The 144,179-nt window shown below is 41.5% G+C and overlaps 2 protein-coding genes across 2 annotated transcripts in view; both read left to right on the top strand.

The window, feature by feature from the left end:
* ZNF367 (zinc finger protein 367) overlaps nt 1–12,022 on the top strand; it is a 20,674-nt gene extending 8,652 nt beyond the window's left edge. Inside the window, exons 2-5 of the mRNA XM_089662142.1 lie at nt 3,861–4,011; nt 4,987–5,106; nt 6,259–6,397; nt 9,389–12,022. Of these exons, the coding sequence (XP_089518268.1) occupies nt 3,861–4,011; nt 4,987–5,106; nt 6,259–6,397; nt 9,389–9,626 (648 nt within the window). The 3' untranslated portion in view covers nt 9,627–12,022. The remainder of the gene's footprint in view (nt 1–3,860; nt 4,012–4,986; nt 5,107–6,258; nt 6,398–9,388) is intronic.
* A 17,733-nt stretch (nt 12,023–29,755) lies between these two features.
* On the top strand, nt 29,756–132,902 carry SLC35D2 (solute carrier family 35 member D2). Its single transcript, XM_089662140.1, has 12 exons — nt 29,756–29,902; nt 33,595–33,628; nt 49,279–49,365; nt 71,427–71,494; nt 76,427–76,498; nt 85,544–85,612; nt 87,290–87,392; nt 95,900–95,992; nt 98,756–98,823; nt 114,827–114,905; nt 116,360–116,442; nt 131,380–132,902. The coding sequence occupies exons 1-12, from the start codon at nt 29,784–29,786 to the stop codon at nt 131,525–131,527; spliced, it is 1,023 nt and encodes a 340-aa protein (XP_089518266.1). The 5' UTR covers nt 29,756–29,783; the 3' UTR covers nt 131,528–132,902.
* The last annotated feature ends 11,277 nt before the right edge of the window (nt 132,903–144,179 follow it).

Raw genomic sequence — 144,179 nt, 5'->3', positions numbered from 1 at the left:
CTCTCCAGCTTTAGTAAATAAACCCCTATATGTCAGTACCGGTTTTTACATTTAATTACTGGCTTTTTTTTTTTTCTTCACTATAGCTGGCAGAATTAGCTGTCACTTTCCCCCCAGCTAAAAGAAACAAAGTTTCCTTTAGCTCCCAGGAAAGTGATGGCTAATTCTGTGAGCTATAGTGAAGAAAAAAAGCTGGCAATTGCATTTAAAAACCGGCACTGACATATAGTGACAGCCAGTGAGGGAGCCTCTCTGTATACACTGCTCCTCTCCCCCCTACAAAGAGGACCTGTCACTCATACGCTATCACATAGGGGACTATTGGTCCCCTATGTGATAGCAATAAAATCATAAGTTAAAAAATAAAAATATACATGAAAATAGGGAAAAATAAATTGGAGCCCCCCCCCCCCCCCCACATACAGCTGAATTTTTTTGGTTTTTGGCCACATGCGTTCTGAATTATTGGTTTCGGTACCAGAATTTTTAATTTTGGTGCACCACTAATAGTGTATATTTATTGATCCATATTACATGCAAAACACCAGGACATGAATACAGGACCTGTTAACGTGTTTCACATGATCTCGTGCTTAACAGGTTATAGCCAGATGGCGGCCTGCAAAACCCCTCGTCCCTCCGGGTGGAAGCCATATGGATGACCAAACAGATTACATGCCCGCAGAGCCGCGCAGCGGCGTGATCTGTCACCGGCCGTGTACTTCGGACACGGCCGATGACAGATCTGAGTACCGGCCCCGTTGCCATTACCATGTGACTTGCTGTGACCAAACACAGCAGGTCACATGACAGTTGTATACAATGGATGGCTTCCTTTCATGCCATCCATTGTATACAAGTGTGTCTAGCTGTGAATGGTCACAGCAATCACATGCACAAGCTGGGCCAATCACAGCCCAGCTGTGTCATGTGGTTAGCTGTGGCCAAATCACAGCTAAGCACAAAAAAAACCCTGAATGAATCGATGTCATACAGGTAAATGCTTGCTTATAGCAAAGTAATTCTTTGCTATAAGCAAATTGTATGTAAAAAAAAAAATTACTGATCACTTCCCCAATGTAGTACAGTGTTACTATGGTAACATTGTACTATCTTGGTCATAGTAAAATATGAAAAAAAAAATCTTAAAAAAAACCCCCAAAAATGTAATTAAAACGAATAAAAAAAATTTTTTTTTTTCATACTGTCACCAGTCGGTGTCCCTGATCACCGCCATGCTAGTTATATGATGAAGCTGTACTGCACTGGTGACAGTATGTTAAAAAAAAATTTTGTGAAAATAATTTTTTTAATTTTCCGAAAAATTATGACAAAAAAATTACAACTTCAAAAAACTCGCCATGCCTCTTATGAAGTACGTCGGACTGTCTACTTTGTAAAAAGTGGTCATTTGGGGATATCTGTACTGTTCTGACATTCTTGGACCTCAAGAAATTAGGTTGGCCGTCAGTACTTCAGGATTGATCAATATTCAGATATATCCCATAGTTTGTGAACTCTATAACTTTCCTACAAACTAAATAATACATCCTAATTTGGGTTATTTTCACCAAAGACATGTAGCAGAATACATCTCGGCCTAAATTTATGAAGAACAATTATTTATTTGCAAACTTTTATAACAGAAACAAAGAAAAACATGTGGGTTTTTTTTTTTTTTTTTCAACATTTTCAGTCTTTTTTTTATTAATTTAGCAAAAAATAAAAACCCCAGTGTTGATTAAATACCACCAAAAGAAAGCTCTAGTTGTGTGACGAAAATGATAAATTTTAGTTTGGGTACAGTGTTGTATGACCGCGCAATTGTCATTCAAAGTGTGAGCGCTGATACCTGAAAAATGGCCTTGCAGGAAGGGGGTAAAAGTGCCTGGTATGGAAGCTGTTAACCACAAGATCGTGTGAAACGCGTTAACAGGTCCTGTATTCATGTCCTGGTGTTTTGCATGTCCTATGGATCAATAAATATACACTATATTCATCAATTCTCCTGTGTGCAGTTGACCCTTCTTCATGTTGCAGGTTGGTGACTTAGAATGTACTGAAGGGCATCAGCAGTTAACCAGGCAGCCAGTTTTCTCCAAAAAAGCAATGACCGCATACACCAATAAACTGTTTTTAAAAAAAATTCTATTCAAGTATGTATTCTTAACTCAGAAAACTGCTGTAAATTTGCTCTCTGCCTCCTCCAAATCTCAAAAAACATTTTTTTTTTGAGTGCGCCTGTGATATTGCAATGAACTACGGTACCCATAAATCTCCATGTGTCACGCTTTAAAAGCCTTTACAGCTCACCAGTTTGGAGTTAGCTGTGCGCTCGTGTGCAAGAGTTCTTGCTCTCAATCAGATGCTTGAAGTGATGTCATATGTGTAGTGCGACTGCAGCTTACATACGCAAGCAAATGTATGTGGGGCAGCGTGGATTACAGTAATTTTTAATATTTTTTATTAGAATTTTGTAATTTGTTTTGTTTTTTTTTTTATCGCTATCACAAGGGGGATTGGATTGTGTGCTGTTAGAAAACCGTTGCCTGAAGGTTCAGTTTAAATTCTATTCTGAGAAGGTGTTTAGTGCTCTATTTTACATAGAGGCACTACTGTTTCCTGTAGTTTCACTTAAAGGATAACTCTACCTCTCATAATGGTATGCTACACCAGTATATAGGGTGTTGTTGCTGAGCCCCCCTTTGTGACATCATGCAGGGGTTATTCCCATGCAGCTACTGAGCTGGGTCATTGAATCTGAGAGCTCTGTGAATGAAGCAACTACAAATCCGATCTGCCACCACCGCAGGCCTGACTTGGTGTTGGCAATGGCAAAACAAGTGCAGTAATGAGCATACTTGTCCATTGACCATACTTGCTGCTCTCCAGCTGAAAGCCCGTACAGAGTTACAGCTGATAGCTGGAGGAAGAGTTTGCAGGAGCCTGACATTGCACCTTGATCCTTTGATTGTGGATGCAATGCTTTGCAGACTCCTGTGGAGAAAATAATAAATGCACATTTTGTTTCCTGAAAAAATATATATTTTTTTTATGTAAGGTGAACTTGGCCCTTAATTTAGCTAAAACATGCATGTACTGTATTACATGTACTAAAAATGTAAAGTATTGCAAATGGCAGCTAAAAATGTGCATGCAAGTTGCTCATTAAAGGCGAACATCTGGGGGTCCTTGTAGAACAGATTCTGCAATAACAATACCAAGCTGCAGAGTGGAAAGTATTCAAGTGCACCCAGACCCACCCTGCTGCTTTACTTTTCCAGTTCAGTGACTCAGCTATTTAGTCAAGGCACCTAGTGTTTTCAGGTCAGAAATGGCAGCCTTCACTTTTCCCACAGAACACATTTCCTTAAGCATCTCTGTACCTGTAACAACCACTCAGACAGGAGCCTACTGTACTGTGTAGGCATATCCCTTCTCAATGCATAGAAACATCAGGCTCTGACACAGCAAGTTCTAACTTTCTGAATTTGAAAACCTACTCAAGGCTAATTGGGCTCCCATGGCCTCTTGTAACAGTGCTTGGATGTGGCAACTGGCCGCTCTAGTGCTAAATCATGAAACAGTAGATTTTAATGTCCCTATGCCCGGTGGTAGAATATTTCCTAGGGCTCTAGCAGAGTTATGGATGAAAATAGGTAGGTATGATCTGGTACATTTTGTGTATTAGCTTTTCCCTGCTTCAAAAAACAAGTTATTTACAATAATATTTAAAATCTAGCTCGCTCCACTATTAGAAGCTGCAAAAATGCTAGAAGTGGCATGCTTTAATATGATAGGCTGTTACTAGCATTAATGGCGTTATGAGATCTTTAAACTCATTTGGTTCCCTTTCACAGGATGGAATCCGACGTGGCCGTCCAAGAGCAGAAACGGTTCGAGACTTGATAAGTGAGGGCGAACACTCTTCAAGCAGGATTCGGTGCAATATATGCAAAAGAGTGTTTCCTCGAGAGAAGTCTTTACAAGCCCATAAAAGAACACATACAGGTTAGCCTAGAACGTAATTCCAGTTTGGTAGTTGGCTAATTTTACCTAGATAATGAATAAACCTGATTGGCTTCTTGGGTTAGGAGGCTTAATTTGCTCTAAATGTAATAAACCGGATCCCTGCTTTTGCAAAATGGAGAGAAGATTATACATACAGCATCGGTTTTCCTGACTGTAGTCTCAGTTCAATAAGCAATAGAAATCGGAGTTCTCAGAAATGAGCCATAGCTGAAACTAACAATCCAGTAAGTGAAAAGTTCTTACAAATGGCAAATGTTAGTGAATTGAGCACTTATTGATCTTTCTTTACATAATGCATACAGCAGAGCAGCCAACAGTGGTGGACAGTTATGTGAACCACTGTTGCATCATGAATTGAAGTTGATGTGGGCATTAAAGTGGAGTAGTAAGAGTTGGTAACTGTCAGGCTTTTATTGCTGTTTGTCTTAAGTTTTATATTCACCTTCTCTCCTGGTGATTACTGTCATCTGAAAAAACAGTAAATCTAACATTTTAGCTTGTGTGTGTATATAACAAAAGGGAAATATTCCAATGAAAACACTTGTTATGATGACAACTGTCTAACACTGGAATTCAACTCACTTTGAGATTTACACTGATTCTGGAACAGGGGCAGACTGACCATTTGGAAACTCGGGCACTGCCCTAGGGCCTAAGGTCGGTAGGGGGCCCCATGAGATGCCCCTGGTACCTTTTTCATAGGCTTTATTGAGTTTGGGCAAGGACCCGGGGGCCTCATGAGTTGTCAGTCCACCCCTGGTCTGGAACTGTGGCAAGAAAGAGCACTCTATTGAAAACTAGACACTTTTTTGGTTGATGGTTCCACTTTAAAGTTTGCCAATACTTTTGTATTCTGAAACAGGAATCTGTTCCATTTTGATTGCATCAGTTGACTATTGTACATGTTTGGTATGTTAAGTTTTTTTGTTTTGTTTTTTTTTTTTCTGCTTAAAGGAGAGAGGCCTTACCTTTGTGACTATCCTGAATGTGGGAAAGCCTTTGTACAGAGTGGACAACTAAAAACACACCAGCGCCTGCACACCGGAGAGAAACCTTTTGTTTGCTCAGAAAATGGTACGTTGCCCCTTGTTATAGTGTACAGACTTTGGAGGAGATGTACTAAAACTGGTGCATTCAGAATCTGGTGCAGCTGTGCATGGTAGCCAGTCAGCTCATTCAGTTAAGCTTTGGCAATAAAACCAGCAAGTTGATTTATATGCGGAGCTGCACCAGATTTTGCACCCTCCTGTTTTAGTAAATCATCTGAAAAGGTACAAAAATGTACACAGTGGGTCTGAGTATAAAATTAGCCCCTGCCTCCCCTTTTTTTTTTTTTTCTTTTTTTTTTTCTCCCTATTTTTGATGGTTATTGTGTTGCTTCAAAATGTTAGAATTTTTTTCCCCCGCTATATAGCCCTCTGACAAAAACTGCCACTTTTTGACTTGTAAGCTATATGCTAATTTCTAAATGGTGAAGTACCTGTAGAGTGTTGTTGAGAAGGAACTTTTGGAACTACTATGCATCTGGCAAGTCAGCCAATATTGTCTTTCAGCCATAAGCTCTTTAGGTTAATTCCAGATCCCATTTTTAAATGGAAGTGAAATAAAGATGAGATCGGATATAATTTGTGTACTTCTGAAGGTAATCGCTGCTGAATTAGGCTTGTGATAGCTTTACTGTAATTGATTACTGGCTGATTGGTTAAAATCACATAAGCACAAGGCGCGTGGGCTGAATCCTTGCTGCCAGGCCTTGTCATCTGGCTCTCACACCCAGTTTTGCAGCCAAAACATGGTGGAACTCCATTGCACCACCTCCGGCTTTCCCCCTCCACTCCCCGCTGTCTTTTGTAACCACAGAAAACTTCTGTGTCTACAAGGAGAAGCTGCTCGTGGATGTAACATACCTGCATGCACTTGCGGCAGGGACAGATCTCCACAATCAGAGAGGAGGCAGAGCCACCTACATAGGTACTAGAGCCAGTCTATGTAGGAGAGAGTAGAGATTCAAGGAAACTTGTGAGCGAAGGGTATTTCCCCCTGTGCATAGCGCACCCTTGAGTCCGCACTCTGTACACAGCATACCCCTGAACTTTGCACTCTGTTTGTAATGCACTTCTGAGCTCTGTACATAGTGCACTTGTAAACCCTGCATTCTGTACATATCGCAGCCTTGAACTTTTTTTTCCCCCAGTTTTCTAATCTGATGTTTGTGTATATCTGTAGGTTGTTTGAGCCGTTTTACACATGCAAACCGACATTGCGCCAAGCATCCATATGCAAGATTGAGAAGAGAAGAACCGAACAGTAAAACCGGCAAAATGCAAGTTGCTGATAACAAAGATACAGCAGAATGGTTGGCAAAGTACGTTTGTAAGATGTTTTATGGCAGTTTATATTCCAGCTTGATATTTACATGCCTGTTTAAACTGTTGCAAATTGTATTAGTTATGCGTCATTAAGGATTTGTTTCTTGGCACTGCCAATCATGCCCGTCAGCCACTAGATCTCACTGTGTACTCCAATGAAACATGAATTTTCTTATGCTTTGTTGCTTTCCAGCAGCTAGAATGTGCTGCTACATAGATTTCGCATTGCCCAACAATCCGATTTTGTCATTTTTAAATCTGCCGCCTGCTATGTATTGTAAGGGCCTGTACATTGGATAGAACCTGAATAGAATGTTCTTGTTAGTCCGCCTATTATGTAGATTTGGTAAACTACTTCTTCCTCTTCCTCCTCTTCTTCCTCTTCCTCCTCTTCCTCCTCTTCTTCCTCTTCTTCCTCTTCCTCCTCTTCCTCCTCTTCCTCCTCTTCTTCCTCTTCTTCCTCTTCCTCCTTCTTCCTCTTCCTCCTTCTTCCTCCTCCTCCTTCTTCCTCTTCCTCCTTCTTCCTCCTCTTCTTCCTCTTCTTCCTCTTCTTCCTCCTCCTCCTCTTCCTCCTCCTCTTCCTCCTCCTCTTCCTCCTCCTCTTCCTCCTCCTCTTCCTCCTCCTCTTCCTCCTCCTCTTCCTCTTCTTCCTCCTATTCTGTAGACCTGCCGGCTCGGCTTTTGACACACACAGCATGGCTTGGTCCCGCTCCCTCATCACAGGGTTTAATTTACAGCAGTAGGAACCAAAGGTGCTCTCTGCCTGTTGAAAGAGGAGGAGAGAGCAACGCTGCCTGTAGAGGGGCACAGCACTGGATTGAAATAGGTAAATGTAGAGCAGAGTGAGGGAGAGATACTGAATGCATTCCCTGCATTAAGGTAAAAAAATGTCTTGCCTTAGACTGCTTTAACCGCTTCCCATCCGCCTTATAGCTGAAATACTGCTACAGGGCAGCCGTGGCTGTCAATCACTGGGTCCCGGACGGTAATTACTTGCTGGCACCTGGTGATTTCCGAAGATCTCCGACAGGGAGGAGGACTGTTTTTTGTTTACTAACAGTCCTCCTCCCTGTCAGCTTGGGCACACTGCTCTGGATGGCTGTGCACATCCTGAGCAGTGTGATTACAGTGAAGCACACTGACACAGCCCCCTAGTAAAACAGTTAACCCCTTCCTGCCCAGTGCCATTAGTACAATGATCAGTGTTTTTTTTTTTTTTTTTTCTTTTCCCAGCACTGATCACTGTATTGGTGTCACTGGGGGGATGTTGGTGACACCAAGTCAGTTCTCCCCAGTGTCAGAATGTCTGCTGCAGTTCCACTTTAAGTCGCTAATCGCTGCCATTACTAGTAAACAAAAAAAAAATTCCAGTGTATATATACCGCCATTTGTTAACTTTATAACTTTCATGTAAACCAATTAATTTACACGTATTGGGAATTTTTTTTAGCAAAGGCATGTAGCAGAATGCATTTTGGTGTAAATTAAATTTTTTTTTTTTTTTTTTTTAATTTTTACTGGACATGTTTAATAGCAAAAAGTCAAAAATATAATTTTTTTTTCTCAATTGTCGGTCTTTTTTTTTTTTTCTTTAATAGTGCAAAAAATTAAAAATGCACAGGCGATCAAATACCACCGAAAGAAAACTCAATTCGTTGGAAAAAAAAAGGATGTAAATTTCATTTGGGTGCAGCGATGCACGACCGCGCAATTGTCAGTTAAAGTAGCGCAGCGCCGTAACGTGAAAAATGGCCTGGTCAGGAAGGGGGGTAAAGCCTCTGGAGGGCAAGTGGTTAAAGTGTATATGATCAGATTGTAACTTGTATGGTCATGCTAAGACTTGTCTCCTTATGGTAAACCTAAAGTTCACATTTTTTTGTAACATTTGTCATGTGTTATGGAATGATAGCACTATAGCATTTTTGCTAGATGAATTGTTTTCAGATGCTGAATAATACAACATTCCTGCCTTAACCGCTATATATATATATATATATATATATATATAATTTTGCATTCCCGGGTAGGGGGTGCACGCGTGCTCTCTACCCGCCCCTGCTATTGTCTCCTCCAGGAGAGGTCTGTATGTAAACACAGATCTCTCCCCTGTCAGCACGAACAGACTGCTTTGTCTACATAGTAAAACACAACACAGCACACTGTCAATCATTTTTATCCCCCCAGATGTTAACCTCCTTCTTGCCTACTGTCATTAGTACAGTGTCAGTGCTTTTTATTAGTGTATTGGTGTCACTGGGGATTTCAGTGGCAGTTCCCCCCCCCCCGTCAGAATGCCTGCTGCAGTCCCACGATAGGTCACTGATCACTGCCATTACTAGTAAATAAAAAATAAAAATTCCAGTGTGTGTGGATAGATAGATAGATAGAGGTGTATAGAGAGAGAGAGGGGTGTATAGCGAGAGATGTATAGAGAGAGAGGGGTGTATAGCGAGAGATGTATAGAGAGAGAGAGAGGTGTATAGAGATATATAGAGAGAGAGAGAGAGAGAGGTGTATAGAGAGAGAGAGGTGTGTGTATATATATATATATATATATATATATATATCACCATTTGTAGACCATTTATATATATATATATATTATAACTACTTTTTTTTTTTTTTTTTTTTTTTTTATAGCGCAGAAAAATTAAAAACTGCACAGGTGATCAAATACCACTGAAAGAAAGCTATATTTGTATGGGGGGAAAAGGACATAAGTTGCATTTATGTACAACGTTGCATGACTGTGCAATTGTCAGTTAAAGTAACGCAGCACCGTATTGCAAGAAAAAGGCATGCTCCGTAAGGGGCGGGTAAATCCTCTGGAGGACAAGTGGTTAATACCAGTCTTTTTAGTGCTCTAACAATGTTTGCTGTGTAGCATCCTAAAATGCCTTACAAATCCTAAGATGGTTTATCATGCTTAGTAGTCTTTTGCTGAAATTCCTAGCCACCTTTTTTAAAATGCTGATCTTTATTTTCAGACACTGGGAAGGACAAGAACAGTTGCCGCCAACATTAAAGATGAAGCCCCTTCAGAAGGCAGACCAAGAGCAGCAAGATCCACTAGAATATCTTCAGTCTGATGAAGATGAGGAAGATGAAAAAAATGGGCCTCATTCTGCTGCTCGACGCCGTCTCCAGGAGCAGCGAGAGCGTATGCATGGCGCTCTGGCCCTGATTGAGCTAGCCAACATAGCTAGTTCACAGTTGCGCCAGTAACATTATTGACACGTACGAAAAGTCTTTTTCCCTTGCAGTATATTGGGCCTTATTTCTTTATTTCAGTGGCATAATCCTCTGTTATTAGAAAAAGGTTGCAAAATATGCTGTGGGTTATAAGCTAAGCACCTTATTTGCTTGATATAGGCTGCTATCCTGTAGAATTTCTATGAAGAATGTTGCTTCCTAATCTAGGAAGTGTGAGAGTATTGCACTTTTTATGGTAAAGATAGTTGTAAAGTGTTTTATATAAAATATTTTGTAAATATGGATTTGGAAAAGGTATAGTTCTTACATCTGTTTGAAATATTGGGTTTTACAAGCTTAACGTTTCTTTTCAGGAAGACAGTCGATTTTTCCAGAGGTAAAGTTGTATCGTGCTAGTACCATGAAATTTGTAATCACAATTATTCTTGTAATTTATTTCTGTAGGCAAAAATATATTAGGTCTGTAAACACATGTTACACTTGTATCAGAATAGGAGGATTGTTCAAGTGGAATGAAAAGTTAAGCTTGTAAAATAAAGGCTTCCAATGAAATGGATGCTATGATGCAAGATAGCACTTGTTTAAAAGGGGAGGATGTTTTATTGGTGGTATTGTGTTTTTCTTTTTTTATAGTAAACTATTTTTAGAATATCTGCAAACACTAATTTTAATATTCAGCTTTTAGGATTTTTAAATATTTTTTGCGAACTGCCAGGCTGTGTTAACTACCGTTTGCAAACTGCCTAAAAGCCACTTTATTGCTTTAACATGCCAATCTGTGTTCTATAAAATGACTCAACTCTATTGGCTAGTGATCCCAGAAGAAAGTACTTCTGTTATCTAAAGGGCTCGCTTAACCCCTTCCTGCCACCACCTCCCAGCCCTTTAACAGATTATAAATGCTGGTGCAGTTGGCCATTCTGATCATGTGACCGCTGTGATGGCAGTCAGTAGAAAACTCCCGCAAGTATGCATCAGGAACTTTCAGGTACCTACCGGTTTCTGTGCTGGTAGCATGCTCTCAGCACAGTAAAGCGTTTACTTTAGGGATGCATATTTGTGGCCGCTTGGCTTTAAGGTCCACTCGCTCAGAGGCCGCATATATGCTTATGGCTGGCAGGAAGCGGTTAAAAATTGGTGTATGTAGCCACTGGATGATCGTTTCATATATACATTGAAAGCTGGCAATGCTCTTAAATTCCTGTGTTTTTTGTTTTGTGTGTTTGTTGTTGTGTTTTTTTTTCAATCTTCCTTGGAGGCATTGTCCTTTTTTAGACTTGATGAGAATTCTTCACAATTGCTCTCGGAACTCAGTGTTGGAGAAACATTTTATAGTCTGAACAATTGTTAGGAAGCCAGTGCTCCCCTTCCCCCCCATCAAAAACTTGATCACATTTAAGCAATTAAAGTGGTCTCGTATCTTCTGTTAAAATTGATCTGAAATGTAAAAATTGTCCTATTTATCACTGAAAACACATAGCTGGCACTTTGGGGTGCCCACCTGTAATGCCTGTAAGTTTAATATCTTGGATATCAGCAGTGCAAATGCTACTTGGGGGCAGGGGCAGAGGCAGACTGACCATTTGGAAACTCGGGGACTGCCCGAGGGCCCGGGGTCAGTAGGGGACCCCATGAGATGCCCCTGGTACCTTTTTCATAGGCTTTTTTGAGTTTGGGCAAGGACACAGGGGCCCCATGATCCCCTATTGCCCGGGGACCCCATGAGTTGTCAGTCCGCCCCTGCTTGGGGTTCCCCCATCCAACCAGATAGAGACTTGCTGGTAGATGGATGTAAACAGATGCATGTCCATTTATTTCATGCCCAAAGACTTAAATGAAGTTTGAAAATCTAAAACAGGTGGACCTGATTGGGAAGCTTGTGTAAAAGGGGCCTTCGGTAGAGGGCCAGGCTCTGCCTTCTGAGCCTCACAGCTCCTTACCAAGATAACCATGTTCCCTGACCAATAGTTCTGTATTATGCAAGTATTTTAAACTTAAGATTTGCTTTAAGTAAGCAGTTTCAAATTTGGGTTGATGCAGTTGACACATTTTTACATTTAATACAGTTAAATGTATCTGTGTGTTGAAATAACAGCTAAAGTGTTGAGGTGTGTTTTGTGTGTGTGGTGTCTTTTGGATTGTTTTTGTTTTTTTGTTTTTTTTCTCTTTTAGTCCTGTTTTTATAATATAAATTTTTATCTCGTCAAGTTAAGGAAGACTATGAGAAACCTTTTATATATGCACTTATTTCCAAAAAGGGAGTCATTATGAATTTGATACGTTGAAACTGCTTTTTGTTCTAAAAATGTGGTTTAAGTGTCATCCTGCTTATAGCTAAGTTAGTAGTTTGGCATGAATTTTTAGCAAAAAAGTGTACTCCGCTTTTGAATAAATCATTTATAATTTAACCTGTCTTTGTGTGGTTTCCACTGTTAAACCCAGTATGCAGCACTTTTGTTCAGACCTGTGCTAGATCATAAAAGTTAAAAACACTTCCAAAATGTACCAAATACATAGTATAGAACCAGCAATATTGTCCCCCACACAGCTGTCGGCGTACCAGTGAGCCACGTCTGTCACAGCGTACCAGTGCTCATATACTTCTGTACCAGTGATCAACATCTGTTATGACCTACCAGTGTCAAATCCACATCTGTCAGTTTACCAGTGCTCAATATCTGTCACACAGTACTAGTGTAAAATCCACATCAGTACCAGAATAACATCTGTCACAGTGTACCAGAGTAAAATCCACACCTGTACCATTGATAAATATCTGTCACAGATTATTAGTGTGAAATCCACACCTGTACCAGTGATCAATAGCTGTCAGCGTATCGGTGTGAAATCCACATCTGTACCAGTGAACATCACAATCAATATCAGCAGTAAAGCATAACCATGTCTAAAAAAATTTATACACCAGCGAGGAAGCTTTCCAGATACTGAGTATGACGGACAGGAGTAGCAGGGAACTCTTTGTCAGACTCAGATTTTGAGTATGAGCCAGTTGAAAGCAATGGGTCAGCAACAGATTCTGAGGAGGAAAGCGTTCAAACAAAGAGGTTCAGGAGATCTGAGGAGGAGCCGGCATCCACCAGTAGCGCAGTGGCGAGTATAAGCAGCATAGCACTCCCAGAAGATAGCAGCAGAATGTATTTTGGGGTGTAATTTTGGGTGTGTAATGTATCGCTTTTGAACGCCTGTAGCTGCTACTTGGATGTTGGGCCTCTGTGGCCATGCTGTGGAAAAGTCTTACGCATGTGGTATCCCCATACTCAGGAGGAGCAGCAGAATGTGTTTTGGGGTGAAGCTGTGAGTATGCATATGCTGTGTGAGAGGAATAACCTGTTAATATAACAATTGTGTGGAAAAAGAAAAATGAATTTACTTCATTTTCCAAAGCATTGCGGGGAAAAAAATTACAGGTTGAAAAAAACTTACAATGCATCTTACTAAATACCTTGGAATGTCTACTTTCTAAAAAGGGGTCATTTGGGGGGTATTTGTACTGTCCTGGCTTGTTAGTGTCCCAAGAAATAAGAGGCCATCAGTACATCATTTGATCAGGTGTGTTCAATTTTCACTGATTGGTACCATAGCTTGTAGACTCTATAACGTTCACACAGACCAAATAATACACATCATTTAGGATTATTTTTACCAAAGCAATGTAGCAGTGTACATTTTGGCCAAAATTTTATGAAGGAAAAATGTACTTATTTGCCAAATTTTCTAACAGAAATGAAGAAAAGTGCATATTTTGTTTTTTGTTTTTTCAAACTTCGGTCTTTTTTAATTTATAGCGCAAAAAAAAAAAAAAACAGTGCTAATTAAATACCACCAAAATAAAGCTCTATTTTTGTGAAAAAAAAGCACAAAAAAGTAATTTGGGTACAGTGTTGCATGACTGAGTATCATACAAATTGTGAGAGAGCTGAAAATTGGTCTGGGCAGGATTGGGGTGAAAGTGCCTCGTATGGAGGTGGTTAAACCTGCGATTCTCAACCCACCCCAGAGGAGCCATATATACAGCAATAGTGATATCGCTGCACCCCACCACTCACAACAAAAGCCACATGCATGCCGTACAATAGGCCTGCCAATATGTTAATATAGCATGTAGTAGGCCAGCATACTGTATGTAGGAGTGTATGGACTGTGTTTTAATACTTAATTGCATAAGCCCGAAAAACAAGCACTTCAATGAAAAAAAAAAAAACTGCCCTCTACTGAGTCCAAAATAGTTTCTATACATAAAAGCAGGTTGCATTATCTTGGTCATGTGTCCTTCCCTAGTGTATCTACATCCATAAATACCCTACTCGCAAACGCACCTAATTTAACACCTTATTAAGAAACATTACTAATCATAATGGCATATCTGTAAATTAACTGAAAAATAAACTAAAAACTACTATACATCACTAAGCAAACCAACTCAAATAATCTGTTAAACGAATGACCCACTTAGTGATTGTAAAGGGTCTTTTGTGATTTAAAAAAAAAAAGAAAAAAATGAATAGACTTGCACAAAACAGCCCTGGTCCTCCTGTATTCTGCTACCTTGCCGGTGCTCCTGGCTTTCAAATTACCCCACCGCCAGTGTCATTGATGTCAGTGTGCCTCTCACCCAGCGTCAGCTAGCACCAGATTGCACACCACACTATCAGTCCCATTTTATGTTGCTGATCACTGCCATTACCAGTATAGTGTCATGACTGTAAATTCCAGTGTATACGTACCATGGTTAGTAGAAGCTATAACATTTTGGCCTAAATTCATGGTTTTTTTTGTGTGTATTGGTATGTTGTATAACAAAGTACAAAATATTGTTTCCAAAATTTTCAGTCTTTTCATTTAGATAAGAAAAACCCTGTGGTGATCAAATACCACCAAAAGAAAGCTCTGTTTATGTGAAAGAAAGATAGAAATTTCATTTGTGTACAGTGTTGCATGACCCCGCAATTGCCAGTTAAAGTAGCTCAATGCTGAATCGCAAAAATGCTCTGGTCATGTAAGGGGTAAAACCTTCCAGGGGTCAAGTGTTTAAATCGGAGCTATACTCCTCTAGAAGGACATGACTGAGCACTTGCTGGTTTTGAAATCCCACTGGGTTTTGGACCTTTGGCTATTTTAATTGAGCTGGGCAGGATGACGTCTCTTGTGCATGCATACAATAGTTCCTTCATTCAAGTACCCAGCAAATGCCAGGATTGTGCACTGAGCTGTACATGTACAGCCTTGTACAGTTTTAGTTTGCAAGTAGGAAAGAGACATGGTATGTCTCCAATTAAAAAAAAAAAAAAAAATAGTGTTTTACAAATTTTATACGTTCTCTGCTTCAAAACCTACTGGCTGTCTTGTTGCTGACTTATTGTTAAATATGTTAGATAATGATCACCTGCGCTTAGGACACACCAATAGTGCACACTGAATATTGAACAAAAAAGGTTGCTGCTCCTATAAAGGTACAACCTTATCAACATACACAAAGTGACAGGAGTGCTGCCTCAATATATGTGTTATAACAAAAAACACATTTACATAATATTTGATTGTGAAATAAAGTCCTCAATGTGAAATCAGCAAGTGTAAAAAAAATTCCTTTCACATTCAGAAGGTGATGTGTTCTATGCTCCCCCTAACTCACCAACATCAATGGACTTCTATGGTGAAGTAAGAGTCATTCACGCTTTTGTTAGGGCATAGGAAGTCATGCTGCAGCTTGTAGTCCTCCTGATTAAGGAATGCTAGTCATCCCCAATGATTCAGATATGGAGCCATGTAAGGAATGGAGAGAGGCATCCAAAATAGTGTAGTTCCGTTTATTAATAAATAAAAGCAGACACATGTTTCTAGATACAATAGGCATGAGTCTGCTTTTATTTACCAATAAAGAGAAGTACAGTGGTGAGAGCCTCCTCCTATAAAGTGCTACTACATAATAAATGCAGGATTAATATTCTCCCTGTATATCAGAGTAGATGCTGCTAGCCATGACTGTTAATGAAGCTAGATAGTGGTAAACGTAAGGACGAGTTACCTATACAAGTTCAGGAGAATAATATCCCAATTAAGAATTCGACCTCCAAATCGATAGCCAGTTCACATAGTTCTTTAAGTTCAGGGATCAAGTTGGTAAACTCAAGTTCGCTGTCTTCATATGTTGGAATGTGTGGAATAACCTACTAGGTACGTGGTTAGGGCGGTAAAAATAAAGTCAGTTTAGACACAGTGCTTGAGGGTATTATTGCTCTGCCGTTATATCAATCCAGAAAGGGACAGTCAAGCCTGCAAGTGATGTTTAAAGACTCAATGACTTGTTTCAGTTCATTAGGGGAGCCTGACTCAAGGTGTCAACAAGACATACTAGATCCACTCAATAGCACTGTATCCCAAAGATGTTACTTCAGTTTAAAGAAGCCTACACTGTAATGTTGAGGTACAGTCTTACCGCCCTGCAGACCTTCCCCATGTGATACTGCTGATAGACTTTCGCATCTCGTGATACACGAGGCTATGGCTGTCTAACACTATTATTCCACATGATCCATTGCCATGGTGTCCGGGAATGGTATGGTGATGTCACGGGACACTCTGTGACGTCAACGCATTTCGCTTACATTCAAGCATAGCTTTGCCAGGATAATGTGCGTTCCACATTTTTCTTTATGTATGGTAGTCCATCAAGGCCAGGTCTGCATGGTAAACATTTTCTTCTAGATACAATCATGTATCTATATGGGTGAATAAGAATATCATATGTCACACTATTTTATTCCTCCAGGAAGACCTGGAGGTTCAACTTCGTGTTGAGGCCCAGCAGAACCAACGATCTCAGTTTGTATATGCACCAGTTTTTCTTTTGGAGCAATATCATATTAAAGTCCCCCCTTCTTTGGGACGAATTAAGGGCATATATACCTTTTATACGATTACCACTATCTAGCTTCATTAATTATCATGGCTAGCAGCATCTACCCCGATATACAGGGATAATATTAATCCTGCATTTATTATGTGGTACCACTTTATATGAGGAGGCTCTCACCACTGATTTTACTCCAACGGAAGAGAGGAACTGTATCTTGGGCCCTGGGGCATATATATTTTGCAGTATTTGCTTCATTGATACCAGAGGCGGTATTTTCACCTGCGCCTGTGGTTGTGCAAAAAATATATAATTCTGACGTCCGGATGTTTATTATGTGAAATGGTTTTTAAATTGTTGTGTCTTGAATCTTGTGGGCATTTAGCACTATGTTTAGTGATTTGCACTTTACCTTTGATAACCATTAAATACAATTTGGAACATAGACGAAGTTTTAATTTAAGCCTTATTTGCTTATTGTCAGAGTAACCGCTCGTCTCATATGGGGGGAATTACCCCCTGATTGAGACTTTGTTTTTGTTTCACTAATGAGTTGGCTATAACAGCTTCAACTCTTCTGGGAAGACTGTCCACAAGGTTTGGGAGTGTGTCTATGGGAATGTTTGACCATTCTTCCAGGAGCATATTTGTGAGGTCAGGCACTGCTGTTGGATGAGAAGGCCTGGCTCAGAGTCTCCACTGTAATTCATCCCAAAGGTGTTCTATCGGGTTGAGGTCAGGACTCTATGCAGGCCAGTCACGTTCCTCCATCCCAAACTCGCTCATCCATATCTTTATGGACTTTGCTTTGTGAACTGTTCCCACAAAGTTGGGAGCATGAAATTGTCCAAAATGTATTGGTATGCTGACACCTTAAGAGTTTCCTTCACTGGAACTAAGGGGCCAAGCCCCGCCCCGGAAAAACAACCTCACACCATAATCCTCCCTCCACCAAACTTTACACTTGGCACAATGCAGTCAGGCAAGTACCATACTCCTGGCAACCACCAAACCCAGACACAAACATCAGATTGCCAGACAGAGAAGTGTGATTGGTCACTCTGGAAAACACGTCTCCACCACTCTAGAGTCCAGTAGCTGTGTATTTTACACTTTTATCCGACGCTTTTCATTGCACTTGGTGATGTAAGGCTTGGATGCAGCTGCTCGGATATGGAAACCCACACAAAGTTTGGAGGTCTTAAGCTATTGACTCTGCAGGCAGTTGGCAACTTCTGCGTACTGTGCACTTCAATATGCACTGACCCCAATTTGTCATTTTACGTGGCCTACCACTTCATGGTTGAGTTGCTGTTGTTCCCAGTTGCTTCCACTTAGTTATATTATAACAAACAGCTGACCGTGGAATATTTAGTAGCAAGGAAATTTCATGGATGAACTTATTACACAGGTGGCAACCTATCACGGTACCACGCTTGAATTCACTGAGCTCCTGAGAGCGACCCATTCTTTCACAAATGTTTGTAGAAGCAGTCTGCATGCCTAAGTGCTTGATTTTATACACCTGTGGCCATCGAGGTGATTGGAACACCTGAACCCAATGATTTGGAGGGGTTTCCCAATACTTTTGGCAATATAGTGTAGATATTGCTTGCTATGTTGATTTTTTTATTTTTTTAGTCGAGTTTGACACATTAGAATAATTTCTGACAAGTATCATTCTAATAGGGTGATTCTTCTGACAAATCATCCCTAGAACATCCATATCACATGACCTGTCCCCTAAAGGGTTTGCTATCTGAAGGTGCCGGGTTCCTCCCACCAGCCCATAAACCGGTTGGACAGGGAGAACATGGTACCAATATAAGATGTTTGACTCTGGACACAGCAAACCCAAAGAAACAATGAAAAACAATATAGGTAAGTAATATGTTAAAGAAACGTAAAACTATTTGGTCTATTCAGTATATGTGGCATATTTTTGCACATTAAGCTTCAAAGGTCAGATTGTTAGGACTAATGAGTACAAGGCATAATTTGAACTTAAACTACATTCTGTCCACATACCTAAAATACTCTGTTGGGTGTCTCCCCAATATACCCAGGCACCTGATACAAATATACAACTATCTCATTAAAGGTGATCTTCACCCTAAGGCTTGCCATAGATTGATTAAAGAAAAAAAAAAGATTTCCTCATTTACACATTTAAAGTGGAACTAAAAAGTGAAGAACAGGCAGCAATTTTAATACTTTTAAAATTGGATATTTATTTTAAACTAATGTAATTTTGTGCTGCTTTGCACTTCTGCGTTTCTCAACTAGGCAAAAACTACCTGCGAACACTCTGGTTTCCCCAACCATCTATGCACTGCATGGTTTACTGCGTATGTGCAAAGACGGCTGTCGGGGAAGTCCCACACCTTTCCAACTGCAGAGAAAAAGATTTTGGTACTGCAAAGTCTACTGAGCGACATAGGTCCCACTCCTAATCTTGGAGGTTTTTTTTTTTGCTTTGACCATTGGTACTGCTTTCTCACAAAATGAAGAGCGGTAGAGCAGAGGCTGGCTTACAATTTTTCTTTTTGCCAGTGTCCAAACCTCTCGTAAACTGCAGTATAACCTGGCTGTATTGGAATTCCTGTGTCCTCCAATTGACTTCATCACTTGGTGACTGAAAAAATGCTAGAACCTCTGGCAGGAAAAGCAGCATAAAAATGCTCATAGTGGCTTGTATGGCACAAGAGTTTATTTACATTTGCTTTTATAAGCATTGTTTTTCCCAAAACATTCCCCTCTTCTCATTTTTCACTACAATACATGTACACTTGAAAATGCAGTACGTTCTGAAATGCCAAAATGTATGTGTTTTTTCTGCCTGAAAGCTCTTCTCAAAAACATTATTCTAACGGGGGGGGGGTTTTCTACCTGTAAACTTCCTAAGGCCCCTTTCACACGGGCGTTTTGTTTTTTTCATCAGTTCAGTCACGGTTTTTCCAACGAAAAATGGATCGGTTCACATCAGTTTTTCTTCTTTTCACATCGGTTTTTCACCAGTTTTACGTCAGTTTTTCATTAGTTCACATCTGTTTTTCATCAGTTATTCACCCTTTTTTCATCAGTTTACATCCATTTTTCATCTGTTTACATTCATTTTTGTCAGTTTACATTTGTTTTTTATCCGTTTTGTCCTTTTTTCATCTGTTCCTATTTTTCTTCCGTTGAAGAAAAAAAAATGGGTTTTCTTCCGTTCAAAAAAACGGATGCAGACATTAACGGATGTAAACAGATGAACATCCGTTTATATCTGCTAGTCCATAGAAATACATGGGTGTCTGTTTTTCATCCATAAATGGACAGATGAAAAATGGACATATGGAATGCCCATGTGAAAGGGACCTTATGTGCATGGACAAATAGACTAACATAGAGCTGCTTACGCAGGCTGAAAAAAAAAAAAAAAAAAAGCCTGAAGAAGCATTTTTTATGCCCAGCACGCGCGGACCCTTATTGTCCTAACAAGTTTCTTCAGTTCCTTCAAAGAGCTTAGGGCTTTTTTCACAGTTTTCCAGATTTGCTGATCCTCAGCCTTAGAGGCTTTAACCTGACGTGGGAAGAAGACTAGATGGTCTGTGACATGCCTTTGTATGCTACACTGCATTAGGTGACCATGCCTCAGTACCAAAGATGCTTTGCGAGTGGAAGCCGCAAACTGCTTTACAGGTAGAAGTCTGTGGTTCACACTTCGGAGGTCCCCCTGTTCCTGAAGACTCCTATGGGAATGCACTTTCTGCATGGATGAGCCTATGTGTGGGAGGACTACACCAGTTGCAGTAAGTCACAACTTTATGCCCTTTAATGGGGGAGTGTCACTTCTGACAGGATTATTGTGACAGTGTCCAACTGTGACACATTTAGTTACAAGTTCTGGTAGCAATACTTTTAGTCGCAAACCTGGTGGCAAGTCTGCACCATTTTTAAACACTTGTATACTGCACTATAGCCAAAAGACTGCTACAGCACGGTTCTCTTGTTCTGGGAGCATGTCCTTCCAGAACGCACCTCACGTGTGCCCCCTGGGGCGCGCTCTGTGACCGTTGTGTGCTTTGGACATAGCTGATCACAGATTGCGGTAAAGGGCCAATCACAGCTGCCTTTTACCATGTGATCAGCTGTGTTCAATCACAGCTGATCACTTGTAAACAGACTTGCCGATTATCGGCAGTCTCTTCCTCACACATTTTTTGTTTTTTTTTTAAATTTAGGTTTTTTTTTTTGTTTGTTTAGCAAAAGATAAACCCAGTGGTTATTAAATACCACCAAACGAATGTCTCATATGTCTTAAAAAAAAAAAAAGAAGAATTTCATATGGGTACAGTGTTGCTTGACCCCGCAATTGTCAAAGTGCGATAGCGCTGAAAGCTGAAAACTGGCCTGGGCAGAAAGGGGATGAAAGTGCCCAGTATTGAAGTGGTTATATTTGGTACCCCTTATTCTTTTCTGACTCGGGCTGGATGCTTTACAGAGTCTGTGAAGCTCTGCCATTTTGGGTCGTACTGTACATGCACGCCAACAGACTGCCCATTTATAGCCATGTCTGTGACCACACTCACACTACTATGATTCTACTGGACATTGTTGAACTCCCTGCTGCCTCCATGACAGGCTCACATCGGCAAAATCCTTCCCAGCATCCACAGCTATCATAAGTATTCCTTGAGGGATTCTTCTTGATGTGGGCCTTGCCAGCTTACGGTTTCACCCTCTAAGGAACCTGACACTGGTGCTTGAATGACTTTCCCTTTGTAGTAGCAACTTTGGAAATACCAGGAAAACTCTGGACACGAATTTGAGGAAAACAAACTTTTTATTAATCAGTGCTGAGTGACCTAGCAAGCAGCTCAAGCTAGCAAGCCAAGTGCCTTGAGAAAACATCTCACAGAGTATACATATAAGCAATTATGTAACAATACATATATTTCCTCTTTCACTTTCTGTAAATTCAAAAAACTTTCTATGCAATTCAGAACATGGCCTTGCTAGATTATCTTCAGCTACAGATAAGAGTACCAGCTACAAGCTGGAACACATTATTTCACAGGAAATAAGGGAGGGGGGAAGTGAGCTAAAGACCTTGTTTTTTGCAAGCAGAGGCTGTTAGAATTGTTATAGTTTAAAGGGGAACTCTGCAATACTTGGGTGCTGCCACACCTTACTGGAATATCGGCTCTCCTCTGAGATATACTAACCCCTTTTTGGAGAAGACTCTTCATCTGTTTTATCCAGGGAGAAATTTAAAAGATACGTTCACTTAGTAAAAAGAATAAATGCACATTTTTTTCAGGTAAAAAATAAAATGTGCGTTTATTTTTTCCTAACGAGCCTGCAGAGCATTGCACCCACGATCAGGAGATCTTGCATGCAAACTTAGGGTCCTGCAGATTCTTAGCATAGCAGGCAATTAAGCGACGGAAAGTCAATGAACTACGAGAACACCCACCCCAGCACCCTCACAGTTCATTGTGAACTACAAGCCTCCAGCCTTAATGGCTGATGATGCTTTCAGGCATTCATCCACAGGAAACTGTAAATGAATGATTCAGCCGTATGAGCGGAGTCCTGCACGGCCACATTTTCTTCTAATTGTGACAGTGGTTGCAGGGAGAAAGGCTGTAGATGCTGGAACATGTTCCAAAGGTGAACTTTTCCTTTAAAGCTACCACGTTTGACTTTATGGGGACTGTTTCAGCCATGGTTACAGCCAGGGGTGGACTGACAACTCATGGGGCCCCTGTGTCCTTGCCCAAACTCAAAAAAGCCTATGAAAAAGGTACCAGGGGCATCTCATGGGGCCCCCTACTGACCCCGGGCCTTCGGTCAGTGCCTGAGTTTCCAAATGGTCAGTCTGCCCCTGGTTACAGCACAGATGTCACAAGTGTTTCACCTCTTCTCCCCTCTCCTTCAGAGCCTTTCTCTTGATTTTCCTACAGATGCTGCTAACCCTACTCTGAGGACAGTACTATATCCATTGTTGATGTCCTTGTACGTAAGGAATTTCATCCCTGGAGAGAAATACAGAACTTAAAGACAAAATTGTGATGCTCACTGATGCAGGCTGAATGTGTTTAGACCTAGAAACACCTGACATGATCACACATGTATGTCAAGAGCTTTGGCTGCTCAGCCCATACAAAGAAATGACAGGCTGAAAAGCGCTGTCACTATTCGCATGTATCCACACAACCTGCATAAACAAAAACACCTGCACTAAAATCCCCCCTTTTTCTAAATAGCTGCTGTACTACACACAATTATGTATTAAACCAAATATCACTCACGTTATAGAGCACTTACATAGATATATAAAGGGCACTGTCTAGTATATAAACACACAACTCCTTAAATGTGCTTCATATATGTCCTTCAACTCAATATATCTGTCCATAAAGTGCAACCGTTCCTTTTCCTTAGTTTAAATAAAGTGCTTCATGCAAATCCACCACTTCTGATCACAGTTCTTTGTGCTCCACTTCACCACCGTGTACCACCACCACTGCTGAGAACTCACCAGACTGCCATGACCTTCTCATTTAAATGTTGTTCTATATGTACTTGTTGGGCTGGCCATATACTATACAATTTTCTGTCCAATTTTTGGCCAATTTCCTTTAGATTTACCTTCAACTATGTAGTGCAAGGGCCTGCCTAACTGTATTCAATTGAAAGTGTTGTTTAGGTATGACCTCATATTATATGATTTTTGGTAAATCTAAAGCAAAATTCTCAAGAAAATTGTATATGGCCAGCCTTAGTATATGTAAGGTTACCACTCCGGAATATTACTCCAGCACACTCCTCAGTAATGACCTTGCAAAGGGTAGCATGTACTTTATATATCTATGTAAGCACTGTATATTGTGAGTGATATCCACACAACCTGCAATTAACACTGTTTAAGGGCCAGTGTTGAACCCTTGATGCATCTGTATGGCACACTTCATGTGAATAAAAAATGTTTAAGGAAAGAAAAAAAAAAGGAGCAAGTATGCTTTTAAAATATTTGTTATTTCTGTGCTTTTGTGCTTTTTTTTTTTTCATTTGGTGGGCAGGTTCTTTTTAATTAATTTGTGTAAGGCACATGAAGTGCAGAATGACCACTAGGTGGCAGAGTATTGATAGTAAAAGTTTTACAGTGTAGCGAAGGAAAGAACACAGTACAGTCATTTCAGATTGAAAAAAAAAACAATACTCTGCACTTATTTATTTATTCATTTCAGGTACTTATATAGCGCCGTCAATTTACGCAGCGCTTTACATATATATTGTACATTCACATCAGTCCATAACCCTCCAGGGGCGTACAATCTAAGGTACTTATGATATTGTTTATTTTTGTGAAAAAGCTGCTATGCAACTCCTATGCTCCCCAGGGGAAAGAGTGCTCATAATGCAAATACACTGGACACTAAACATGGAAACACATAAAGCAGATTAAACAGATGCAATTTAAAGTGTTACTAAACCCATAACAGTAAATTCAGTCTGTATATGCAGTAAAGCATGCTTGTTATACTCACTGTGGAACCTAAGGGGTTAACCCTCTGCATTGTGTAAAAACACTGTTTGATCCTGTCTTCTCTAATCTTTCCCTTCTTCCAGTGCCCCCATCTTATCTCCTGATAAGACATATCCTGTGGAGTCACTTTACACATGCTCAGTTTGGTGTGTATAGCTAGAGAGTTTTTGTTTTTCTTGGGAGAGTGCATGTAATCAGCACAGGGCCAATCAGCACTGTCCAGACAGAGATCTGGGGTTCTGCATCCTCCTAGAGCAAAATTAAAATTCCTCCTACAAGCTTTAACCAGTGCTCAACTGGATTGAAGTCACAAGATTGTTCTAAATGCTGATGAGAAAAGGCATTTACCAATTTATATTTACTTAAATAATTGCATTTCCATGTTGTGTGTACTGTGGGAGACCAGATATAGTGAATGCAGGGTCCTGGGTTTAGTAACACTTTAAATTAACAAAGTGCTCAACATGAACCTAGTGTCCCTTTAAGTCCAAAATATATAAAGTGCTAGTGCTTTAAACAAAGTGACATAACAGCAACATAAGTGTCATAACATAAAAAAACTAGAAAAAGAACCCCCTGGAAAAACATGGGGCTGCCATAGCAAAGCACACTACCAATACCCCTTGGGACTTTAAGGCAGCAACCAAACAGTAAACATTTTTAATTTTATTTATACACGGTTAAATGCAATTAGCATGGGATACCCTAAAATATGTGGTTCCAGTATGACATATTCACCATACAGTACATCGGTCCTTATAAAATATCCAGGTGGAAGCCCCAACACGTTTCAATCAAGAGTCTAGATCTTCTTCAGGGGGCATGGCCTGCTATCATAATCCACATAAATAATGAATGAACATGAATTAAAAGAACAGACACTTCCTACAGACCACCAAGTGCCAAAGCGGACCAGAATACCCAACAAGGATCCCTTGAGTCATGTGGACCCAAGATGCTAATGAGGGGAAGAACAAAACGGGCCACCATCCCCACGCAAAAAATACAGAAGACAAGCACAGTAAAGGCATCAGATAGTTAAACCTCCAGGTTGAAAGGATTTCATCATCTTGGAAATCCCCAGTACACTTGTCCAAAAGTGTCTGTATGTACCAAGGCAGTGTAGACCTCCATGGGATCCACACTACTTGACACATATAGATCTGAAAAGCAAGGCACCAAGAAAAAAGATTTTTTTTGTTGTGTTGTGCAAGAACAGTAATAGTCTTCCCTCCCTGTCTCACAAAACCCCTAACTTTCCCAAAACTTTAGGGGCTGATGCACATGGGCATTAAAAAATCTGCATTTAGATCTGTGAAGCTTTATTTATAGTTCTGAATGTAGCAGTATTGTATATTATGAGCCCATGCACACAACTGCATTGTGCTGAGTAATCTTGGCTGCACTCAAAGAAGAAAATGCTGTGAGTTTTTCTGTGCAATGGAAAAAGAGATGTGCTTGATAACTTCCAATCATAAGGTACAATCATATCTTAACCACTTAGCAGCCCACCACATTTACTGCGGTAGGGAAGCAAGCAGCGTGCTGCTCCTGTGACCGCTGTGTCCGATAACCGAGTATCATGTGATTGCTATGCAGGGGCAGACTGACCATTCGAGCACTCGGGCACTGCCCGGGGTCAGTAGGGGGCCCCATGAAATGCCCCTGGTACCTATTATTGGCTTTTGTGGGTGTGCTTTGCGTGTGGGCAAGGACACAGGGGCCCCATGATCCCCTATTGCCCGGGGGCCCCATGAGTTGTCAGTCTGCCCCTGTTGCTTTGATTAGTCAAAGTAATCACATGATAACAATTTAAACAATCTGTCATGAATGGCTTTCCATTCATGAACAGGTTGCTTACTGTGATCTGTGATTGGCCCACAGCAATCACATGGTAGCCGGCCAGTTGTACCATGTGATTAGCTGTAGCCGATCACAACCATAAGCAAGCTGTTAATGAATGGGAAACTCATTCATGACAGCTAAAACTTTTGCTTATATTGGGGGTCAACAACCAGTAAATAGAGGCCAGGTTATTAGTAGATCGCAATCTGAGCTTGCTTACCCACCATCCCAGAGCATCAAACAGACTGCAATGCAGAGGGACTACTTGTAAAGTTGGACCTGTAGCAGGGAGCAATAGCCGCATAAGCCAATGCCTCCACAACTGCACTCACCTCTTATCCCGACTAGCGGTCTCCAGAGTGGTGCCAGCAGCAGGAAAGAAGAAATCTTCAGGTAAGCAAGAAGCAATACACTGGGCATAATAGTATGGGGCTGCTTTCACACCGATGTGCTGCGGTTTGCCCACACCACATGTCAGTGCAGTGTGCTTGCAGCTTTCCTGTGGGTTTGATACTCTTATTCTCAAACTTCTATTATATCCTGCGGGTTAAGCGAACTTTCTGAAAGTGCAGCACACTTGCAGGATATAATAGAAGTCTATGGCAAAGCACAGCTAACCCAGGAAAGTCACAGATGCACTGCACCCGCGATGTAGTACCGCAGCACATCAGTGTGAAAGCAGCCTTATAGGCTCCGAACAGTAAGGGTTCATTTACATTTGCAGTTTGGGTGGTAGTCAAACCCCATAGTTAAGACCTGTTTTTACCACCCCTGCCCCAACCACACCCCCTTTAGATGCAGTAGCCAGGGGTGTACACATGTCGCAGCAGGAGTTATACACCCCGTCATGGTTGGTGGGTGTAGCACCTGCCAAGTATGACCCATTCAAGTGAATGAGGTCACTCTGCAAGTGCCCTGACACCTTGTGCAGTAACCCCTTCGATCCTGCAGAAGCATACAGTTGTGGGCATTTGCAGAGTGGGTTGTGATTGGCAAGCAGTAGCACCCACCAAAAGCAACAGGGGGTTTAATTCCTGTTGTGGCATGTATACACCTTTGGCTGCTGCTTTAGCAGTGAAAGGGGGTAAGGATGGGGGCAGTAAAACTGCGACTCAACAATAGAGTTTTACCACCCCCCAACTTTACGTGTGAGCAAGCCCAAAGGGTGCGGCTTCTGAATGCAACTAAGGGCTCATTCATAAGTGCCACAGGCACTGCTGCTCCTCTGAAAAGCGGTCCAAGTGTGTTTGAGATATGCAACCTCCTCACCACCTGATTTAAACCCATGATTATTGTGCAATGCAACACAGTAGTACAGCAATTAGGGGTTTAAATCAGGTGTGAGGAGGCGACACTTTGCCTTGTGATCTTTGATTTCTCCCATGTTGTTGATGTAGATCTCCACCTCTTTAAGTTTCTTTCCCTTTTTTTTTTTTTTTAACTGAGAAATACGCGGCGCTTGTTTACACACCTTTGTGCAAAGGCACGTTGAACATAATGGGCTACATTTTACCTTAGTAAAAAAAATTGCTGTACTCAGTTTTTTTCAAGCTGCAGTGTGCAAGAGGCCTATTAGTAGGATATACCTAAACAATCCACTGTATTTGTGTCACATCCATCAGACTCTTGGTCAGTGCTATCACACTTTGAATGACAATTGCGCGGTCATACAACACTGTACCCATATGAATTTTTTAGCATGGTGGTATTTATTCACCACTGCAATTTTTAATTTTTTTTTTGCTATATAAATGAAAAAGTCCAAATAGTTTGAAAAAAAGTGTTTTTCTTATACAATTTTGCAAATAAATAATCTTTCTTCATAAATCTTGGCCAAAATGTATTCAGTTATATTTTTAGTAAAAAAAAAAAATAACCCACATTTTACATTTTTATTGTATTTTTTTATATTATTTTTTTTTTTTAGCATACAGTCACCCTAGCAGTACAGTTGGGGGGTGATGAAGATTTTTTTTTTATACACTGATTGCTTTTACACCCATAAAGGCTGTAAAAGCAATAATTTCTCCTTCTCTCTGACTGCATTCTTGCAGCCATTGAGAAATACTGTGATTGGTCACAACTTGTCACATGGTATAAGGCTGTTGTGAATAGCCTTGTACCATGTGACCTGTGTGATCATTCACAGATTTCACAAGTAGTAAGCAATGATGTCAGAAGTGACATATTGCTTACTACTATTCATGTGATCACTGATTGGCCAAACAGTGAATACATGAATCGGGACCTCACACAGAGGTCCCATACGGTGATCGGTGTCGCGGTGCCACACGTTCACAGGGAGCGCGCACAGGCTGTGAATGCGGGGGCCATTTATAAATGGCCACCTGCTCCTGCACTGCTCCCATCTGGCTGTTTATGTACATGTGGTTAAAGTGCACTTTATAAAGAGTTTTGAACAGATAAGACTTGTTTTTTACTTTTTTCTGATCTCCGGAACTGATTAATTGGTTTTCAATGCATTTTTCGCAATATGAAGCAAGTTTCCCCAGGATGCATTGCGCCTTGGAGGTTTATAGCGCTACCCCCGTGCATGCTAAAGGCTGTGGGTAGCATGTGGCATCGAGTGTGGAGGTGTTGGAGCGGTTTTTGCATCGAGTTTTGGAGCCATTCTGGACATTTTTAATCATGTCCCTGTATAGTATTTATGCCTTTAAAGTGCACTTTATAAAGAGTTTTGAACAGATAAGACTTTTTTTTTTTTACTTTTTTCTGACCTCCGGAGTGGATTAATTGGTTTTCAATGCATTCCTATGGGAAACTGCGTTTCGGTTTACGAATTTTTCGCAATACGAAACATCTCGGAGAACGCAATAAATTTGTAAACCAAAATACGCCTGTATTTGATTGTTTGCTGATTTGATTAAGATCGGTTCATACAATTTTGCATAATAAAATCATAGCGTGTGTAGCACCATTAGGGAGATTGTTTAATCAGATTGTATAGTGTATGTTCCACGTAATGCATATGGCCAGCTTTAATCATCCACTGGTGTTGAGGTGGATAAAAAGTATTATTATTATTATTATACAGAAGTTCAGTAGAGAAAATTAGGGTTGCACGTTATATTATACAGTATTTATTATTATACAGGGTTTATATAGCGCCAACAGTTTGCGCAGCACTTTACAATATAAGGGAGACAGTACTATTACAATACATTTCAGTACAGAAGGCATAGGAGGGTCCTGCTCATGGACCTTACAATCTAAATTATATTATACTGGGCAGCACAGTGGCTAAATGGTTAGCACTTCCGCCTGGCAGTACTAGGGTCGTTGGTTCAAATCCCAACCACGGCACCACCTGCCTGGAGTTTGCATGTTCTCCCTGTGCCTGCATGGGTTTCCTCTGGGAACTCCGGTTTCGTCCCACACTCCAAAGACATTCTGGTAGGTTAATTGGATCCTGTCTAAATTGGCCCTAATATATGAATGTGAGTTAGGGACCTTAGATTGTGTGCCCCTTGAGGGTTAGGGACTGATGTGAATGTACAATATATATTTAAAGCGCTGCATAAATTGACGGCGCTATATAAGTACCTGATATAAATAAATACATAGCGCCAACAGTTTGTGCAGCATTTTACAATATAAGGGAGACAATACAATTACAATACATTTCAGTACAGAAGGAATATGAGGGTCCTGCTCGTGGAGCTTACAATCTAAATGATATTTATCTACCTAGCGATATATTTTAGGTCTTTGTTGCAGGGACCTATTTTTCTAGTATGATATGAGATATCTAGCTCTACTAGTTGTTCTGCCCTGTAAATAAATATGTCATTTCTCTTCCTCATGTCAGTCACTCCCTCTATGGAGACACCTGGCCTGTAGGGAGGAGCCAGGTGTCAGTATGAGTATAGCCGAGATCCCAGCACACAGCACAATGGCAGACAGCACTGAGGTTCCAGCATCCCGCTCAGCCAGGCTTCTCTCAGCACTCTTCTATGGAGTCACTTCCTTCCTCATTGTCCTGGTTAATAAATCTGTGCTCACCACTTACAGGTAAGAAGGAGGGGGAGCATGTCTGCCAACATGATACTATGAGTGTGTGTGCTGCTAGTTCTTAGGCTCTGGATTAATAAGTAAAAAGATCTTGTGAAACACGCTGACATAGCCGCAGTGCTAAAGAGTTTGTTTTAACTGGCTTGATTAACAAAAAAAACCTAATCACTCTGGTATGACTGTTGTTACAATGTTGACATTACTGTTTTTGTAAGACGACAAAAATATAAAATACTTCTTCAATAAAAATTTTTGAAATATAAAAAAAAAAAATAATTCAGGGACCCAGGAAAAATCTTATAACCTCCAGTAATAAAAATGGTTAAACTTGTCGGCATAATTCAGAGGACGATATGATCTATAATCATCTATATGATCATGTGACACTAATCGTATCCTTGGAGCACATAGCCTCAATGGCTCAGTGTTCTTTAAGACTACATTCACACTAGCCTCCTGTGTTTTGTTTATTTAATATGGACTTTCACCCCTTTTAATGACTGGTCATCATTTCTTCCCTGTATTAAAGTATAACTAAATGCAAAACGTTTTGTTAGTGTTGGATAGAATGGAAAGGGATTAGAACACCTGTCAATTTTGTATTGCTAACGCAATGACACCGCAAGTGCATTTTCCTGCACTGAATCGCATGGTACAGAAGTATCATGCGATCTGGTTGCTGTGTGTTTTATAAAGTAGTGCATGCACTACTCTTTGTTTGTGTGGTCTGGTGCAATTTCAGCCTATTCAAATGAATGGGCTGAAAGCGCACTGCACCCGGATCACATGTGAATCACACAGGAATGCACAGTTTTTTCCTGTGCAATTCATGGTGTGAACCGGGCCTTGGATTTGACTCAACAAGATGAGTCAAATTTAGAAAGAGATCTCTAAGGGCTCATCCACGCCATGTCTGTGTGCTATATTGATTTGTATAGATTGACCCAGACTCAACTCAAGGGTACATAGAAAACCAATCAGGGCAAAACGAAAACATCTCTAACGTCTCTAAGCTGTTTGACTATATATATATATAAAATTATTATTATTATTTTTTTTTTATACACGTCTTAACCGCTTCAAGTCCAGACCCTTTCACCCCCATCCAGGCCAATTTTCAGCTTTCAGTGCTATCACACTTTGAATGACAATTGCTCGGTCATGCAACACTGTACCCATGTGAATTTGTTAGCATTTTTTGAGACATAAAACTTTATTTTGGTGGTATTTATTCACCACTGGGATTTTTATTTCTTTTGCTATATAAATTAAAAAGTCCAAAAATTTTGAAAAAATCTTATAAAATTTTGCAAATAAATAATCTTTCTCCATAAATCTTGGCCAAAATGTATTCAGCTATCTTTTTAGTAAAAAACAAATTGGTTTATAACCAAAAATTATAATTTTTTCAAAATTTTTTTTTTTATTATTATTATTTATGTTTTGTGTGTGGTTTTTTTTTTTTTTTTTTTTTTTTTACATACTGTCACCCTCGCAGTACAGTGGCACCATAGTGACACTTACTGCTTGTGGGGGGTGATTAAGATTTTTTTCTTTTTTTTTTTTTAACACTGCTTTTACACCCATAAAGGCTGTAAAGGCAATCACTTCTCCTTCTCTCTAGCTGCATTCTTGCAGCCATTGAGAAATACTGTGTGAGCTGTGATTGGTCACAACTTGTCACATGGTACAAGGCTGTTGTGAATAGCCTTGTACCATGTGATCTCTGTGATCATTCACAGATTTCACAAGTAGTAAGCAATGATGTCAGGAAGTGACATCTTGCTTACTATTATTCATGTGATCACTGACTGGCCAATCAGTGATCACATGTCGGGACTTCACACAGAGGTCCCGCACAGTGATTGGTGTTCCGCTGTGTCCACCGGGCACAGCAGGCACCGAATCGTGGTGCCGCACACTCCCAGGGAGCGCGCACAGGCTGAAAATGTGGGTGCCGTTTATGAACAGCAACCCGCTCCTGCACGGCTCTCGTCTGGCCCATGTACATAAACTGCCCTCCCTGGGAGTGCTCACTCCCTGGGAGCGTGCAGCACTGTGACCTGGTGCCCGCTATGTCCTCCGCTGTGCTGCACGCTTCCAGGGAGCACGTACAGGCTGAAAATGCGGGCACCGTTTATGAACGGCAACCTGCTCCTGCACTGCTCTCGGCCGTCCGTTTATGTACATGGCCAGGACGGGAAGTGGTTAATGTGCATTTATTGCCCAAAGATTACTTTTAACCCCTTCTAATCCCCAAAGCTTTATATATTTTCTAAAAGCAGAAAACCTGTAAAATAGTAATGTTTTTTTTTTGGTTGCATATTTGCACAACTGTTCGTCAAACCTGTAACTTCTGTAAAAAAAAAAAAAAAAATACATAAATCCTATATTATATAATATTATATAATGCCAATTTTTGTAAAATATAAAGTATGAGACTATGTTGAGTAAATAGAGCCGAAAAATGTCAAGCCTCTTTATTGCATGGGCTTTGAAAACACTGATGACAGCAGGTGCCAGCTGTCGCAATGTAATAGCCAGCAGAGATTTGTCCATCTACGTGGATGGAGTAATCTGTTAGATTTCTTTCCTTCAGGCTTAATGAAAGATATATTCCTTCTGTATACACATCTGCAGCTGCTAATGTCGAATATATCCCGTCATCGTTCTAAAAGACCTTTTTATATAGTATATACATTTTTTATAACTACTGTACATCAGTACAATAATGTAAGTAAGGTATTGGTGTTTATAGGAAGAACATGTATAAAAATGTAACATAGAATTCCAAGCTATAACTATCTAATCTTAAATCTGCTCCCACCCCTATTCTAACTACCCTGTAGAAGGAAGGTTCTTATACTTGCCTATTCCAGTTTGTGCTCCAGTGTGGATATGCATAGAATGCTTAAAGGCTAAAAACTTCAGGCTTTACAACCACTTCAATGGCAAAAAAAAAAAAAGATTGACACTTCGGAACTTAAAGTGATAGTAAAGGTTCATGTTTTTTCTTTTAAAATAACAAACATGTCATACTTACCGTACCTGCTCTGTGTAGTGGTTTTGCACAGAGCAACCCCGATCCTCCTCTTTTCGGGTCCCCCATCAGCGCTCCTCCTCCTCAGCCAGTGCCCACACAGCAAGCCGCTTTCTATAGGGGCACTGGTGCTTGCTTGCTCCTGAGCCACTGCTCTGTGCATCCATAAGACACAGAGCTGGGCTCACTGGTGTGATTGACAGCGGCAGGAGCCAATGCCTCCTAATGCTGTCTTTGCTAATGAGAGAACTGGGAGGAGGTCTTCTCTTGTGCACATCGCTGGACCAAGGGGGGGCGGGGGGTGGGTGTGCTGCACACAGAAGGTGTTTTACCTTCATGCATACAATGCATGAAGGTAAAAAACCTTGAGTGACAACTACAAGTTGACTATATATTTCCCAGAGAAAGGGGCCAGAAAACATTTCCTAGAGCATTTAGCTCTAAAATTATGCAGTTTAACAACCAGAAACCAAATGGGATTGAAATAGTTTTTTACTGATGTCCACAAAGAAGAAGCGAGAGGTCCGCATGTGACCCATAAAACAACAGTTTGACGTGTGCTGTAGGGTAATTTCTAAGCTTGCAGAATCAGCTTTGTAGTTTATCGCTAATTGGTGGCATGTACTTATTGTCTATTTTCTTCTTTATGAAGGTTTCCATCAACAACTTTTCTTGGAGTTGGGCAGGTATGTCATGACAGCCTCAACTATGTTTTTCTCAGTAATATTTAGGTTTTAAAAAAGCTTACCAGTGTTTGTACAACATGTAATAATGAATATACAAATCATGATTAATAAAATTGTGGCACTGAACAATGTTTTTAGTGCCAGCACCTACTTAATAGGGGAGCTTGCCTACATCTGTACTCCACCATGACTGAAGTACCAACAAATTTATAAACCTTGCCCTATCAGCTCATGCCAAATGAATTATAAAAGTCTCCTACCACTGACACCTTTTGACACCATGGCTGCTCTCCTGTTGTCATTTTGGCCTCTAGTATGCTCTTGTCCAATATTTTTCAACCTCTTTTTAGCCAAGGCACCTTTTGAATTTATGCATACTCTCAAGGCATCCCATTCTAAAATGCAAAAAACTAAGCTAATAGTTTTACATAACACAGCAACATCCACACATGTAGGACACCCAGCATTAGAGGTGATTTAGTCTTCCAAAGCAAATACACCTTTGTACACTGGTACATGACGTCATTGGTTGTTAGTACACTGGCGGCTGGAAGGTTGTAATGGTACACAATGAAAACCTTTTAATTAAAAGGAAGGCTTCATCCATCTACTGGCTTGTATACAATTTTTGGGCAATTTTTAGACATTTTGCCAAGGCACCCCTGAAGAAACCTGAAGGCACCCTACTGGGTGCCTGGGCTCGCTGGTTGAAAAAAGGCTGCTCTAGTGTGTAGGAGATTAAAAAAATAAATAAATAAATAATTGTTTTGTTGTTTTTTTTTGGAAAGCTATTCATAAAAGATGTAGTGTACACTTTTGTTTTAGAAGTACAACAAATTTATAAAGACCTATTTTAAATAATCTCGGATTAAAACATGAGAACAAATGCAACGTTGATGCCCCTATTGACCAACTGGGTTTTAGTGTTTTTTTGTTTTTTTTTCCAATAGGAAAAATTAAATAATTTTATAGGTCTCTATGAGCACCAACTCAACCTTTTTCCTGTTTTAATTATATATATAGCATAAAGATAAGAGTAACAAAGGTCAAATACAGAATTCAATGCTAGCCACTTAGTGATTATACAAAAAAAAGTACCCGACAATATTGCATTCAGAATGTTTTGCCAAATTGTGTCACCAAACAAACCAACATAGTGTGCCATGGTAAATACCATAACCATACAGAGAGCAGCAGGATAAACAACTCGCATAAAAAGTGAAAATCGTAAAGAGGAAGGAAGTGAAGTGGGGGAAAAAAAGTAGGACAAGGAATGAGGGTAAGAGAAGCAGAGTATCAGGTGTTAAATAATGCAAGTAAAGGATGACGTTGTGGTGTATAAAGTATTTTAATGCGAACCATCATTCACAGTGGGAAATATAATTATATTCTACAATGAGGATGAGTGAGTTAAAGCAGAGCTCCACCCAAAAGGGGAAGTCCCTCTGTCAGGGCTCCCGGGTATGACCAGAGGTGTGTGACTGACGCAGGGAAACGCAGACTTCAGATATGTTATAAACAATGTAATTTATTAACACTAACAATACAAACATAAACGCAGTGCAATACTAAAACATAACACAGTGCAAACAAACCAAACCAACCACCCACAGATAACAGTACATACAATGCAAGCGTCGTCAGGCAGGCCGGGTCAATATCAATCGGGCAGGTAGGTACAGGGGGAGCAAGCGGAGAATGGTCGGGGTCACAAGCCAGGTTCAGCAGGTAGCGGGCAGAGTGGTACAGAGGGTCAGGCAGAGGGATGGTCAGGAACGAGCCGGGGTCAGAGCAGGAGAAGTCAGCAGAGGTCAGATCAGGCAGGGTCAGCGACAGGACAGGATGCAGGAACAGGATACAGGGCCCAGGAAAAACACACACCAAGGCCGAGTCTGCAGGTCTGGCCATCCCTTAAATACACCAGTATAATCAGTTCCAGGTGTTTGACTGGCTGCAAGGTTGAGTCTCTGATTGCTGGGAGCACCCGCTGGCCAGCCCTGGTACTGCAGCTCATAAGGCAGGTGAGTCCCACCATTGCTGGCCAGTCCATTCCTGACAGTACCCCTCCCCTCAAGGAGCGGCCTCAGGACGCTCCAAACAGTCCTAGCTGGGCAAAATGTTCCACCGCCCGGGTCTGGTAACTGGCGGGATATCAAAGACTGGCACACCGGGCAGGACTCCGGGCAGCGGCACACCGGGCAGGACTCCGGGCAGCGGCACACCGGGCAGGGGCACACCGGGCAGAGGCACATCGGGCTGGACTACACCGGGCAGAGGCACATCGGGCTGGACTCCGGGCAGAGGCACATCGGGCTGGACTCCGGGCAGAGGCACATCGGGCTGGACTCCGGGCAGAGGCACATCGGGCTGGACTCCGGGCAGAGGCACATCGGGCTGGACTCCGGGCAGAGGCACATCGGGCTGGACTCCGGGCAGAGGCACATCGGGCTGGACTCCGGGCAGAGGCACATCGGATTACCAGGCGGAGCAGCAGGCACCGGGCCACCGGGCGGAGCAGCAGGCACCGGGCCACCGGGCGGAGCAGCAGGCACCGGGCCCCCGGGCGGGGCGACAGGCACCGGGCCCCCGGGCGGGGCAGCGGGCGCCGGGCCCCCGGGCGGGGCGACAGGCATCGGGCCCCCGGGCGGGGCGACAGGCATCGGGCCCCCAGGCGGGGCGACAGGCATCAGGCTGAAGAGAGGCATCAGGCTGAAGAGAGGCATCAGGCTGGGTACAGGCATCAGGCTGAAGAGAGGCATCAGGCTGGGTACAGGCATCAGGCTGGGTACAGGCCTCAGGCTGAAGTGCGGGTGCCGAGGCACCAGGCTGAACCACGGAAGGCAGGTTCTCAGACGGCAGGCTCACCGGTTTGGATACTGGCAGGATGGTACTGGTTGGAAAGAATTTTCGCTTTTTTCTGGTTTTAACTACTGGAGCACTGCAAGTAAACGCAGGTCTGCAAACGAATGGAGCAGCTGGAGACAGAGAAGAGCTGGAGGATGGGACAGAGGAGGGAGCAGTTGCTACAGAGGGCTTTTTTACAGGGTTAAAGGCAGGATAGGTGCAGCGAGTGGGAACAGGGGACTAACATGCGGTAGATAGCAGGGCAGGAGGAGCTGTTGGGAATGCAGGAATAGAGCTTTGAGGAGATAGATTAGAAGCAGGACTGGGTTTTTGTAAGCTGACTGAGGCTGGGTGCAACAAATCTGTCCATGTCTGCAGTATGGGTTGAACAAAGCTGAGCTTACACAAAGCCTGTCTGACCAAAGACTGCACTGCGTTTATACAATCTCTTAGTATCTGTGGTGAACATGCAGCATAACGCTCCAGAAAGTAATCCACATCATCCTCTAATAACCATACCAGGGACTCTACCTGGTCGGCACTAAATGGCGGCAAAAATTCATCCCTGCATTCGGGGGTACCAGATGAAACCAACTCCGCACAAATTTGAATCAATGGCTGCACCTCAGAGAATTCTGTGCCCTGATCTACTAGAACATGAGCGAGCCGTATACATTCTAGCAGTTCATCCCGGGGATACGCCTTCAGAGTTTGATAAGCATACTCTCTGTCATCAAACACTAGCAGATATAAATACACAACCTCATCAAGATCCATCCTTCCCATCAACAAACCAAGATGGCTTCCCTGTGCAGCCACTTCTGGTCAGGATTGGCCTTGGTGTAATGTCAGGGCTCCCGGGTATGACCAGAGGTGTGTGACTGACGCAGGGAAACGCAGACTTCAGATATGTTATAAACAATATAATTTATTAACACTAACAATACAAACATAAACGCAGTGCAATACTAAAACATAACACAGTGCAAACAAACCAAACCAACCACCCACAGATAACAGTACATACAATGCAAGCGTCGTCAGGCAGGCCGGGTCAATATCAATCGGGCAGGTAGGTACAGGGGGAGCAAGCGGAGAATGGTCGGGGTCACAAGCCAGGTTCAGCAGGTAGCGGGCAGAGTGGTACAGAGGGTCAGGCAGAGGGATGGTCAGGAACGAGCCGGGGTCAGAGCAGGAGAAGTCAGCAGAGGTCAGATCAGGCAGGGTCAGTGACAAGACAGGAACAGGATGCAGGAACAGGATACAGGGCCCAGGAAAAACACACACCAAGGCCGAGTCTGCAGGTCTGGCCATCCCTTAAATACACCAGTATAATCAGTTCCAGGTGTTTGACTGGCTGCAAGGTTGAGTCTCTGATTGCTGGGAGCACCCGCTGGCCAGCCCTGGTACTTCAGCTCATAAGGCAGGTGAGTCCCACCATTGCTGGCCAGTCCATTCCTGACACCCTCTTTAAGGACTACTCCCCCGCTCCCCATTAAGGATTGGCACCTTTGGGAGGTGGGGGGGAGCGGGTACCCAACTTTGACAGGTCCCCGCTCCCACTTCCGGTCCAATCGCCTAAGCGGTCTGAAGCGGAAGGTGTCCTCCCTCCCTGTAGTCTTTTAGGACACGTGACAGGTCCCAGAAGCCGCAAGCTATCACAGCCGGGTGCCCACACTGAAAATGCGTGCCTCCTGGAATACAGGATGGCCGGTGAAATGGGCTGCAGGGGACACACCGCGGGACTGAGGGACAGGTAAGTGGCTGTTTTTTAAAAGTCAGCAGCTACAGTTTTTGTAGCTGCTGAATTTTATTTTTTGACAGCGTGAGTGGAATTCCGCTTTATGGATTTCATAATTTGTGGAAGTTATGTAAAGAATGAAATTTTCATTGCAAAAATGTGTTCATGTGCACATTGTAGACTTAAATCGTTATTGTAAGCAGTGGAGAAAGGTCAGAATTCCACTTTTGTACAATAACGTTTTTAGCAGAAAGTAAAATACAGTATGTATGGTAATTGCTCTGGAGGGTGTGAAGACTTTGTCAATGTTAAGATGTAACAAGGCCCTTTCTACTGTAGGAAGAATCGGGGAAGGGGTGAATTCAGATATCAATTTGAATACTGGCCAGTGGAATGAATTGATACCTGTAAACACGCCTAAACGCTCTGCAAAAGCGCTGCTGCCAGGAGGGCTGCTAGGAGAGTTTTCAAAACATCTGTGAGCATGAGACCTTAATAGGGATGCAGAGGGACTGGCAAGAACACCAGGGATTTCAAACAAAGGAAGCAATACAAAGAGAACAGGATTCCTTTTCATACAAGTACATGGTACAGCAGGCACATATCAAGAATACACAGTGGCTAAGTGGTTAGCACTTCCGCCTGGCAGCACTAAGGTCATCAGTTTGCATCCCAACCTCGGCACTACCTGCCTGGAGTTTTCATTTTCTCCTTGTGCCTGTGTGAGTTTCCTTTCAGTACTCTGGTTTCCTCCCATGCTCCAAAGACATGCTGGTAGGTTAATTGGCTCCTGTCTAAATTGGTCCCAGTATGTGTACGTATGAATGTGATTTAGGAACCTTAGATTATAAGCTCCTTGAGGGTTAGGGACTGATGTGAATGTACAATATACACATATTGCCAAAATAATTGAGACACCCCTTTAAATGATTGGATTCAGGTGTTCCAATCACCTCCATGGCCACAGGTGTATAAAATCAAGCACCTAGGCATGCAGACTGCTTCTACAAAAAATTTGTGAAAGAATGGGTCGCTCTCAGGAGCTCAGTGATTTCAAGCCTGGTCCCGTGATAGGTTACCACCAGTGCAATAATTTCCTTGTTACTAAATATTCCACAGTCAACTGTTAGTGGTATTATAGCAAAGTGGAAGCAACTGGGAACAACAGCAACTCAGCCACGAAGTGGTAGTCCACGTAAAATGACAGAGCGGGGTCAGCGCATGCTGAAGCGTACAGTGCGCAGAAGTCGGCAACTGTCTACAGAGTCCATAGCTAAAGACCTCCAAACTTTGTGTGTCCTTCAGATTAGCACAACAACAGTGTGTAGAGAGCTTCATGGAATGGGTTTCCATGGCCGAGCAGCTGCATCCAAGCCGTACATCACCAAGTGCAATGCAAAGCGTCAGATGCAGTGGTGTAAAGCACGCCACCACTGGACTCTAGAGCAGTGGAGATGTGTTCTCTGGAATAACCAATCACGCCTCTCTGTCTGGCAATCCGATGAATGTGTCTGGGTTTGGCGGTTGCTTGAGAGTACGGGACTTGCCTGACTGCATTGTGCCAAGTGTAAAGTTTAATGGGGGGGGGGGATTATTTATTTATTTTAAAATCTGAAATATTTATTAATGATTAAGGCATACAAAGCACAGAATGTAGTACCATATATAAAACAGTATGAAAGAATCATCCATTAACAAAAAGAACTAACGTACTAAAAGAGAAAAACATTTCCAGTGTTACCAATTGTCCAATGAACAAGTAAGTACAACAAGATTGTGGTATTATTATGCAGTAAAGGCATATGCGGAACCCCACACACACAGAGCAGCAGATGTTCCCCTCCAACAGTGGACCAGTGGTAAATAAAGCAAATAGATCTCTCTACATGATAATCGAAGCAAACAACACAGCAGGCAGAGCTAATCATGAAAGGATAATTACAATAGACTATGCATTATTAAATCAAATGGCGCTAGACCCGGAGTGGCCAACCATGTTTCCTAAATTTACCTGGGCACCCACGATGTTGGTAAATTAAACGATCTTATGGTAAGATGGTTCCTAAATTCTGCCTCCAATCCTCCATCATAGGGGGAGTTTCTGATTTCCAACGCACAAGAAAAGCATTACATGCCTGGAACAAGGCCTTGGAGAAGGCTTCTAGTATAAATGTATCTTGGGTAACATTATCTAAAAGGCATTGTTTAAAGTCTAGAATTAGGTTAGTTTGAAACACTAAATTAAGAGTGCTAACCAATTCCTCCCAGTATTGATGAAGTTTCAGGCACCGCCATAGCATGTGAATAAGATCCCCGCTTACATGTGCCACAAAGAGGCTCCTGGCCTAGCCCTATCATACACATTTTAGCTGGTGTATAATGAGCCCTAAGTACAATATACAGCTGTGATATACGGTGAGAAACCGTCAGCGAGCTAAGATGGATAGATTGCAGAGCAGCTTCCCACTGGTCTTCCTCAAAAGCCTCCACATCCAGCTCCCACTGCCCACTAGCCCTATTTGGGTATTTTTCTAAGTAGTCTGACAGAAGAATGGTATAGCAATGAGAAATAAGCCCTTTAGTAGCTGTAGCTGAGTGCAAATAATTGAAAATGGGGGTGGGGGAGGAGTGCCATAAGGCTGACGGGCCTTGAGCGGCAACTATTTAGACAGAAGGTGAATAAAGCACCTGGACCGGATGGCATACACCCATGGGTCCTTAAAGACTTGAGCTTTGTCATTTCAAAGCCATTGTTTAATTTTTAGGGACTCTTTAATGACTGGCATAGTACCACTGGATTGGCGTAAGGCCAATGTAGTGCCTATATTTAAAAGGGGGTCAAAATTTTTACCAAGTAATAATAGACCTGTTAGTTTAACTTCTATAGTTGGGAAGATACTAGAGAGTTTAATAAAAGATGACATAGATGAGTTCTTGCTGGAAAAAAATATTTTAAGCAACAGACAGCATGGTTTCATGAAAGACAGAAGTTGTCAAACAAATCTTTCTTTTTTTTGAGGCGGTGAGCAAAACCTTAGACAAAGGGGTGGTGGTGGACGTGGTATACTTGGATTTTGCAAAAGCATTTGACACAGTTCCCCACACACGGCTAATGTGTAAGGTAAAGTCTACAGGCTTGGAAAAATCTGTATGTAAATGGATAGAAAACTGGCTAAAAGATCGTATTCAGAGAGTAGTGGTTAATGATTCATACTCTGAATGGTCTAGGGTTGTCAGTGGTGTACCCCAAGGTTCAGTGTTGGGACCCTTACTTTTTAATATATTTATAAACGATCTAGGGTCTGGGATTAAAAATCCCATTTCAGTCTTTGCAGATGACACCAAGCTGTGCAGTGGAATAACGTCCTTACAGGATGTCTCCAATTTACAAGCTGACCTCAATGCACTGTTTAATTGGGCAACTATGTAGCAAATGAGGTTTAATGTTTATAAATGTAAGGTTATGCACTTGGACTAAGAATATGCATGCATCATACATACTAGGGGGGGTACAACTGGGGGAATCAATGGTGGAGAAGGATCTGGGAGTTCTGGTAGATCACAAGCTTAATAATGTCATGCAATGCCAAGCTGCGGTTTCTAAAGTGAGCAAAATCCTCTCTTGTATTAAAAGAGATGTAGACTCAAGAGAGATTTGTATTACCCCGGTACAAATCATTAGTAAGACCTCATCTGGAATATGCAGTTCAGTTTTGGGCACCAATTCACAAAAAGAACATTGGGGAACTGGAGAAAGTACAAAGAAGGGCAACCAAACTGATACGAGGCATGGAGGAGCTCAGCTATGAGGAAAAATTAGAGGAACTGAATTTATTCTCTCTTGAGAAGAGGAGATTAAGGGGGGATATGATCAACATGTATAAATACATCAGTGGCTCATATAGTGAACTTGGTGTAAAGTTATTCACCCTGAGGTCATCGCAGAGGGCAAGGGGGCACTCTGTCTAGAGAAAAAGAAATTTAATCTCCAAACACGGAAAGGTTTCTTCACAGTAAGAGCTGTGAAAATTGTGGAATATACTCATCAAGAGTTAGTTCTGGCCAGCTCAGTGGATTGCTTTAAAAATGCCTGGATTCTTTCTTGGATACACAGAATATAACAGGATACTAACATTTATAGGTAAAGTTGATCCAGGGAATATCCGATTGTCTCTCGGGGGATCAGAAAGGAATTTTTTCCCCTGCAGGAGCAAATTGGATCATGCTTTGCTGGGGTTTTTTTTGCCTTCCACTGGATCAACTGTAGGTGTAGCATTATAATTTTTTTTTTTTTTTTTTGGTGGTTGAACTGGATGGACTTTTTTGTCTTTTTCCAGCCAGACTATGTAACTGCATGTTTTAATTGTATGTATGTAAAAAAAAATAACATTGTGGCCAGTAAATTATACCTGACTTCTATGTATTAAATGACATGAGTTGACCATTGTCGAATATATGTTTCAAATGAGTTATACCATAGGATTTTCACTTAGAGGCATATTGTAGCTTGGCCAGTTCTGGTAATGCCGCATTCCATATGGGACTATATGTGGTGTGACCTGTAATCTGCTGCAGCTGCTTGACCTTGACCCAAATGTTATGTATTAGTCGATAGGTAGGGAAGGACTTATTTGGTTTACAAAAAGATTGAGCCTCAAGACCTTCCGGTAATGAGCCAGAAGCTGTACAATGTAACATCACTTGTAGTGTAGAATTATTAGCTGTGGTACTAGTGGTGTCTCCTCACACCATACCTTTTTATACAGATATTTCACCTGGCTAGCCAGATAATACAACCAGGGATTGCGCAAAGCTATCCCCCATCTATCCTCAGGATGCTGTAACTGTTCTCTCCATATCTGTGGTGGGCGGTTTCCCGAAAGTAAGGAGCAAAAAAATTGTATTTATAATTGAGAAAGTTTTCAGCTGAATCATTACTAGCAAGTTGTGAAGAAAATACAGTAATTGGGGCATAAATAAAATTTTTATAAGGTTTGCTCTACCTGCCAAAGACAGCCAGAATTTAGACCATATCTTCACCTTGTCTTTAAATCGAGTCAGCAACGGGGCATCCCAGATAAGTTATGGTGGCAAAAGTTAATCATCTGGATTGCGTTGACGACGTCGCAGCTGAGCTTCACGCATGTCCACCCAATCTGAGGATGCAGCAGCAGAATCAAAAAAGCGCAACTGACTATTGCCAATGATTTTCAGGCAAGCAGGGTACAGCATCGCATATGTCAGTCACAGGGTTCGGAGGCAACCTTTAACCTTAGGAAATGTAGCTCTCTTACGCTGCACCTCCATTAAGAAGTCACGGTAAAGGGAAACTTTAGCCCCATTGAATTGAATGTTGGAGCACTCCCTAGCCAGTCGTCGTATGATCTCTCTATCTTTGTAATTGAGAAGACTCGCCAAAACAGGTCTGGTGCGATTGCCCAGCAGTCAAGTGGCAAGTAGGAGTACGATGTGCCTGTTCTACTGCAAACAGAGGAGTAAATGCTTCTTTGCCAAAAATCTCAATTAGCCAGGTTTCGATGAATTGTGTGGGGTTACTTCCCTCAGTACATTCTGGAAGGCCTACAATACGTACGTTATTTCGTCGCATACGGTTTTCAAAATCATCCATTCTGACATTGTTAGTCTTAGCTAATTGTGCCATTGAGCGGGTATCCGGGAGCAATGGGGGAAGTTTATCTTCCAGGTCACTTATGTGGCTCTCCACAGCTGTGGTCCTTCTCTCTTATTTTTTGGATGTCATGTCTGAGAAAGCTCACTTCTTCTCTTAAGCCCCCCACTTGCTCTTTCAGAGTGTACCGATGCAGTACAGTGCCGCACAGCCTTAAGGATATCCACTAAAGTTGGCTGCTTTTGCTCAGTGTGATCAGGGTCCCTTTCTGTACACTGCTCAGCCTGCATGTCCTCCTCCTCTCCCAACCCATATGGAAGAAAAATATATTTTAAATATACTCTTCCCAAATATATTGACATATATTTGAAATGCTACCATTTTGGCCATATTCAATATATTTCTCATATGTATATATATATTGCATGTTGAAATGCATTTTTATTACAGTATATTTGAAAATTATTTTTAAAAATATTTTGTATGTCTTTAAAAATACAAATCTACATTATCGGAATGCATTTTACAAATATATGTAAAAATATATGTTAACATGACTTTTTTATGTTAAAAAAATCTGAAGAATATATATTTAAATATATTTTTCATATACTTTGTAATATATAAAAAACACATTTCAACATGTAATATGTATGTATGTACATATATATACAGTGAGAAACATGACAATGACCCGAAGCACACAGGCAGGATAACCAAGGAGTGGCTCCGTAAGAAGCATATCAAGGTTCTGGAGTGGCCTAGCCAGTCTCCAGACCTAAATCCAATAGAATATCTTTGGAGGGAGCTGAAACTCCGTGTTGCTCAGCAACAACCCCGAATCCTGACAGATCTAGAGGAGATCTGTGTGGAGGAGTGGGCCAAAATCCCTGTTGCAGTGTGCAAACCTGGTCAAGAACTACAGGAAACGTTTGACCTCTGTAATTGCAAACAAAGGCTTCTGTACCAAATGTTAACACTGATTTTCTCAGGTGTTCAAATACTTCTGTTCAGCAGTGCAAGACAAATAAATTCTTTAAAAATCATACAATGTGATTTCCTGAAATTTTTTTTTTTTTTTTAATTCTGTCTCTCCGAGTGGGAATGCACCTACAATGTGAATTTCAGACCCCTCCATGATTTCTAAGTGGGAGAACTTGCAAAATCGCAGGGTGTTCAAATACTTTTTGTTTCTCAGTGTGTGTGTGTGTGTGTGTGTGTGTGTGTGTGTGTGTGTGTGTGTGTGTGTGTGTGTATACATAATGTGTGTGTATGTATATGTGTGTGTGTGTGTGTGTATATATATATATATATATATATATATATATGTACAGTGGGGATCAAAAGTTTGGGCACCCCAGCTAAAAATTTGTATTAATGTGCATAAAGAAGCCAAGGAAAGATGGAAAAATCTCCAAAAGGCATCAAATTACAGATTAGACATTCTTATAATATATGTCAACAAAAGTTAGATTTTATTTCTATCATTTACACTTTCAAAATAACAGAAAACAAAAAAATGGTGTCTGCAAAAGTTTGGGTACCCTGCAGAGTTAATATCTTGTACTGCCCCCTTTGGCAAGTATCACAGCTTGTAGCCAGCCAAGAGTCTTTCAATTCTTGTTTGAGGTATCTTTGCCCATTCTTCCTTACAAAAGTCTTCCAGTTCTTTGAGATTTCTGGGCTGTCTGTCACGCACTGCTCTTTTAAGGTCTATCCATAGATTTTCAATTATGTTGAGGTCAGGTGATTGTGAAGGCCATGGCGAAACCTTCAGTTTACGCCTCTTGATGTAATCCCCCGTGGATTTCGAGGTGTGTTTAGGATCATTATCCATTTGTAGAAGCCATCCTCTCTTTAACTTCAGCCTTTTCACAGATGGCATCAAGTTACCATCCAAAATTTGCTGAAATTTTATTGAATCCATTTTTCCTTCTACTTGTGAGATGTTCCCTGTGCCACTGGCTGCAACACAACCCCAAAGCATGATTGATCCAACCCCATGCTTAACAGTTGGACAGAGGTTCTTTTCATTAAATTCTGTGCCCCTTCTTCTCCAAACGTACCTTTGCTCATTCCGGCCAAAAAGTTCAATTTTAACCTCATCGGTCCACAGAACTTGTTTCCAAACTGTATCAGGCTTGTCTATATGTTCATTTGCAATGTTCAAACGATGATTTTTGTGGTGAGGATGTAGAAGAGGTTTTCTTCTGATGACTCTTCCATGGAGACCATATTTGTACAAGTATCTCTTTATAGTGGAATAGTGTACCACAACTCCAGTGTCTGCCAGATCTTTCTGGAGGGATCGTGCAGTCAAACGTGGGTTTTGAATTGTTTTTCTCACAATCCTGCGAGCTGTTCTGTCTGATATTTTTCTTGGTCTTCCAGATGTTGCTTTAACTTCCACTGTTCCTGATGACTGCCATTTCTTAATTACATTCCGAACAGAGGATATTGACATCTGAAAACGCTTTGCTATCTTCTTATAGCCTTCTCCAGCTTTGTGAGCGTCAACTATTTTCAGTTTCAGTTTTCTAGACAACTGCTTAGAAGAACCCATGGTGCTGATTGTTGGGGCAAGGTCAGATGAGTCTGGGCATTTAAAACCTTTGAGATTGACATCACCTGGTCTTCCCAGAGGATGATTGAGAACAATCCATGACACTGGCATGTCTCAGCTTTGCAAAGGGGGCAGTGCATGCTATAAATTCTGCAGGGTGCCCAAACTTTTGCAGACGCCATTTTTTTGTTTTCTGTTATTTTGAAAGTGTAAATGATGGAAATAAAATCTAACTTTTGTTGACATATTATAAGAATGTCTAATCTGTAATTTGATGACTTTTGGAGATTTTTCCATCTTTCCTTGGCTTCTTTATGCACATTAATACAAATTTTTAGCTGGGGTGCCCAAACTTTCGATCCCACTGTGTGTATATATATATATATATATATATATATATATATATATATCTCTTTTGGGATGAATTAGAGCGGAGACTCTGAGCCAGGCCTTCTCATCCAACATCAGTGTCTGACCTCACAAATGCACTTCTGGAAGAATGGTCAAACATTCCCATAGACCAGCAATGGGCAAACTATGGCCCGGCGGACCTTTCAATCCGGCCCGCGGAGCGTGATACTGTCAGGATGGCTGTCAGGATGTGTGTAGGCGGGGCAGCGTGACAAACGTGAGGGGAGCTAGGCTCCTCTCACAGTCCGCCCTGAAGACCGGAACGGTGCGGGAACACGGCGAGAGGAACGCGCGGAGCAAAGGTAAGTAAATTGACACAGGGGGGACTTGGGGACTTAATATGGGGGATGAATTAATATGGGGAATGAATTACTATGGGGGATGAATTACTATGGGGGATGAATTACTATGGGGGATGAATTACTATATGGGGGATGAATTACTATGGGGGATGAATTACTATATGGGGGATGAATTACTATGCTTACTATGGGGGAATATTACTATACTTACTATGGATGACACATACACATCATTCATCTACTCTTGGTCCGGCCCCCGGGTCCAATATATGAACCCATTGTGGCCCTCAAGTCAAAAAGTTTGCCCACCCCTGCCATAGACACACTCCTAAACCTTGTGGACGGCCTTCCCAGAAAAGGTGAAGCTGTTATAGCTGCAAAGGGTGGGCCAATTCAATATTTAACTAAGACTGGGATGTCATTAAAGTTCATGTGTGTGTAAAGGCAGGCGTCCCAATACTTTTGGTAATATAGTGTATATGTAAAGTGCTGTGTAACTTGATGGCACTGTAGAAGTACCTGTAATAAATGAAATGTTGGGTTTACATACTCTAACTGCTTTGTGAAACAGCCTTTTATATTCAGAGCGCAACAGCTTCAGTTTAAAGTGGAACTAAACCCATTGATTTTACGTTTTCAAAACACAGTTATACTCCTGGCATGTGCTGTCACATTTGCTTGTGTCCTCAACCAAAGCGTCAAACCATCAAATGGCTGGTATCATAACTGATCATATCTGTAGCACCATGGCAGTTGCAGATTAAACAGATGCTAAGATGGCAGCTTCCTTGGCTGAAAATGATAGAAGGGCTTAGTTCTGATTAACTTCAGAGTTTCAGTTAGAGAAAGTCAACCAGAAAGTAAACATATTCTGCTGTTCTTTCCCTTTAAAGAGCCCTATTTGTAAACTAGGAATTAAAAAAAAAAAAAAAAAAAAAAACAGTAAAAAGAGATAATGCCAAAGCTGAATTTTCCCTTGAAAGGTGTGATGCACATTGCAGTTGTTGGAGGGATATGAGTTACCAAGCAGTAATAATCTGTAGCAACATGCAGTTTGTCGTACTACTTACTGTAGTAAACTGTAAAAAAAAATATATCTTTCTCCCAGGGTATTTATGTATTTTCTGTTCACTGGAAGCATTACACAGGCAATTGACATAATTCTGTATTCAGCTTTTCACAGTCATTTTGATGATGCTTTTTAACCGCCTCCCGCCTGCCATATAAGGTAGTGACTGGTGCAAGGTGGTTCTCTCGATCTGGGAGGACATCATATGACGTCCTCCCACTCTAACCGCACATGCGCGGTTCCAGGGGCACGCAGCACGGCGATCGGTGGTACGGATCACCGATCAACGGAAAGGGCCGAATACGTCGGTTTGGTCATGTGATCAGCTGTGTCCAATCACAGCTGATTGCATGTAAATAAGGAAATGCCGGTTATTGGCATTTCTCTCCTCAAAAGCTGTCACACTGACCGCTCGAGAGGAGAGGAGAGCCGGTAATCGGCATTCCTCAGAGGAGACATCTACACTGATGATCAGTGTAGCCCCAGCAATGCCACCTGTCAGTGTCCATCAGTGCCTACCAGTGCACATCAATGCCACATATCAGTGCCCGTCTGAGCTGCCTATCAGTGCCACCTATCAGTGCTGCCTATCATTTCCAGTCAGTGCCACCTATAGTGCATCAGTGCTGCCTTTCAGTGCCCATCAGTGATGCCTGTGAATGCCCATCAGTGCCTCCTCATCAGTGCCCATCCGTGCAGCTTAGCAGTGCCCATCACTTCAGCCTCATTAGTGCACATTAGTGAAGGAGAAAAATCACTTATTTACAAAATGTTATAACAAAAACTAAAACTTTTTTTTTTTTTTTCAAAATTTTCAGTATTTTGTGGTTTGTTTAGCAAAAAATAAAAAACCCAGAGGTGATTAAATACCAACAAAAGAAAGCTCTATCTGTCTAAAAAAAAAAACAAAAAACAAAAAAAACCAAACAAATTTCGTATGGGTACAGTGTTGCATGACCGCACAATTGTCATTCAAAATGTGACAGCGCTGAAAGCTGAAAATTGGCCTGGGCAGGAAGGGGGTATAAGTGTCCTGTAGGCAAGTGGGTAACTGCATCACTTTATGTTCAATCATCTGTTTGTTTTTACAGATGGGATTCACAATTGTTATACTGTACGTAGGAAAAAGTAATGGATTTATTACTTTCCCAGATCTTGACAGACAGGTCCCAAGAAAGGTAAGTCTTTCAGGAAAACAAAAATTAAGCATAATCAATAAAGAACTGCAATCACAGATGATATGCAAACTACAGCAATCCTTAACAAGAAATGAGACTTTCAAATTACTATAGTCAGATCATAAAAATATTAATTTTACTTTGGTCTTGGTTATTGTATTTGGAGCATGCCTATAGCTTAGGCTAGTTTGAGCATGTAGTAGATGTATTTTATGATGTAATGCTAGGCCCTGAAAGCCTCTTTGTCATGATATAATACAGTATCATTAATTCACTAAACCATAATTCACGTGGTATGTTCACCATTGTACTGTTTTTGTCACATTTATTATATTTTTAAATTCACAGGATTTTTAATCCAGGCACAGTTTACTCACTGTATATGGTACCATAATTTAAATGCATGCAGGTCCACCATATTGCTCACCAATCTATTTCTTAAATTAGGTGCTCTGCTATAGTAAATTTCGGTTTTATAGGTAGTATACTGCCCAGCCACTTATCCGTTATGAGAATCCCCCAATGCTTCTGTACAATATTTTCTATTTGTTTGTATTGTTTATTATAATCTAATAATATTGCTACTGAATGGTCTTCCTTATTAACCTTCCTTTCTTTGTTCTGGATTAAATCCTGCCTATCCATCCTATCCACCTGCTGTTTTTGATCTTCTATATATAACTTTCCATATCCTTTGTTGATGAACATATTTCCAATCTTAGTTGCTTCCTTGATGTATACTTCCATTTCAGTACATAGAAACTCCTGTTTTATGTTTTGTAATAGTTTCCATTATACCAAAAATATTCCAAACAGAACCTCAAACACTCTCGAATATATTTCTTCTGTTTTCTTCCCATATTATTGCCATTTAAGGCCCATTCCGTTGCCTCTATAGCTTCTTCATGGTTAATGATAGTGTAAAGAGATCCCACATCCATTGTTGCCAAGATTACATCATCTATCTCGCTGATTTCTTCTAGCAATTGTAACATATGTTTGGTATCTTTTAGATAGGCCTTGGTTTTCTTGACTTCTGGTCGCAAAAAATATCAATATACTGACCTAACCTCTCTGTTACTGATCCTATTCCGTTTACTATGAGCCTTCCCAGTGGATTAAATTTATCCTTAAGGATTTTAGGATTTTAGTTTACAGTAAATGATTGGTACTCTACATGCTGCAGGTATTAGGGATTTCTCTTCTCTCCTATCCAATATGCCTTTTTTTTCCTTCCTTTTTCTAATCAGTTTTTCCAATTCTCTTTTATATATCATTGTTGGATTGCATGACAAAATATGATGTATTCTCATCCTTAACAATCTTCTCCATTTCTTCTTTGTATTTTTCCTTGGATAAAACAACTATTCCGCCTCCTTTATTGGCTGGGCGTACAACTACTTCTTTTCGTTCTTCTATTTCTTTTATGCCCCTCCTGATGTTATCCGGGTCATTGACCTTTTTTACCTTCAATTTATTCAAATCGTCTAACACCATCTTCTTAAATACATCTACATATTTATTATTTCCTATTTGTGGGTTGAATGTAGATTTATTCCTTAATCCCGTATGTAGCATATCATTATCCTGCTCAACCCTTCTCATAAATAGTGCTTGGGGATTTATCAATCTATATTTTTTTCATATTGATATTCCTAATATATTTCTGAATACTGACAAACGTCTCAAAGTTAAGATTTTTCACTGAGGCAAATTTTAGACCCTTAGCCAGGACCTGTAGTTCTTCTCTTTTGAGTGGAATACCACTCAAATGAAATATACCCTCTCCTAGTATTCTCTTCTTCTTTTGTTGTTTCTTCCCTCCTCTACATTCTCTCTTTTTTCTGGGGTATATCTTTTTTTTTTTTTTTTTGTATTTGCTCTTCTCTTTCTTTTTTGCCCCCATTCTTATCTGGATAATATGTTTGAGGGTGATGTCCATCTTCCCTCCTCCTCTCTTGATGGTGAACCTGTGGAGGCCTCCCTTTGTCTAAAAAAGGCCTATATGGTGAATTCATATCATTGTGATTCCTCCATGTCTATTTCTTGTGGCTATAGGTAAATAATAAATAATTTCTGTGATATTGATGGTGATTTCGTCCTCCATCTGGGGATAACCTCTTCTTTGATTCCTCCTAGGGGAGTGATTGGTTGTTGGTAATTCCCTCCCCCTCCCCTGGGGGCACAATTTTTATGGGGATACATATATTGATTATTATTTCTTGGACCCATGTGTCTATATTGGTTACTTCTAGGTGTCACAAATCCTTTTATTCATCTTTTGTGGGGATTTTCATCTTACCTGCTGCCATTCTTCCTGAGTTTGATCTTCCTCTTCTTCATTATAACTACTTTCTCTATGGAATACTTTAATGGTGTCAGCCTCTTCTTGGGGTCCTCCGGGGCTTTTTAATTCTTTCAATTTATCCTGCCACTTGAATACTTGGTTTTTTTTAATCCCTTTGGTGTTTCTTCATCTTTCTTAATTTAACTTCCAGATCTTTATTTTCTAAGTACTTATTCAATTAATCAGACCGTGTTCATCAGACAGTGTATTTATCTGCCATTTCCTTATTGATGTTCTAACTTATCCTTGTATGATTTCATCTGCTCCTCTATTTTCTTCATTTTCCTTTGTTTACGTTTAACAAAAAATGCATCACTTATCTTTTTCATTAAAAAAATTAATCCATTCATCAATGGATTCCCGAGCTATTAATCCATCATTAATAGGGACTTCCAACCTAAGTCTTCTTAGGACTATTTGATCTTTAATATACCCCACCTCCTTATTTCGACCTACAGATATTTAGGTCAAACAGCGCTTGCTGTGCAGAGCAATAAAAAGCAGCATGTGTTTGCTGATAGGAGAGAGACCTGTGTTTTGTTTCTGTTTCTCCAGAAGCCAATAGCAGCATGGGCAGGGCATTGCGCGCGACCCTACCCGAAAATGCAAATCACGTGTATATATACATGACTTTGTGCAAGATAACCCGAGTAAATACAAAATGCATTTTTAAATGATGATTTCATTTATTAAAGGAAAAAAGCTGTCCAAACCTGCCTGACCCTATGTAAAAAAATTGCCACACCTAGGCCTGATTACTACTGTAACGGAACCGGACCCCAACTGCGCTAGGGTATTTCCGTTTAGACTCACGCTTCCCTGTCCGAACACCATCCACGGACCCAACCGCTGGCCATACAGGACGAGACAGCACCAGGCTTCCTAAGACAGGAAGTGAACTGCTTTATTTTAACACAAACAGAAGATATATACGCAGGGCAATACAACCAGTAACAGGAAACATCAGCAGGCTGTCCGATCACACACAATAGAACAATGGGATACACCACATGGCAGTAGACAATACAGGAACACATACATCCCATAATAGTTTGCTGGCAAGCAAGACACAATAGAACAATGGGATGCAGCAGGTGGCCGTGAACAATGAATACACCCCACCTATACATGTCCACACAATACTAGGACAGATCACCCTGTACCCCTAACAGGCACAGGGTGGCTTACACATAAGAGGGATATGAGGAGCTGAGACAGGGGTCTTCCCACATCTCCAAAGGGGGCTGTGCCCCATGGGCCCCCCACCCAAAAGTCACTCCTGTCACATATCTCCCCTTTCGGCAGGAGACTAACGCATGAGTAAATCCCAGACAAATGGACTCCGAAGTTAGTCTGTACTTTCAGTCCCCCAATGCCAGCACCCATGCACCCCATGCAAATTGTCCCACACCAAGCATTACTCACCCAGCCAACCTCTGCCTCTCCCGTAGAACATACCCGCTGCTGGGGAGAAGTACGGACTGGTCCTTCTCCCTGAAGTCCTCTCAGCTGCTGGGGAGAAGACAGGGTGGCTGGGCCAACTCCATCATGCGGTGGGGGATCTGGGCTGGCTGCCCAGCATCCCTGGGGTATCCAGGTGGCGACTGTAGTCTCATCCACTTTGACTTGACGGACATCCCCCAGTGTTTGCAAAGTAAGGCTGACATCCTCTTGTCCCAATGCCAGACCCTTTTCTGGGGTTGTGTCAGTGGAGACCGAAGTCCCATCCATGGACATCAGCTCAAGCTGCTGTTGTGAGGTGCCGATTGCATCCTCTTCCTGTAGCTTCTGCGGTCCTGATTGTTGTGGGCAGAGGTCAACCACACCATGCCCTGATGCCAGCTCTTCTGGGATGCAGCAGGTGGCAGTGAACGATGAACAACCCCCACACCCCACCTACACATGTCCACACAATACTAGGACAGATCACCCTGTACCCCTAACAGGCACAGGATGGCTTACACATAAGAGGGATATGAGGAGCTGAGACAGGGGTCTTCCCACATCTCCAAAGGGGGCTGTGCCCCATGGGCCCCCCACCCAAAAGTCACTCCTGTAACATATCTCCCCTTTCGGCAGGAGACTAACGCATGAGTAAATCCCAGACAAATGGACTCCGAAGTTAGTCTGTACTTTCAGTCCCCCAATGCCAGCACCCATGCACCCCATGCAAATTGTCCCACACCAAGCATTACTCACCCAGCCAACCTCTGCCTCTCCCGTAGAACATACCCGCTGCTGGGGAGAAGTACGGACTGGTCCTTCTCCCTGAAGTCCTCTCAGCTGCTGGGGAGAAGACAGGGTGGCTGGGCCAACTCCATCATGCGGTGGGGGATCTGGGCTGGCTGCCCAGCATCCCTGGGGTATCCAGGTGGCGACTGTAGTCTCATCCACTTTGACTTGACGGACATCCCCCAGTGTTTGCAAAGTAAGGCTGACATCCTCTTGTCCCAATGCCAGACCCTTTTCTGGGGTTGTGTCAGTGGAGACCGAAGTCCCATCCATGGACATCAGCTCAAGCTGCTGTTGTGAGGTGCCGATTGCATCCTCTTCCTGTAGCTTCTGCGGTCCTGATTGTTGTGGGCAGAGGTCAACCACACCATGCCCTGATGCCAGCTCTTCTGGGATGCAGCAGGTGGCAGTGAACGATGAACAACCCCCACACCCCACCTACACATGTCCACACAATACTAGGACAGATCACCCTGTACCCCTAACAGGCACAGGATGGCTTACACATAAGAGGGATATGAGGAGCTGAGACAGGGGTCTTCCCACCTCTCCAAAGGGGGCTGTGCCCCATGGGCCCCCCACCCAAAGTCACACCTGTCACAACTACCAGAGCTGTTGAATCAAGAAATCACTTACCTTGGGTGGGTTCACACTAGCCTGCAGGCTGTGTGCTGGTTGCCAGTGCAGGAATCGCACCTTTTCACGTATCCGCCTCCACCTGGAGCCTTTATTTTGCAAGACGCACTCCTTCTGAATGGCACTCTCACGCATCTCAGCCCTCAGCACAATCGCAGGTGCGGAAACCACAGGGAAACCGCCTGGTCTGCGGATACATTTTTGAAAAGGTGCATGCTCCTTTTTTGTGTGGGACAAGCAGGCCTACCAAAATTACTTCAAGAGCACGATGACAACCACATCCAGGAGGTCCTAAAAGAACCCAGAACAACATCTAAAGAACTGCATGCCTCACTTGCCTTAGTTGAGGTCAGTATTCATGATTCAACCATAAGAAAGAGTCTGGGCAAAAATGGCATCCATGGGAGAATTCCAAGGCGAAAGCCACTGCCAACCATAAAGAACACAAAGACTTTTGGGCAAATATTCTGTTGACGTTTTTGGAAGGTGTGGGTCCAATTTTATCTGGTGGAAAACTAACACACTATTTTATAAATAGAACCTTATACCAACAGTCAAATGTGGTGGTAGTGTGATGGTCAGGAGCTGGACAACTTGCCATAATTGATGAAATCAAGAATTCTGCCGTCTACCAGAAAATCCTGAATGTTCCACCATCATTTGTTACCTCAAGCTCAATCGCACTTGGGTTATGCAGCAGGACAATGATCCGAAACACACCAGCAAGTCCACCTCTGAATGGCTCAAAAAAACAACAACAAAATTTAAGATTTTTGAGTGGCCTTGTCAAAGTTCGGACTGAAATCCAATTGAGATGATGTGGCATGACCTTAAGCAGGCCGTTCATGCACAAAACAAGTCTGCAAAGAAAAATGTGCTAGCTATTGCAAACACTTGATTGCAGTTGTTACCGACAAGGTTGGCACAACCAGTTATTAGTACATAGGGCCAGGTAGGTTTGGACTGCTTTTTTTTTTTTTTTTTTTTTTTTTTTTTATAAATTAAATTCTCATTTTAAAAAGGCATTTTGTATTTTACTTGGGTTATCTTTGTCTGTCATTTAAATTTGTTTTATGATCTGAATCATTCAAGTGTGACACATATGCAAAAAAAAAAAACAAAATCAGGAAGAGGGTAAATACTTTTTTCACAGCACTGCATAGTGGAGTTTTCTCAAATTAGACTAGTGGAAATACATTTTACAAAATACCTGATTACCAAATTGCACTTAGCACTTTAGTATTGTTCTGCCTTATTAAACCATGCCAGGGTGATGAGATATAGGTAGCTAATGTTGTATGCTTTTTTTATAATTTATTCTGCAAATACTTGACACTGGCTTTGCTTTTAAGGCTCCATGCACATTGGCTTAAACATACTCCTGGTGGAGTTTAGTGTTTTGCCTGTACAAGCAACTAATGTCATCCTATGTGTCCATGCACGTTGGGTAGTCTAGACGAGATTTTTTTATTCTCAGCGTTTAGCAGCAGAAAAAAAACCTTCTGTTTTGCAATTTTTTTAGAGCGTTTTTCTGGCAGGAAAAAACACTAAATGCAAGTATAATAAACGCTCAAAATTAACGTTTTCTTCTGCCAAGAATACTGGGGATTTTTAATCCAGTGTGCATGGAGCCTAATAGATGGGTGGCCACATACGAAGGCTCAGGAGGTAGGAGAGGCAGATCTACAAATCATTTTAACATACCCTGTTCACGCAAGATAGCCTCTGCTTAAACATTTTTGATCATATGCTCCAGTTTGGATAGTGGCATAGGAACATTAGGTAGCAGAGGTTCTGGTTGCAATAGGTGCCCTGCTGCTGGGAGAATAATAGGGCCATTGTCCAAATGCTCCTTCCATCACCATACCCTGGAGCAAGTGCATGGCCAGAGAGAGGAACAAACTGTGCAACATGTAGGATTATTGGAGCCGAGTGAATGAAAAGTTATGAGGGTTAAGAGCTCCAGGTATAACATGTAATTGTTTGGGCATTTTAGCTGTAGAAGGATAAGTTAACATGAAAGCAGTGGGTAAAGAACTGCCAATCAGAAGACCCCGGCTCATATGAAATAGGGTCTTAGCTACATCACTACTTCTAAAGCAGAACAGTGTAATCATGTTGCAGACTCTTGGCTTATTAGGGGTAATATGTGATCATACAAGATTTTCTAGTCTGTCAGGTCTCTCCCACACTGAGAGATTATCATTTTATATTGTGACCGTAAGTTTCCTTGTCATTGTTTAAAAGGGTTTTGTGTCACTCAGGGTTCCCAGCTAGGTGGTTTGAAGGGCTGAAAGATGCTTATTTCCTTTGCAGGTGTTCATACCTGTTTATAGTCTGGGACCTGACAGTAGATTAGGATTCCACCCTCCTGAGGAGTCCATGTTGTTGCAACGGTGCAGCCACAGGTGTGCAAGGTGCAGATAGTGACAACGGCAAAGAGCGGAAAAAGAGTAAATTGTGAGAGAGTGGAGTCCAGGGAGCTGTGGGATCAGACCTAAGGCCTAGGCTGGAGCAGATTAGGGAACACTTGCTATTTCAGGCCAAAGATAAACTTACGAAGGTACATAGAGTTTTTTACGAATTTGGTGACAAATGTAGCAGATAATTGGCGAATGCTATACGTACCCAGCGTAATTCATCCTACATTCTGGCCTTGTCCACTCCCTCCGGCGATAAAATGCATTTATCTCTGGAGATGGCTGAGGCTTCTGTGCCTTTTTATGCATCACTTTATGATCTGAAGCCCTCCTCACGTACAGCTACTGTCCCTGATAAGATGACAGAAATTGATGCTCACCTTAGGGCCACTAGACTGCCCTCACTCAATGAGGAAGAAACTACAGAAGAACTTTCAGGCACATTGGCCGGATCCCCAGCTTGAAAAACACCTGGTCCCAATGGCTTCACAGTCTAATACTACAAAAACTTTCATGACCATCTGGCGACCCACACCATGCCCTCAGACCTTTTTCATGCAAATATTTTAGTTATCCCCAAACCAGGAAAAGACCTCTACACCAGTTACTGTATAGGCCCATCTCGCTGCTTAATTGGGATCTTAAATTGTTCACAAAAATCTGGCAGAAACACTGGGCTCGGTCCTCCAGCGAATCATCCTCCTTAATCAGGTCGGGTGCATCCGCTATAGAGAAACCTGAGAGAACACGATAAGGACCATTTATGTCATTGCACGAGTCAAGCAACTTAACACCCTGTTCATCCTACTATCCACTGATGCTGAAAAAACATTCAATAGGGTGAACTGGGCTTTTCTCCAGGCTACCTTAAGACATATTGGGATGCCTGCCCCAATCCTATCTTGGATCTTTGCTCTTTACTCGACTCCAATGGCTACTGCCAGGGTAAATGGTATTGCCTCCAAATCCTTTGGTATGAGCAATGACACGTTGCAAGGTTGCCCTCTTTTTCTGCTCCTTTTCATACTTTCTTTGGAACCCCTGTTACAACGTATTAGGAATAACCCAAAGGTTTAGAAACTAACCCATATCATCACAAAATCGCTGCTTACCTGGATGATTTATTATTCTATATAGCAGATCCACTGGCTTCCTTACTGATATTAATGTCTGAAATACAAGCTTAAAGTGCTCTCTCAGATTTGAAGGTTAATTTACAAAAAACAGAAGCTCTCAATGTTTCCCGTACTCCTTGTTCCTTTATGCACCTCAGTGGAAACTTCCCTTTCCACTGGGCCTCCCATGCGATCCAATATTTGGGAACAAGAATCCCTTCCAATCTTCAGCTAATCTTCCAGTACAACTTTCAACCTTTCTCTGCGGACTTGGAGAAGTGGAAAACTCTGTCCATTTCTTGGTTTGGTAGATGCAGTGTCCTAAAGATGAATATCATGTGTCTTCTTTATCTTCTGCAAACATTGCCCATTAGGATTCCACAGGGATACTTTCGTAAGCGCCAATCAATTTTCATGCAGCATGTTTGGCAAGGTAAACCTTCCCATCTGAAACCATCCCTCCTACTGCGACCAAAGCTCAGGGGGGATGTTGGCCTCCCTGATCCTGCCTTATACTCCCACAGTAGTTCACATGGTTAGAGTAGTCGACTGGTGTAGACATTGCTCTTATAATTGCTGGGTATCTCTGGTACAGAAATCAGTGCCGGTCTCACTTGCTGGCTTTCCATGGTCTGGAGTTCCTTTCTCCAGATTCTTCTCCACATCCTTTGATCGAATCTACTTTACTGGAACGCCAGAGATACTACAGGATATCCCAAGATATTTAGCTTCCCCTCTCCACAAACACCTATTATTGGCCTCCCAAATTTTGTCCCGGGTTTCTCTGAAAAGGCCTTTCATTACAGCCATACCTAAACATGATCAGGGCTTCTACCTTTCATAATACCTCTGGATGGGTTCACCCCTCCTATTTGGCACCCTCAGCTCATCTGCTTTGGGTAGATGGAAAATCTTGCAACTGTCCCACTTTCTCCGGTCTCTCCCAGACCATGCCTGTTTTCGCAGACAACCCTCTTCTTTTGAGGACCTCGGTCTAAGACATGTACGCTTAAGAAAATCTCTCTCCATATCCTATGGTATACTACTTGCAACCATATCTCAACATCATCCCCCTTATTTAAGCAAATGGGAAAGGGATCTTCACACCACATTTTCGGGAGACCAAAGACCCGGATACTTCTAATTGCTCGCAAGTCCTCCCTCTGCAGTAAATACCAGGAAACCACTGTGTTGGTACCGGACTCCAAGAGTACTAGCGTCAATATGCCTTGGACACAGCCCATTATGCTGGCAATGAGGTTCCAAACCTGGCACTCTACTTCATGTCTTCTGGGAATGTCCAAAGCTCCACCCTTTTTGGCAACAGGTCCTGCAGATAGTTCATAAACTTACAGGTCCCTCTCTTTTTGACAACCTAGCTGCAGTGCTCTTCAACTTGACTCCTATGTCCAGTAAGAAATACCATACGTTTCTGTTGAAACGTCTCCTGAATGCAGTTAGGGCATGAATACCCTGTATGTGGCAACAACAAACACCCACTATATCACAATGGTTTGCCAGGGTAAATGATATTCAGCAGATGGAACAACTGACTGCTGCCCTCTGAGACAGACCAGAGAAACACAACACATGCTGGCGATATTGGGACATGTTGTATTTATCAGATCAGTATTTGACCTACTCCTAAATCGAGTTTATTCCTCTGTGAGAGATTGACTTCTTGCACCGTCGACTCTCCTGAAGCTCCCCCCCCCCCCTCCTTTTTTTTTTTTTTTTTCTTTCCCTCCTTCTTAAACACTTAGGGTGTCTATTCTTCCCTTCCATTTCCCAGAAAATGTTCTCCAGTAAGCCCCAACTACTAGCTTCTGCTGCTTGGAGGGCATGTATATTTTATTCTCCACCTCCTAGCAGCCATGTGCCTGCCTGTGTGTTCCATCTTCTTGGTTTGTACATGTTGGCTATGTTTTCTAATATCTCCCACCATAATATGGGTTATGATTGTCATTAAAGCAAAGATCCTTAACCTATAACACTAATAACACTGCCTGTTATTGTACCGGAGCCATTTTTTTTTTTTTTTTTGCTTAGACTTCCAGTACTTTTATGTTTGTTTGGGATTCACATACTGATTTTATCAGATGTTGTTATGCATAGTCTGCCATGTCATGCTGCTATGTTGTGTTACATACCTTAAATAATTAAAAAAAAAAAGCCACTGTGTGGCAAGAGTGAGCCAGGAGGCGGAAGTTGTGTGGTGTTTTTTTTTTTTTTTTTTTTTTTTTTTTTTTTTTTTTTTTACATTTTCAATGATGGTGAAAAACCATGGGTTACTAATTTTTGTGTGAACTTTTTTCTTTCTTTTTAATAAAAATGGGCCAACCAGCCCTAAAAACTGCATTTCTGAAGTGTACTGAACTCACTGGAAAGTACTACCACTGAGCTAAACAACCCACAAACATTACAGTAAATTATATGAGCACCTTTTAAAGTATAGCTAAACACTAGAACAAAAATGAAATATATAGCAGTTTACCAGACCTTACATGTGGCAGCTGCATTCGTTTTTAGTTAGTCTTCCTTTCTTTTCACCTGGAAATTCTGCCAGTAATACAGTTCCTGTGCTGGGGTGAAAATACTTACTGTCACATGTGTTGTGTTTTTTTGTTTTTTTTTGGTGGAACATGAGGGAACGGCACCTCCAGCATGGAATGTATGAAATGGCAAAGGGTGCTGGGGTGTACTGGAAGATCTATTGGTGCTGGCTGCTGGGGGATGATTAATCCTTATTGTTGCTGGGGGGTCAATTGTTGCTGGAATGGTTCTACTATTGAAGAAGGATGGGTTTACTGATGTTGGCTGCTGGAGGGTCTCTTGATGCTGGCTACTGGGAGATCTTTTTTTACTGCTGGGGTCTAATGTTGCTGGGGTGGTATTTTTCTGTGTGAATTAATTGTTTCTGGAGGAATCTATTGTTGCTGGAGGGGGGTCTATTGCAGCCGGCTGCAAGGGATATATTTTACTGCTTCTATTGTTATCATTTTAACAAATTACATTTAAATTGCTTAGCAATACAAAATGATACTTAGCTCTGTATTCTCTCAAAGGAGCAGTAATGGGAGGTGGGTAGTGGGTGGAACCAAGGAACAGCGCTCAGAGTTGGATAAGGGGGCATAGACCAGTGATTCAGAAGGGGGAAATTCCTGTATCTATATGTTGAGGTAAAAAAAGCCCTGCTTACTGTACTATGTTTTTTTGAAGGAGGCGTGATGCCACCGTAGGATAGGACTACAGAACATTTCTCTCTAAAACAGTACTAACTGATAACAGTGCAGCAGAGATAGAGAATGTTATTAGCTTATTGAAATTCTGGCAGGATCAACAGGTATTTGTGCACCTGCAATTGTATATTTAACAGACTAAAAGGGAGCAAATATGGGAAGTTCATTATTGGGGTCTACATAGCACAGGTACTTATTTTATTTCTATATCAGTGCAATAAAGCGCTCTGTCACTATACCCTCATTCAAAAGCATTTGGGTGGTTTATCTACAACACCTCCCCCCCCATTAATCTCTCAGCCAGGATGCTGTTTGTGGTGTCATACAGCTATTAGATATGGCTTGCACATCTGTATACCAAATATGTAATAAAGTACATTTTGCAAAAAAATGAAAATGATTGTTAAAGTTTCCCATTAAAGAGATCCTGTAAGCATACAGGTACTGCCATTGCTGATTTGTTTATAAAGCTGCAGGCTTTCGGGCTGTCATAATGTTTCTCTTTCAATACATTTTTATTGAACGTTTACAAAATAACAGTAGCAAAAAAATATACACCTGAGAGAAAACATAAAACCATTTTATCGCCAGCAGATCAGAGTATCAGCCATGGCCTTCCTTGTGAGCTTTACAGTCTAGGTGTGCAAACAATATACATACAAATATGAGGACATTAATAAAACTGGTTCCTGTTAGATCTGAAGGACTAGGTCTCCCTATTGATATCCATAAATTTCCTTCTGAATGAGGGATTGGCTCCTTTTGTGAAAACGAGGTTGTATCTTTTATCATGCATCCCCAACAGTGTCTGAATCTATGATTCAGCTGAATCTATGATTCAAAAATTCTGATGGAGGAAAATTTGGTAATATAACAGAATAATTCTTCAAGGAGATGAAAGAAAGAATGGAAAGAAAGAGAAACAAACAGTTTAGAGAGGTATTTGAGTAGGATAACAAGAGTGAGGGTCAGGAAGGGGGGTAGATCCATTTCGGCGTCTGGAACAAGAAGTGTTTGTTTGCCATAAAGGTATATTTTCACAAGGCCAACAGGGACCAGTCAAAGTTCCTAGAGAGGAAATGTTCAACCTGGGGGACCCCAAAATCTTTTCAAAACTTTGTACCTACCTAGTCCTTGAGATTTGTGACCATTTTCTCAATAATTAGAAACCACATAATTGTATCTTACATTCATTATTTGGGGGTGGAGGACCACTGTGCCTGCTAACACTTGTTTATAAGTTGTAAAATAAAATTTGTGACTTCACATAATCTTGGAAGTTTAAGGTTCACCCGATTTTAGAGATTTTTGTAAACCTTTACCTAGAATGCTAGAATACTAGTTGGTACACGCTGGCCCAAATCTTTTGATCTTGGGACACTCCAATCCTATGTTTAGAAGGGTGCTGGGGGATTGACATTCTGTAAAGCATTTGTCAGACGAGCTAGATCTGAACTTTGCCAAGTGTTTTGGAACCATTGAATGAGTAGTTTGTAGTTGGATTCTATCACTGTTGCATTAGTAGAGCAGTGGGCTGTGGTTTGCTAAGGTTGCTTTCCAGCTCTCCTGAGCTACTTTCCTTCCCAGGTCTTTCTCCTGCTTTTCTACATAGGAGAGAGGGTTAGGTGTTTGCCTTTCTAAAAAGAGATAGATATATGCTGGAGGCAGTTCCCCTGGAAGAAGAAACATACAGTCAGGTCCATAAATATTGGGACATGGACACAATTCTAACATTTTTGGCTCTATACACCACCACAATGGATTTGAAATGAAAAGAACAAGATGTGCTTTAACTGCAGACTGTCAGCTTTAATTTGAGGGTATTTACATCCAAATCAGGTGAACGGTGTAGGAATTACAACAGTTTGCATATGTGCCCCCCACTTGTTAAGGGACCAAAAGTAATGGGACAGAATAATAATCATAAATCAAACTTTCACTTTTTAATACTTGGTTGCAAATCCTTTGCAGTCAATTACAGCCTGAAGTCTGGAAGGCATAGACATCACCAGACGCTGGGTTTCATCCCTGGTGATGCTCTGCCAGGCCTCTACTGCAACTGTCTTCAGTTCCTGCTTGTTCTTGGGGCATTTTCCCTTCAGTTTTGTCTTCAGCAAGTGAAATGCATGCTCAATCGGATTCAGGTCAGGTGATTGACTTGGCCATTGCATAACATTCCACTTCTTTCCCTTAAAAACCTCTTTGGTTGCTTTTGCAGTATGCTTTGGGTCATTGTCCATCTGCACTGTGAAGCGGCGTCCAATGAGTTGTGAAGCATTTGGCTGAATATGAGCAGATAATATTCCCGAAACACTTCAGAATTCATCCTGCTGCTTTTGTCAGCAGTCACATCATCAATAAATACAAGAGAACCAGTTCCATTGGCAGCAATACATGCCCACGCCATGACACTACCACCACCATGCTTCACTGATGAGGTGGTATGCTTAGGATCATGATTCCTTTCCTTCTCCATACTCTTCTCTTCCCATCCCTCTGGTACAAGTTGATGTTGGTCTCATCTGTCCATAGGATGTTGTTCCAGAACTGTGAAGGCTTTTTTAGATGTCGTTTGGCAAACTCTAATCTGGCCTTCCTGTTTTTGAGGCTCACCAATGGTTTCCATCTTGTGGTGAACCCTCTGTATTCACTCTGTTGAAGTCTTCTCTTGATTGTTGACTTTGACACACATACACCTACCTCCTGGAGAGTGTTCTTGATCTGGCCAACTGTTGTGAAGGGTGTTTTCTTCACCAAGGAAAGAATTCTTCGGTCATCCACCACAGTTGTTTTCCGTGGTCTTCCGGGTCTTTTGGTGTTGCTGAGCTCACCGGTGCGTTCCTTCTTTTTAAGAATGTTCCAAACAGTTGTTTTGGCCACGTTAATGTTTTTGCTATCTCTCTGATGGGTTTGTTTTGTTTTTTCAGCCTAATGATGGCTTGCTTTACTGATAGACTGATAGTGACAGCTCTTTGGATCTCATCTTGAGAGTTGACAGCAACAGATTCCAAATGCAAAGAGCACACTTGAAATGAACTCTGGACCTTTTATCTGCTCATTGTAATTGGGATAATGAGGGAATAACGCACCTGGCCATGGAACAGCTGAGAAGCCAATTGTCCCATTACTTTTGGTCCCTTAACAAGTGGGAGGCACATATGCAGACTGTTGTAATTCCTACACCGTTCACCTGATTTGAATGTAAATACCCTCAAATTAAAGCTGTCAGTCTGCAGTTAAAGCACATCTTGTTCATTTCATTTCAAATCCATTGTGGTGGTGTATAGAGCCAAAAATGTTAGAATTGTGTCGATGTCCCAATATTTATGGACCTGACTGTATAAACAAGTATGTTCAAATGTTGTTGGAGGCATGATGAATGTTTTTAAACCATAACTCCGGGAAAAAACTTCTTTTCATGTTCTTGTTGCTGATTTCCTACCCTCAATGAATGTCCTCCATCTTCTGGTTCACTCAGTAGTTGCTCTGAAATAGCCTATTAATTTTCAAATCAAGCCATTAATTCTCTCTGGTTTCCTGTTTGTAAGACCAGAGGCTGCTATGCCTCCTATTTCCCCAGCCACTGGTCTTGGCACATCCCTGCTGTAGTTATTTCTCCAGGAAGCAGTGATGTAATTCAGCTTCGCTTGTGGTGTGCGGACCGAGACTCTCAGACACATTCAGCATGTACAGGCCTAGTGTAGCTGCCAAAATTCACTACAATTCCCTGTGGTTGATGGGAACTGTAGTTTCCATCAACCCAGAGAGGAGAGGATATCCCTGCTGTTATACCTCCCCCTTGGCAGAGCAGATGCTGTTATCTTTTTGAATTACAGAGATGAGGTCATACAAATTCTATTAGACTTTTCTCCTCAATGGTAAGGATTTGCAATATTTTATTAACTGTTTTGTGTAGGAGGGTGCACTAATGGGTGATTATTTTGCCCATCCTGGAGTTCTTCTTTAATTGCTTGGGTAATAAAGTGTTTTATTTGGAGGTATCTGAAGATTTCCTGTGCTGAGACCTTGTGTAAATTTTGTATAGTGGATAAACTGATGACTCTTGTGAGGAAGATTAGGTTATAGATTTTATATGGGTCTTTGGAGACCCACTATTTGAAACGCAGAAAAAAACATGATGATGCAGACGAAGGTCGTGAGTGAGGGGCATTCTCTTACCAGAATATTTGCATTGTCTCCTGGGCTCCCCAGAAGTAGGAGAGAAGAGCTAGGCCAAAAGAGAAAAGGCCTAGGACGTGCAAGGACAGAGGCGCACTGCAAAAATAGCAAAAAATGCTAAGTTTTATAAAGGAAAGGAAAAAATGCTCCAAGTAAGCATTTTAAAATATTTGATTTTTTTGTGCTTTTACATGCAATTTTTTAAGTTGGTGTTAAGGTTTCTTTAAAGTCTTGGATCTGTGTGCATTGTTGTTCTAGAGAAATGACCGGTATGACATTAGATATTGTCCTTAGGACAGCCTGCCCTGTGTTGGAAAAGGCTAGGAGCCAGAATCTCTCTCTCTCTCTCTATAGCTAAGTGTTCTGTATCAGCAAATTCTTTAATGTTCTTTTGTCATCCATATATTGGCTTCCCTGTAAAAATATGGCATTCATTACAGTTGCAATGGCAACCTCTGTTGCATTACAAAGAAGTGTCTTTACTTACATTTCACTGGAATTAAAGGCTGCTCAATCCACCACTATGGATTTGCTACTTTTTTATTCTTATTATTATTATTATTATTATTATTATACAGGACTTATATAGTGCCAACAGTTTGCTCAGTGCTTTACAATATAACAGGAGACAATACAGCAACAATACAGTTCAATACAAGAGGGATAGGAGGGCCCTGCTCCTTGGAGCTTACAACATAAGAGGGAGGGGCTAGTGGTACAAAAGGTAGTAATTGTAGGGGATGAACTGATAGGAGTAGAAGATTCCATTATTAGCTGAGGGCAGGATAGGATTCCCTGAAGAGATAGGTTTTCAGAGATCGCCTAAAAGTGAGCAGAGTAGGCGATAGTCTGATAAATTAGGGTAGAGAGTTCTAGAGGATGGGGGAAGCTCTGGAGACGAGCATGGGAGGAGGAGATGAGGAAGCTAGAGAGCAGGAGCTACTTACTACTATTTGCCAGTTCTTGTTGCCTGACTATGATTCTGATTTAATACTTTTAACATTTCTCTCTCTCCTCTCTCTCTCCCTCTCTCTCTCTCTCTCTCTCTCTCTCTCTCCTGAATGTTTGTTTGTTCTAATTCACTGATTCGTAACGTTTTAACACTATTGTATCAGAATGAGAGGCAAGCAGTTAGTATTTTTTTAACTATTCTTTTGCAAGAGAACTTATAGGAGAAATGGTAAAATGCAAATAGTAATAAGAAATTAAAAATAAAATTATAAGAAATCAAAATGAAATAACATTTCAATGGTCTGTTTTTATGAAATATAGAGATTGCATGGCTGTAGGGTGTACAGGGTATGGAGAACTGGTAGTGGTAAATCTGTATGATCACTCTGGTTACGATGGGGAGGATTGGTGGCCAAATAGCTAAGCATAGATGCATTTGTTTCCAGAGAATTGAGTGTAAAGGTAGGCATAAGCATGGGTTGCTAGTGGGAGATTTTGCTTGAACTGCAACTGATTGCATAGGCTCCGCTTGATTGCTAAATAAGTGATTACCATGGATAGGTGTGGTGCAGCAATGGAAAGCTCAGGAGCCCCTCTCTGCAGGGGTACATTTTTTTTTTTATAAATTCTTTTTGCGGGCACAGGTGCCCTTCATAAAGGTGCTGGGAGTCGATCCTAAAGCAGATGTTAATCTAAATGCTTTGGAAAAAAATGGAGGAAATAAAGGTAGAGAGAAATGTAAATGTTTTATATATACTATCTATATATATATATATATATATATATATATATATATATATATATTGCAGATTACCTTTTTTACATGCTCTATTCTGAACCCTCCAGCAAGGTAAAATCCTAAGTACTTCATTTGTAACTAGATTTGAACTCACCTATCCTAACAAAGAGTTAAATGTGTAGAGGTTGGGTTTCTTGCATTAAGTTAACTAGGACAGGCTTGGGACAGGCTGACTCAAACGTTATTAAAAAAGACTATGCTGTCAGCCATCTCACTTCCTCCTAAAGGAAACCTCTAAAGGTTAGAAATATTTTTAAGAATGATTTTTAGGCTTGCTGTGTTAATAGGAACACATAACAAACATAGTGGGGTTTACTCAAATTTGACAGCAAAAATGGAAATACACTATAAAAACTGTCCAATGACATCCCAACCTCCTAGCTCATTGCGCAACATGTGTTTCAGATTAACCTTTATTACAACAACTTATTTCTACAATATCGCATTTCATTGATTTTTATATCAACTTACTCAGCAATTTATTCAAGGTGGTTGTTTAGTCAGTCTAACCCTCGTGGAACAGCAAACCCAATGGTTGGTAATGCAGGATGCACTCCCCTCTCCATACAAAAAAAAAAAGGAATTAGGGGGACTGTAACCGACTTGTGACCATATATGTTATCCATATATATTATACACTATGTTTTGGATATTGGAAGTATTAGCGGGACAGGCCAGAAATGTGCCAACCATGTGTCCAATCTCAGACCACGAGGGGGAATTTTATTTCCCCAAACAGAATTTGATGCGTGGACATGGCATTTGGCAGGCAACCTTTAGAAATAAAGGCATTTATCTTAAATTCCTGTGATTGATTATAGTTGTAAAATGCTGTGTTTTTGTTTTTTTTTACAAACTGACAAACATTGCACCATCCACAAAGGACAAATATTGCACCTTCCACAATTTTCTCCATAGTGTACTTGCTGGAGCCGTGCTGTTATTGAGCTTGGTGTATATTCAGGATGGACCAGATATTTGCTCAAGATCTGTACTTTTCTTGTTACCATTATCGGCTGGGGGCCCACTATTTCAGGTCTCCTAGAGTCCAACAGTAAAAGATGTCAAATCTTGCCAACCCTCAGCTCTTCTTGAGCAGTTCCTGCCTTACTTTATTCTTTACCTTGTGCAAACTAATCATAGATCTTAAATGGCTATAGGGTCCTTATCATTTTAAAATATTCCATGGTAGTTTACTGGAAGATTTGAGAGGTTGAAAATTAACATAGAGAAGGGGGGGGGGGTGATAAGGTGTTTCAAAAGAAAGAAAGGACCAATATTAATTTTTAACTACAACTGTAGATTAAATTGATTTCTCCCTGTAACAATTGTAATAAGGTAGATACCAATATTTATGTTCATTGAAACTGAATATGATTAAGTACTGAAATGGGTATAGGACATATAGCATAATTACAGATGTAATTCTCTCTGGACAAAATGTACTGGAGACTAAATAGATAACAGAAAGCTATCAGCACATTAGTGAGGACCTAATTTTGATCACTTTGATCTCTCCCCATCATTTTGGGAATCTAATTCAAAGAAAGATTTAAGTGCATATATAGTCATGCCCAAAAATATCGGCACCCTTGCATTTCTGTCAGATAATGCACCACTTCGCCAAGAAAATTGTAAATACAAATGTGTAGCCATTCTCATGTTTATTTCTTTTGTTTTGTATTGGTTTAACACAAAAAAGTGGAGAAACAAGAAGCCAAATCTGACATATTCCACACAAAACCCCAAAAATGGACTGGACAAAAGTATTGGCAGCTTAACAAAATTGTAAGAAATAATTGCATTCTAAGTTTGCAATGCTCCTGTAATTTGTAATTAAACTCACCTGTATCAGATAACAGATCTTAATGTTCCTGGGTCCACTCTGCGCAACATTGTCATGAAGTTTACAGCCGATGGCATTGTAGCTAATCTCCCAGGACGTGGACGAAAGAGAAAAACGTAACCAAAGATTGCAATGAAGGATTGTTTGAATGATGGCTAAAAAACCTCAATCAACTTCCAGACAAAGTCAAGCTGACCTTCAGGCACAGGGTATAACTGTGTCAGCTCACTCTATATGTCACAATCTGAATGAAAAGGGACGTTATGGTGGAGACCCAGGAGAACCCCAGAGAAACATTAAAAAGCCAGATTGGAGTTTTCCAAAACTTTTTTTCTTGAGGAAGCCAAAATCCTTTGGAAGAATGTGCTGTGGACAGATGAAACAAAATTACAGCTTTTTGGTACAGCCTGTCATTCTACTGCTTTCAGAAAAAGAAATGATGCCTTTAACCACAAGCCTACAGTGCACTTATACCCCCTTCCTGCCCAGGCCAATTTCCAGCTTTCAGCGCTGTCGCATTTTGAATGACAATTGCGCGGTCATGCAACACTGTAGCTATATGAAATTTTTGTAATTTTTTTGTGACACATAGAGCTTTATTTTGGTGGTATTTAATCACCTCTGGGTTTTTTATTTTTTCTTAAACCAAAAACCACTGAAAATTTTGAAAAAAAAAAGAAAAGTTTTTTTCTTAGATTTTATTATACAATTTTGTAAATAAGTGATTTTTCTCCTTCACTGATGTGCGCTAATGAGGCTGCAGTGATGGACACTGATAGGTGGCACTGATGGGCACTGAGGAGGAGGCACTGGTAGGTGGCACTGATGGGCATTGACAGGCATCACTGATGGGCACTGAAAGACAGCACTGATACATGGCACTGATGGGCGGCACTGATAGGTATTGATAGGTGGCATTGACTGGCACTGATGGGTGACACTGAAAGGCAGCTCAGATGGGCACGGCACTGATATGTGGTATTGATGTGCACTGGTAGGCACTGATATGTGGCATTGATGTGGCACTGATGGGCACTGGCAGGTGGCATGGATGAGCACTGACACAAGGCACTGATGGACACTGACAGGTGGCACTGCTGGGGCTACACTGATCATCAGTGCCCTGATGATCAGTGTAGATGTCCCCTCCGCGGAAAGCCGATTACCAGCTCTCCTCTCGAGCTGTCAGCGTGACAGCTCGAGAGGAGAGAAATGCCGATAACCGGCATTTCCCTGTTTACATTTGATCAGCTGTGATTGGACACAGCTGATCACATGACTGAGCCAACATCTTTGGCTCTTTCTGTAATCGGTGATCCGCTATGTCCACCATGCTGCGTGCTCCCTGAGCTGCGCATGTGCAGTGAGAATGGGAGGATGTCATATGACGTCCTCCCGGAATGAGAGAACCACCTTGCGTCCGTCATATTACTATGGGAGATGGGAGGTGGTTAAAGAAAAGAATACAGTCCCTACAGTCAAACATGGTGGAGGTTCACTGATGTTTTGAGGTTGCTTTGCTGTTTCAAGGCACTGGATGTCTTGACCGAGTGCATGGCATTATAAAATCTGAAGACGACTAAAGAATTCTGGGGTGCATTGTAGGGCCCAGTGTCAGAGAGTTGGCTCTCCGTTAGAGGTCATGGGTCTTATTGCAGGACAATAACCCAAAGCACATGTCAAAAAGCAGCCAGAAATGGTTTCAGACAAAGTGCCGGAGAGTACTGAACAGGCCAGCAATGAGTCCAGATCTAAATCCCATAGAGCACCTGTGGAGAGATCTCAAAACAGCAGTTGGGAAAAGGAACCCTTCCAATCTGAGAGACCTGGAGCAGTTGGTGAAAGAAGAGTGGCCCAAAATTCCAGTAGAGAGGTGTAAGAAACTCATTCATGGTTACAGGAAGTGATTGATTTCAGTTATTTTTTCCAAGGGATGTCCTATCAAATATTAAATTGAGGGTGCCAATAATTTTGTCCAGTCCATTTTTGGGGTTTTCCGTGGAATGTGTCAGATTTGGCTTTTTGTTCCTCCACTTTTTTGAGTCATACCAATACAAACTAAAGAAATAAACATGAGAATGCCTAAACATTTTGTAATTGCAAAAATTTGTTTGGGAGAAGTGGTGCATTATCTGACAGGAATGCAGGGGAGCCAATGCTTTTGGCCATGACTGTACTTGCTGTGTTTTTAAAAATAAGTATACTTGGTTTTTAACATTTAATGGTATTATTTTATGGTGTTTTAGCTTTATTAATGTAAAAATAAACAGGTTTTAATTCAGATCACTTTTTTTCAGTTATTTCCTTTGCCTTTTCTCTACATTGGAAATCATTTAACAGGACTATTAAGTACACAGAAGCTCAGGTAATGAAAATAATATACCAAACTGCATGTTGGTAATGCGTAAGACTTTTTCTGCATGGGTATCTGTTGGTTAGAGGATCATCTACCAAATAAATGCTAATATGTTTGACAGGTTCAGAACATTGCCGCAAATAGAGATAATGCAGTGATGATCAGCTAAGAAACAATGATTTGCATTTGGTTTGTTTTAATTAGCTTGCTTTTAAGGGCAGTTGAAAGTGCAGTTTATATGATCATAATCAAACTGACATTATGCCTTATAGGTATCTATTAACTGTACTGTATCAAGCAGTAATTTTGTTGAGCTTGCTTAAGAATCTTTTGGCTGGCAGACATTATCCTTCAGAAAGGCATATTTATTAAGCTCTAATAAAATTTACAATATGTGTTAAATCTCAGAATTATGACCCTGTGAATTGGGAATATAGATTATTTGTGCTAAATCCCATTGTGTTTACAATAGTAGTTTAAAATTTGCCCGTTATTTGTATTGTCCAAAATAAAACCGTTTCTGCCACAAAGCGATCTTGTAAATTTGGTGTTTTGGAAGGTCGTTGTCGGAAAGAGTAAGTCTTTACTAGGTACTGACTCATCTGTGGTCATATGGCAGGATTCACTGACCTCTTGTCACTCATTTGTAATATATGTAGTCCTACCCCAAAGGGGGCCACTGTGAATTTACAGGTTCTTTCCAAAAACGAGAGAGGCAGCCAGGCACACAGCAACTTTCCATACACTCTGGATCATTAAACAATCAAGAGCAGGTGTGTCGAACTCCATTTTTTTTGTGGGCCACATCAGCATTGTGGTTGCTCTCAAAGGGCCAGTTGTATTTCTAAGACTAGATGTTCAGAGCACCCCATTCCTCCTTACATCTGATGTCAAGAGCCCCCCACCATCAGAAGTCGAGTCCCCCACTCTCCCTTGCATTACAGTGCATCCCCTTAGCTTGTGCTGCTGCCAGGAAGAAGCTGGGGGCAGAGCTTGGAAAGTGCAGGGTTTGGAGGAGGACCAGAGGAGTGTGGGAGTCAGTTGCTGGAGTCTGCTGAATGCTGAGACCAGAGGAGGCAGAGACAAGGGGGTGCTGCTGCTGCACAAAGAGGTACAGGATCTGTAAGAGGGGAGTCTGTCCTCTCTGCTATCGACTGCTGAGACAAGGTTGGGGCGGAGACTAGGGGAGTCTTACAGCTGCAGGAGAGGTGAGAGGACCACGTGAAATGGCCTGACAGGCTGGATTCAGCTGGTGGGCCTTGTGTTTGACACATATGGTCTTTTTAAATTTTATTTGCTTGTAGAAAAGGTAAGAGGAGGGCCTTTGGGGTGGTATGGGATACTCTAAAACGTTAGGTATTGCTAGCACAGGACACCTCTTGCTCAGTGATAGCAACACAAGTAAAAGTAGACTGAACAGTCTATAGGTTCATGGGTGGGGACCATTAAATTGGCCTGCGCATAGGAATAGGAGACTACACACAGAATCCTAGAACAGGATCAATCCATAGGTGCACCCTTTTGTAGAGTAGTCCAGTCCAAAGGGCTGCAGGGACAAGCAGGCCATCCTGTTGCTTCAGTTCAGATACATTCCCTCAGCAGGAAAAAAACCTCTCCTCAAAACTCCAGACTGTTTAACAACATCCCAGCCACCATCTGGGCACATCCCAGACACCATCTGGATGCGTCTCCCCTAGGGTTTGACTCAGTATTCAATCTGGTCATTTGAATTCTCCCTCTATAAACACTAGAAGTTTCTTCTAGAGAACTGGGGTAGCAATCTAATTCCCAGCCTGTAATGCCCTGAATAGACCAGACCAAACAGTTACTGCTCGCTGGTTATACAAGGAGCCACAAACTAAATTTACCCAGCAGCCTAACTAGGAGGGTGCTACATATGGTAGTGTTTAAGAGTAGTGTATGCAAGTAGAAAGGTCAGAAGTAAATAGACACAGGTTTCTTAGATAAGCAGTTCAGGTTGCTTGTTCAATAAATATAATAGTATCTTAATTACTGACTTAATTGTAACAACTTGGCTTGAGCATTACAAAATAATACTGCAACAGACAGACACCGCTTCATTATAGCAGCCTCCTAGCTTTCCCATGGGTTGATTTACTAAAGGCAAAGAGACTTTTTACTTTGTAAGGAAATTTGCATTTTGCATGAGAATGTCCCAAAGCATAGAGAATAAAGTGAAGCTCTGCTGACTTCCATCATCGTATCTTGTGCAAGCAAAATTTTTCCTAGGTATCCTATGGAAAGGGAAATTTCACCTTATTCACTCAGCTCTGGGGAAAATTCTTGAGCAACTTTGTTTTGCCTTTAGTATATCAACCCTGCAGTTTATAGGAGGATAACAACTGCCTTGTGATCTGCTCTAATCTTGTCACGTCACCTTGGCCTCACTCTGTTGTGACTTTAAGAGCTGATACATGTGCGGTATGGATTGCAGCTCAGGTTTCACAGCTAATCGATACTGTAGTTGTTCAGGTCAGGTTTACATCAAGTTCAGGTCAGGTTTTTAGCCTGTTCACTCATATGTGGTTTCGAAACGGTTCCCAAAGAAGTCCATAGCCTGTAATCCTCACCTGAACCGAACCGTACTGTTCAGACATCGTACAGGACTCTTTTTCAATTTGCACTGAATCCACACTGGACATATGTGAACAGGCACCATAGGAAGCAATGTTATTTCACATGTCATGAGTATTGGATGTGGTTCCAACCACATCCAATCTGTATATATGTGAACCAGGACTAAAGGAGTTTCATTTAGGAAGTTCCTACTTAACTCTTCTGTTCACGTCTGACCACTGAAACTGTCTTAACAGAAGGACAGATCTGCACTGCTTTCTATGTCACTTCAATTGGAGCAACTGCCCCCCTCTGTCTGTCTCCGTAAACTGCTTAGGGCCAATGACAGGAATACAAATAGTCACCTTACCTTCACTTAGAGCAATGGTCTCAAAACTGTGGCCTGAGGGCCGGATATTGCCATTTGCTTGCCTTTATCCAGCCCTTGGCATACTATTCCTCCCACCAATACAAAGCACTATTCCTCCCACTGACACCAACAACGGGGCATAATTCCTTCCATTGACACCAATGGCAGGGAACTCTTCTTCCCACTGACAACAATGATAGGGCACTATTCCTTCATACCAACAATGGGGCAATATTCCTCTTATTACCAATGATGGGGCGTTGTTTGCTTCCAGGACATTTTCTGTTCTCATTGGCCACAGTCTGGCCCCCTCCGAGTCTGTAGGACAGTAAACTGACCCTTTGTTTAGAAAGTTTGGAGACCCCTGACTTAGAGCATTGCTAAATCAGTGAGATGTTCGTGACGAGTGCTAAAGATTCTGCAGTGTTTCATCCTTTTTACCAAGCAATGCCTGTTAGGGTCTGTGGTGATGGGCTTTTGTTTGCGTCATGAGCATGCAAAACAACCTTGAGGTAGGTTGATGCAGCTTATAAAGACATTAAATAGAGATCAGAAGGAGGACAACTGCCAGTCAAATGCTTCTGTCCATAAATTCTGAATTTACTAATCCCAGAAGCATCTCAAATTGACCTCAAATGCAAGCTGCATGCACTTGAAATTATGCTGCATTTGCTCACCAACGCAAGCCCTTAGGTACAGTAAATTGAAGCTGTACTTCGGAGAGTCTGCTGTTGGCAAGGTGTCACCAGCCGCATAATCACCAGTGTGACATGGGTGACATTCCCTTTAAATCAATATGACCTTTACACGACAATGTAGCAAGCTTGGAAATGTTTTAGGCCAGATCAAGCTTGCTATAATATTCCTCATACTACCTTTTAATACCGCTGACAGATGTTACATTTATAATGCTGCTTCAGCTGCAGAACGCTGAATTCTGGGCACAGGTGAAAATGTTCTGTTAATAAAAATCCCCAGCCATGTTTTTTGTGGTCTGTGAGTCTCCATATAAATAGTTCAGTGCGAGCAGTCACTCTACTTTTTATTCTCTTTTTAATGTCTTGCTGTTCCGTGTCCTTCTCTGTTAACCGGTTTTTAGTAGGTTCCATTAGCACAGGCTGGATGGTTACCTCCATGTCCCTTGTAGCCCTGATAGGTATGCAGCGTCCTCTATACTGGCCAGATTAGCTGCCCATCACAAAGTAAGGCAGGAGGCCAGGGCATACCCTGTAGACACTTCACAACACAATGCTGCTTCACGCTTTCTACTGTTGATACTCCAGTAGAAAATGTGTAATTTTCCCGGGGCTGGTCAAAAAGCAAAGGAAGTGTAAATGAGCCCTAAGTCTTGACTCACACTACTAGGACCTGTTAGTCACGCGACTTACAGTGCGACTTTGCCAGGCAACTTCCTGGCGACTTGAGTAGTACTTTGATGCGACTTTCAGGGAATGCCTGGGTAATCTTCCTATAATGTCCAATCAAGATCACATCAATATAGATGATCCGACTTGGAGAGGATTTCTATTAAAGTCTATGGGCGCAAGTTTGATATAAGTCGCCTTGAAGTAGTACAGGAACCTTTTCTAAAGTCGGAGTGACTTCAGTAGTGCTAATTAAGACAGCTCTGTTTGACGAACATGGGATTTCACATGTTATGCGACTTGGGGTCTCACAAGTCTGATCCCAAGTCGCGGCAGTGTGTACCGAGCCAAACACTAAGTTTTGCTGCATCATCATCGCATTCTGCTTCTGGAGCATTTGCTGAAATTATTTAGAATTTAAGATCCAAATATACCACAATGTTAAAATAATATATTATCTATGTGAATTTAGCAAATGTTAAATGTTGTCATTAATGTAATTTCACAATGTTGCAGATTCTTCAGCACATACTTCCAATAAAATAACGAGCAGTTGTATCTCACTAAGCTGCCTGCCATATAGGAATAGTATATAAAAGCATTGAATATATGTTTGATTCTCTTTTGCAGCTTACCGATGCTCACTGTTCTGCGAAAATTCAGTATTTTATTTACTCTAATTCTTGAGATGATCATGCTAAGGTAATAATATTTTTTAACCTATCACATTCACCAGGCAACTATTTTTTTTGTATGACATGCAATGGAAATATTTTGTTCAGCATTTTATTATTTTTATCCTTCAATATTTATGTAGTGATGCATTAACCACTTCGCTATGGTTGTCTGTTTTAAAATGGCAGAGTGAAGGATGTGTACATGTTGTTGTATTTGTGAAGTACCATTTCAAAATGACGCAGCAGAAAACACACTTGGATGGCCAGTCCGCCCATAAATGATTGTGATCTTATTATGTACAATATTGTATATAGTGCAGAAGTGTGTAATATGCAATATAGTGTAGGGGACAGGCGTATGTAATGCACATTAGGAGTCAAGAGTACAAAAGAAAGTGTCTTAATTCCTCTTCTCAGCAAAGTTCTCCCCCCACCCAACATCTAGCACAAAGACCCCACCCTGCTAAGCCTAGCCCCACTTCTATCACCCCCCCCCCCCACCAAATTCTCTCCCCACTTTTGGCACAAATATTCCCACCCAGCACAAATCCTTCTCCCCCCACCCCCCATGCCCAAGCTTTTAGCACGACATCCCCCCCCCCCTTCCTCACAGCACACCCTCCAAATCTTTCTTCTAGTGCAGAGCAGGGTATGTATGACATATTTGTAACATTTACAATCACTTTAACCACTTCCCGTCCGCCCTGTAGCAAAAATACTGCTGCAAGGCAGCACGGGTTTGCAAAATCATGTGTATATAAATACGTGATTTTGCAGTTCTGGGTAGGGGGCGCACGCAAGCCCTACCCGCGTTGTCAATCACCCGGTCCCGGCTGGTGATTACCCGCCAGCACCCGGTGATCGACAGGTATGACCGACGGGGAAGAGACCTGTATGAAAACAATACAGATCTCTCCCCTGTCAGCTCCTGCACACTGCTCTGTATGGCTCTGCATAGCACAGCCATACAAAGCAGTGTGCTTACAGTTGAAAGCACACACAGCACATAATGTGGAACGGCACACAGTTAACCCTTTGATCGCCCCTCATGTTAAACCCTTCCTGCCCCGTGCCATTAATACAGTGTCAGTGCTTTTTTTTTTTTTTTTTTTAGCACTGATCACTGTATTGGTGTCACTGGGGATGTCAGTGACACCAAGTCAGGTCCCTGCAGTCCCGCTATAAGTCGCTGATCGCCGCCATTACTAGTAAAAAAAACCAAAAAATCTAGTATACTGTATATACCGCCCTTTTGTAAACGCTATAACTTTCACATAAACCAATTAATTTACAGGTATTGGGATTTTTTCTAGCAAAGACATATAGCAAAATACATTTTGGTCTAAATTGTTGACTAAATTAAAAAATTTTTACTGGACGTGTCCAATAGCAAAAAGTCAAAAATATTGTTTTTTTTTTCTCAAAATTCTGTCATTTTTTTGTTTATAGCACAAAAAATAAAAAACGCACCACCAAAAGAAAGCTCTATATGTGGGAAACAAAGGACATAAATTTCATTTGGGTGCAGCATTGCATGACTGCGCAATTGTCAGTTAAAGTAATGCAAAAAATGGCCTGGTCAGGAAGGGGGGTAAATCCTCTGGAGGGCAAGTGTTTGAGGAAGCAAGCCTTTGGCAACCTACTAAATGTAAGCAATGTATGCCCGCTGTACTACAGATAACAAATAACATTATTTTCCACTGCTGATCACTCAGCACAATAAAAGAAAGTTGTAAGGAAAACTCTGCACTAGGGATGAGTTCAGTTGTGTTAGGATTCTAGTTCAAGCTGGCTTGAGCTATCCTGCCAGGAAACTCCCACTGCGTAAAACAAATCCTAATTGGCCAAGGCATTCCCTGTCCCTCAGCCGCATGTATACACAGCCCTTGCATAGGTGAGGCAGGGAATGCTTTGGTCAATTAGGATTGATTACCAATCTTAATCCTAAACTCCCCTCTTTGGAGTTCATTGAAAAAGTAGTAATTTCCTTACCCAGAGTGAGTATAATCATTTTGTCAGTTTACAAATGCTAGATTATAACTACATTCAAGTCAAAAGAGGAAATATATCATTCTGCTTTTTAAATATTGAGGGTGATATTGGTATCTCCTTGAACAAATCCATCTCAGGCAGAATTAGAACTGTAAATTGTGATGCCATTCTATACAGGCTTTTATTTCACAAAGTGTTTAAACATTCAGAATAATATGAAACAAGTTTCAGAACACATTACAAAGAAGGTGACTTGCCTAATGAAATTTTACTGGTGAGATGATAGATAACAGAAGGCTCTTGCTGCAAAGGGAAACAGTGACATCTCCTGTTCATTTTATGAACCAGCACCCTTTCTTTTTGATTCTGCATTGGTTACTCTTCGAAAAAGCTCACCTGTCCTTCTATATATGTTTTTGATGTGTCATGTTAGGCCACAATATGTGGAAAACATTGCTCTTTGGTATCTGAAATTTTTACAAAAACTGTAAAATCAGTCAGTAACCTTTTAATGCTATCCAGCAGACATTGCAATACTACTTAAAACAAGCATGGATTTCATTTTGTGTTTTAGAATTAAAAATTCTGCCAAGGATCAGACACCTGCAATTACCAGAAAAGCCTAAGCCCATGTCCACACAGTATGCTTGCTGCCTGCATATTCTGACATGCTTACCTTTATGGGTATGTGCTTGTCAGGAGCAACTTGCGCTCCTGATCCATCACAGCTGCTAGTCTCTTTCCAGCATCCTGGTTGTGGCTGTGATACATTCTCCCTGCCTGTCCACCTGCAAGGTGATTGATGTTGCCAGTCTCTTGGTGGAGACTATACCTGATTTAAGCCAGCCAAACCTGCAGTCTCATGCTTGTGATAGTGCTGATTACATGTACTGCAAGCTCCCTGTCTGTTCTGCTAGATTGGATTCCCTTGTTGACAACCATGGATCAGGGGCAGAATGACAACTCATGGGGCAATAGAGGATCATGGGGCCCCTGTGTCCTTACCCAAACTCAAAAAAGCCTATGAAAAAGGTACCAGGGGCATCTCATGGGGCCCCCTACTGACCCCGGGCCAGAGTTTCCAAATGGTCAGTTTACCCCTGCCACGGATTGAATATCAGCTACTCTCTAAACTTTGCTTTCCTTGCCTGCCTTGTACCTGGATTGTCATTGTACCACTCTGCCTGTCTGCCAACCTCATGAATCTGTTTGCTCTGCTCAGTTCACAAATGCCCCGGGTTGGTGGCCAGGCATTATAGCATTGTGTAGAAGCCCCAGGGGGCAACTGAGTACTGGTAGACCTGCTTACCTTAGGGGAAAGGGGTCTGCTATAGGTTAAGAATACAGAAGCTAGCTATAGTGTCTGACCACCTGCATTAGGGGTAGACATGACAGTTCTCCAGCAATGTGAGGTCAGAGTTCCTCATATCTACTCCATTACTGTTGGTTCAATGTATCTTTTTCCAGATCTGCCATCTTCTTACTTTGCCCATTGGGCAGGAGCTGATGATGCAACTCCCATGAAAATACGTTGGAGTTCCATGATCTTGGCACCTGTCTCTATTTCCTGCATCTGTGAAATGCTAAGACTGTACTGTACATACGTACAGAATAAAAACATTTGCTAGTAGGTAAGTAAAAGAGTTTCTGAACAAAAGAGACATATAAAGTGTCTTCCACCAAAAGACCCAAAGGCTGACAAAAGTTTGTTTCTTTATACCAGAAGGATGTTGGGCTTTGTTTATGTGCAGCTCCACCATCAGGAGATCACTCTGATCTCCAGAGGGGAGCTGTATAGTTGAGTGGATATAGATCAAATGACTGGCATGATTAACCATTTCACTGTCACTGTTGCTCTGTGTTATAGTATAGTAGTGAAATGCTGCAAACAAAACTATGGCCGATAGTGGCCACAAATTTATGTTCTTTGATTTACTGATACCTTTCCTATTCCATGTACACCCCATTAGCCATTAAAGGAAGAGTGTATTGCCATATCTTCTGAATGTGGCCAAAGATTTGCTACCAATTATTTGGAAAATATATGGTATATTGTATTAGAAAGGAATTATGGAGTTGAAACAATGGATAGCCATCTATAAAGAACACTGCGATAAGTTCTTTGGTATATGGACTACATGTATCAATTGTACTGTTGTAAACAAGGCAGACAGCACTTCTAGGTTAATCCCCTCTCAACTGGGAGATAGACCCTCCGCACCTACAGTATGTAATACCAAGGCTTAACTTAATGATGGTGTAGACATTACTTTCTTATGGGAATCCCCTTTATGTAGTTGTGGTTTATTTCAGATCTGTAGGAAGGATTTGATCTTGGTGATGCCTTTGTGAGGACACCTGTCTTGATGGATCCCCAGGCTGCTGATAGTGGCTATCTATTGCTATGTTTTTTGGCTGCTTATATACAGTCCTTGGAGTACTAGTTGTATTCATGACAAGTTTGAAGTGAGCTGATGAAGCTTATTTAAGGAGGACTTAGCAATAACCGAAAAGACCTTTTAATACTCTCTACCCCATGTTTGATGACCCATGAGACTCTTTTTTTTTTTTGTGGGTTCACTTTGCTTCCCGTGGTGTGCCACCATTCGGATACTCCCTCTAACTGACACTGTCTGTAGCATTTCTACCTGTGTACTTTCTGCTCCTGAAGAAATGGAACACCACGAACCATTTCAGGTCTGGGTGGTGGCACCATCTATTATCTGAAAACCACAAGATGATGATTATTAAGATATTGTGAACCTTTCTTTTATGTTTCGGGCCACCACTCCAATCGACATAAGAATGCAGGATGCTACTGTGTTTTAACTAGATTTTATTCATTTTAATTGTGCATAAATAAAGATTGCATACATTTTTTTAAAATAAGAAACTCGTGTGGTGCCCATAAATTCCATGGACTGCTGGCCAATGATTTCTGTTTGCATCGTTTTTTAATGCTTTTTTCCTCTTCACTTTTCAACATACAATCCTATTGTCATATGTCGTTATATCTGATGATACAAAACAGGATCTGAAATGATGTGAATGAGGATATTGCATTCTATGGAAAACTCATACAAATGAGCGCAGAGAGGCCACTCCAGGTGGAAACATGTGAACAGTTAATCATGAGCTCACCACTGCTGCCTTGTTAATCATATGCATGAAAAAGAGAACTGGAAAAAAAGGCGCTGTGGAAAATGCTCTCAGACAAGCACCTTAGTGGAGGTGCATCTTTATTGGGTGAGATAAAGTAGCAAGTATAATAAAATTAACCAGCCTGAAGTGGACAGTGTGATTCCAATGGACGGCCCGTCCGCTCTGAGGGGAGCTGAGATCAAAGAATGCTCCTGTCGACTTCAAATCACGTGGTGTCAGCGTACCAGCGTCCTGGGTGGTGTCACCATGGCAAACGAAGGCAGTGTCCGGCGTTGGCTTCAGCTGGGAGCATATGTGGGGTTACCAAGACGACATGTTTCGCGCAGTTGCGCTTTGTCAAGTCACCAAGTGACTTGACAAAGCGCAACTGCGCGAAACATGTCGTCTTGGTAACCCCACATATGCTCCCAGCTGAAGCCAACGCCGGACACTGCCTTCGTTTGCCATGGTGACACCACCCAGGACGCTGGTACGCTGACACCACGTGATTTGAAGTCGACAGGAGCATTCTTTGATCTCAGCTCCCCTCAGAGCGGACGGGCCGTCCATTGGAATCACACTGTCCACTTCAGGCTGGTTAATTTTATTATACTTGCTACTTTATCTCACCCAATAAAGATGCACCTCCACTAAGGTGCTTGTCTGAGAGCATTTTCCACAGCGCCTTTTTTTCCAGTTCTCTTTTTTATATTGCATTCTATGTATCTCTCTCTTCTGAACTTTCTTTGGTAGTTTAATAATCACTTATACTATGCACTTGGATAATTCAAGAAAGTAAAATGTGTACAGTATATAATATACTGTATGCTTATAAGATGAATTATTCGGAGCTTCTGTTTGGTCTGTTGTGGTAAAATAATAAAAATCTGCTGCGTAACAAAAATTCAAAACTTGGTCTGGTCTTGGTTACCCCTGGACTGTAAAGTGTTATCCTGTTCCCTCTGTCCTTATGCATATATTTCGTGGCTGAGCCTTAGTGCCAAGCCACAGCACTTATGTATCCAAGGGGAACAGCTTTTCTATGCTGAGAGTGCAATATGCACTCCCAGCATAGTGACTACTCTGTCACAGACAGGTTCCAATCATTGTTTACTACTGGGGAACTTCCGATCATGTGACCACTGTGACAGCCAATCACAGTGATCACATGATCGAGAAGCCCGTCTCCTCCTCTTGGCATTTAGATTCTTTAAAGGACTGGGGCATGGCAGCACGAAGGGGCTAATGATTTTCTGACACATAACTGGAATAAATGCCTGGAATCCGCTTTAACCACTAGCGGACTGCTAGACTGCTATATATATATATATATATATATATATATATATATATATATATATATATATATATATATATATATATATATATATACTGTGGCAGGGTGCGGCGGCTACTCTGCGCTGGATCATGCACATGATCCAGTATTTCCAGATAGGGGGGCACGTGCGCGTTCCTGTGCCTCATCTGTGCTATCACTCACTACAGCACAAGTCAATTAGCAGGTACTGAACAATTATAGCCGAGACCTGTTGATCAGCTTTGTGAATCACAGTACACAACCCTGTGCTTACTAACAACACAGGCTCTGTACACAGAGCAGATATCTGGGTGTTTTTTTTTTTTTTCTCCCTAGAACAGTCACATCTCTTAGTAAAAGCAGCACATATTACATTTGTTAGGCACACAGTTAACCCTTTGATTACCGCTAGATGTTATCCTCTTCCCAGCCATTGTCATTAGTACAGTGACCGTGTATACAGTAATATCAGTGTATAGAATCTAGTTATCACTGATCACTTTATTAGTGACACTGGAGATATCAGTGTCAGTCAATTCCCACCCAGTGTCAGTGTCAGATTGCACTCTCACTATCACAGTCCCACTAGAAGTCACTGATCACCACCATCACAAGTATGAAAAAAAAAATTCTAGTCTATATACCATTGTTTGTAGATGCTAAAACTTTCATGCAAATGTATTAATATACACTTATTGGGAATTTATTTTAACTAAAGACGTAGCAGAATACATTTTGTCCTAAATTTATAAAGAAACTTTGATTTTTTTTTAAGTTTTCTTTTTTTAAGTTTTTTTTTTTTTAATTGGATATGTTTTATAGCAGTAAAAATATTGTCTTTTTTACAAAATGTTTTCATTTATATAATTAAAAAATTAAAAAAACCCAGTGGTGATTAAATGCCACCAAAAAAACTATTTGTGTGAGAAAAACTGATAATAATTTCATGCAGGTACAGTGTTGCATGAGCACGCAATTGCCAGTAGTGCAGTGCCAAATCGCAAAAAAACAGCCTGGGGTGAAAGGGGTAAAATCTTCTGAAGCTTAGGTGGTTAATCTGTGAGCAGAAAATTCCCTGCCTGCTAATGCCAGCTTACTTTTCAGTGTTGACTAGTGTGTACTTTTTAAATTGCTTTTGTGAAAAAAAGTGCCAGCGTTTGCATTCAAACATATATTCCTTCTTCCCATTCTCGTTGTTCCTTGTGATTAGACAAATATCTGACTCTGCCTTTCCTGTTTGTGCATTTCTTCGGAGAATACCTGAAAATGTACATGCTTGTCTTTGAATGGAAATAATGGTTGTTTTGAAGAGACTAGCCTGTAATTTATTCTTAGCTGCCCCTTAACAAAACACAAAGTTGGTGTAAGAAAACGTACACTGCCTGAACCGTGTGTTTTCATAAGCAAAGTAACATAACAACAGGTCCATTATGACATCTCATATTTCTCATAGCAGATTTACCTGATTACCATTGTATGCATACAGTCCTATTGCCAGTAACGTGGGTGGAGTGAAATAGCAGAATGTAGACACAGCTCATACAGACACTAGGCACAGAGAGGTAGGTCAGATGCTTCCCATGGCCTTTCACTTGGGAGCTGCATTTGTGTCTGATAAAATTCCAAAACGGCTCTAGTAGAGAATGAAATTGAAAATGGTTTACATTCTTTTCCATCCACATTTTATATGGACTTGCCAGAATAAGGGCCTGTGCCGACGGGCTTTTGTTCACTTTAGCACTGCTTCTCTCCCCATATAAATCTATGGGAATGCAAAAGAAGCTAAAGCAGATCAACAGCCCTAAGCTAACCATACTGAAAGATTTGGTTTGTTACACATCATCACCCCACGTAGGGTAACGGGTGACTCCCTGGCTTGATCGTTCTTCAGATAGCAAACATCAGCCTTCAGAATCCGCTCACATCGGTGTCATGTAAATGCATTCAATTCGTGACTATTTTTCCTGGCCATCACTAGCCATCACTATGTGATATTAAAGGTCACACATGATGAGTCCGCACTATAGATTCTCTGCATGTAAGCCTGTGGACTGAGTCTTTTTTAGAACATTGTGTCATCTTCACGACCTGCCACCAAGCTGAGCTCTGCTTGCTTCTTCAGAACTAACTTCACAGCGGAGGTCTGTGCCAGTCAAGAAATGACAGGCTTCACCCAGCATGGGTCTATATTGTGAGATTCGTTTTGAAGGCCCAAGATCTGCCCTGGCATCGAGTGACAGATTGTGCTATGGAACATTAATCAAAAGTAGTTTTAAGAAAGAAGCCTGGTCTGGAGGGCCAAAAAAAAAAAAAGTGTTAAATCCCCAGATGCCTACACACAATGCTTCTTTCCAACCGAGCTTTTTTTCAGTCATCCTTTTTTAGACATTATTCTTCCCATTATTAGTATAAGAATCCCTATACTGTAGTTTAGGTGTTCCTCAATACAAGCAATATAAAAAGGCAGCTATAGCTCATTATATTAGGTAGAAGTGATACAATGAAGGCAAGTTATTATTTTATCTTCTATCCAGTCTATTTAGTGTGTGATTGTATTCATAATTTCATTTTATTAGCAGTGCTAGGTGAAATTATATTTAATAATGCTTTTTCTTGCAGGAAAAGATACTCGCTATCTGTTGCTTTGAGTGTATCAGCAATGATGATCGGCGCTCTTGTAGCAGCCAGGTATGGATTTGTAATGGGCTTTTGTCTGGGCTGTGACCAAAGGCCAAGTCTTCTTTCTTCTTCTTAAATGTTTATATATTTTGTGGCTGCAGGTTACTAAAACTACAGTCAGGAGCAATCCATTGGGTGAACAAATTTCAGGTCTTTTGGAGACCTGATTCAATTTTTTAGTCTTTAAGCTTTCAACAGATATCAGTCAGTGCTATGCTTAAGCCCCATACACATGATGAGAATATGTGATGAATGATCGTCCGTTTTTTTGGGGGGTCTATTGCATGCTAGTCACATATCGAAAGTTAAGAGGTGACTAAAGTTACGGAAATTCTTGTATGACCGAATAAAAATTTGGAAACGATGTAGTGTATTTGTATCGTATTTTCAGATGAAAATCATATGATCTTTTCGTGCTTGTCCCTTCTAATAATTTCAGACGGCAGCTGTGTGTGAACAAGCTGATCATCATACGATTGCTTCAAAAGCAGTGTTTTTTTGTACAGTTTTCTGATCGAGTGTATTCGGCTTCAGTCTCAGTATGATTGATCTTTGTTCAGACAGACAGTCCATGGAAATGATGGCAGGCATTGCACCAGTGTGAATATCTGCTCAGCTGATGTCTATACCAGTGTTATCTCTGAGGTTCAATATCTTTAGGCAAATCACTGTCTACTGATGTCTGAATGAGCCCATACAAACAGAAATTTGGTCCTGCCGAAACAAAAAGCAGATCAGTCAGTTATCATGGCTCTTTGTGGATACCTTTGCTGTGCATTGTTTAAAGTTACCCTAGGGGAGAGGGGGGAGATTTATTAAAACTGGAGCACTCAGAATCTGATGCAGCTGTGCATGGTAGCCAATCAGCTTCTAATTCAGCTTGTTCAATTAACATTTGGCAATAAAACCTGAAAGGTGATTGGTTTCTCTACAGAGCTGCACCAGATTTTGCATTCTGCAATTTTAGTAAATAATCCCCTGTGCTCTCTAAGCATTCAGCAAACCCATACAACTGCTGCATGAATGGTTTTTTACCTAGTAGAGTACCCAAGAGATCTAATTAGGTGATGCCCTGTTGTTCCCATTTTGACCGAGTACTGTGCTCAAGTGCTCAGCCCCTAGCCCCCCTCATTATTGCTTGGGAAGACCACCAGCCATAGATCTGTGATGTGAACCATTACTGAGACCAGAGAGAGAGGCAATGGTGGCTCTCTCAATTACAGGAGATGATCGAAATTTATGTAATAGTCTATAGTGAATTGCTGTTGTTCTGGACCTTCGTTGGGGTTTATTTACTAAAGACAAATATACTGTTCACTTTGCATGTGAAGTTTCCTTCTTTAAGCGAATTTTCCCCAGAGCTTGGTGAATGTGGTGAAGCTTGACCACATGCATTAAAGTTAAACAACAGCAGTTTTGCTTGCACATGATTGGATGATGGAAGTCAGCAGAGCTTAACCTCATTCAGGTTCTGGGGATAATGGAGTGAAACTTCGCTTGCAAAGTGCACAATCTACATTATTAATTAACCCCTATGACTTATGTGACCATTCTTAAAATAAAAGCACCAATTTTGTTAATGTCTTGTTTAAATTAGACTGGTGAAGTCACGTATGTATAATTTTACCTGCTGTATATTAAGTACTTGCTATTGAAAATGGTCAGCATGTTAATGTTTTTTTTCAGTTTTGATCTTTCTTTTAATTTGGAAGGATACTGCATTGTGTTGTTGAATGACTTGTTCACAGCTTCCTATGGGGTTTATACCAAAGAAAAAATTAACCCTAAGGTAATTATTTCAATTAAAGTATATACTGATTATATCATACTAATATATCATATAATTAAAAACTAAGAACAATTATAATGTTTTTATAGTGTCCTCTAGAGGCAATATGTAACTACTTCTGGACATAAAATACAATTAGAGAATATTTTGTCATGTTTTTTGAATTTCAGATTGCCAAGTGGGGTGTTCTTATTCTTAGTTTCAGCATCCAGTTTTTATATTAAATTAGATTGAAAAAGATAAAAGTCCCTCAATTTAATTTAAAAAAACAATGAACGCACATAAATGTGTTAATCATGACCCAGTTTAACAGGGAAAAAATCCTTTCGACAATCTAAGTCTGTGGATCAATGTGCTGTGTATATAGGTAATCTTTTATAGTTTATTTTAGGAACACATCCAACCTTTTCTTCTTCTGTACCTATTAGCACCTATTTCCATGCAAGATATTTTTCCACAGCTGCATAGATCTGTTGGTATCTACCCTTCCGAACCCAGCTAAGGTTACACTTTGCAGAGCTCAGTGAAGAGAGGTCTTAGAGCTGATTGGAGGAAAGGGTCACACACACCCCCTCCACACAGCACACAGGAACAGAGCTGAGGCTGCCAATCTACTAGAGGTCCCTCCCCTGTCAACATTTTTTTCTCTGTGTCAGAAAAGCTTGTCAGATTTAAGTCATGCTGATGAACAAAGCAGCATACAGAAATGACAGTGCTGTGGACTGAGACAAGTACAGTGGATATAAAAGGTCTACACACCCCTGTTTAAAATTTCAGGTTTCTGTGATATAAAAAAATGAGACAAAGATAAATCATGTCAGAACTTTTTCCACCTTTAATGAAACCTATAAACTGTACAACTCAGTTGAACAACAAACTGAAATCTTTTAGGTGGAGGGAAGTAAAAATAAAAAAAACTAAAATAATACGGTTGCATAAGTGTGCACACCCTTAAACTAATATTTTATTGAAGCACCTTTTGATTTTATTCCAGCACTCAGTCTTTTTGGGTATCAGTCTATCAGCATGGCAAACCTTGATTTAGCAATATTTGCCCACTCTTCCTTGTAAAAACACTCCAAATCTGCCAGATTGCAAGGGCATCTCCTGTGCACAGCCCTCTTCAGATCACCCCAAAGCTTTTCGATCGGATTCAGGTCTGGGCTCTGGCTGCACCATTCCAAAACTTTAATCTTTTTCTGGTGAAGCCATTCCTTTTGTTGATTTGGATGTATGCTTTGGGTCATTGTAATGCTGAAAGTTCCTCTTCATGTTCAGCTTTCTAGCAGAAGCCTGAAGGTTTTGTGCCAACATTGACTGGTATTTGGAGCTGTTCATAATTCCTTCTACCTTTGACTAAGGTCCCAGTTCCAGCTGAAGAAAACCAAACCGCCCCAAAGCATGATGCTGCCACCACCATGCTTCACTGTGGGTATGGTGTTCTTTTGGTGCTGTGCAGTGTTGTTTTTGCGCCAAACATATCTTTTGGAATTATGGCCAAATAGTTCAACCTTGGTTTAATCAGACCATAATGCTTTTGGGAGACTTCAGATATGTTTTTGAAAAATGTATCTGGGCTTGATGGGGGTCTTTTTCTTTGTAAGAAAAGGCTTCCATCTTGCCACTCTACCCCATAGCCTAGACATATGAAGAATACGGGAGATTTTTGTTACATGTACCACACGTGTAGGAACTTGACAGATATTCCTGCAACTCCTTTAATATTGCTGTAGGCCTTATGGCAGCCTCCCAGACCAGTTTTCTTCTCATCTTTTCATCAACTTTGGAGGGATGTCCAGTTGTTGTGCCATATTTTCTCCACTTGATGATGGCTGTCTTCATTGTGTTCCATGGTATATCTAATGCCTTGGAAATTCTTTTGTATCCTTCTCCTGACTGATACCTTTTAACAATGAAATCTCTCTGATGCTTTGGAAGCTCTCTGCAGACCATGGCTTTTGCTGGTGGACACGACTAAGAAAATGTCATGAAAGATCTACTAGAACAGCTGAACTTATTGGGGTTAATCAGAGGCACTTTAAATGATGGCAGGTATATACTGACTCCTATTTAACATGATTTTGAATGTGGTTGCTTAATTCTGAACACAGTTACATCTCCAGCTATAAGAGGGTGTGCACACTTATGCAACCACATTTTAATTTTTTATGTTTACTTCCCCCCTAAAAAATTTCAGTTTGTTTTTCAACCTCATCTGGTTACAGTACCTGGTTCTTCCAGCTATGGGGGCGCATATGACAGTGCTTGAGCTGACTGGAGAGTCACTATGCCTGAGTACTTTTATGTAATGGGGAGGGGGGTGGAGAGTTAGGACTTTACCACTCCCTCTAGGTGCTGAAAACAGCCAATACAAGCTGTTTTTGGTAGTGGTTGTGACTGGAAAAGGAGCAGTAAGGGGGTTATTTCAGTGAGCAAACTGACAGTATATCTTTAATGTCTGATCCACCCCAGCAGCACATTCCTACCTTACTTCAGCTGCCCTGCCACTTTGTTCAGCCCCTGGGGACTGAGAAAATATCTTATACTCCTGTGTATGGAGTAGTGGCTAGTCCCATTCCTCTCATGCAAGTGCTGGTTCTTGAGGACTGGTCTCGGGCCATATCACATGGGGGCGCAAATAGTCCCGTGTAAACACTGACTAAACTACAGTCAAAATAATATTGGCACCCCTGCATTTCTGTCAGATAATGCACCACTTCGCCAAGTAAATTGTTGCAATTACAAAGGTTTAGGAGTATTTCTTTTGTTTGTATTGGTAAGACACAAGAAAGTGGAGAAACAAAAAGCCAAATCTGACACATTCCACACAAAACTCTACAAATGGACTGGGCAAAATTATTGGCACCTTCTCAAAATTGCAATAAATAATTGCATTCCAAGTTTGTGATGCTCCTGTAATTTATAATTAAACTCACCTGTATCAATTAGCAGGTGCTGATGATATAGAAATCACACCAGTAACCATTTTAAAATGATGAAAATTTGTCTCAACTTCTCTGTTTTGTGTCTGTGTGCCACATGGGGCTTGGAGAAAAAAAAAGAGCAGCAAATAATTTTCTGAGGATTTGGGAACAAAAGTTGTGGATAAGCATGGACAATCTCAAGGTTTTAAGTCTATCTCCAATGATCTTAATGTTCCTGTGTCCACTGTGCGCAACATTGTCAAGAAGTTTACAGTCCATGGAACTGTAGCTAATCTCCCTGGACATGGATGAAAGAGAAAAACTTGATCAAAGATTGCAATGAAGGATTGTTTGAATGATGGCTATAGAATCTTGATCAACTTCCAGACAAATTCAAGCTGACCTTCAGGCACAGGGTATAACTGTGTCAGCTCACTCTATAGGTCACAATCTGAATAAAAAGGGTTATGGTGGAGACCCATGAGAACCCCACTGCTGACAGAGAAACATAAAAAAGCCAGATTGGAGTTTTCCAAAACTTACCTGAGAGAGCCAAAATCCTTTTGGGAGAATGTGTTGTGGACAGAAGAAACAAAACTACAGCTTTTTGGTAAAGCCATCATTCTACTGTTTAAAAAAAAAATCAATAAGGCCTTTAGGCCTTTAAAGAAAAGATAAGTCTCTCTACAGTCAAACATGATGGAGGTCCACTGATATTTTGGGGTTGCGTTGCTGCTTCAGGCACTGGATGTTTTTACTGTGTGTATGGCATTATGAAAATGGAAGACTACCAAAAGATTCTGGGGTGCAGTATAGGGCCCAGTGTCAGAAAGTTGGGTCTCTGTGTCAGAGGTTATGGGTCTTACAGCAGGACAATGACCAACAGCACAAGTCAAAAAGCACCCAAAAATGGTTTCAGACAAAGCACTAAAGAGTACTGAACTGGCCAGCAATGAGTCCAGATCTCAATCCAATAGAGCACCTGTGGAGAGATCTCAAAACCGCAGTTGGGAAAAGGAACCTTCCACTCTGAGAGACCTAGAGCAATTGGCGTAAGAAAAGTGGTCCAAAATTCCAGTGGTGGCGGAGAGGTGTAGGAAACTCATTGATTGCTACAGGAAGTGATTCATTTCAGTATTTTTTTTTTCCAAGGGTGTGCTACCAAATATTAAATTGAGGGTGCCAATAATTTTGTCCAGTCCATTTTTTGAGTTTTGCGTGGAATGTATCAGATTTAACTTTTTTGTTTTTCCACTTTTTTGTGTTCTACCAATACAAACAAAAGAAATAAACATGAGAATGCCTAAACATTTGTAATTGCAACAATTTTCTGTGTGAACTGGTGCATTATCTGACAGAAATGTAGGGGTGCCAATATTTTTGGCCATGATTGTAACTCAGAGCTTAAACAGGGCTGATGAATTGTGAGGGAACAAAGTTAAGGTTAGCATATACAGCTGGGGAGGGGCAGGGGGCATTACAGAAGAATTCCAGGCAAGTATATTTTATACATAGTTACATTGGTCCAGCTTGAGCCATGTATAAAATTTACTTACCTGGAGTTCCTCTGTAATGCCCCCTACCCCTCCCCAGCTGTATATGCAAGTGTGTAGACTTTCTAGACCCACTATATGTACAGTGGGGATCGAAAGTTTGGGCACCCCAGCTAAAAATTTGTATTAATGTGCATAAAGAAGCCAAGGAAAAATGGAAAAATCTCCAAAAGTCATCAAATTACAGATTAGACATTCTTATAATATGTCAACAAAAGTTAGATTTTATTTCCATCATTTTACACTTTCAAAATAACAGAAAACAAAAAAATGGCGTCTGCAAAAGTTTGGGCACCCTGCAGAATTTATAGCATGCACTGCCCCCTTTGCAAATCTGAGACCTGCCAGTGTCATGGATTGTTCTCAATCATCGTCTGGGAAGACCAGGTGATGTCAAGCTCAAAGGTTTTAAATGCCCAGACTCATCTGACCTTGCCCCAACAATCAGCACCATGGGTTCTTCTAAGCAGTTGTCTAGGAAACTGAAACTGAAAATAGTTGACGCTCACAAAGCTGGAGAAGGCTATAAGAAGATAGCAAAGCGTTTTCAGATGTCAATATCCTCTGTTCGAAATGTAATTAAGAAATGGCAATCATCAGGAACAGTGGAAGTTAAAGCAACATCTGGAAGACCAAGAAAAATATCAGACAGAACAGCTCACAGGATTGTGAGAAAAACAATTCAAAACCCACGTTTGACTGCACGATCCCTCCAGAAAGATCTGGCAGACACTGGAGTTGTGGTACACTATTCCACTATAAAGAGATACTTGTACAAATATGGTCTTCATGGAAGAGTCATCAGAAGAAAACCTCTTCTACGTCCTCGCCACAAAAATCATCGTTTGAACTTTGCAAATGAACATATAGACAAGCCTGATGCATTTTGGAAACAAGTTCTGTGGACCGATGAGGTTAAAATTGAACTTTTTGGCCGGAATGAGCAAAGGTACGTTTGGAGAAGGGGCACAGAATTTAATGAAAAGAACCTCTGTCCAACTGTTAAGCATGGGGTTGGATCAATCATGCTTTGGGGTTGTGTTGCAGCCAGTGGCACGGGGAACATCTCACGAGTAGAAGGAAAAATGGATTCAATAAAATTTCAGCAAATTTTGGATGGTAACTTGATGCCATCTGTGAAAAAGCTGAAGTTAAAGAGAGGATGGCTTCTACAAATAGATAATGATCCTAAACACACCTCAAAATCCATGGGGGATTACATCAAGAGGCGTAAACTGAAGGTTTCGCCATGGCCTTCACAATCTCCTGACCTCAACATAATTGAAAATCTATGGATAGACCTTAAAAGAGCAGTGCGTGACAGACAGCCCAGAAATCTCAAAGAACTGGAAGACTTTTGTAAGGAAGAATGGGCAAAGATACCTCAAACAAGAATTGAAAGACTCTTGGCTGGCTACAAAAAGAGTTTACAAGCTGTGATACTTGCCAAAGGGGGCAGTACAAGATATTAACTCTGCAGGGTGCCCAAACATTTGCAGACGCCATTTTTTTGTTTTCTGTTATTTTGAAAGTGTAAATGATGGAAATAAAATCTAACTTTTGTTGACATATTATAAGAATGTCTAATCTGTAACTTGATGCCTTTTGGAGATTTTTCCATCTTTCCTTGGCTTCTTTATGCACATTAATACAAATATTTAGCTGGGGTGCCCAAACTTTCGATCCCCACTGTATATACCGTACCTGGCCGATCCTCCTGGAAATTGGAAATCACTGAAGTAGACACCGTTACTCCAGTGGTCCCAACTTTCTTCTGTGTCTTGTGCTGAGTGGCTGTTTGGATGCGATGGAGAGGTGGGCAGTGCTCCACCTTGTCCAATTAGAGAACATGTTGCACTCACTCTGGGATCAGCCAGGTAAGGTATATGCATAGTTACAGTGATACAAGCTGGGCCAAGGTAATTACTGTATATGTAAAATATTCATACCTGGAACTCTTCTTTAACCACCTTCCGCCCGCCCTATAGTACAATGACGGGCGCAAGGTGGTTCTCTCGTTCTGATAGGACGTCATATGACGTCCTACCATTCTCACTGCGCATGCGCGGCTCAGAGAGTGCATAGCGCGGTGATCGCCGGTGCGCTGTGTCCCTTGGACACAGCGGATCACGGAAAGAGCCGAAGATGTCGGCTCAGTCATGTGATCAGCTGTGTCCAATCACAGCTGATCACATGTAAACACGGAAATGCCGGTTATCGGCATTTCTCTCCTCTCGAGCTGTCACGCTGACAGCTCGAGAGGAGAGCCGGTAATCGGCTTTCCGCAGAGGGGACATCTACACTGATCATCAGGGCACTGATGATCGGTGTGCCCTGATGATCAGTGTGGTCCCAGAAGTGCCACCTGTCAGTGCCATGTGCCAGTGCCACGCGCCAGTGCCCATCAGTGCCACATATCGGTGCATACCAGTGCACATCAATGCCACATATCAGTGCATACCAGTGCACATCAATGCCACATATCAGTGCCCAACTGAGCTGCCTTTCAATGTCGCCCATCAGTGCCAGTCAGTGCTGGCTATCAGTGTCATGTATCAGTGCTGCCTTTCAGTGCCCATCAGTGCCACCTACTGGTGCCTCCTCATCAGTGCCACCTATCAGTGTCCATCAGTGCAGCCTATCAGTGCCCTTCACTGCAGCCTCATTAGCGCACATCAGTGAAGGAGAAAAATCACTTATTTACAAAATTGTATAACAAAAACGAAGAAAAAAACTTTTTTTTTTTTGTTTTTTTTTCAAAATTTTCAGTGCTTTTTGGTTTGTGTAAGAAAAAATAAAAATCCCAGAGGTGATTAAATACCACCAAAAGAAAGCTCTATCTGTTTCAAAAAAATTATAAAAATTTCATATGAGTACAATGTTGCATGACTGCGCAATTGTCATTCAAAGTGTGACAGTGCTGAAAGCTGGAAATTGGCCTGGGCAGGAAGGGGGTATAAGTGCCCTGTTGGCTAGTGGTTACAGCAAACCTGCTGCATTGCCCTGCATAGCTAAGGTACAGGTTTGCTTAAAAGTAAACCTTTACCAAAAGGGATATGGGGGCTGCCACTGCTGCTTTTCCTTCTGAAAATTATTTTTTCTTTTTTTTTCTACAAAGACGGAGTGCTTTATTGAAAGTACATTACTGTACAATAGATTGCAATCAAAGCTCATTGACATGGTGACCATGAAACAAAAGGAATGGAAAAAACAGAGTATCCAATTGGATATTCCTAACCACACATTTAGCCATACCAGGTTACATGCAAATCCCAGGAAAAGCCAGGGCTTCTTGAGCCCACAGGAATAGATACAGCAGGAGGGAGGGTGAGAAGGGGAGGAGGTGGGGGCAGGGGTAAAAGGTCCCATACCACCTCTCCTATGGGTGCAGAGCCCAACCATAAACCCCACTACCGTGACGTCCAGGGTCATATTTCCATTGACACCTGCGATTCATATAGGTAAGTTTTTATACATAGAGCGGCATCAATCGTGGCCTCCCAGGATGACACATTAGGGGGGTCCATCAAGGTCCACTTCAACAGTATTTCTTTCTTAGTGTAGTATAATAGATAAGATATTAACAGTTTCAGATGTGAGAATGTTGCTCATTCCTTCTGAAAATTCTAGTTACCTGGCCAAGATGCTGGCTTGTCCACTTTAATATTTATTCTTGATTTGTGACTTAATGCACGGAAGCAAGAGAGTTCGCATCACAGAAAGGTCACTAGCAATCATTTTTTCATTTTTTTTTTCCCATTTTTTTCAGTAGAATAGATATAGTTTAAAAGTGAAAGTCCAGCCAACACTAATGCTTTGGATAGAGTAAGCAAGGTTTGGAATGAAGATTTCCCTTTGGTCTCTGTGTGGTCACCATGACAAGAAGTGAGAGGGAATCTTCCTAACATTAACACAGACAGCAGTAAAACATATGACAGATTTTGTAACTCTATGCAAGTAAAAAAAGTTTGAAATCCCATATACCTTTCAGTTCTAATATCCTCTCATTGTTTTTTGTGTAATGTTACAGGAATTGGGGAAATACGGAGTCCTTTTTTACAATGCTAGTTTCATGATTTTGCCAACATTCTTTCTCACTGTGTGGACTGGAGAATTTGTCAATGTAAGTTGTGGCCTTTTGTATACGTAGGCTTATTTTAACACTCTATGCTATGATGATGGATGCTGATGCCCTTTTGTGTGACTAAATGTAAATTCTAAAAATAAACATCTTTTATTTACTACCTTTTTTGGTCTGTTAAATATGCCAATAATTGCATTTTGGTTTTATCTGTTTGATAAGTGCAATAATATACTGTACCTTGATCATGTCAGAAATTCAGAACTTTCCTGTACACACTTTCTGTGTCCGTACCGAGGAGTCTAATTAGCCCCCCTGGTTCTTTTCTTCGACTACAGAATAATTAGTGTCTATGTTGTGGAGATGAAAGAGTGGAAGGAGTTTGAGTAGTTTAGCAAAATGCAATTGGGCAGGGCTAACACTACTCAGTTAAAAAAAAAAAAAAAAAGCTGTGTGTTAGCCCACAACAAGACTTTGTAGCTTAGTGCATATACAAAAATATTTTCCCCTGACTGAAGTTCACCTGTGTTAAACTTCTCCCCACTGCTCAAACGATCCATTGTGAAAGCCTGAATCTATTGCAGAACATTGTTCTGTCTTGAAGAATGTTTTATTATGCTAATAAAAGTGTAGTGCCCTCTTGTGTACAAAGTTTGTGAGTGTAGTTGGAGGCTTGTTAGAAGGGGTGTGGGTGTGAGTCAGAGTGTTTACTTCAGGGCAGGCTGGAGGGGTCTACAGGTCAGTCCTCTGGTACCTCCCCCTGGCTCTAGATGCTTGGAGGAGTTTTTAGAAGCCAATGCGTGGAGGCCAGGAGGAGCTGATCTGCATATTTATGGGTCTGACCAATCCCAGGCAGTTGGCCTAGTAGTATGGCAGACTGGCCCATAAATATGAGAGAGCCTGGCCACCTGGGGAGGCAAGTGGAAGATGGAGTGCTAAGGTGTGCTCCTGTGTAGCCTGGAAGGGATCCCGGAGAAGGGGGTTCTGCCTCCAGGCTGGAGGTCAGAAGGACGGGAGAAGGAATTTGACAGAGGGAGCTCCACTGCCCTGCAGTCTACTAAAGGACGGCTTGTTAGCCTGGAAGGAAACCAACCCAGAAAAAATCCTGAAAGCAGTTTATCCAAAGCTACAGCACACAAGGACAGTGTGAGTACCTCTACACCCCTGGGGCCTACAGGAGAGAAGGCTGCTAGGTGCTATACCCAACCAGTTCTCCCTGGGACAGTACTTCAAGTCTGGTCCAGAGTCTCTTGCTCCAGGATACTCTTCAGACAGCCAGGTTAATGGGCATTTCCTAGCTGATGTCTGAAGAGGTTCACTTAGTGGGAACCAGGTGCTCCTCACAAGGACTGTTACTGATCTGTAAAGAGACTGTTGCCTCTCTGGAGGGAGTAAAAAGTCCAGGAGGCTACATTTTTGTACAGCATTTAGGAAGTTTGTCCTCAGTATTGGTGTCAAATTGGGCATCCCATATACCCCTAGACTCTATCCAACTTGTTTACCCCCAAATAAAACAACAAAAACAAGCCCATGGACTGGTTACTGACTCTGACTGGAAGTTGGAAAATGCGTGCTGCCTGGCCCTGAAGAAAATAGGGGGATCCAGAACCAGCAGCTAAGTAGGTAGTGCTACAAAAATGTTCATAATTTCTCAATTTTTGGTCTACATAGTGTAACAACTAAGAAAGAGACTCTCATAGCAAAAAACTCAGCTTGTTCTACAAGTTAAAGCTGAACTTCAAAGCAATATAGAGAAAAAAAAAGTAAAAAAAAAACCCTGGCACATTTATTAAAAAGGCAATACTTTTTTTATTTGCAGTAGTAAAAGTACTTAAATTATACTTAGTGTCAGCCTTTTGTAGTCCCTTGCACAGTTGAACTTAGATTGGTGGGGTGTACATTGCTAGGGCCTATCAAATGTACTGCTGTACTTCTTGACAGCTTCCATTGAACATGCTGACAGGAAGAGAGACTAATGAGCAGGGAATGTAGGTGACCTAGCTATACTACTTGCCTACAGTGGAGAAAACTCAAGTCACCAACCTGGCTGTGCAGACTGATAGGCCCATGTAAATCACAAGGATGGATGGACAGAAATACAAATCATTTGGTGGATTAAACAGTTCCCATATATGTACAGTGTACTTCAACTGTGTATTTACCTGTTGAGTTCAGCTTTAATACTGAACTCAAGTCAGCTCTAAAAATACACAAGGCAATACTCCCCCCTCACAATGCAAAGAGCTATTGCTGTAGTTAGGTGGAGATCTACCTGAACATAATAAACATCTATAGCAAAGAGTGCAGAGGTCAGTAGTAACACACCGTGCAGAGTTCAGTGTCAGTAGTAAGTAATGCAGAGTAGAGAGGTCAGCAGCATGCTGTGCAGAGGTCAGTAGTATGTAATGCAGAGTGCAGTGGTCAGGGTCAAGTAACACCGTACGTAACAAGCTAGCGATATGGATGGGTCAGTTGCAATATATCCATCACATGCATGTGATTGATGGGTAGACCGCTATTGACAGGTTGCCAACCTCCAGCCTAGGAGTTAAGGAGTAAGCAGCAATACTTTTCTCCTGCAGGCTTCCTCCCCACGGTATGATTGCTTTACAAGTTGCTCCTCTTCACTGTTGGACTAGCCACGGCATCTGCATTGTCATCACGTAAAAAGCAAGACCAGCAGTCCTGCTTCTACTTGAGGATGTTGAAGGCCTACCCACATACCAGGAGTGTGGATGAGAGAAGTGGAGTGTAACAGAATAAATGTAATTGAGTATTATATATTAATGTGCTTATTTCTTTTAGGCAATGCATTATACTGAGTGGACAAACATTTCCTTTGCTTCTCAATTCCTCCTTTCCTGTTCATTGGGGTAAGTTGTGTATGCAAGTGCCATTTCTCCTTCTTGTTGTAAAAGCAATTTCATTTACCGTCACTTTCAGTCTGTAAAAGAAATACTGGTATATACTGTATATATTACTGGCCAAAAGTTTTAGGCAGATGTGAACAAGTGATGTAAAGTAAGAATGTTTTCAAAAATATATAATTTAATTATTTTTATCAGTTTACAAAAATCAAAGTGAGCAAACAGAAGAAAAATCTAGATCAAATCAATATTTTGTGTGACTACCCATTGGCTTCAAACCAGCATCAATTCTTACACTTGCACAAAGTCAGGGATTTTGTAGGATTAGAAGCAGGTGCATGATTAACTAATTATACCAAGTAGGTGCTAATGATTATCAACTTAAAGTGTTACTAAACCCACAACAGTAAAATCAGCCTGTATATGCAGTAAAGCATATACTCACTGTGGAACCTAAGGAGTTAATCCTCTGCATTGTGTAAAAAGGCCATTTTGATCCTTTCTTCTCTGTTCCTCCCCTCTTTCAAGCGGCCACCACTTTTCTCCAGACTGAACCGTAGGCATGTACATGCTCAGTTTGGTGTGTGTTGCTAGAGAGGTTTTTTTTTTCTGGGCAGAGTGCATGTGATCAGCACAAGGCCAATCAGTACTGTGCAGGCAGAGGTCAGGGGATTTCTATCCTCCTAGAGCAGAAAGAAAACTCCTCCTACAAACTTTAGCTAGTGCTGGGCTGGACACTGATAGAAGTCACAAGACTGCTCTAACTTTTGTTGAGAAAAGGTATTTAGCAGTTTATATTTACTAAAATGATTGCATTTCCATGTTCTGTGTATTGTGGGAGACCAGATATAGTAGATGCATGGTCCTGGGTTTAGTAACACTTTTTAATATGTAGGTTGAAACAGTTATTAACTGAAAGGGAGACAGCCATGTTGGTGGCTTAAAAACTGGCTGAGGAACAGACGAACGCTGCTATGCTATGGTGTGATTATGTAACACTGCTTCATGTCACAGGTCATTAACCATTGCAAAATTGAGCACAGCAACAAAACACAAGGTAGTTATACTGCATTTGTAAGGTCACTCCAAGGCAAAGATTTCAAAGCAGACTGGGGTTTCTAGATGTGCTGTTCAAGATCTTTTGAAAGAACACAAAGAAATGGGCAATGTTGAGGACAAAGAAACGGGCAACGTTGAGGACCATATACTCACTGTGGAACCTAAGGGGTTAATCCTCTGCAGTGGTTGGAGAAGGAAACATAATACAGTAGATGAAAGACACGTCATGCTTACTTCCCTTCAACATTGGAAGATGCCCAGCAGTGCCATCAGCACAGAACTGACGGAAACCAGTGGGACCCTAGTACACCAATCTGCTGTCCAGAGAAATCTAGCCAGAAGTAGTCTTCCTGGAAGGATTGCGGGCAAAAAGCCATACCTCTAACGTGGAAACAAGGCTAAACCACTCAACTATTCACAAAGGAAAACATAGGAAATGGGGTGCAGAAAAATAGCAGCAGGTGCTCTGGACTGATGAGTCAAAATTTTAAATATTTGGCTATAGCAGGAGGCAGTTTGTTCACCAAAGGGCTGGAAAGCTGTACAGTAATGAGTGTCTGAAAGCAACATGAAGCATGGAGGAGGTTCCTAGATTTGGTCAGGATCAATGGTGATCAGGCAGATACTTATCCATCATGCCATCAAGGAGGTGTGCGATTGGCCCCAAATTTAAATGTACATATTTGCCAGCGCGGATCTCAATATGCTCCAAAAAAGGTTTTTATTTCAAAAAGATCACATCACAAAAGAGAGTGCAAAGTTTTGGAGCCACATGGGACCCCTTCGTCAGACATCTGATAAGGGTGCAGTAGTGACTATACAGACTATATATATATATATATATATATATATATATATATATAATATATATACATAAACCACCAATCAAAACCAAGAACATATCCCTACCCCCTCATCTGGCATCCCATGATGTCACAATCCTGAAAAAATATGTGAAATATGGTAAAATAGAAACATAGAACTATGTGTATATATCTCCATGTACTAAAAATAATCTTCTGCCAAGCATAGTAGATGTAGCACTAATCTCTATTGTCGATCGTGCACACTAGCCAGATGTACCCAATCGGGGATTGTTCGTGAGGCTCGGCGTTGCCGTTGCTAAGCAATGGAGGGTAGCCACCAATCAGGGTGTGCCTCGTGTGGCGCATTCGTGCTTCGCTATTGAGCGGCGAAACGCCGGACACCGTCACCATGGCAGCACATGACGTGGGATCGCTCATCAGGCCAGGGGTAGGCTCCGCTCCGGTAAGGGAGCTGAAAAGACACCAGGGACAGTGAAAAAAGCAAAGTGAAGGTGAAAAATAGAGAATGCAACCGTTATCAGGAAAAAAATAGAAAACTGAAAAAAGAACCAAAAAGGAAAGAAAAAGAGGAAAAAACAAAGAGAGAAACAACACAGTGGCTAAATGGTTAGCACTCCTGTCTGGCAGTATTAGGGTTGTTGGTTCGAATCCCAACCACGGCACCTCCTGCCTGGAGTTTGCATATTCTCCCTGTGCCTGCGTGGGTTTACACCGGGTACTCTGGTTTCCTCCCACATTCCAAAGACATGCTGGTAGGTTAATTGGCTCCTGTCTAAATTGGTCCCAGTATGTGTGAGTGTAAGTTAGGGACCTTAGATTGTATACCCCTTGAGGGTTAGGGACTGATGTGAATGTACTATATATATGTAAAGAGCTGTGTAAATTGATGGCGCTATACTTCTCCATCATGCCATACCATCAGGGAGGTGTGTGATTGGCCCCAAATTTATTCTGCAGCAGGACAACAACCCCAAACACAGGCAATGTCATTAACCACTTCCCGACCGGCCGTTGTATATAAACGGCCGGATGGTGGCACTGCAGGGTCGGGTGGCCATCTATAAACGGCCTCCCCGCACCCTGCTTGTGCGCGCTCCCTGGGAGCGCGCAGCACCGCGATCCGGTGCCCGCTGTGTCCTCCGGACACAGTGAAACATTGATCGTCGGACGGGACCTCTGTACGAGGTCCCGATCATGTGATCACTGATTGGCCAATCAGTGATCACATGCAAAGTAGTAAGCAAGATGTCACTTCTGACATCATTGCTTACTATGTGTGAAATCTGTGAATGATCACAGAGGTCACATGGTACAAGGCTATTCACAAAAGCCTTGTATCATGTGACAAGCTGTGACCAATCACAGCTCACTCTGTATTTCTCAATGAGTGCAGGAATGCACACAGAGAGAAAGAGAAATGATTGCTTTTACATCCTATATGGGTGTAAAAGCAATCAGTGTAAAAAAAAAAAAAAAAATCTTTATCACCCCTCACAAGTAGTACAGTGTCACCATGGTGACACTGTACTGCTAGGGTGACAGTATGTAAAAAAAAAAAAATAAAAATAAAAAATAATATAAAAAAATAAAATAAAAAAAAATGTAAAAAAAAATGTTTAAAAATTATAATTTTTGCCTATAAACTAATTTGGATTTTTTTTTTTTTTACTAAAAAGATAACGGAATAAATTTTGGCTAAGATTTATGATGAAATATTATTTATTTGCAAAATGTTATAAAAAAAACACTTTTTTAAAAAATGTTTGGACATTTCATTTACATAGCAAAAAAATTACAAATCCCAGTGGTGAATAAATACCACCAAAATAAAGCTTTATCTATCTAAAAAAAATGGTAAAAAATTCATTTGGGTACAGTGTTGCATGACCGCGCAATTGTCATTCAAAGTGTGATAGCGCTAAAAGCTGAAAATTGCCCTGGTCAGGAAGGGGGTAAAAGTGTCTGGTCTGGAAGTGGTAAGAACTATCTTCAGTGTAAAGACGAACAAGGAGCTCTGATCTTAACATCGAGTTGGTCTGGAATTATATGAAGAGACAAAAGGATTTGAGCCAGCCTACACCCACAGAAGATCTGTGGTTATTTCTGCAAGATGTTTTGAACAGCCTACCTGCTGAGTTCCTTCAAAAACTCAGTGTAAGTGTACCTAGAAGAATTGATGATGATGTTCTTTTGAAGGCAAAGGGTGGTCACACCAAATATTGATTTGGATTTCACTTATGTTCATTTACTTTTCATTTTGTTAATTGAAAAAAATAAACTATTAGCACCTCTATTTCTGAAAGCTTTCTTAACCAGTTGCTCTGGTTGTACACACGCCCCAAAAAATGTCATCATTGTACACAGGACATGTGAAGAACATCCAGTCCTTCTGCCCTGTTGCATTGCCAAGTACACAGGGAAGGTCTCTGCAATTGGAGCTGTCAGCTAACAAAAGTCTGACAATGTTTATCAACAACATTGCTCAGCTGCCAGTCACACTGGATGCAAATTTGCATGCCATGCGACCTGCAAATCGCATGCCAAGTCACACCCAATTTTCTGCAACTACTGCAGTCATATCGGTGCAGTTCCGACTTGGTCAGAGACGCACTAATTTCTAAAGTAGTACATGCACTACTTTGGGTGCGCTTTGCATAGACATCTGTGTCCGATGTCTTACAAATCGCACCTGCAATTGGCATGTCCCCTGACTTTGAAATCATGCAACTTACAGTGAAGTCGCATGATTTCAAAGTCGGGTTTGATGTGACCTCGGTGTAAAGAAAGATACAAAGAAACATTGTTTTATTTTGTATTTTTCTGTTTATTCATCTACAGATCAAAGGGATGAACTTCAATCTGTAGATGAAGCCAGTTAAAGCAACCTGACAAGTAAAGAAGTTTGTTTTTTAGTGTTTTTTAATTAAATGTCCCTCTGTTTAACCCCTTATTAACCCTTAGTTTACTCTAATTAGCCCTAAATAACTCATTCTCCTCTAGTCAAATATAATTTCTCTGCTGATTTTTTTTTTTTTTGTGTGTGTTTCTTTTTTTGATAAAGCAGTTGGCCAGTCAAAATGTAAAAAAAATAAGTCTGCAACTACAAAAAAAAGCTATTAAAAAAAGACACTCACCTGTCACTCGATCCAGTGGTGTACTCACCAGCCATCCTGTGTCCCTGGTGCTGGCGTCTCAAGTGGGGGCATGCGCGAGTAGCGCTGTGCCTTGTGAATGATCCCATAGTCTTCTGGGACCTGTCACATGTCTTTTGAAGACTGCGGGGGTGGGAGGGGGGGGACAACTTCCGCTTCCGATTGCCTATGTGATCACAGCGAACGTGGGAGCGGGGACCTGTCAAAATTGGGTACCTGCTGCCCCCTGCCCTGCTCTCCAGAGGTGTCAATCCTTAACGGGAAGGTTTCCCTCTTTTGGGTGGAGCTCCGCTTCAACTAATAAAATGTAAACTTTTTTGTTTTTGTTAATATTTGTACACCTTTAATATATATTTACACATATCACATTGAAAAAAGTGTAAAGAAAAGCAAACTTCATTTGCAAGTAACATTTGCAGTGCTTTGCACAGGGATCCATAATTTTAGTATCATTTTAAACATAACAAATTACAGAATAAAAAGCACACTTTTTATGTGCAGTAACTAGAGATGAGCGAATCGAAGTAGGCGAAGTGGAATTCGTTTCGAATCTGTCATTCAACAGAGGCAGACCTGGCTGTATTCAGGGAGAGAGTTAGGGACAGAGAAACGTTACTTAGGGACACAGAAACGTTAGGTAGGGCCACAGAATCGTTACTTAGGGCCACAGAAACGTTACTTAGGGCCACAGAAACGTTACTTAGGGCCACAGAAACGTTACTTAGGGCCACAGAATCGTTAGTTAGGGCCACAGAAACGTTACTTAGGGACACAGAATTGTTACTCAGGGACAGACAGAATTGTTACAGAGGGATACAGAATTGTTGTTACTGAGGGCCACAGAATTGTTACTCAGGGACAGACACAGAATTGTTACTGAGGGACACAGATTTGTTACTGAGGGCCACAGAATCGTTACTTAGGGCCACAGAATCGTTACTTAGGGCCACAGAAACATTACTTAGGGCCACAGAAACGTTACTTAGGGCCACAGAATTGTTACTTAGGGACAGTCACAGAATTGTTATTGAGGCACACAGAATTGTTACTGAGGGCCACAGAACCGTTACTTAGGGCCACAGAAACGTTACTTAGGGCCACAGAATTGTTACTTAGGGACAGACACAGAATTGTTACTGAGGGACACAGATTTGTTACTGAGGGCCACAGAAACGTTACTTAGGGCCACAGAATCGTTACTTAGGGCCACAGAATCGTTACTTAGGGCCACAGAAACGTTACTTAGGGCCACAGAATTGTTACTTAGGGACAGACACAGAATTGTTACTGAGGGCCACAGAATTGTTACTGAGGGCCACAGAACCGTTACTTAGGGCCACAGAACCGTTACTTAGGGCCACAGAACCGTTACTTAGGGCCACAGAAACGTTACTTAGGGCCACAGAATTGTTACTTAGGGACAGACACAGAATTGTTACTGAGGGCCACAGAATTGTTACTGAGGGCCACAGAACCGTTACTTAGGGCCACAGAACCGTTACTTAGGGCCACAGAACCGTTACTTAGGGCCACAGAAACGTTACTTAGGGCCACAGAATTGTTACTTAGGGACAGACACAGAATTGTTACTGAGGGCCACAGAATTGTTACTGAGGGCCACAGAATTGTTACTGAGGGCCACAGAACTGTTACTTAGGGCCACAGAAACGTTACTTAGGGCCACAGAAACGTTACTTAGGGCCACAGAATCGTTACTTAGGGACACAGAAACGTTACTTAGGGCCACAGAAACTTTACTTAGGGCCACAGAATTGTTACTTAGGGACAGACACAGAATTGTTACTGAGGGACACAGAATTGTTACTGAGGGCCACAGAACCGTTATTTAGGGCCACAGAAACGTTACTTAGGGCCACAGAATTGTTACTCAGGGACAGACACAGAATTGTTACTGAGGGACACAGAATTGTTACTGAGGGACACAGAACCGTTACTTAGGGCCACAGAACCATTACTTAGGGCCACAGAAACGTTACTTAGGGCCACAGAAACGTTACTTAGGGCCACAGAAACGTTACTTAGGGCCACAGAATCGTTACTTAGGGCCACAGAATCGTTACTTAGGGCCACAGAAACGTTACTTAGGGCCACAGAAACGTTACTCAGGGACACAGAATTGTTACTGAGGGACAGACACAGAATTGTTACTGAGGGACACAGAATTGTTACTGAGGGACACAGAATTGTTACTGAGGGACACAGAATTGTTACTGGGGGACACAGAATTGTTACTTAGGGCCACAGAAACGTTACTCAGGGACACAGAATTGTTAATCAGGGACAGACACAGAATTCTTACTGAGGGACAGACACAGAATTCTTACTGAGGGACAGACACAGAATTCTTACTGAGGGACACAGAATTCTTACTGAGGGACACAGAATTGTTACTGAGGGACACAGAATTGTTACTGAGGGACACAGAATTGTTACTGAGGGACACAGAATTGTTACTGAGGGACAGACACAGAATTGTTACTGAGGGACACAGAATTGTTACTGAGGGACACAGAATTGTTACTGAGGGACACAGAATTGTTACTGAGGGACACAGAATTGTTACTGAGGGACACAGAATTGTTACTGAGGGACACAGAAACGTTACTCAGGGACACAGAATTGTTACTCAGAGACAGACACAGAATTGTTACTCAGGGACACAGAATCGTTTAATTAAAGAGTATGTCAGACAACATGCAGAGGAGTGGCAGAGGAGGCAATGTTTTAGGAGCGAGCAGACGTGGCAGCAGAGGAAGGGGTCGAGGCAGCACTATTCGCAGCCAGAGGCCAGTGCTCCCGGTGTCATCCAGTACAGTGAGGAAGAGCTAACAGAGGGCGGTCAGGAACGGGGGGAGACATCCGCCTCTTCAGCAGCCAGGCAAAGAAGTAGTGGCAAGGAGAGTGGCTCGGTAGCCGGTCTAGAGACAGGTCTGTCTCCTGACCCACACGCAGCCGAGGGGGCTAGTAGTGAGGCGGAGACCCTAATTGATGATGATGAGGCTGATCGCACTTGGCAGCCTCGTCGTCATCAGGCTATTGCTTCCGCATCATCAGGAGAAGAGGGTGGCAGCTTGGCAGCAAGCAAAACAGTCGGTGGGTTGTCTCCATCGCCACACTCTGCCATGTGCCACTTTCAGGTCTCCTCACACACTGCTGGTGTGTTCCATTTTTTGTCATAGGGTGCTGGCAGATTACGGGCCTCCCATAGCTGCTGCCAGGCCCCTAATCTGCCATGGGCCCCTGTACCGCCTCCTCATGCTGCTGCCAGGTCCACAGTGTCTCATGCCATGTGCCACTTTCAGGTCTCCTCACACTGCTGGTGTGTTAAATTTTTTGTCATAGGGTGCTGGCAGATTACGGGCCTCCCATAGCTGCTGCCAGGCCCCTAATCTGCCATGGGCCCCTATACCGCCTCCTCATGCTGCTGCCAGGTCCAGAGTGTCTCATGGGTCCCTGTACGGCCTCCCATTGCTGCTGTCTCCATCGCCACACTCTGCCATGTGCCACTTTCAGGTCTCCTCACACTGCTGGTGTGTTTCATTTTTTGTCATAGGGTGCTGGCAGATTACGGGCCTCCCATAGCTGCTGCCAGGCCCCTAATCTGCCATGGGCCCCTATACCGCCTCCTCATGCTGCTGCCAAGTCCAGAGTCTCTCATGGGTCCCTGTACGGCCTCCCATTGCTGCTGTCTCCATCGCCACACTCTGCCATGTGCCACTTTCAGGTCTCCTCACACTGCTGGTGTGTTCCATTTTTTGTCATAGGGTGCTGGCAGATTACGGGCCTCCCATAGCTGCTGCCAGGCCCCTAATCTGCCATGGGCCCCTGTACCGCCTCCTTATGCTGCTGCCAGGTCCACAGTGTCTCATGCCATGTGCCTTTTTCAGGTCTCCTCACACTGCTGGTGTGTTCAATTTTTTGTCATAGGGTGCTGGCAGATTACGGGCCTCCCATAGCTGCTGCCAGGCCCCTAATCTGCCATGGGCCCCTGTACCACCTCCTCATGCTGCTGCCAGGTCCAGAGTCTCTCATGGGTCCCTGTACGGCCTCCCATTGCTGCTGTCTCCATCGCCACACTCTGCCATGTGCCACTTTCAGGTCTCCTCACACACTGCTGGTGTGTTCCATTTTTTGTCATAGGGTGCTGGCAGATTACGGGCCTCCCATAGCTGCTGCCAGGCCCGTAATCTGCCATGGGCCCCTGTACCGCCTCCTCATGCTGCTGCCAGGTCCAGGCGAACGTAGTCACACAGGGGAGGAACTTCTCAGTGTAATGAACAGAGAAATCGACAGATGGCTGTCTCCGCGCAAACTGAAAATCGGAACCATGTTGACCGACAACGGAAAGAACATGGTGTCTGCTCTGCGTCAAGGAAGGTTGTGTCATGCGCCATGCATGGCTCACGTGTTCAATCTGGTTGTCAAGCGGTTCCTAAAATCCACCATCCCACTGCTTAAAATGTCACGTAAACTTTGCATGCATTTCAGCCATTCCTACACCGCAAAGCACACCCTCCTTGAGCTGCAGCGGCAGAACGGAATTCCACAGCATCGCCTGATCTGCGACGTTGCAACAAGGTGGAATTCAACCCTACACATGGTAGACCGCCTTTACGAACAGCGAAAGGCCATCACCGATTTCCTGATGTTACAAGCGGATAAAGGTACTCCCCTGTGTAACTTCGATGTCAGCCATTGGCAGCTCATGCGTGACACCTGCCGCTTGCTCAGGCCCTTTGAGGAGGCCACGCTATTCGTGAGTCGGCAGGACTATGGGATGAACGACGTCATTCCTCTGTTGCACGTCCTGGAACAAATGCTGTTAACAATGGCTGGTCAGGGTGCGGTAGACGTGGCGCACAGATCTCAACGCCACATGACCCCTGTGGGGGCAGGACAGGAAGAAGAGGAGGAGGAGGTAGAGGACGACATTTGTGCTCAGGAATTATTGAGTGAAATGGGTGGTTTTTCCACTCAGCGGACAGGAGTGGAGGAGCAGGAGCATCTGGTAGAGGAGGAGGAGGCAGAGGACCCAGATGCACCGTGGCAGTATGCTGTGGAGATGGAGGCAGGGAGTCCCTCGCATTCCTTGGCACAAATGGCCCATAGCATGCTCGGTTGCTTGCGTAGCGACAGCCGAATAATAACCATCAGACAGAGGGATGACTTTTGGCTGTCCACCTTGTTGGACCCTCGCTACCGTTCAAAAATGGTGGCCTTTTTCACACCTGCTGAGAGGGAGGCCAAAATAACGTACTATAAAAACCACCTATGTAGTCAGTTGGTCTCTGCCTTTGTGCGCCAACGTTCATCCTCAGACACTGTGGGCCCTGTGCGCTCGCGTTCCGCTGCCATGGCAGCAAAGGAGGGGTGGGGTGGTAGCAGTGGCAGCTCCACCAGCAGCGGCTGCCTCAGTCTGCAGTCGATGATGAGTAGCTTTCTTCACCAGCGCAGTGAGGAAACTACTAACCAGCCGCAGCAGCAGCAGCAGCATCAGGTGGACCTGGAGCAGGACCTCAAACAACAGGCTTGGGCCTACTTGGACAGCACCCTGCCAACCGAGGTAGACAATCCCCTTGACTACTGGGCAACGAAACTTGACCTTTGGCCCCAACTAGCTGAATTTGCCCTTGAAAGGCTGTCATGCCCGGCCAGTAGCGTGGCATCGGAGCGCGTGTTTAGTGCGGCAGGAGGTATTGTAACTCCGCGGAGCACACGACTGTCCACCCAAAGTGTGGAGAGACTCACGTTTGTGAAAATGAATCAGGCGTGGATTAGTCTGGATTTCAAACCACCAGTTCCTGACACAACTGACTAAATCCGCCATGAATCATGCCCCAAACATGTGCCACTTTCAGGTCTCCTCACACTGCTGGTGTGTTCCATTTTTTGTCATAGGGTGCTGGCAGATTACGGGCCTCCCATAGCTGCTGCCAGGCCCCTAATCTGCCATGCCATGGGCCCCTGTACCACCTCCTCATGCTGCTGCCAGGTCCACAGTGTCTCATGCCATGTGCCACTTTCAGGTCTCCTCACACTGCTGGTGTGTTCCATTTTTTGTCATAGGGTGCTGGCAGATTACGGGCCTCCTATAGCTGCTGCCAGGCCCCTAATCTGCCATGGGCCCCTATACCGCCTCCTCATGCTGCTGCCAAGTCCAGAGTCTCTCATGGGTCCCTGTACGGCCTCCCATTGCTGCTGTCTCCATCGCCACACTCTGCCATGTGCCACTTTCATGTCTCCTCACACTGCTGGTGTGTTCCATTTTTTGTCATAGGGTGCTGGCAGATTACGGGCCTCCCATAGCTGCTGCCAGGCCCCGAATCTGCCATGGGCCCCTATACCGCCTCCTCATGCTGCTGCCAGGTCCAGAGTCTCTCATGGGTCCCTGTACGGCCTCCCATTGCTGCTGTCTCCATCGCCACACTCTGCCATGTGCCACTTTCAGATCTCCTCACACTGCTGGTGTGTTAAATTTTTTGTCATAGGATGCTGGCAGATTACGGGCCTCCCATTGCTGCTGCCAGGCCCGTAATCTGCCATGGGCCCCCGTACCGACTCCTCATGCTGTGACGTTGCAACAAGGTGGAATTCAACCCTACATATGTTAGACCGCCTTTACGAACAGCGAAAGGCCATCACAGATTTCCTGATGTTAAAAGCGGATAAAGGTACTCCTTGTGTAACTTAGATGTCAGCCATTGGCAGCTCATGCGTGACACCTGCGCTTGCTCAGGCCCTTTGAGGAGGCCACGCTATTCGTGAGTCGGCAGGACTATGGGATGAACGACGTCATTCCTCTGTTGCATGTCCTGGAACAAATGCTGTTAACAATGGCTGGTCAGGGTGCGGTAGACGTGGCGCACAGATCTCAACGCCACATGACCCCTGTGGGGGCAGGACAGGAAGAAGAGGAGGAGGTAGAGGAGGACATTGGTGCTCAGGAATTATTGAGTGAAATGGGTGGTTTTTCCACTCAGCGGACAGGAGTGGAGGAGCAGGAGCATCTGGTAGAGGAGGAGGAGACAGAGGACCCAGACGCACCGTGGCAGTATGCTGTGGAGATGGAGGCAGGGAGTCCCTCGCATTCCTTGGCACAAATGGCCCATAGCATGCTCGCTTGCTTGCGTAGCGACAGCCGAATAATAACCATCAGACAGAGGGATGACTTTTGGCTGTCTACCTTGTTGGACCCTCGCTACCGTTCAAAAATGGTGGCCTTTTTCACACCTGCTGAGAGGGAGGCCAAAATAACGTACTATAAAAACCACCTATGTAGTCAGCTGGTCTCTGCCTTTCTGCGCCAACGTCCATCCTCAGACACTGTGGGCCCTGTGCGCTCGCGTTCCGCTGCCATGGCAGCAGGGGAGGGGTGGGGTGGTAGGAGCAGTGGCAGCTCCACCAGCAGCGGCTGCCTCAGTCTGCAGTCGATGATGAGTAGCTTTCTTCACCAGCGCAGTGAGGAAACTACTAACCAGCCGCAGCAGCAGCAGCATCAGGTGGACCTGGAGCAGGACCTCAAACAACAGGCTTGGGCCTACTTGGACAGCACCCTGCCAACCGAGGTAGACAATCCCCTTGACTACTGGGCAACGAAACTTGACCTTTGGCCCCAATTAGCTGAATTTGCCCTTGAAAGGCTGTCATGCCCGGCCAGTAGCGTGGCATCGGAGCGCGTGTTTAGTGCGGCAGGAGGTATTGTAACTCCGCGGAGGACACGACTGTCCACCCAAAGTGTGGAGAGACTCACGTTTGTGAAAATGAATCAGGCGTGGATTAGTCTGGATTTCAAACCACCAGTTCCTGACACAACTGACTAAATCCGCCATGAATCATGCCCCAAACATGTGCCACTTTCAGGTCTCCTCACACTGCTGGTGTGTTCCATTTTTTGTCATAGGGTGCTGGCAGATTACGGGCCTCCCATAGCTGCTGCCAGGCCCCTAATCTGCCATGGGCCCCTATACCGCCTCCTCATGCTGCTGCCAAGTCCAGAGTCTCTCATGGGTCCCTGTACGGCCTCCCATTGCTGCTGTCTCCATCGCCACACTCTGCCATGTGCCACTTTCAGGTCTCCTCACACTGCTGGTGTGTTCCATTTTTTGTCATAGGGTGCTGGCAGATTACGGGCCTCCCATAGCTGCTGCCAGGCCCCTAATCTGCCATGGGCCCCCGTACCGACTCCTCATGCTGCTGCCAGGCCCGTAATCTGTCATGGGCCCCTGTTGTCGCTTGTTGGCATATTCCGCTCGTTCAGATGCTCCTTCTCCTGCTACTCCTCTTCACGGATTCCGTCAGCAGTCTTTCTTGGAATCCGTTTCCAAGAGACAACAGTTTGCGAGCACGCACCCGACGGTGCAGAAGCTGAACGTCCTCCTGTCCAAGTTGCTGCTGCCAGGCTCGTAATCTGTCATGCGCCCCTGTACCGCCTCCTCATGCTGCTGCCAGGTCCAGAGTGTGTCATGGGCCCCCGTACCGACTCCTCATGCTGCTGCCAGGCCCGTAATTTGTCATGGGCCCCTGTACCGCCTCCTCATGCTGCTGCCAGGTCCAGAGTGTGTCATGGGTCCCTGTACGGCCTCCCATTGCTGCTGTCTCCATCGCCACACTCTGCCATGTGCCACTTTCAGGTCTCCTCACACTGCTGGTGGTTTCCATTTTTGTCATAGGGTGCTGTATGGCCTCCCATTGCTGCTGCCTCCACCACCACACTGTGGCTCCACACTCTGGTTTTGGCCCCGTGACTGCCCAAATGAGTGAAGTGTGCGGTGATTCTAAGATCGACGGCACTCATCTGCATGTCATACTGACTGACAGTATTATTTCTCTTCCCCAGCAGACTCCAAGGGCATTTAAATTAAAGGTACAGTGTTCTGCACTAATATAAAGGCTCTCTGAAGCCTAGAAACACCCTTTTATAAGTTAAATTCGCAGCGAATATATTCGACTCGAATCGAAATTTTTCCACGAATTCGCCGAATCAGTCGAATCGAATTTTTGAATACTTCGCTCATCTCTAGCAGTAACACTTATATTTAAACTAACCTTGCTCAAAAAATTAAAAGTGCGTTTTTAGTTTTGATATGTTTAACTGTCTAAAGATTGTAAAAGAAAATCATTATTGCAAGACAATATTCATGAAAAGAAAGTCTGTAATTAAAAAAACTATATATGTATTACATTGTAAGCAATGACAAAATTATCTCCGGATAAACAGGTCCATATCACAAATGTAAAAATTGCACTGGTCCATTAGGGGTGAAGAGATGTGAGAGGCGAAGTGGTTAATTTACAGCATTTTTCACATCTGCCTAAAACTTTTGCACAGTAATGTATATAATGTTAAGGGAAGCCTGCTCCTTTTTGAAATCTATTTTTCACTTTTCTTATAAAACTAACCAAGGCAATATCTGTGCATATTCATAAAATATCTTATTTGGCCTGAAAGTGGTAATAAACTCAAAAGAAAACCTTTATGATTTTGCAGCGTACCAGTGCTTAGATGGGATGGCTGCATTTGTTTTCTTTCTTAGGCTTTCTTTTACTTTCATTTCATCTAGCCTGTAAGACTGTTTTCAGCAGAACAAGTTGTCCTGAAGATGTAGGTGTTAGAGGGCTGACACAAAGCATTTAACGCTTGACAGGGGTGCATACAATGTTCAAAGGAACAAAACTGTTGTAAGTGTGAGCTGGAGTTTGGCTTCAGTGTGTTAGTGTATGTAAATCTGTTAGTACATCTAACACTACCCTCCTCCCAGACTAACAATGGTGATGTCCAAAGGCGTCTCTTGTTGCTTCATTTAAGACTGTAGACCCTCTAATACAGGAAGTGTTACTGGCCAGATCACTAGGTGAAAACAGAGGGGGGAAAAAAAGGCTAAAAAAGATAACTAAGAAAAATTAATAATAGCGCCTATGGTCAAAATTATATAACTTACTAATAGTGTACCAGCTGCAAAAAATCACCATATATAAAGTGTACCAATAAATAAATAATTTGCGCTAGTAAATGTGTATAAAAAGAAATCATCAAATCATAAGTCCAGAAAAAAAAATATATATGCCAATACCACAAAAAAAAAAAAAATTAAAAAAACTTTTAAGTGCAAAAAACTTTTGTGCAAAAAAAGTGTCTAAATATGAAAAATTTTCACCAAAAAACCTTGATAATATAATGGCAGATCATCCATAAATATATCTTCAGAAACGGAAACTCTGCAACACATCGATCCTCATCGATCGAAATAACAGGATGAAAAACTTTGAAGGTGGTCCTTTATCTATTGGAGAAGTGGATTTTCGATTAACTACAAACGTATCCATGGGGGGAAATGCCAAGCACTCAAGAAAAACAGAAAGACTTCATGGTGCAATATTATAAAAACCAATTCCTTTATTAGGTACTCATTGCACTTACTCAAGAGGTGTCCCAGCCGACACCAGCATCAACAGCATAACAGCAATCACATAAACGAGCCTGGCTACTCAGCACATGCGCAGTAGCTGGCAGCCAAAAACGTAATGATGTCACATCAATCAAGCTCCGCCCTACGCGTTTCATCATCGACGTCCTCACGGAGCGATAAAAAAGATAACTAATGCAGCCACCGCATCCATTGCTAGAGAAGATGCAATATATTTGCCAGATATTCCTTGGAGCATTTGAAAAAAATGTCCAGTGTGCATGAGGCCTTACCCAAAAAAGGGAAAAAAAAAATCACAGGTTAATCTGTTAGGTAAAATGGACAAAGGACATATTGGCAGTGGTTGAAAGAGAAGTAAACCACATAAAGGTCCCTTCCTATCATTTGGCTTGGTTGCAGCTGTAGCAAAGATTACCTGTGTTCCTATGCCAATCTATGACTAAGGGGTAGGGGATGCGGGAGACATGTTCATTTGCATCCAAATATTGTTTTGATAATTTTTTGTGTTTTTTTTTTTTTTCTTCAGATTTTTACTGATATATGCAATAGTGCTCTGCAGTTACTACAACTCAGCTCTTACCACTACAGTAATTGGCGCACTCAAGGTAACTGAGATTTGCTTTTGTAAGTCTAAGTATTCTTCATAGATGTTTACAGGGTATTTCACTTTTTAATTTTTTATTTTTAGTTAATTAAGATAAAAGTAAATTATTATTTATTTATTTTTTTTAATTACTATTTAACCTTAGCATTTGCAAAAGGTGCACATTGTAGGACCTGTGGCCAGTGTTGGGTCACTGATCTATTTTCTTTAACCATGTAGCCAAATTAAGCATATAATTTAATTTGTCCCAGCAGGACAATTATCAGTGTAATGTGCTTTCTGATTACTTACTTTGTCTTTCCCATATTGACGATGATGCTGAGTGCAATGTAATTTATTTCTCCCTGGCCTCCTCTAGGAACAGCTATCAGCCAGTGCAGTTAGTGGCTTATTTGACTATGTCCACTTAAAGGATATCTAAACTTTTTTTTGGGGGGGAGGGGGGAGGTTTCTTGTCATCTGTGTCATTAGAGAGATTTCCCTTCATTTCCTGGCCCACAGATGGATGTGATGGAAATGCATTCTTAGACAGTCATTCCTGGAACATATATCTCCATTAGAACATTTCCCCTTTCTTGCCATTCTGGTGACAACTCAAAATGTTTGGTTTTCCATCACTTTGACTCCCAGATACAGTGGTCATAAAGACAAATAGAGGGTGTGACTCTCCCAAATGGGCACACAGACAGCAAAAAAAAAATCTTACTGGGGTTACAACCTTTTCATACACTTTCTTAACCGCTTCCCGACTGCTACGGTACTCACAAGACTGTTCTCTACATATAAATTTTTGTGATTCTCCTCTCTATTCCCATCTAGGCTTCAGCTTTCCCCCAAAGTAGGGAAGGCATAAATGCACACTCCCTACAGCTTTTTTTCCTTTCCTTCACTCATCACTGCTTCCTTAAATATCCTGATCCTACCTCACTGGAATGTGAAGGGCCAAACCACTAAAACCGGAGTCCTAACTAACAAGGGATTCACCCTGCTAAGGGGCTACTATAAGATGACTAATGGTTGGCATGCCCAAACACAAACAGGCCAAGAACAAGTAAAAGCTGCATGGATGTAGTTTTTCAGCTGCAAGACACCGTTCATTTGGTTTCCAGCTGTCTACTTCACACATTCTCAGGAGCACAGGTTCAGCACAAAGTATATTTTAAGAGTCTTGTACAGATACGTATCTGTGAAGGTATGGTTAAGAATTGAAAGTAAATTTGTTGCTAAGATAAATGTAAGTTGGATGCACATCAAGCCCTTCCAGTTGAATGCATGCCAGGCATCTCCAATAGGTTGCATGTCAATGATTGGGTAGGTTGCATGTCAATGATTGCAAGTACAGTTGCTCTGAGGGCACTTTGTAAAGTGCAGTCTTTTTTGCCTTTAGTAAATCAACCCCATTGTCTTGCTAATGTAACGTTTACATTTTCCTCTTTTTTTTTTTTTAACCCTTAGAATGTATCTGTTGCCTACATCGGGATTTTTATGGGTGGAGATTACAGTTTCTCCTGGTTAAATTTTTTAGGTTTAAATATTTGGTAAGTACACACTGAAACATGTTTACATTATTTTAGAATTTCTGTGTACTAAATGTTGCAGTGTTGGACAATTCCACAAAAGCTATGAAGCCCATGAACATAAAAATATCACCCTGGTACCTATGTTTTAGCCTTTAGTGCTGTTGTCAAGAGAAATACTTACCCAGCTTAAAAGATATAATTTTATACAACTTAGTGTCTAAAATGATTTGTATCAAACTGCTAAATACAATTGTGTATATATATTGTTTTTACAGAAGAGGTTGGTTTATTTATTATTTATGTATTACAGGTGCTTTATATAGTGCCGTCAATTTACGCAGCGCTTTACATATTGTATATTCACGTCAGTCCCTAACCCTCAAGGGGCGTACAATCTTACATTCATATATACACATACAAGGCCAATTTAGACAGGAGCCAATTACCCTACCAGTATGTCTTTGGAGTGTGGATGGAGCTTCCTGGCTGGCACATGTCTTCTGTTTAGAGGTCTTGCATTTTGAAACTCATGCTCTTCCCCTACTCTCCAAATGAGATAGAAGGGGCTGTTTGTTGGGCCAGGTTGCTCTTTATTTACTGCAAGCAGCCTGAAACAGAAACCTCCCACTGGGATCTCTGTTAGAGAATAGAGGCTGGCCTCAACTGTCAGCTTCAGGATCCTTGATGTGTAACATCCTATACTGACACACTGGCAGTTTTCTGCTAACAATAACTATTTATTGAATCCTTTAGGCATTCTAGTAGTACTGTTATCCATGAAAACTGATCTGCATTGAAATATTATCTAAAAAAATAAAGGTCATTTCACACCTGAATCGAATAGGAACGCAGTCTTCATCTGCAATTTCAGTGTGGTATGATTTTCAGCCCATTTATTTGAATGGCCTGAAATCATACAGGATCACACCAAAAGCAGTGATTCACTGCTTTTATAAACACATTGCAACCAAATTGCACGAGGTACCATATGATCTTATGCTGGCAAATGCACTGGGTTTGGAGTGTTGTTAGGAATACATTGACTCTCACAATAGATTGCACACCCAGTGCATTTGGTTTCCATTCTGGTGTGAACGGGCCCCAAGTGTACTTTATTTATAGACATTACTAAGGAGCTGTCACTTCATGATGAGGAATTTCCTCAACAGGGACAAAGACAAAACACATTTTTAGTAGGAGAAGGATAGAAGCTTTAACAATAGTTTTACTGCTATCCATGCTTTCCTGTCCTGGTGCAAACTACATGTTCTATTTCTGGTAAGGGACAGAAATTGATGAAAAACCTCACCAATGGGGGGTCACACATAGAAGAAAAATCCTGGAGAAATGTATATTGCAATCTTTTATTCTTTTTTTTTTGTTAAACAGAAAATAAACTTGAATACAATTATAAGCATAGCCCCTCAAGAAGGGGATAATTAACAGATCAGAACTAATAGAAATTCAGATATAAATCACCATAGGATGATTAGTAGGATTTAACATTATCGCGTACAAAAGTAGGCATTATCGATATCCACAATAATGATACAACAACTTGGAGAAATTTAAACTCTTCTTTACTCTACACAAAGCAAAAATAATGTTAGAGGTAATCGATGGTGAAGCAATAGTACGTTTGACAACCCAGAGTATCAACAATTGTCAACTGTGGCAGCTTCTATATTTCTCTACTGACAAGTTCCCATTAACAGCATCAAAATGAATGGTCTATAGCAATATTCTGTATTTCCTTCCCTTCATAGATTCTGTGGAAATTTTAACAGACATAAAAACCAATGGTGGATTGGTGTCTGCATTCCTAGTTTTGAAAAACAAAGTAGATTAGATATGAAGAATCTATTTTCAACATTTTTTTATCCTTTTTGTTTGCAGGACAACGTTAGACTGTTTGGTTCATAAATGTCTCTAAAGCTAGCATTGCTTTCTCTTCTGAAGACTGTCTAACCTGCTTACCTTTTAACAGACATAAAAACCAATGGTGGATTGGTGTCTGCATTCCTAGTTTTGAAAAACAAAGTAGATTAGATTTGAAGAATCTATTTTCAACATTTTTTATCCTTTTATGGCATTAACATTCATCAATATGTTTACATCTCATGTTAAAACAATTTTAACACTGGACATTTCACAAAACTTGGCAGCAGAGTGATAACATTTTCATAGCCCATTGCTGGGTTCTGACATATATCTTAAAAACTGCTACTCCATAGTTTACATTGTCTGCCCTGTTTAATTCTAAAGAAATGCATTTATCACAAAACCGTAAGTACTGTTATTAAAACCGAAATAACTGAAATTTCTGTTCAGTGTTAAGAGACGTGTTCTGTAATTTAAGCTATAGAATGTACATTCACTAACCTGGAACAGCACTCCAGAATGGTAAATAGATGCAGGCATCTGAGGTTTACTTTGACTTCTTCACACCCAATGCAGCCCTGATGATGCAGTGTGTAACTGTTGGTGTCATCGTTAGCATTCCTCAGGACCTTGTCATATTGTTTTTATGTTACTAGAGTCCCTTTTTACTGGCATTTGGGAATAATACATACTTTAATAAAGAACTATGGACTTTTAGCCTTGGTTCACACCTATGCATTTTTAGTCCGTTTTGCAGAAACGCACTACAGTCCATTTAATATGGTTTCCTATGGCTCTAGTGCAAATATGTGCGTTTTGAGTCATTTTTTTTTTTTAAAGGTTCAGGACTTTTTTTTCCACAGCAGATTGCATTTTGCATATAATAGACTTCAATGGACCCACACCAAAATGCAAGTGTTGCATTTCTGATGTGTTTTGCGTTGGGTTTTTTTTTTTCGCTAATAGGAAAGTATGACGGTTTTGTTCATGCAGTGTGACTTTGATGCTACGTGACTGCCAGTGCATGTAAAGTTGCATCAAAGTCACATCAAAGTAGCACAGGGACATGTTAGGGTTAAGGGCTAGGGTTAAATGTTAGGTTTAAGAGTTATGGATAGGGTTAGATGTTAGATGTTAGATGTAAGGGATAGGGATAGAGTTAGTTCAGGGATGTCAAACTGGTGGCCCTCCAGCTGTTGCGAAACTACAAGTCCCATCATCCCTCTGCCTTTGGGAGTCATGCTTGTAACTGTCAATCTTGCAGTGCCTCATGGGACTTGTAGTTTGGCAACAGCTGGAGGACCGCCAGTTTGACACCCATGGGTTAGATGTTAGGGTTAAGGGCTAGGGTTAAATGTTAGGGTTAAATGTTAGGCTTAGGGTTAAATGATAGGTTAAATGTTAGGGTTAAATCTCCTAGATTGTAAGCTCGAAAGAGCAGGGCCCTCGATCCCCTCATGTTTTGCATTGTATTGGTATTGTTCTGTCACATGTTCTGTTCCCCTCTGTAATGTACAGCGCTGAGCGAACTATTGGCGCTTTATAAATACTGTATAATAATAATAAATGTTAGGGCTAGGGTTAAATGTTGGGGTTAGGGTTAAATGATAGGGTTAAATGTTAGGGTTAGGGTTAAATGATAGGGTTAGGGTTAAATGCTAGGGTTAAATGTTGGGGTTAGGGTTAAATGTTAGGGTTAAATGTTGGGGTTATGGTTAGGGTTAGCAGTAATTGTTAGGGTTAGAACGCTAACCCTAGCAATTACCGCTAACCCTAATGTTTACAGCTAACCCAACCCTAGTCCTTTACCCTAATCCTAACTTTTCACTCGAACCCTAGCCCTAACATTTAACCCTAGCCCTTACCCTAACCTTCGACTTTAACCTTAATATTTAACCCTAATCCTAGTCTTTAACCCTAACCTTTAACCTTAACTCTAACATGTGACTTTGGACACATAATGGTGAAAAATGCAAATTCAGGGGGTGTGGTTATCAGCATTTTCACTGTTAATTCATAAACCTGTAGCTTGTCAATTAGCAACTGGCTACACCTGGCCTTGCCCACAGCTTTCTGAATTGGCAGCACTGCCTATGCTGCTGAACCCCTCTCACTATGAGTTGAAGTGTCTGGAAGATGGAGTGTGTGAGGCCCAAAAAGAAAATTTTGGCATTTTTGGTTTTAATACTGCTTTAGGAAACAGCTGATTGCCGTTTTAACTTATGAACCATCATTTAACCTGTCCTATCAACATGTGTATAAATCATCATAACTGGGAAGGGAAAGAAAAATAAAGCATGCAAAGAATAAAAATCTTGCAATGGTTTAGAGGTATCCATTTAATGTTTGCCATCACCAAACCTCACTATATGTGCTTTTGTTTGTATTTTTTTTAAAATAAGGGTGAATTTCCTTTTAAAAGCAGAACTTAACCTATCCTGAATTACCCCCCCCATGCCACCATTTTTTTCAGCAATCCTTGCGTGTGTGCAGATGCATTGCTGATGTTTTCCAGACATTTGGGAGCTGGAGGAGACCACTGGTAGATCTGAGCATACGCAGCAGATTTCTGGGCATGTGCACAAATGCTGCCAGCTTCTGGTGGAATGGCAATATAGAAACCAGTGGCATTTGTGTGCATGTGTGGGAATTCGCTGCATGTGGATAGATGAGCTTTTAGTAACCCATTGCCTCCTGGTATAGATGTGATGTAAAAGTCCCAGGAGGCAGTGGAGCCAGGCCTAGGCTGGGAACTCGGAAGTGCCACCTTGCAGCACAAAAAGAATAAAAATGGTAAAAAATAGAAAAAAATGTTCCAGCATCTGTGTAAGGAAGGGGGGGGCATAGAATAAGATGTTGGTTGTTTAGGACCAGTTCTGCTTTACAGTTAAAAAATGGGAACTGCTGAAAAACATGAACCTTGTTAGGCTTCATAGTCAAACCAAGGCTGATGTGTCTACCCCAAATGCCATTACCCAAAAGTTCACTACTCAAATGAGCAGCCCTCTTTTTATCCTCCTACAACCATCTGAAAAAACTCCCCCCACTACAAGACAAATAAACCTGTCTCCTGGTACCCCTGAAATTTTCTGCAGTCAGACCAGTACCTTCAGATAACTGATTGGCACAGGTTTTCCATATTTTGGATTTATTGTTGCCTACAATCATCTGGTCCTCATAAAATAGTCTTTTTTGTCAGAGAAACCCTTTAAAATAATTTTCATCTCCCAGTGAAAAAAGTATGATTATTCCTTTTATCATCCCTTGAGGGGCGCAGAAATTTGGAAAGCATGAGGTGGGGAGTTGAAGGTACACAGTGTCGGGAGCTCTGAGAGCTGGTTGGAGGGAAGGGTCACACTCCCCATTCACACAGCACACAGGGACTGAGCTGTGGCTGTCAATCATAGGCTGTGTCCTCCCCGTCACCATTTTTCTCTTGGTGTCAGGAAAACTGATTAAAACTGACTCATGGTGATAGCAGAGGAACAATGCAGCAGACCTAGTGCTCTGGTTCAAGACAAGTGCACACTATAGAGGGATATGCTTTGTTCATATTTCATGTCTGAGGTTTACAACCAATTGATTTGAAAGAGCTCTCACTTTTAGAAACAGTATATTGTGTCTGCAGTAGAGGAGTTGTACTCAACTGTCTTCAACTAATTAGAATTTGCCCTTATTTTAGCCAAGAAAAAACAGGATATTTAAACATATATATATATATATATATATATATATAAATATATATATATCATACATACACATTTTTGTTTTTTTTCCTTTTAATGGTTGAACAAGATGGACATGTCCTTTTTTTTTTTTTCTTCTCAATCAGACTAACTATGTAGCCATGTTACAAGTTATTCCTAATATTAAATTGTTTTATACATGTGTTTTATTTTAATACATGTTGTTAGGATCGTAATGTATTTCGATTGTGTGCATTTTTCTGCTGTTGAACTTGCATGAATGGTATTAAATTGGTATTTGGTTGCTTGTTTCTTTGTGTGTGTTTTACTTTCATTAAAATAGGGTATTTGTAGCACTTTGAAAAGGTACAAAAATTGAAATGTGTGACTACTTTGCAGTTTGTGTGCAGATGGAAACTTTTGAAACCGTAACATTTGTTTCACATTTTAGAAGGACAGTGCTTAATACAAAACACAATTTCATGATATAAACCAATGCCTAGGATGCAGTGATTAACCAGAACAAAATCAGTTAAGCGGCTGTTGTAATGTACTGTTAGTTTCTTTGCAGGAGACCTCTCTAAATTACATTAAAAATGTCATCATGGACTGCAGTGAATTATCTTAGAGCAGTTCAGATTGGGACACGAAAACTTTTAGTTCTAGCCCTCCAATGAACCCTTTAAGGCTCCAACGATCATCAGTTGTCATTTGTAAGTTTACACACCTACACAAAGCTGGTCAAGCATTTGGATCTTGATGGCTCTTTTTGGCAAAGAACAGTTCCCTCTTTCGAAATTCACTAAAGTCTAAAAGTGAGCGTCCCAATAACTGTTCTGTATGTTTATCACTGAAGTAGCCTCCCACCACTGAAATTAATACAGCCTGCAAAATGTAGAAAAGTGCATAGCGGCACATCTGATGTGAAAAAGCCTTTAATGGGAGGTACATGACTGAAGGGGTAAAAGTGTCTGGGTAAAAATGCCACGGGTATATAACTGGTGGTATGAAACATCTGCATCAACATTACTATGGCTTATTATAGGACTATTCATAGGGGTTTCAATTCTGGGAAATTCTGTCCCATCAGTTTGACTAAAGAAGCCATTTGTAGAAGTTGTGCTTGATTTATTACCAATTGATACACTTTTGTTAGATCATTTTAAGGTACACATAAGAAAATAAAATTCAGGACTTTCAAAGTATCATTATTATTCAAAAGAACAAATGATTCTTAAGATACTTTTTTCATGTATTACAAATGGTTAGAAACATAATTGAACTGTGTAGGAGTCAGCTTAAAACATAGAGCTTGCAGAAAAGTAGTCCCGATGCCAAAGTGCATTTAAAGCGGAACTACACTGCATCTGACCACCACAAACCAAAAACACTATTTAATTCATTTTTAATATTCAGATCAAACTTACTGATCCATCCATGTCTCCATGCTATATTTCGCTAAGAAATCACTTTGAAAAACATCCTTTAGCATGTCTGTCTGTAACCATCTTGATTAATGGCAGATGATTGATGTAGCATTTACTTACTGGAATCCATCTACCCTTAGCTCAGGTATGCAAACAGGAGGGTGTGCTTAGCTGAGACATGACTCCTGGGATGTATGACATCATGACAAGTTTAACTGAAGTTTAATACCAGTAAATGTGATCTACTTTCCCAACTACCTACTAATGCTAGCAGCATGAGGATTGAAAATAGTCAATGTTGATTGAGAGAATTAAATTCTGCTTTAAGGTTGTTCTGCAGTGTTTATTTGTCACTATTGAATCAAACAAAAAGCAAAAGAGTTTCCCCTGCAAGGGTCTTTGTCAATGCTATCCAGTATACAACAAAACATCCAGCCTCCTGGCTAGCTATGAGACACTTTGGGGTTTATTTACTAAAGCTGGAGAGTCCAAAATCAGACTCCCTTCTGCATAGAAACCAATCAGCTTCTAACCTCAGCTTGTTCAATGAAGCTTTGGCAATGAAACCTGGAAGCTGATTGGTTTATATGCAGAAGGGAGTCTGATTTTGGACTCTCCAGCTTTAGTAAATAAACCCCTTTGGGTCAGCTTAGACCTGCAGACCCAACACACCCTTCATGCAGCCTCTCTCTAAATCAACATTGTCGGTTCCTGATTAACCAGCTAAAATTCGTTTAGTGGGTGGCCCTGTTGGCACTCTCCTGCCCTATTTTCTTTGATTGAAAAATTGAAGGAACTGGGTGGAATTGATGGCTGAACAGTGCCTGCATCCAATCAAATCCAAATACTGTTCAGTTGCAATCAACATACCTTAGCTGCAGTGGTAGATTCACCCATCCATGCTGCTTAGCTTGTATAGAGGAATCCTGTTAGATTTTTGTTGTTCAGCCAGAAGGCTTAACACACACCACACACACTTCTCAACCTGCAAAAAACATACATTATGTCCCAGTTTTTGGCCACACGTGGTTTCATTCAATCCTATCAACATTAGGTCAAGCATCAAATTTCTTGCATCTCCTAGTCTTTACTAGTGGTGTATTTGGCTCTTGTGCTACCTTAGGTAACAAAATCACCAGCACCTGTGCACCCCCCCAAGCCCCTGCTGCTGCCACTAAAATTTGGCACCCCCCCACCAGCACATAACACCCGCCCTTCAGCCCCCTTCATTCCCCGTGAACCCCCCAGCCCCCAATGCCACCTACAGGGAGAGAGACTTAGTCAAGCACTAACCTCAACCTCTCCGAAAAGCAGCCATTAATACCTGGAGCCAAGCCCAGTGTCTACCTTTCTTGTGCGGGAAGCTTACACCCTCCAGCAGCATGCAGCCTCCTCAGATTCCATGGCAGAGTCTTACCAGGTCCCCATCTCTGCCATGTGTGTCCCTTCTTCTGGGGGTGTGGCACTGTCCCCGCTGAAAATTGCCACGTTAGGCAAACACCTTGTTTGCCTTGCAGTAAATACACCACTAGTCTTTACCCTTATTCAGTTCCTCTTTGGTTTGTTGTTATAGTATTATATTTGAAGAAGCCATATTGTAGTCTCAGTTGGTCTTGTACACACACACAATCGATCTGCATAGGAAGAAGAGATGGACATGCTGTAATTTAAACTTTATGCGTTTTTAAGATCAGTGGTCTACTTCTTTATTGGATTATACTAGGCTATTTATTTGAAAATCGCCTAAACACATTTTTTTTACACAAATGATTTACATTAATCTGGCAATGTTGCCAATCTATAGCTTTTTAAATCATATTTACACTGTATACTGAATAAGTCAGTCTAAAAGGCCTTTTCACTATAAGTCACAAAACCAAGCTGGGCAGTGTGGCCGGGGACTATAAAGGGACCATAGGCCCCAGTGATGATCCCATCTAAATAATATACAGAATTCCACAAATATATTAAAGTGGTTGTCAAGCAGATAAATACATTAGACAAATGATAAAAGTTACAGCCAATAAAATAAAATGTACATTGTTTATTATGCATATATGATTTCCATAAAATAGGAGGCCTACCTAACTTCCAAACAGCATAAAAGGACCCATCTTAATTAGACATATTGCATAGCTCTATATACCTATCCAATGACATAAAACAAAAAAAAAATAAAATAAATAAATAAATATATATATATATATATATATATATATATATATGTATTAGTGTAGACATGGATAAATCGTGTACCTATCTGTGACAGGTACATGAATTGGGCACAAGCACCGACACTTTAGGTGCTATCCCCCACGGCACTCATAACATGTGACCTCAAAAGCACATAAACTAATCCGCTAGCATATTATATTATAATATATTACTTTATCTTTCTACCAATAGATTCACTGTTGATTCACTGTTGATCAAAAAAAATCTGCACCTCTCCATGGTAGTAGATAATCTTTCTACACCATTCTTTATTTTTTAAAATGCCCAAGCACATGGTTTCACATTGGTTGTTATTCATAACCACATTATTTCCTCCTTTGTCAGAGGATTTCACAACAATATTGTCAAATATTCGTAATCAAAAGACTCTTTGGTAGTGAGATTATGCAATGTCCAAGGGTTGCTGGATCATTTTTTCAATTTCTGTTGCAGTTTTTTTGCAAAAAAATCATAACTACTTGTATTAGTCTATATTGCTGGAAAAGTCTTCTATCAGTTTAAGTCTCTTGTCACACTGGATGTGAATTGGCATGTGATTTGCATGCCATGCGACTTACAAATTGCATGCCAAGTCACACCCTATTGTCCACAATTACAGTGACTTGGTCAGAGCCACACTGATTTCTAAAGTAGTACATGTACTACTTTTGGTGCAATTTGCATAGACATCTGTGTCAGATGTTTGCAAATCGCACCTGAAATTGGCATGTCGTCCACCTTTCAAATCGTGCAACTTCACTGTACGCCGCATGATTTTAAAGTCAGGTTCGGTGTGTCCGGTATGTAATCCTTTATTTGTATGACCTCAGGTTCCTCCCTGTCTTCATCTTCCACTTCACTATAGCTTTGCTCCCATAATTCAACAAGATCTTCAAGTGCTTTATATTCTCTCATTGTGAATTGTTTTTTACTGTCTCACCAAGGAGAAATTCCTTTTTGTTGTCCTCATAATACATTACTTTGAGAGTTAGATTTCTAGCAAATAAGTTAAGATTTTGGTTAACTTCAATGTATCAGTATTTTGATATGGGCAAAAGCTTAACGTGTAAGTTTGCCATTTCACCAAAAAATTAAAGGGTAAAGTAACTCCCTACACCCTCCCCCTTTCCTGGTCCTGCTGCATTTACCTCCACAGTTGATTAGCTGTCACTGCCCACACAGCAGGTGCAGCGGTTCAGAGATTTGAAAGACATGGACTTCCCCTTTTTTTCCTATCTAAACTTTTGGTACAATGGAGATATGGAACTTTACTGTGAAGCCATACCGTCTGGTTGGAGCAATGATTTTCAATACTGTAAATGTTATATTTCTCTTTGATTTCTTTGATAATCCCCAACTGGGATTAGTTATGTGTACCTACAGTGAAGAGACCTTTTAGACTGACTTACTCAAGGTTCAATTTGAGTAATGAAATTGAGGAATGGCAACATTGACACATGAATGTAAATTATATGCACTAATTAATTTGTGAATGTAACCTTAGATAAATAACCTCATATGATTTCCTGCAGAAGTAGATTGTTGGTCTAAAGCTGGCAATACATGGCTCAGCCAGTGGGCTGAACATAACTAAACCAATTCCGCCTTTTGCACATTTGAAGTGCATGCAGGAATCCTCCCTTCTGTGTCATTGTATTCTGATAGAGGGGGAGTCAGCTGGACTCCTCCGCTGTTAGAATACACTGGTAAGCGGTGCAGCGATCAAACTAAAGTTTTCCAGCAAGCCTGCTCCTGAGCTGAGCTGATCAATAGATCATCTACTGTTCAACAAAACCAGCCAAAGATGGATCGAAATTTTGCTGGTCCCTGTTGAACTGGGCAAATTTCTATCCATCTATATCTAGCTTAATGTCTTGGCGCCGGCCGAACGCAAATGTGAGGCCTCCCGGCATCTGGGCCTAGACGCTGAGCGGCCGCACATTTGTGTTCTATTAAAAAAAAAAACGCGCTGAAAGCGCGCGCTCCCAGCACACATGTTCGGTACTCACGGAAAGGTCCCGATCTCCTCTTTTTCGATCGTGACCTTTCCCGATCATGTGACCGCCCTGACAGCGAATCACGGCGGTCACATGACTCTAAAACCCCGTTCCGCCTCCCAGCTTCTGGAACCCTTAAAGGGCTGGGAGGTGCCTGTGCTAAGGGGTTAAGAAACACAAAGGTTCAGTTACAGTCTATCCATCTTATCTTTCTATGTGAACTGATGGTTTGGAAAAGACTAACTGAAAGCTGATACTATAAGTGTGTCTTCTCTAAACATGATAATAGTATAACAATAAACCTGATAGGACTGAATTAGGTCAAAGACTAGAAGGTGTAAAAATATTTGATTCTAATGGTATGATATTTTTAATCTTTTGTAATAAATTTATGAAAAAATATCCTAAAGTCCAACTCTGGGGAAACTTGAAAATTATCTCTTGCAGTGGGTCTAGGAGAGAGCAGAAGCACTTTTACTTACCTGATCCACCGCTGCCCTGGAAAGCAGCACTTCCCTATGCTTCGGCAGTGGACTGTCCCTTGGCTAGTGCAGGGCTATGGATCCTATATTGGTCTAGGTGACACCAAGACCTTAGACTTTTGGAGCGTAGGTGAGAAGACACTGCAGGGATTGGTCTAGCAGTGGAGACCAAAATGAGCAATACACCCTTGTATAGGCACAGCCCCAATTCAAGGTATAATTTTTAAGTTTACAGAGTTGGGCTTTAAGAATGATACTTAAACAGTATACTTATACTTCAATAGATATCCAGGATGGTGGTACAGACAGTAGTCTCAACTGACTGTGATCATTATACTGTATTTGACTATATACAGTACTCCACTTAAAAAAAAAACTCCACCAAGCATTTAATATTCAGTAGTGGGTGAAATTCTGTTAATAAAAGCACACATTACTGACAGTAGTTATATAAAAAAAAAAAGATTGAGATAAGAACTGAGAATACATAGTAACCCTGCAGTAAATCTGTCCTATATGCAGGCCATTTTTTTCTGGCAGAACTGTCCAGAACCATGTTCTGGCTGCTCCACCTATGGACACAGGCAGTGGGGGGATCGATTTTTAATCTGGAATGTGAGGACTGCTACTATGCTGGCTGTGGAGTAAGCAGGTGGGCATATTTGCCAACACTGCTTCTGTAGTTCTGGCCAGTGGCAGCCCTGACGGTCCCTGGTGGAATAATTGATTGCGATACACATGTTACATATCGCCACGTAAGGTGGAGTGAGAGTAATAATTCTAACACCAGACCTCCTTCATAACACTAAAATGATGACCTGTAGGGGCTTTTGAAGCGTTGTCTATAGAAAATATAAGGTGCTAAAGTTTGACACAATTTCATAGGTGTACACAAATGTAAGGTTTGGCAAGTTGGGTATCTATTTATTCGGCACAGCCTCATCTTTTTTATATTTTACCAAATATTTGGGTAATTTATTGCGTTTGTTTGATCTAAATTCACTTTGCAATAATATCGTGTGACAAAAAATTGGAACTATCACTATTTTAATCTCTAGGGTGTCTGCTTTCAGAACATATGTAATGTTTTGGGGGTTTTGTGCAATCTTCGGGCCTAAAATTATTATTTTTTTTAAACGTGTGTGCAAAAAAAAAAAAATGCAAAAACGGCTGTGGCATCGAAACGGTTAAACCCACAGGCATAGTAATATGACCATGGGGTGGGACCCTGTGTTTCCATTATTTTGAAGCCAGATTTGGGAATACTAACCATTGTCTGAAAACATGTTGTCCTGCTATTTAACAGCTTGCAGAAGAAAAGTTGGCTCGTTATCATCCATCATATTTATTTTCTTTTTATACTACATAAGAAAAATATGACAAAAACTGAAAACATACCGTAAATCTTAAGATGATTGCTGCTTTGAATTGCCACTTTGAGTTGTCTGCAAGCATAGCTCAAAAGAATTGCATGTTAAGTAAAATTGTATGAGACACAGCATTTTATACAGAATTAATAATTTTCAGCTATTACATTTTATAACATTTTTAATATTTGGTGACATTTAAAACCAACAGCAAACATGTGCACGACAGACAAACAAATCCATTCAAATCAAAAGCAAAAAATGCCTCTAAAGTGTAGCAGTCATACAGATAAATCTTCTCTGCACCCGTCACTTACGTCAGCTTTCCAATCCTCAGAGGCTTTAGGCATGTTGTATACAAACGTCAAACAAACTGTAAGAAACCTAAGCTGGCTATACATTGATCAAAATTCAGTTGGTTCAGCAGGGAACAGCCAAGGTTCGATCCATGTATGGGTAGGCTGTTTAATACAAGTTGATCCATCGATCAACTTGGGTACAACCAGCCTGTCAGATTTTTTGACATTCAATTACTGCTAGCGGCTACAACCGCTAGCAGTAACCATTGTGTGCCAGGAAGACGCCCCATGCCTCCCTGCCGACAAAACACAATAGCGCCACAACAGACACACCCGTAGTGGAAGGAAAGAAAATTAAGTAATCTATGGGCTGCTTTACTTGAAGGAAGAAATTGTAAGGGGTGTATCCGGTGTTCAGTTGGCCACACACATTACAATTTAATTGTCCAATCACTGCTTGATCTCCTTTATATTTACCAACTAATTTTGCTTTTAAAGGTCTACCTAAATAATCCATTCAATATGTAACTAATCAGCTACACCCTCACACTATATAGTTGTTGGAAAAGTGTCGGGGTTAAAATGTTCTAACTTATCCAGTCAATATTTCATATGACCTCATCCAAATTATATGAATAGGTTGGAGTCCTATATACTTTTAGGATTGTATGTCCAGTTCTCTTGGACTTTACTACAGTTGCCAAACTATTTTGAAGTAATCCTATAAGAACCAGGCACACTTGCTAACTTTTTTAAGGTCAGTGACTCAGAAATGATTAAAGCCAATGCATAAGACTGAAAGCTAGGCAACTAGCATGTTTCTATACTTGTAGGGTCTTTAAAAGGAAAAGAAAATTGGGAAACTTTTGAATTGTTTGAAAAAACCATCTAGCTGCATTAAATGGGACTTTTGGCCTACCTCATAGCAGGCTATCTCCTCTTCAGTCTATCATAAATCCTGCTGCCAGACTCATCCACCTTACTAATCGTTCCATATCTGCCACCCCTCTCTGCCAATCCTTCCACTGGCTTCCCGTTGCCCAACAAATAAAGTTCAAAACATTAACAATAACATATAAAGCCATTTATAACTCTGCCCAAAATTACATCAACTACCTTGTCTCCAAATATCACCCAAACCGTACTCTCCGCTCCTCCCCCGACCTCCTGCTCTCTAGCTCCCTTTTCTCCTCCCATGCTCGTCTCCAGGACTTGTCCAGAGCCTCCCCCATCCTCTGGAACTCTCTAATCCAATTTATCAGACTATCGCCAAGTCTACTCCCTTTTAGGCGATCTCTGAAAACCTATCTCTTCAGGGAAGCCTATCCTGCCTTCAGCTAATAATGGAATCTTCTTTTGCTCCTACCAGTCCATCCCCCATAGTTTTACCTTTTTGTACCACCAGCCCCTCCTAACCCTCTTGTATTGAACTGTATTGTTGCTGTATTGTCTCCCGTTATATTGTAAAGCGCTGAACAAACTGTTGGCGCTATATAAATCCTGTATAATAATAACTTTAAAGATGGTTACAGCCTTTAAATAAGAAGTTGAGGCAATGTCAAAATCCATGTAGCTAATTTTATATTGTGTTTCCTGTTTCAGCATGGCAGGTGGAGTGGCGTATTCTTTTGTAACCTTGTGGGCAATCCCCACGACATCAAAGAGCATTCCAAAGACTACTGTCCGGCAAGAAAAGAGAACTGCATCGCAAAGTGAAGAATCACACATATACAAGCCTAATAGTATTTAAGAAATTCCAGACTGCAGACCAGTATAACTGGATTTACATGCTAGAATTCATGTTTTTAATTGAAGTCAGTTATAACATATTGAGCCTATGAAGATGCTTTAGCTTTGGCTCTTCTTCCATAAAATGGAACATGTCCAAGTACAGAGGCTACACTGTGAAGAACCTATGGTGTTTATATGAAGTATATGACACTCATCATATTCATCTGCCAAAGGATAAGCTGTTACCTGTTGCTTTGTTTAATAACTGGTAACAATTACTTTGCCTCACTGAATTCTACTCACTGATTTTTTTTCGACCAGGACATCAATATTAGTATTTTAAAAAGAGCCTTGTATGGTTACACGTGAACGTTTCCTAAAGATGCAATCTCTTTGATATCTAGTAGACCATCCAGAGCATCAGAAATGAACCCTCCTCTTCCAATTTGGAAATGCCCAATGAAAGCTTGCTAAACTTCCATAAGTGTACCTGAAGTCATTTTATGTTTTCTTACTGAGAATCTGGAAGTCTTTTTCAGACTTGCAATAAATAATGAAACATCTTTCCTGTGAATCCAAGAGGCATCACCTACAGACTTTCATGTATTGAATAAATGTTTGTTAGATAGACAATGTACTTTGATGCACTGTCAAGTTAATATGTAACATTGTTACAGCACTTTACATGCCCGAATGGCAAAAAATAAATACTTTTTTTTACATAATAAATTTTAGGACTGATTACTACCAAAGTACCCAATGACTAAGGTTAAGATTAGCAAGAGTTGGAGTGTTCTTTAGACCCTGACATAGGGCTCCTACTTCAAAGTCTATGCTCTTATTGAAAAAAAAATACACAAAAGAAAATATTCTGCATTAATTTAAAGTAAAACTATTGGCCAAATGTTGTTTTTTTTTCATTTTGGATGGAGCAATGGAGGGTTATAACCCCTGTCAGATTTTTTTTTTCTGCCACCTGTGTCCCTTTTAAGAGATTTCCGTTAAGTTCCTGTCCTATAGTGAAACAGGAAGTGGGCAGAAATCCCTGCAAATTAAGGAAATTCCTTGGGGTCGCCCAGGCCACAAGAACTAGTATCGCCATTGGAAGATTTCCCCCTTATTTTTCTTGGGACAACTCAAAATTTAAGATTTTCTTTTACTTTTATTTTCAATGATAACAGTAAACAGGACAAATAGAGAGGGTGAATCTCCTTAACGGGATCACAGATAGCAATAAAAACTGACGGGGTTCTAATCCCTCAAAAACTATCCTATCCAAAACTAAAAAAAAAGTTTTTCCTTTAGTAATACTTTAATAGAACTATTTTTATTAGGATCTGTAGCATAAAAATTATGATCCTGGATATAAAAATAAATATTTCAAAATTCGGGAATCTGACGCACTTGTATTAACTTTTAGCGTTGTCATTTTTGTCATGTAATTTGTCGCAATTTTATTTATCACCATTGAACTTGTCATTGCTGGAACATAGCATGAGAGATGCAAAAAGTGACATTTTAGTGGTAGGTTGAGATTTGGAGGGCTTAGTCAGCACTTTCGGTATCATATTCAATATCAGTTTTTAGAGGACTGAGCCTTTGAGAAAAATTGTACATTTGGACCCTATCCATGATGCCAAAAGCTATAAAAATAATGTAAGACCTGGATCAATGGGCATGTGGCTTGTGCTGATGGCATCAGTTTAACGCAATATTAAAGTCTTTTTTTTTTTTTTTTTTAATAACAAACATGTTATACTTACCTTCTCTGTGCAGTGGATTTGCACAGAGAAGCCCTGATCCTCCTCTTCTCAAGTCCCCCACTGACACTCCTGGCCCCTCCCTCTTGCTGAGTGCCCCCACAGCAAGCAGCTTGCTATGAGGGAACCCAAGCAGGCTTGGGAATCAGCCACTGCTCTGCTTGTCCATTCACACCCAGAGCCATGGCTTTACCCCGCTTTGCCCCCTTCCCTCTTCATTCGCTCACTGGCTGTGATTGACAGCAGCAGGAGCCAATTGCTTCTACTGCTGTCTCAGCCAATGAGGAGGGAGAGTCCCTGGGCAGCTGAGGTTCTTGCTGGATTGAGAGGGGGGGCTCAGGTGAGTATTAGGGGGGTTGGGGGAGCTCTGCACAAAGGTTTTTTACCTTCATGCAGAATATGCAAGAAGGTAAGAAACATTCTGCCTTTACAACCACTTTATAGCTGTATTAAACCCAAAAGCAATTATTTATTATACTGCAGCTTACTAATCTTTAGATGGGTAGCTGCGTTAGTTTTCTTTTTGTATGCTTTCCTTCCTTTATTTTCACCTGGTGATCCAGTCAGTAAGTCTGTTTTTCAGCAAAAAAAGATCTCCAGCAAATGTTTCAGTTAGAGGGTTGAGATAAACCATTTGCCACTGACAGCAGTGCTTACAATGATCAGCTTTTATTAATTCATGTAAAAACTTTGTCAAAGGGAAAAAAAACAACAACTTTGCTGTAACTGCTTGTGTAACTGCAGTGCGAGCTGATGTTTGGCTTCAATTTGTAAGTGTATCTACTAGTACATCTAACACTACCCTCCCCAAAGATTGACAATGCTGCTGTCTAAAGGTGTCTCTGTTACTCCTTCATCCAGCGTAGGGAGCACAGGAGGTGTATTACTGGTCAGATCACCAGGTGAAAACAGAGGAGAAAAAAGCAAAAAAAAAAAATCAAATGCAACGACCACATCTAATAATTGGTACGCTGCAATATATTACTGTACATTTTTGGTGTTTGGTTTAATACCGCTTTAATATTAGTTTGAGACACTTCTGAGATTATTCAGAATTCACTGATGAAAGAATTTGACTTCCTTCTGACCTGCGTTTAACCTGCTTATATGTTTGCATGGGGCTGCAAAACCAAATCAAAGTGAACAAAAGCCCATTGACATGATTTTGGAAAATGATGATTGCGTTGCCAGTAGGCACACATACAAGCAGGTTATAATTAGCTAGATAGGTGCTGCCCCAGAAAGGAGGTTAGAAGTTAATGCCTTTCCAGGTTCTTTAGCTTTTGATGGGATCTTTAGGTCTGACCCACTGCACCTGTGGATATAAAAGGGACAGTGGGCCAAGTTCTGGGTCTTTTGCCATTTGGTCTTTTGCCTTTTCGTCCTTTCGTCTTGCTTTTTTCTTGAGAGCCCATAAGGGAGAAGATTGGAGAGCTGCACCTGGGAGGAGTACAAGAATTTCGCCTTCTACTACCTTGATGTAAGTTGTCATAACCTGGGGTTCGTCCCAAAGACCCCAGCTGCTGGACAATGCCTTTGATAGACTCTGTAATTACTTGGACTCTACCTCTGCAGGTATGCCAGGGCAGTACATAGCCCGATTAGGAACTTTTGATTGAAGTTCTGCTGGACTATCTTGTCTGCGTTGGACTCTTGTAATGTTGCACTTTAACTCAAGTAAAGCATTAAAACTATGCCTTCTGCCTGGTCTGAAGTCCTTGAAAGGGGTGCACTGCAAGTAACTGACACTATCGTACACCTAGTCTACAGTTTGGGTCACTGTCACACGTATTAACATGCTAAGCATCACCTTAACCACTTGCCTACCGGGCACTTATACCCCCTTCCTGCCCAGGCCAATTTTCAGCTTTCAGTACTGTTGCACTTTAATTGACAATTGCGCGGTCATGCAACAGTGTACCCTTATGAAATGTTTATCTTTTTTTTCACACAAATAGAGCTTTCTTTTGAAGGTATATAATCACCACTGGGTGTTTTATTTTTTGCACTAAAAACAAAAAAATAGCAAAACATTTTTAAAAAAAGGTTTTTCTTTGTTTCTATTATAAAATTTTGCAAACAGGTAATTTTTCATCTTCACTAATGTGCATTGATGATGGTGCACTGATAGGCAGCACTGATGGGCACTGATAGGCAGCACTGATGAGGTGGCATGGATAGGCTGCACTGATGAGACGGCACTGGTATGCAACAATGATAGCGTAACTTATGATGGCACTGACTGCTGGCACTGCTGGGCACTGACTGGCGGCACTGCTGGGCAGCACTGAAGGGGGGCACTGCTGGGCACTGGTGGGCGGCACTGCTGGGCACAGGTGGGCAGCACTGGTGGGTGGCACTGATGGGCACTGAGAATCATCAGTGCTCTGATTATTGGTGCCGATCAATTGCCGGTTATCGGCAGTACTTTCCTCACGCTGTGACAGCGTGAGGAATGTCCAGCCAATAACCAGCAATTACATTTATCAGTGATCTGCTGTGTCATTGGACACAGCTGATCACATGGTAAAAGGCCACTGTGATTGGTCTTTTACCACATCACGTGATCAGCTGTGTCCATAGGACAAAGCAATCACAGAGATTGCCTGGTGTGCACCCCCAGGGGCACACGAGAGGGCACGTTCTGGGAGGACAACATTTGACGTCCTCCCAGAACTGGACAACCGCGCTGTAGCCATCATTCGGCTATAGCGCGGTTTGCAAGTGCTTAATGCAAGTTATACATGTGGTTGCCACAAGCAACAAAAGGTACATTCAGCAAGCAGCTTGTTGCAAATGTGTTCCTGTTATAGGTAGGTCAGTCTCTATACAGGGAGATATTATCTGCACTCCCTACACCGCATTCCATCTCTTCTAGCAGCCGAAGCAGTGACCCAGAAACAACTGTTGTAAAAGTGACTACAGAGCTCAATCTCAGTCCCGTGAAGACTGAGATTGAGCTCTGCAGTCACTTTTGCAGCAGTTGTTTTCTTATTCTGAGTCACAATCCCATGCAATATCCTTTTGCTTCTTTTGGTCACTTGACCATGTCAACCGTGCTTGCGCCTATCAGACAATGTTTTCAGGGAAACTGTATATGCCATCATAAATTTTGATACTGGCAAATAATTTGGCAACTTCGGTCACAGAGACACCAGCTAAGCGGGCACCAACAATTTGCACTCTTTGAAGCTCAGTAAGCTCCGATACGACTCCGTATTATTAGCAGCGCACACAGTGAATGATGAAAGGCTTCCCATCTGTTAGCTAGGTGTCTTATCACAAAGCGGAAGCAAAATAATGTTATATCACCTCCGCTTTCAACGCAAAACATGTCATCACTTTAATGCCTGCAAATAGTGTTGTGTTTCCATTTTTTGTCTAATCCCTGTATTTACTCAATGCAACCACATATTTTATGTTTTAAAAAATGGGTACTATATTGTGTTTGTGTGTGCTTAAAAATAACTTAGGTGTATTTTCTACCGAAGATGTAGATTTGATAAACAGTAGTGGAATTATCATGTAACATTTGCTAATTCCATCATTTTATTTTTTGAAAACATAAAGTTTTAGGGGGTTTAAGCAATTTTCAGGCCTAAAATGTGTCAAATTATAGCATGTGTGCAAAAAAAAAGAATGGCTTTGCCAGTGAAAGAGTTAAGTCATCTCACAGTTTGCTGTTGCCTCCATGTCTTGACATCACCTTCCATTCTGCTGATTTTTTTGCTTATTTTCTTTTATCCTAAGGTTGGGTATCATCAGGGTGGATGTTACCATCATTCTCTCTGTTCCCTGCTCACCTGTCACCTTTAGGACTGCTGTCGCCTCCAGTTTGGCTTTTTCCTGACATCACCTTTCGTCTTGCTTTCTCTTTCAATGCTGCCACCCTAAGTCTGACTGTCATTCCCAGCCCTGCTGTCTCCTGGTCAGCTGTAATCTGGACTGCATTAACGTAAGATGTTACTAATAAAGACACTATAAAAATGAATGTTTTGTTGTCTTGCTGCTTGGTCTCTGCTGTCTCACTGTCTCCTGCTTGGCCATCACTTCCACTTTGGGCATCACCTCCATTTCTGTTACCCTCTGCCATGTTGTCAAAACCAGCCAAGGTTTCATCTGCAGAAAAGCTGGGGGTTATGAGGAAAAACACATTCTTGTTAAAAACACACTTTTCATAATAGGCACGTCACGTGTATCTAAAACCATCACTTCCATTTACAGTACATATATTTTTGAAGACCAGGCCTATCAGACCAGACAACAGTGAGCATGTAGCAATTGCCTTCTGCCGTCTATTCAAAAGACATCTATGAAGTTCAACTATTCATAGCTAAAAGCAGATCCTGTGGGGATCATAGGGCTTGGAGTTACCAAACAACTCCCTGGCACTGTATAACAACAGATAGAGGAATGTTGTTCTCTGGTGATAAAGGGGATATGAGCTGCCTGTCTTTACTGTTTCTAAAAAAAAAAAAAAGCCAACAGAATCTCAGATCCTAAATTTACCATCATGCACAAGACAAGTTTCCAAATATCACAAAATATTCTCATTCAGAAACCGCCAAGCATTTGGTAAGATTTAAAACATTTCCATATCAGATATTGTTTGTGCTTTGGCAGTATCCTGGTGCTTTCTGAACATATTTTCCTGTAGAATATAGAATAGCTGATCCTATTTCCTGTGTTAATTTATTGTCATTGTTTGTACATGACAATCCAGCACCTGAATAGCTGATTTAACCACTTCCCGTCTGGCCCATGTATATAAATGGCCAGACGGGGGCAGTGAAGGGGAGGGTTGCCGTTCATAAACAGCGCCCACCATTTTGGACTGTGCACTCCCTGATTGATGTACGGGACCTCTGTATGAGGTTCTGATCATGTGATCACTGATTGACCAATCAGTGATCACATGAATAGTAGTAAGCAAGATATCACTTCTGACATCATTGCTTACTACATGTGAAATCTGTGAATGATCACAGAGGTCACATGGTACAGGGCTATTCATAACAGCCTTGTACCATGTGACAAGCTGTGACCAATCACAGCGCTCACAGTGTTTCTCAATGGCTGCAAGAATGCAGCCAGAGAGAATGAGCAAATATTGCTTTTACAGCCTTTATGGGTGTAAAAGCAATCAGTGTAAAAAAAAAAAATCTTCATCACTCCCCCCCAAGTAGTACAGTGTCACTATAGTGACACTGTACTGCTAGGGTGACAGTATGTTAACAAAAAAACATAAATAATAATCTAAAAAAAAAATAAAAATGTAAAAAAAAGTTTTTTGAAAAATTATAATTTTTTTGGTTGAACTAATTTGTTTGTTTTTTTACTAAAAAGATAACTGAATACATTTTGGCCAAGATTTATGAAGAAAGATTATTTGCAAAATTTTATAAGAAAAACACTTTTTTCAAAATGTTTGGACTTTTTCATTTTTATAGCAAAAAATATAAAAATCCTAGTGGTGAATAAATACCACCAAAATAAAGTTTTATCTGTCTCAAAAAAATAAAAAAAATCATATGGGTACAGTGTTGCATGACCGCGGAATTGTCATTTAATGTGCGACAGCGCTGAAAGCTAAAAATTGGTCTGGACAGGAAGGGGGTATAAGTGTCTGGACTGGAAGTGGTTAAATATGAACATCAGTCAGATAAAGCAAACATTAGCAGCTATGTATTCCTTTCTAATGAATTCATTAACTCATTTTGCAATAGCAATGTACAAACAAACCCTAACACACTAACGTTTTGAGGTCATGGCGGATCCCTGAGTTGAGTGTTGGTTCTCTCCTACTTGTTAATGTCACTGTTAGCCCTGTACTCTTGATAAAGGAAACTAAAGGGTGTGTTCCTGGATATATTTGTTACAAGGTTTTTACTGCTATCTGGGGCTAATTGTGCTGGTGACAACCACTCTACCAGACAGGAAGTCAGAGCAAATTGTCAAAAGCAACATGAGTAGAAGGTTAGAGCCCCTGTCAGCTTGGATTGTCTTTGTATCTGTCTGTGTCCTTGCCAAACTATATGAATAAGAATAACTTGTGAGCTACATATAATAAACTGTAAAGTTTTGGTTCACCGGCACTAAATCACATTCTCATTGTTATGTGCATAATTATAAATGATTTTAAAATAGATGCTCACATCCCCCTGACGAAGCCACATGACCCTGTGGCGACATGCGTAGGGGAGGGGCTCTGACTTCACCGCACACCCACTTCTGAACAGTGAGTATAGTCTGAATGAGGAAGACACACACCAGGAGGCTTGTTTCACTCAGCGGGCTGTTTGCATGTATAAGGCATTGTTTACATGTACACCATGTGAGTGCATATAACATAAGGGATACACAATAAACCTTTTATACAAAGATAAGGCACTATATTCCTTTTCTTGTGACAATTATGGAGGAGAAACCTGCAGGGTAATCATCTACACCACAGAGATCATCACAGGAGAACAGAGGGGAGTCTCACCATTCATCTCTTCCTGAAGGATCTAATCATAGAACATCAAACCATCACCTTATTGGATCTAAACAGCTTGGCTTGCCTAGAATGGGCTTACAGGAAGGTGAGCGCAAAAAAATATCATAGTTGCAGCAGAGATTTAAACAGCGATGTGAACATACCCAGCAAACTTTGAACTCTTATGTATACAAGTTTTAATATTTGATTTGTTCACAAATTCTTTACTTCAATTTTATTTTATTATTCTCTATATATCTTTTTGGTCCATATAAATTTATGCAAAAATATATATTTGATAGATTCACATTCATTATCTCATACATTATTATAATTTAATTACTAATACTATACACCAAGTGGATGGTAAAGTTGGTTTGATATAATTAACCACCACCACAACCCGTGATAAAGATAAATAATTTGTCTGTGTCCCTGTTGCCATTTTTCATTTCCTGTGTAGTCAGACTGTTGTAACTGTGGCAGTAAGAAATTAGAAATCTCTCTATGGGAGCCTGCTAATCAGGAGCTCCTTTTTTCCATAGTCACTGCTAAGTCAGTGCACAAAATGTCCAAAAAAGGTACTGAGCATGACAGATGAGATTAAAAGATCGGCCTCAGTGTCAGTATCAGTCTCAAAATATAAACCTATAGACGACGGTGAAGAGGATCCTGCTAAAATCAGGCATACCTGACGGCATGTTGCTGAAGTGCTAGAAACACAGATGCAGCAGGGCACAAGTACTAGCACTGGACTACTTTTTGATGATCTGGCACGCACCGGCAGCATAGTACATTCTGGCCTTTAAACATCAGCATTGCAGTATTTCATGGCAAGCACCAGCAGTGCAGTACAAGCTAATGAGGTGGCTAGCATTAGTGGCATAATGCAACCACAGCCAACAAGAATTAGAGCACAGGCCTGTAGAGCCCATAGAAGCCTTCCAGAGGTGCTTGCAAACCCTAATTGGCTGCCCCCAGATTCAGCTGTACCTGTTATCCCCCCATTTCCAGCCTAGCCTGAGGTTCAGGTAGAAACAGCCAACATAACAACGCCCCTTAATTTTTTTGAGCTGTTTTTCACCGAAGACCACTATAATTTGATCGTGGACCAAAGTAATGTTTATGCCTTACTGTATATCACCGCCAACCCAAATTCATACCTTCCCAGGCCATTGGAGTGGAAACCTATCATGGTTTCCAAATTTAAAACTTTTTTGAGCCTAACCCTTAACATGGACATATGGACATTACAAAAAAGAACAAAGTGCAGTCATATTGGTCCACAGCCCGGATTCATCATATGCCTGTGTTCTCTGACCCTGACTATGATTGGCTTCATGAAATTCGGCCCCTCATAAATTACTTGTCCCAGAAATCTGTTTTTTGTTTTTTTTTGTCCTGTCTGTCCTGATCAACTTGGCCTCTGCATCAAGGATTGCTTCCATCGCTACCATACTGTAGTGAACTATTACTCTAGGGTACAGCATGGCACAGTATAGGGGTTCACGCAATTCTGCACAAGAAGGGTTTCTAAAGATGTTATGTAGCCAGGAAACTGTCTATCACATTTTGAGAGACCCCAAAATCAAAGGCTGGAAAGGTTATTGTACTGAAAAGTTAAGTTACAAAAAAGAGTAAAAAAAAAGTTGTTGTTTTATTGAGTTAATTGATGTGAATATAGGAATCTGTAAAGTTCTTTTTTTTGTGCAGCCCATGGGCTGAAAGAAACAAAGAACATTACATGTATGCCCAACATTAGAAGCGTGGGGTGGATGTGTGGTGGATGTGTGGTGGAAGCTTCTATTGTTGGGTATACAATTTTTCTGCCAGAGTTTTCTTCATCAAAATTGATTGATGTGTGCCCACAAGCTGAACAAAAAATAACATTACATGTAACCCCAATATTAGGAATTGGGCAGAAACACCTAAAGCTGGTCATATACATAATGTTTTTAGAGGCCCTAAATGTCAGGACAAATCAAACACCCCCAAATTATCCCTATTTGGAAAGTATGTGTGCTGCACTGTGTATACTGACTTGTAAACAAATAATGCATTCTGTATGCAGGCCATCTAATCGGCTGACCAACTACTCAAAAATGAAAATAGTTGACAACTATTTTTCATATCGATTATGGCGATTGGTTGTTTTAGCCTTAGTAGACACCCAAAGGTATTTGCTGAGAGGCATGTTAAGTCCATGGATGATCTTATTTTTGCCATACGTTTTTAGAAAATGACAGGAAAAAGTTTTTATGTGGCATTACACCCCAAAACACATTCTGCTACATCTCCTGAGTATGGGGATACCACATGTGACTTTTTGGGAGCCTAGCCGCATATGCGGGCCCAAAATCCAATAAGCAACTTCAGGCTGTAAACGGTGACAATGTAACTTGCATGTCAAAAAGAGAGAAAACAAAAAAATCAACTATATCGCGTAGATAAATCAGCATAAGGAACGGATGATAAAGCATGAGGTCAGGGTTGTCCATATCTGTTACCAACAGCCCATATCTTTGGGGCTTTTAAGGTCCTTTTCCCACCTGGAAATGTAAGTGTGGTTGTTTGGATACTGAAGATTAGTCAACTGTGAGTAAAGGATAGAAATGTTTGGGGGAGAGGGGAGTTCGATGACAAATATGTTTAAATAGGGACAATTGAGTCGTCGGGTCTTTGTCAGTGAGGACCAAAGCCACCCAATGTTTAATTTGTAAAAATCGAAAAAGTTCAGCATGAGGGGCTTGATATTTATCCCTTATTTCTGCCCAGATGTAAACAGAATAGCCAGTGAGGAATGGAAGGTGCTGGGGGACTCAAGGCCAGGAGGAAACAGAAGGTTGCCCAAGAGAGGGAGAAGTGGTAAATGAGGGGAGATTAGACCACTGGAGTATTTGGTGGAGTCCCAATGCGCAACGAGTGGGCCATTAGAGGGCTGATAGTTATGGGCCTAGATCTCGGGGGGAACCATAAAAATGAGCTAGGGGAGACCAGATAGCAAAAGAGTGCTTCCAAAGTGACCCATATAGGGGCCTGCTGTGCTGCATGTAAGGAGGTCAAAGATGTGATTTGGGCACCACATAGTACTTGGAAAAGTTAGGAACTCCTAGACCCCCTTGCTTTCAGTGTATAAGCATGGTGTGTTTGGTGACCCGAGGTCTCCTGTGAGCCCAGATAAAGTGTAGAACATAATTTTGAAATTACTTCAGGGCATAAGAAGGGGCTGGGATGAGGAGGGTGAGGAATAAGTATAAGAGCTTTGGAAGAATAGTCATCTTCACTGCGCTGATTCTGACAATCCACGAGAGGGGTTGGCGAGACCAGGATGTGAGTGAGATTTTAAGAGAACAGAAAACTGGGATATAATTGGCCTCGTAGAGAGTGTGGTAGGATATAGTAAGGTTAATTCTGAGATATTCTAAGTGGGTAGTGGTCCAGGTGAAGTTATGGTTTTGTTTAAATAAATGTATTTCCACCTCAGGAAGAGAGATGTTGAGGGCCAATGATTTGTCCTCAATTACTACTAAGCCAGAGATACTGGAAAAGCAGGTAAGGATAGAAAAAAGGGTAGGTAGTGTAGTATGTGGATGAGTCAATGTCAAAAGCAAATCATCCGCGAATGCGGTGACTTTAAAAGACTGTTGGGCAACCATAACCCCTTTGATATCCGGGTCAGATTTGATGGCATGTAGTAGGGGCTCCAAGGCCAAAATAAAAAGTATTGGGGAAAGAGGACACCTCTGGAGTGTTCCCCTGTGGATAGGGAACAGGGAAGATTGTCGAGAAAGATAGCAAACCATGGCAGAGGGTCCACGATAAAAAGCCCTCAGACCAGGATATGAAAGTAGTTGGGAATCCCCATTTATCCAAGACATAATACATATACTCCCAAGAGAGAGAGTCAATGCCTTATGTATATCCAGGCCTAGAATCATACTAGGGGTTCTATTTTGTTGCAGGAAGTGGATAAGATGAATGACTTTGTGAGTATTATCAGATGCCTGCTGAAAGGGGACAAAGCCCCCCCTTGATCTTTATGAACAAGGTGGTATAAAAAAGAGTTTATTCTGATAGAAAGAATTTTGGCGAGGATTTTAATGTCAACATTTAACAGGGAAATGGGTCAAAAGTTATGAGGGTCCTGAGAGTCCTTCCCAGGTTTCGGGAGCATCACTATTTGGGTTGCCGTGGATGACGGATGCAGGTTCAAATGGGAACATAGGTGGCTGAAAAATCAGATGAGGAGCGAGGGTTTTGGAGAATTATTTTGTAATATAACGCCAAGAAACCGTCAGGTCCAGGAATCTGTGTTATTTTAAGTGTTTTGATTGCTGCAAGGACCTCTGAGATGGTAATATCAGCCTTCATTTTATCTGACATAGAGTGGGATAATCCGGGGAGATGGATGTCACAAAAAAAGGCATCTACCA

The sequence above is a fragment of the Staurois parvus genome, unplaced genomic scaffold (genome assembly GCF_062004578.1).
Source record: "Staurois parvus isolate SC_StPar_1 unplaced genomic scaffold, SC_StPar_1.0 ptg001432l, whole genome shotgun sequence".
NCBI lineage: Eukaryota > Metazoa > Chordata > Amphibia > Anura > Ranidae > Staurois > Staurois parvus.
The sequence above is the reverse complement of the archived record's forward strand: the minus strand, read 5'-3'. Positions and strand labels throughout refer to the sequence as shown.

Excerpts from the sequence above, each read along its gene's own strand:
- SLC35D2 (XM_089662140.1), top strand. The coding sequence starts at position 29,784 with ATGGCAGACAGCACTGAGGTTCCAGCATCCCGCTCAGCCAGGCTTCTC. Across the intron at positions 33,629-49,278 it reads CTTTTCTTGGAGTTGGGCAG|ATGGGATTCACAATTGTTAT; the intron begins GTATGTCATGAC and ends TTGTTTTTACAG. Across the intron at positions 49,366-71,426 it reads ACAGACAGGTCCCAAGAAAG|TTATTTCCTTTGCCTTTTCT; the intron begins GTAAGTCTTTCA and ends ACTTTTTTTCAG.